General features: G+C 36.8%; 9 protein-coding genes across 9 annotated transcripts; 4 read left to right on the top strand and 5 right to left on the bottom strand.

Annotated features, from left to right (window-relative positions):
- Positions 1 to 23,234: 23,234 nt before the first annotated feature.
- LOC108670570 (glycine-rich cell wall structural protein 1.8-like) lies at positions 23,235 to 27,987 on the bottom strand. The gene is made up of 4 exons (XM_018158038.1): positions 27,932 to 27,987; positions 25,994 to 26,277; positions 24,628 to 24,774; positions 23,235 to 24,239 (listed from the first exon to the last, which is right to left on the bottom strand). Exons 1-4 carry the CDS (start codon positions 27,938 to 27,940, stop codon positions 23,774 to 23,776), a joined length of 906 nt encoding a protein of 301 aa, XP_018013527.1. The 5' UTR covers positions 27,941 to 27,987; the 3' UTR covers positions 23,235 to 23,773.
- Positions 27,988 to 49,107: 21,120 nt separating this feature from the next.
- On the top strand, positions 49,108 to 61,167 carry LOC108670566 (carboxypeptidase B-like). Its single transcript, XM_018158032.2, has 13 exons — positions 49,108 to 49,376; positions 50,905 to 51,011; positions 51,468 to 51,570; positions 52,075 to 52,147; positions 53,057 to 53,152; positions 55,062 to 55,149; positions 55,833 to 55,978; positions 56,735 to 56,825; positions 57,063 to 57,178; positions 57,562 to 57,648; positions 58,141 to 58,225; positions 58,569 to 58,693; positions 59,291 to 61,167. Exons 1-13 carry the CDS (start codon positions 49,198 to 49,200, stop codon positions 59,930 to 59,932), a joined length of 1,938 nt encoding a protein of 645 aa, XP_018013521.2. The 5' UTR covers positions 49,108 to 49,197; the 3' UTR covers positions 59,933 to 61,167.
- A 101-nt stretch (positions 61,168 to 61,268) lies between these two features.
- Positions 61,269 to 69,078, top strand: LOC108670565 (carboxypeptidase B). The gene is made up of 13 exons (XM_018158031.2): positions 61,269 to 61,791; positions 62,648 to 62,760; positions 63,032 to 63,134; positions 63,393 to 63,465; positions 64,303 to 64,398; positions 64,621 to 64,699; positions 65,064 to 65,212; positions 65,554 to 65,641; positions 65,872 to 65,987; positions 66,401 to 66,487; positions 66,990 to 67,074; positions 67,420 to 67,544; positions 68,020 to 69,078. The coding sequence occupies exons 1-13, from the start codon at positions 61,601 to 61,603 to the stop codon at positions 68,101 to 68,103; spliced, it is 1,389 nt and encodes a 462-aa protein (XP_018013520.1). The 5' UTR covers positions 61,269 to 61,600; the 3' UTR covers positions 68,104 to 69,078.
- Positions 69,079 to 70,595: 1,517 nt separating this feature from the next.
- Positions 70,596 to 80,733, top strand: LOC108670559 (carboxypeptidase B-like). The gene is made up of 14 exons (XM_018158026.2): positions 70,596 to 70,635; positions 71,180 to 71,265; positions 73,019 to 73,128; positions 73,751 to 73,853; positions 74,129 to 74,201; positions 74,416 to 74,511; positions 74,752 to 74,833; positions 75,218 to 75,366; positions 75,604 to 75,691; positions 75,935 to 76,050; positions 76,389 to 76,475; positions 79,512 to 79,596; positions 79,995 to 80,119; positions 80,515 to 80,733. Exons 3-14 carry the CDS (start codon positions 73,107 to 73,109, stop codon positions 80,596 to 80,598), a joined length of 1,110 nt encoding a protein of 369 aa, XP_018013515.2. The 5' UTR covers positions 70,596 to 70,635; positions 71,180 to 71,265; positions 73,019 to 73,106; the 3' UTR covers positions 80,599 to 80,733.
- LOC108670558 lies at positions 80,592 to 94,226 on the bottom strand. Its single transcript, XM_018158025.2, has 15 exons — positions 94,199 to 94,226; positions 91,323 to 91,520; positions 90,955 to 91,111; positions 90,624 to 90,687; positions 90,350 to 90,437; positions 90,022 to 90,124; positions 89,352 to 89,442; positions 86,966 to 88,052; positions 86,493 to 86,638; positions 85,591 to 85,678; positions 85,134 to 85,249; positions 84,711 to 84,797; positions 84,373 to 84,457; positions 82,927 to 83,051; positions 80,592 to 82,599 (listed from the first exon to the last, which is right to left on the bottom strand). Exons 2-15 carry the CDS (start codon positions 91,435 to 91,437, stop codon positions 81,370 to 81,372), a joined length of 3,582 nt encoding a protein of 1,193 aa, XP_018013514.1. The 5' UTR covers positions 91,438 to 91,520; positions 94,199 to 94,226; the 3' UTR covers positions 80,592 to 81,369.
- Positions 94,227 to 94,865: 639 nt separating this feature from the next.
- Positions 94,866 to 99,703, bottom strand: LOC108670557. The gene is made up of 6 exons (XM_018158023.2): positions 99,558 to 99,703; positions 98,048 to 98,494; positions 97,677 to 97,793; positions 97,270 to 97,314; positions 96,621 to 96,746; positions 94,866 to 95,888 (listed from the first exon to the last, which is right to left on the bottom strand). The coding sequence occupies exons 1-6, from the start codon at positions 99,564 to 99,566 to the stop codon at positions 95,133 to 95,135; spliced, it is 1,500 nt and encodes a 499-aa protein (XP_018013512.1). The 5' UTR covers positions 99,567 to 99,703; the 3' UTR covers positions 94,866 to 95,132.
- A 753-nt stretch (positions 99,704 to 100,456) lies between these two features.
- On the top strand, positions 100,457 to 106,036 carry LOC108670568. The gene is made up of 5 exons (XM_018158035.2): positions 100,457 to 101,489; positions 101,832 to 101,954; positions 102,928 to 102,981; positions 103,559 to 103,870; positions 104,480 to 106,036. The coding sequence occupies exons 1-5, from the start codon at positions 100,788 to 100,790 to the stop codon at positions 105,233 to 105,235; spliced, it is 1,947 nt and encodes a 648-aa protein (XP_018013524.1). The 5' UTR covers positions 100,457 to 100,787; the 3' UTR covers positions 105,236 to 106,036.
- Positions 105,686 to 110,997, bottom strand: LOC108670569 (guanine nucleotide-binding protein G(s) subunit alpha). Its single transcript, XM_018158037.2, has 10 exons — positions 110,629 to 110,997; positions 110,042 to 110,114; positions 109,734 to 109,917; positions 109,404 to 109,501; positions 109,068 to 109,122; positions 108,695 to 108,841; positions 108,297 to 108,427; positions 107,934 to 108,064; positions 107,319 to 107,383; positions 105,686 to 106,972 (listed from the first exon to the last, which is right to left on the bottom strand). Exons 1-10 carry the CDS (start codon positions 110,738 to 110,740, stop codon positions 106,766 to 106,768), a joined length of 1,203 nt encoding a protein of 400 aa, XP_018013526.1. The 5' UTR covers positions 110,741 to 110,997; the 3' UTR covers positions 105,686 to 106,765.
- A 5,437-nt stretch (positions 110,998 to 116,434) lies between these two features.
- On the bottom strand, positions 116,435 to 137,225 carry LOC108670552. The gene is made up of 17 exons (XM_047883720.1): positions 136,499 to 137,225; positions 134,518 to 135,270; positions 133,132 to 133,225; positions 130,524 to 130,615; positions 126,910 to 127,027; positions 126,232 to 126,519; positions 125,755 to 125,896; positions 124,464 to 124,638; positions 124,034 to 124,153; positions 122,443 to 123,691; positions 121,990 to 122,207; positions 121,418 to 121,618; positions 120,840 to 120,968; positions 118,863 to 120,233; positions 118,477 to 118,654; positions 117,949 to 118,344; positions 116,435 to 117,752 (listed from the first exon to the last, which is right to left on the bottom strand). Exons 1-17 carry the CDS (start codon positions 136,985 to 136,987, stop codon positions 117,388 to 117,390), a joined length of 6,378 nt encoding a protein of 2,125 aa, XP_047739676.1. The 5' UTR covers positions 136,988 to 137,225; the 3' UTR covers positions 116,435 to 117,387.
- Between the last annotated feature and the right edge of the window lie 6,954 nt (positions 137,226 to 144,179).

Genomic DNA, 144,179 nt, shown 5'->3' with positions numbered 1-144,179 from the left:
AACAGTGAGTGAAGGCTGAGCGTCAATGCAGAGCGATGTACATAATTGTATTTTTTACATGAAATATGATGAGACATTGTACAAATATACATCACTAATAATTGCAGTCAGAACAAACAAAAATTTTGAATTTGACGAATAAATGAAAAAGAACAATACCTTAAAGTTCTCTACACTCAAGCACCAAAGTAATTAGCATTTCAGACCATTTTTCCGAACAGTTGTCGATACATATTGACTCGCATGCGCTATACACACCAGCCAGTCGGCTGAGTTTGTACTGGTGATTTCTCTTCATCGATCAGCTGGTTGAAGGCTATAATTATTGAGCACGCTATGTAGACCCAGGGCTGATGTGGGCGTAGGAAAAAGATGAGACAAATTAACCGAATCTGCAAAATATTGAAATCGTGATTTGACAACATTTAAGGATAGGAACACGAGGCGAAATAATAATAGTGTGATGACATAACACAATCACTTTAAATTGCTACTGAGAGGTATTAATGGTCGGGAAGAAAATATATTACTTATGCCTAAATATTTGTTGAAATAACAGGTGTCGATCGTGCAACACCGAATTTTTCGTACAGTAATCGACAATAAACATATTTTTGTGAACAAAATGCTGTACATTTATCGCAAATATATGGATTTTTAGTTTACGAAAAAAATTAAAGAATTAAATAAGGATCAAACTATCAGTTCAATGATTATCGAATAGGTAGCAATTGCAAGCGGAATAGCAGGTGGAGGAAAGTTACTCACAAAGTCGCCGAAAACTTTTGCACGAAAAACTTCTCTAACTGCGTAAAACTTTTCAGAGAGAATGACCTCGTAAAACGGCGATCAGAAAAAAAGCGTCGGATGATAATTGCGAGGTATCGTGAGGTCTTGGAATGGAATTAATATTCAAGTAAATTGTATATTTTATGCCCCAAAAAATGTAAGTCGTTGGTGGTTGGGTAGCTGTTACATGGCAACCAAGCCGCTTGACTGAACACTGAACAAAAACTTGGCGAATGCAGCGGCGACTCTTATATGTTACCTTCGTAGACGTGGATCTCCAGCCCTGCCTTATTGGTTTCCTTTAATACGTAGCATAGCTTGATCGTTTGCTCACGGGGCCCGTGACCAATCTCCGTTAGTTAATCTATCGAAAATCTGGCACCGGATAATAATTAAATGGCAACTTTTACTAAACAAATACACACACTCATTACATAGGTGAAACCACGATGATTATGGTCATCTAACGTTTTAAGTACAGGGAGTTTTAGAATTCCCATACGGTCTTCAGCGATGTCGTTGTATCGCTGCAAGAATGCTGTTTGCATAGAGAAATGGAAATTTCAAATTTGCAACTGAGCGAGATGAGCCGAGAGACGTAGAGTTCTCGGCGCAAATATTGAAGGGCTAACTAAACTGGATGCGTCGTGTTTACGTTTGGACAAGATGGCTATAAACAAATGTCCGACAATATGTTGGTAATGAGAGGTTCAGGACACCGTGCTTACAAACGCCAACAAATCACAGAAATTGTTCGTAGTGACTGATGAGCAACGCGATTCCAACGGAAGGCAAACAAAATAAGTACCAGTATTGTTCTGGCTCAAGCATCAACAGATTCAAGGTTTGTAATGATGTACACACATTATTTCCTATAATTTGGAGGTTCATTTCCAATTGGCAGTCGTCCAGGCAGAATAAATGACTCATTAGGCCAGCTCTCCTCCTTGCATTTACGAAATAAAAACTCAAAAACAATAATGTATTCCTGCATTAAGCACAGGACTTCATCAGGCTGCTTGTAGAGCTATGGACAATCAACGCTACTCTTAACCCGAACACGAAATATTTGTAATAACTGCAAGTTAAATATTTCCTATTGTACATTCACATATCGAAACACGCGTGAATTTTGTGTGGATTAGAGTGAAATAATTTTGTAACATGGCAACAGCAGGAATATAATCTGGAAAACGTTCAATTATTTATTGTTATTGCAAAAGTTTACATCAGTCGGTTTTTTCGAACACATAAACAGTAATTTTTTATATATGTCCTAAATTATCGATTAATGAAACAACTTTCGATCACTTCAAATGCATCATTAAGATTTAGATTGTATTACCCAAAGAGTAGATCACTACTTTTATATATAGAACAAAATCAGTATTATTCATTCACTATTCAATATTATTAAGAAATTCATGAGTAAAGATAGAAAGACAAAATTCATGACCATTTCAACTGAGACGATCTGGAAATCATCTCCATCCGTTCTGTTTAGCTGCCATGCGCGATTAATGAACAAAATAACTTACTTGTTTGCAGTCAATGTGAAAAAATAAGTCAATAATTCCTAATTAACCTCATTTCCCGATACGTATCCACACTAAATTATGCAATATATTACAGTTGTTGAAAAATAATGCCAACTTTTAGAAACAACATATTTTGCTCTCAGATTCTGCATGGGAATTTAAATATCACCGAATTTTTGAACCTAATTACGTACCTAAAATTGTAACCTATGCTCGCTACCAACTCAAATTATCAAGGAAGAAAATTAGCCGATACTAATAATTGAATTAATTTTAGCACCCAACAAGACTTATGGACCAACCAACTAACTTTAAAAACCCTTTATAATGTATAGTATATCGACATTCTTTTGTGATTTTAAACTTGAACTAAAGTCTAGATTACATAAATTGATTAAGCACTCAATGGATCAAATAGGTTTGAAAAAAATTTACGAATATCACTTGAAACTATTTAGGGCAAGTTTAATTTGGAAACAAATGACTTTCAATTTAAGAGAAATTAAAATTACGTCAATTATTAGGAGTTAAAAATTCAGCCAGTAATCAAGGAAGGCATTTATTAACACAGCGCGTAACATTTGACGGAGGCAAGAGATATCCAAAAATTCTGGCACGGTACGCTCTGGAATTTAGGCTCTTTAATTAAACGTTTTCAATACAAGAAGTATGAATCTGAATTTGCTAATTTATTAGCTAATCTATAAGCCTGCCATTAGTCGATGTTGGTCTCGATTAAACCCCGAGATTTTGCACAAACCTTCCACAGAACATATAGCTGAGATTTTGATCCGACCGGAACGATCAGCCTGACCTCCAAATTGGGAGCAATTAACTTTCCTTTCAGCTTCACTACACACAAATATTGAGGTTTGTGGTCAGTTGATATCTTTGTGTCACGGAGCCACCTTGTATGAGTTTTTAGGGATAATCGACATCGCAATTCCTCGTTGACTGTTCCTAAATTGTCATCTCCCAGGCAATTAATGGGCCTATATAGAGACCTGTTGCCGCCCTGGTCCAACAGGGCTTCTTGCTTGGTGATTAATTTAGTGTCTTTTGACGGTCTCCTTATTGCCTATGATTTGGTTTACTCTTATATTTTTTTTTTATTATATTATTATATGAGCTTACATAATTACTGAAAAAACAGTATGCCGCTTCTAAAACTTCATTCTCTAGAGGCTCTGTATATCTCTTCCTTCGCATTATTATATTATTAGAGAGGTAATTAGACAGTCATTATAGACAGGTAATTCCGCATTAGACCTTCCCTTAATATTGGAACTCCACTTACGACATCTCCGAGCAGGCGTACAGTTACGTTACGTATCTTCCCGCGCAAATGTTTTGATAATACCACCTCTAGCGTTACGTCATCAAGTCAGCACCTACGCCACTCGTAAGTCGATTTTGCGTACATACGAAGTTTTGATAATACGGCCCTGGTCTAACAGGGCTTCTAGCTTGGTGATTAATTTAGTGTCTTTTGACTGTCTCCTTATTGCCTATGATTTGGTTTACTCTTATATTATTATATGAGCTTACATAATTACTGAAAAAATGGTTTGCCGCTTTTAGAAATTCATTCTCTAGAGGCTCTGTATATCTCTTCCTTCGCATTATTATATTATTAGAGAGGTAATTAGACAGTCATTATAGACAGGTAATTCCGCATTAGACCTTCCCTTAATATATAACGTGCACTACGTCAGTGGCTCCTGATTAGACGCTTTGTTGTTACGTAATTTTTGAACCAGGCTAAATAAATTTAGATCATAAATAGTAGCAGATGATGATATCAGAGACCTCGATTAGTAATCAAACGAAATTCAATTAGACTTCTAAAATTTTATTTATAATCGATTTTCCGTGATAAGATTTCGCTCTGAATTGAAGCATCATTAGATGAAACCTTTTGCAGTCGTTACAATGAAATGATATGACATAACAATGATGACATCTTAAGCGATATCAACACACTCATCAAAATCCAATATTTTTCCTGACGTTTGGATGAAAACTTGGACTGAAGATCAATAGCGTCGTGCTAATAGATTTCTCTAGACGATCAAGGCCAGTTGCTAGGCTTAAATAGAAGCGAACCGAGATTTTTAAAATGAATAAATCGTTTGAGCTCGACCGTTTGGCCACTTTCACAGATGGGAACCGGCATCAATGCTTGCTTTGATTCCCGGATGTTGCGCTGAAAATGACTCTATTGGTGATCTATGTATCAAAGCCATGTTGTTGTGATGGCTAAACTTGTTGGGCACGTTGAGAAGAGAAACAAAATGGTTTTTCGAACAATTTCGTTAATAAAAGCCTTTGTTCATTTTTTTTATGTCTGTAAACTTTTCTAACAAAGATGGGACTGGATGTGAACCAATATTACCTATGTATCAATGTTTGATTAAATAGTATAGAAAAATTTATTTAGCAGTTAACCGACGGCTTAAAATGTCCGGGATGCGTGATTGTGCGTTGGAAAGCGTTTTATTAGCTTGCATGGAGAGAATTTCACATCATTTTATGATAGAGAATGAATGTGGAGCATGAGTTTCTACTCAACATTCCGAATCACTAATTTTTGGACTTGCAAAGATTCCGTTGGAGTTTTCGATGTGTATACACGAGATTTGCAAAGATAATGCAAGCGCGTCTATAAACTGATGCAAGCAAGGCGACGTCTCGATCGATGCAAGCAAGCAACAACAGTCATGGCAGGTGCAGCTTAAGCGATTGCCCCTATCATCATAACTTTTATTTTATTTTCTTGCATAAAATCTATAAGATAAATGTATTAGTTGAGTTAGTATTCAAAACTGTTAAATATTTTAAATTGAGTTATTTTTCACATTAAAGTTAGATCTCTCTACTTTTTTACGCTATTGACGTTTTTTTGCATTCCACTACGAACGTGGAATACAAATATCTGTAATGATCGCATTGACAGAAGATTCCACTAAATTTATTGTCAGGAATCTTAAAAAATCCTGGATGGCGGGCAGTATGGATTTCAATAAGAATCAGAGTTGCTGTCCTGGGGCCATACTTTTGAAACTCGCTAAGTAAACGTAAGTACTTACGCTCTATTTTCTTGTCTATGATTGGTGGATACTTTCAAAGCTCGCTAAGTGAACGTTAGTACTTACGCTCTATTTTCTTGTCTATGATTGGTGGATTTTGCTTGAAAGGCCGTCAATGAATGGCTGATGAACTTACGATCACTTAACTTTTTTTAAAGTATAGGCCCTGATTCATATTTTTGTACAGTAGTTATTAATTATGAAAAGGCACGGAACAATCAGAGTGTGTGCAGTGAATGAGCGAGCAATTAACCGTCAACTGTATTCTCCAGCTACGGAATCTGGGATTTTCAGAGTCAAACTGGGAAATGAAAGTTGTTAATAACACATTGAGTGCGGTATGACCCAGCATGGTTTGGCCTAAAAACGGCCAAGTCCGCGGACAATAAAGGCCTAATATTCAATATTTACTAGTAAATATGTAGGTTCCGGTGCAAAAATTAATTTTTCATTTTATTCGTACTTTTTATATTGAATAAGGAATTGCGACTTCATACATTTTTCCCGGCCAATATAATAAAGAAAACTAAATAGCGGAATTTGTCCAGAAAAATAGACACTGTAGCCCACCGGTGAGTCGTTCCGCACTTAACGTGTTAAAAACCGAATCCACATTTACCTAAAAAGGTCTTCTATTTTTCGGTACTGTTGATCTTCGATTATTTCCAAAATTTAAATGTTTATTTAATTTGAATAAAAATTGCACTAACATGAAAAAATCCTGCCGATAGAAATTTCAGAAAGATTTCGACAAAAAAATTCTATAAAGTATGTCAAATGAAATCACATTAGGCAAAGGTGTTAACATACTAATTGTCCTTAGTAGGTAATTAAGCATTTGATAAGGCCTTCTTCTCAAATTAATTTCACCTAATGTTTCAATCAATGCCACTTTTGCTCGTCAATATGTGAAAAAAACTTACTCGAAAAAACACACTCGTTGAAAAACGTCCAAATCTATTTGCTTTAATAAAATAACAACAACAACAACATATCACGTATAAAAAATTGATCATAGAGACGTCACCAAGACGGTTGGTTAACCGTAACCGTGCTCAAGATCTAAACGTGGTTGTTAGCGCCGTCGTAATAGGTGAGGCAGGTTCCTTGCATTCTTGAGTGTGGAAGAGCTGTAAAACTGCCACGTACTACCAACCATGTGGTCGTGCAAGTAAAACAAAACATTTCTAAATTGAAAAAAAAAATGAAATAGCGCTTCTCGAGTTCTGGTGGAATCTGAAGTGACTTAATGAACTGCGGGACGGTCATAGGCAGCGACAAAGACCATCATACCTGACTAGGCTGTTTCAAGGTCACTCAGAACGAGCACGTTATTAAAAGCAAAACTGACAGGATTTAGTCGAGTATAAAAAAGAAAACAGATTTTTTCTGAATCTCGTCTCACGATCTTTGTAAAACTGTGTATAATTGTGAGACGAAAGTAAAATCGAGCTGTTTGGATGAATCTTGCAGGCAAGCGTTCTTCAGCGTTTAAGGTAAGCTTAAATAGTTCTGAAGACATGCAGCGAGGCATCATATGCCACTGAACTGTCAAATAGACTGGCTGAAGTTTGATAAATTATGGTTGCTCGTACGTTATAGGCTACAGTAATTGATAATGCTAAAATGTTTCAACACGGACGTGATTCCATATCATAACAGGACAACGCTAAATGACTAAAAACACAAACTTCAGAGAAAACGACATTCATGCAGCGAACTGAAGTAGTCGTTCCAAGAATTTCAATGTAATGAAAAATATTCTGAATTATCATGTATTTCAATCCACGCAAGAAATTCTAAAAAATTCTCAGGACTAATATGGTTTATGATGGGAAATGACTAAAAATCATAGCATATTAAATTAAGGAAACCAGCGTACAAAAATTTACGGACACGGTAAAGAATATGCTAACAGATGCGCCACTAGTTTCGGAAGATATTGTATGTGGTTGTTGGATAAAGCAGTTACTGCAATTTGAAAGGCCTTCTGCTTTTTAATTTACGTTGGTGTTGATTTAGAATCAATGTAAGAATTTGAATGCAAAATTTGATATGAAATCACTATACACTACTTGAGGAATAATAAAAACTCATCAAGGTAATTAATTTTTTACATTCTAAATCGACTTCTCGCTATAATTAAATATACTGCAAAAATTTTCAGTATTTTCCATATTGCATCCTCGGTGCGCCCCGAAGTCATAAAATATTCGAAATTTGAACTAATCTTGTGACGGCGTAATCATAGCAGGAATGGGTAAGGGTTGCGATTGTGTGCACAGGATAATGGTTGGTTTAGTGATAAAAACTTGTTAAGTAAACAATGCAATTCTCACCCACGCAGAAACATAAATATGAAGATGATCAGTGGGAGACAAGCTAATTAAATGTTCCCATCACTCAATCAAGGGGACTTACGTGAACGTAAAACGAGTGTTATATCAATGAGTGATATGTTGGTATTCACTTTAACTTGATAATTTTGTATACAACAAAGATTTGTGAACCTTATGAATTTGAGTTTTGAAAAATATTCCTTTTTGTTTGATGATTTTTACGAATGTCTTCAATTTATGAGATAATGCTATGCCAGTCTTGGGAGTAGGACAAGTGTTTACATAAAAGGTTCAAATTAATGGATTCTGAAATTTCTATTATAAATTATTGTTGATCTGGTGGAAAATATCTCCAAAACATGAGTTGTCTCAAACACTATTGTAAAGAATTTTACTAGGCATACTTATCTCGTGTACATAAGGTTGGGACCTTTTAGGCAGGACCAGAGTTAATGAGCTCAGACAAAATTCATTTTGAACCAAACTTGACAGAGATTGTTCAGCAATTTGGTACGTTATCATTTACTTATGTTATAATCCTTTTTATTACTTGTTAACCTTGGCTATTTTCTCTATATTGTTTATAATCTCGAATAACCTCGATTTGTGTTCAAATTGTTCATTCTTTGTTTTCAGAAACCGTTACAATCCACAACGAGTTTTCATTCTGAACAATCCCCTGAACAAAGAGCCATATTCTTTACAACTATTCTTTCTGAAAGTGGTTAGTTGAGATGCGGTTCACGGTGAAAAGATCAAATAGCGGTTAATAGCGGTTACAGCTTTTAGTAGGCCGTAGGCCTGTCGCCGATTCTAAACATCGCAGAACGTTCACAGTATTTTGCGGTCTGGAACTCTCAACTCACTGCTACAATTCTACTGTGCTTAACCGCCCGGCCTCCTCGCCGAATCTGACCAGAAACAGGCGCACAGAGCTGGGATCGAACCCGCACCTCTGCGCCAATCCTGGTACTCTGAACTGTAACCACTAGGCCACCCTGCCCATTGTATTATATCATTATATTCTACCATTACACTTGAAAATCTAATCTGTTAGATGGCGCAAGTGTTTTTTCTTTTCGCGGTGAGCTATTCATCTCCTACACCGACAGAATATCTGTCTCAAGTCATACTTTGGTACTCAACGAAGCGTTAGATATACATAGTGCTTTTTAATGCTAAAATCAAGACACTAGATAAATTACCAATTTTTTATTGCCATATAAATGGCGACGAACGAAATTTCACAGGATAAGAACCCAGCCTAATGTTTTTTTTCCATGAGATAGAAGCAAAAAAAAAAAAAAAAAAAAAAAACGGTTTAAAGAAATTGATGGGCCGATAACTTTAGAAAGTTTTCCTGTTGATAAGTCATTTCTGGCCGAGTTATCAAAAAATATCTTAATACATTTCACCTTCCCTAGAAACTGATCCCTCTGATTTACACGTTAAAACTTCAATGCTCACGGAGATGTTCTCGGTCAAGGTATAGATAGTCGCGGACTAGCTGTGCTAATCAATTGAGATCCTCTTGCTAAGCTGGTGCGAGCAACGGCCGCTTAGTGACAGGGCGGCTCGTGTGATGGAGGCTCTTAATGTCATCCCAGGAAGTCTTGCAGTCCACGGCAGATCGATGGCGATGCAGGACACCTGCTGCTACGCCATCGCTTCCCAGGATATGATAGCTGTGATTTTATTTATGCCTATATAATGATTGGTCAGTGGAGTATTTGCTTGCGTGGGATTTATTATGAAGTATTTGCTATGATTCTGGCTTTCTTTCGGCCTTCCAGGATCTAATCTGAAAGAATTTCTAAGTGAATTTTATTTTAATTAAACATCCAGGTTTACTTAAAATTATTTGGGCCATATTAATGAAGCTCCACAATTACATATCCCACTATTTCCTAGGTTCCTTTCTCATACTAAAGGGGTGTAGAATCTTTATTTAAGAACGCGGTAAACAATTGCAGCACGAGAAAAATTTTGAATTTTGTCAATAAGCCGCGCTTTCAACTATTCTTGAAATATTTTTATAATATTTATGCAGCAAATTTGTCACCTGTTTAATCCAAAGGCGTCGGATTCCAAAGGCTTGCGTTTAACAGTGCGCTTCCTAATCCGAGCTCGCCGGACAGCAAAGCTTTACGTTCAGCTCGATTGCTGCATCTAAACTTGTCGTACAAGAAAGATTTACGCTGGAATCGATTGCTTAACGTAAATTCACCGGACAAAGATTTACGCTCAGACGGATTGATGAATCTACGCCTGTCGGGGAGCAAAGATTTACGTAGGCGTCGATTTCTAAATCCAAAATTACCGGACAGCAGAGATTCACGGTAAACTCGCTCACTGAGTTCAACTCGCCAAGTTGAATTTTATTGGAGAGCTCTGATGATGATTACCATAGATCGATGACATTAAAGCTCGTACCGAGTGCTATCGGCTCGATCAGCCTAGTTCAGCACATATACAGTATGCAAGCCACAAATCTGTTTCAAGGTCAGCTCTTTTCTAAAATCTGGAAAAAACTTTAAAGGGCCTCAAATTATGATTTTTCGAATTATATTAAGTTCACGAGAAAGTTTGCTTTAACTGAGTTTTCTGTCATTTGGCTCCCAATTTTGATGTATATTATTTGAAAAATCATAAAGTGTAGTTCTGACACTTTACTCGGGTCAAAGCCCATCCGCTGTATATGATTATTGAAAAACACAAATTCTCAAGGAAAAATTAAATATCTTTCTGATAGATGTGCGAAGCTCGAGGAGATTTTGGCTGAAAGGTTTTTTGTTTTTAGGGCATAATGATTTTTTCGTAGAAATGAACGTGTAGTTAGTTCACGTCTGTCTGTAGAATGCGTGTTAGCGTATAGAGTCAAACGACGCTATGTAGTGAACATCAGCGCTTGCTTACAAAGTTAACACATGCACATGACATATAATAATAACTTTCATAAAATATTCGTCCGCAGGAAACGAATAAACGAATCTTTATTTCGAGCAATGAAAACTGATATGGAATTCTGATTCGCATACAATCTCTTAGTATACAAATTTCGCGTAATTTGTATACTGTATTTGTATACTATACTTTTATGTTAAAACGAATAATTGATGCTTGAATCGCTGCATATAAATTTTAGCGGAGATTCAACCTGAATACTGAACTTGATTAATACTGAAGAAACTGACCTGAAGGAAGTGTTGACTTAAGCAGTCTTATCATCACTTTACCTTCATGTTTACTACACAAACAATCTCACCATGACATATTGGTTGGCCATATTCACAGCGTTCCTATGATCTATAAATGAAGTCCACTTATAGCGTTCTGATGAGCGGCAATTTGTTGCTCTTACGATAAGAGCAGTTATTGCTGCGAGAATTTGTCTGGTCGCTGATGCACTCAATTTGCACTGCATCTCAAGATTGGAGTTGCGATGCAACGGATCTATAAAAGCTAAATTAAACTTTACTTTAAGAAATGAAAAGTAAAGATTTTACTTTAAAATGTACTATTCCTATTGCCTTTCTGAATCCCTCTGCGAGTCAATTCAGAAAAAGTACATGTCATAATTAGATACGGATCACCTTACATTTTTTGTAAATATTTTGTTTATCATTTTGCGTGCGAGTTCGTTAGCGCGATATTCAGTAACAACTTCATCGCCAAATTTTGCCTTACACCAGAATAGATGATGAGATCGATAAATTTAATTATTTTTCACGAGTAATTTTGCAACATTCAACGATACTGCGGTGAGCGCGTTGCAGCGGTCAACAATGATCTGGCCAAACTTCTGCAAAGAACCTTCCATCACGACCGCAGGTATGGCACTGAGCTCTTTTGAGTGAGGTTACGCTTAAAAAGTGAGGTCATGTCTGACTTTGATAGCACATTTATTGTTTCTTCTAATTAGGTGCAGTTTTATGTATTATTGTATTCCAAGAACTGAAAACATTTTGGGACCTGATAGCTCAATAAATCTTTGATTAATTATTGTCAGGCCTCGTAATTATCGTTTTACGTGAAGCCTTGTCAGGCTTCACGTAAAACATAAAAGTATTTCAATCATCAGTCTGCTTGTATCGCAAGTTGACCAAGAATTTAAAAGAACAGAAAACGCCAAGTAAATTTACCTTATCTTCATTGAAAACGTTTCGGAAATAAGCTCCATGGTCAGGTAAAAAAATCATCAATGAAAATAAACAAGCATGAGATTATTACCTAATTTACCAGAAAACAGCAACGGAACATGAGAATCTATCGATTTACGATTTCAAGAGAAAAAGAAGCATTTGCGTTATTAACAAAGTCGGGTTGCAGTGTTCAGGATGAAGGCGCAAAGCAGAGTGAGACTGCTAAGAAGATGACATATTCGAACGATAGCTCCTGCTGTTTTGTACGAAAACCTGTAGAAGTGAAACCGTCCGTAAAAAAGTAAGGTAGGAAAGTAAAGTAGGAAACGTAACGCGGAAATGTTAAAGTTACAGTTTCTGAAACTGGCCGGCGATTATTTGAAATTTTAATTGGGAATGTAACTAGACAGTCGATTTAAAAAAATTGCAATGTCCAGAGAAGAGAGCAAACAGAAACTTATCATAAGTAGAATGACATATGGTTAGAACAAAAATATTTCGTTAAATTTATTAAGACGGCATTCAGGCAAGGACTCATGAATCCAATAAACAGCTGATAAATCTTTTCGCACCACGAAACAGGAAATAATGTTCGGGTGATGCGATAAGGAAAAATGAATAGGCGGAACATTTATACGCTAAAATTAGTCATATCAACAGGCATTTGAAATTGGCGATAAGATTAACTCTGGTCTGATCTATAAATAATGATAGCCGGGCTTATATGCAGTAAAAAGTCGAAACAATCTACGAACATATGCGTGAGTGCCATTTTTAAGAATTTTTATAGAGAATTAGTCATTACAAGGCTATTATAGAAGGGCAACTGTGAACTAGAGGTTATTATTCATTTGTGAGTAAAACGTCGAAGCTTGCCTTACTGTTTGTTAGCCTTATTAAATTAGCCATATCCTTTGAGTTCATTTCAGCAATCGAACCATTAGGCTCATCAATTATGGGTGGGCTGATTAGCATCAAATAAAATTTTTGTATCGACAGGAATGCAGAAAGAACCAATTGCAAGTACCAGCTGCGCGAAAAATGATTATTCGAATGGGAAACTTAGACATAATAAAATACTGCATACTTGATCTCGCGGACGGAAATTTATTTCTCGATGAAACGGCAAACCAAACATGAATAAACATTTATTTAAGATCAACCTCCTCTACTTCAAGAAACACAGAACAGTCTGACGGCAGCATGAGGAATTAATGCGAATTGACTGAATGAAATAAGTAATCACCATAATCCTGATCAGGAAATAACTGTATCCATTCTCCATTATTTGCGTTCGCGGATCCCTTCTGAGCGGAAAATTTGCATGGAAATATTCTTGAATTTAATTAATAATACATTCATGAAGTATTACCATTTAATTCGAGATTATTTGTGGTTTTATCACAGGTATCGATAATGATTTAGTCATTATAAATGGCTTTTAAAAATAGAGACAGCAATGTGTGTGGCCAGGCGCTAGATAAAATAATAATTTTTAATTTGTTATTCTTATATGAGGATGAAAAAGTTCTAAAGCAAGCAACAAACAAATAATGACTACAAAAATATTCTAGAGAATTTCTACGCTTGCTAATGACATGATATCGTGCAAATTTCTATCAAATGAATGTATNTTAGACCTCAACTGTTATATTGTTCCTGTTAGACCTGCACTGGAATATTGTTCCTGTTGAAGCAATGTTAGAACAATGGAACAACAGGAATAATGTGCTTGTTAGACTTGCACTGGAATATTGTTCCTGTTAGACCTGCACTGCTATCTTATTCCTGTTAGACCTGCACTGTTATATCGTTCCTGTTATTCCTGTTCTGTTATATCGTTCCTCTTAGACCCGCATGGGCCTATAGTCACTAATTAGTCCTGTATGAACCGGTTTTTCATATGCACACCAAAAAGTATTTCTTGTTCCTATTTCACATTCCTGGTCAGGTGAGTGGTTCCTGTCTGTAGCTGCAAGGAAAATAACTCGTGCTTAGACCTGCCGGGATCCGTTGTCTTTGCAGAAAATTGCTATGGTTCATTCTTCCTGTTCAGATGGGTCGATTGTTCCGGTTCGAACGTGCATGCGTAGATAGTAGATAAAAGTGAGTTTTAGATTACCCGAGAGATTGAGAGGAAATTTTAAGTTTACCCGAGTAGGTAAATTATACTTAATTTTCACAAATATGATAAAGAAAAAAGAATAATGAGTACAGAGTTACACAAGACTGACTTAATCTGGTACTCAGCTTCAATTTTTAAATTTTTAAATGAAGCGGTATCCTATAAACCTGGCAAAGAATTTGAGACGTGCGGTTATGAAATAAGAATTTAAGTTTCAAATACCGAATTTGAAAGTTTAAAACTTGAGGCGGAATCAATTTTGTATAGCTTGCTAAATAAAATGAACATTATCTAATTTTGTCAAGGTTAGGAAAAAAAATCAACGGAGCATATCAGAATTTGCACTCTAACATTACACATTGCGAATTCTAAATAACATCACGAAGCTCAGATAGTTCGTCTTTACGATAGATCAAGGTCATCCAAGATAATAAAAAATTGAAAATACTTAAATAAAAAAAGTAATAAATTTTTTTAACATTAGAAATTAAATCAATTCCCTCCTCTAAGTGTAATGAACGCATAATCTTTAAATGCCATTTAAAAAATAAAATCTCATTCCACAATTATTACTTATTAAATGAAAGGCAAACAAAAAATTTTAACAAGCATCGTCAAAAGGTTCTTAAGTACACCTGCACAAAATAATGAGCTTTGCAGTCGATAAAAGAAAGTAAGCAATTTATTCTGCAAACATCGACATCAGTTTAAAGTAACACAAGCGAAAACACAATACAGTAAGTGACTTGATAAACATGATATCAATTTTTAACTAACACTCGAAAAATCTAGTGATACTTTAAAACTACGTATAATTAAAATAATACCAACAAAATATGATATATCTTGGTTAAAAATTATATTACAAAATTTTGTTAACGAAGAACTATGAGCAATTTTGAATTTTTGAGTAATTTAGAAAACAAACTTCGATTTTGAAGTTTTTGACGTGTCTCATCAAATATTTCTAGCACTAAACAGAAAGAGGAACATAAAATGCGCGAGATTGGCGCATGTCAATTATTTCAAAGTTCAAATTTATGGGCGAATAAGTTTCAAGATTTTGACTTCCATTGTAATTCGAAATTCCGAGTCACATGATTTTTGTGTCCATCGTACCTAACCTTGAGCGCAGACCGTTGCATCGTATACGTAAATGTACATACGTATATAGGTATATACGTATACACGAATGTACGTATGTTACTAGACTTAAAATACAGTTTCATCGTTAAAAAGCTTGCAGTTCGCGTTATATTAGATGTGGATTTATGAAAATGTTGGGGAAAATAAGCCGTTGAACAAGGCCTGAACTATTCTGCTTTAGCTGGCACTGAAGAGGGATTTGAACTCATTAATTCAGAGATAAAATATTCGCCATGTTAAAGCACAATATTTCATTTTACTATGAAGCTAATGTTTACAAATATTTTACATGTAAGAGCTCGATTAGTAGAGGTATTGTTGTCATCTGAGCAATATGCACGTGCCGAACTCCTAGTTATTTGGTATGATTTTCTTGCTTATTTTACTGATGAATATGAATTTTATTACTGTAAAGAATATGAATATTGTCATTATATATAGATTTTTCTTCGATTTCTTTCTTATGCTATGTTTCTCATATTGATTTCCAGAAACCGGCCAATAAGAATTAACGAAACCGCGTGTTCATTTAGTGTCCTGTCCTTTACGACCTTAAAGACCTACAACAAGGATTTTTACACTCCATTAGTGTTGAAAAAAACATAATGAAGTCATTTAAAGGTCCCATCATTCCATGCCGACAAATTTTACTCAAGAGGATTGAGTAGCAAGCAAAATCAAAGTTTTTTTTGCAAGTTGAGAAAATAGCTCACGTTATTTCTTATTAATCTGCATTATGAGACAAAGGTAATTATTGTTGCAATTTTACAGATTCTAATTTCATGTTGATTGTTATTATAAATAATCTGGTGGGCTAAATCCTAAAATATTATAAATAATTATTATATCATGATAAATTATTATACAAGCCTCAGAAATTGCTCAACTTGACGTTTCGTCATATGTTTAGTTTAGCCAAATGACGTAACTGTAATGCCAGTTACGAAGTAACTACTTTTGCGATGGTTCATTTGTAATGATTCTCATCGTATTTTGGTTCTATTGAGCTGCCGAAATTTGACCAAATGGCAAAAACGATATAAATAAAAGATTTATAATTCATTTGTTTTACAATTAGAATTATGGAAAACATTTATTGTGGAATTTCTATTAGAGTTGTGTGTAAAATCTGAAAAAAACGAATAAAGAGATTATTAACGGCTTCTTAAGAAACGTACTAGTATATTATCTTAATATGTGAATCTTCATCTTCACTTTTCGATCAACGAGATCTGTTCATGATAGTTTTAGGCAGGTGAGCGAAGAGCTTCATGCTGAGAAAAAGTATAGAAACTCCTAAGGTTTTGTTTAATTTTTCAATACTCAACTGTAGCCAACACACACACACGAAATCCAGCTCAGTAAAACCAAACAATAAAGCGTTAATTCCATTCACACTTGTCTAACCCGTTGACAAGGCAGACGTAGGCAGGTTGATGTTGCGGACTTAGCCCAGGATCTGCATACTTGATTGTTGCGTCGGTGTTCCCTCACGCGCTGTGCAGGCGCTTAGAGCATTGAGTTCAATCCTTCTCCCACCTGATCTCGTGACACGATTAACGTCAGTTGCCTTTAAAGAATAACAACGCTTCAGATTTATACTGAAGTAATTAAAAAGTTACCTATGATTCAATTTATTTATGCTAGTAGTTCCATTAATTAAGGAAGCCCTGGCTAATTGCTCAGGACATCACCTGAGGGAGGCCGAGGCATGGATCTAAACGAGCAGAATTCCAGTCGAGCTACCGAGGCGAAGAACCTTGCCCAAGTTCAGCGGCTCGTAATGTAACTTTAGTGTACAACTTCTCGTGTCACAGCCTTGGTTGTTTGGTACTTGTAACTCTCCCTGCTGACTTGTCATGAAATTCTCGCAAGAGGATAATGAAACCAGAGGTCCACTGATGGCTGGATCCACTTTTAATGGCAATGAAACTTCAGGAAAGACTTCTTATTATGCTTGTTTTTTTTTGGTGGTTTTTTTATGGTTGGTCTTATTGCTTCTCGCATAATGCTTGATGAGCGTCTTTTTTTAAATATTTTTTCAGTTGTCGCTTGTTGCTGTTTTCTTTTGTTGTCCCACGTCGTGCCGCCATTATGGGGTTAATTTCATTTTGGTTGTTCCTTACTTTTTTTTCTTGTACCCGTTTTAAGGATTTTCAATTTTCCAAATCATTTCATTTGCACGAAACTTTATTATCTGATGTTCAGGGCATGCAAACACAGATTTGGAAATTTCTTTATATTTTTGTTCGCTGTTGCCTTTATTTGTACGTTGAAAACGTCAAAGCTTTGCAGCTAAAACAAACCAAAAGACTGGCAGCCACTGACCTCATTTCTCATCCAAGGGAGGCAGCAGGCAGTTGGTGAGGGCGTACTATATATCTATCGTAATTTATAAGACCATTTATTAATTTCATAAAGTATCATGCGGGTCCGGACGGTAGATCCTAAAGAGAATAAATAATCTCACGCTGATTTAGACATACTTTGTATGCGCATGCCAGACTTGAATAGTTTCTTTTAGATCTCTCTTTCTTTCTTTTAGATCTCTTGCGATAATTGCAGTCACCATCATTTCATTCGCTTCTTTGCCTTGTTCAGTGAATATATAAGCCCTAGACCCAAGAGTCTAGACTATATTACGGCCTGCGACAGGCTTGAACAATGAACTTGTTTGTCTGTCTAAACAAACAGACAAGTGTGAAGCTTTGTATCTGCTTTTGGTTTGGCTTCAGGAAATTGCTTTGGAGTTAGACTGCCATTGGATGTTTTATTAATCAATAATATGATTGCAATGAAAATTTTCCCAAAACACTTCTCGTGACATTTGTGTTCTGCCTTTTACTAACCTATTGTCTTAGGACTAAAGCTTACTTTGAAATAAATTTCTTTGAAATATATAATTTACATGTGCCTAAGGTTATAGTATTACAGTGAGTTCACGTGAAGCGGCCTAATGTTTGTTAATAATTCATAAGATACGAATTTTGTCTTTGTAATATATTGAATTTTAGTGCTTGCAGCTCATTAGTGGGATTTTTTGTAAAACACTGTTATATCCATGTGCAGAAACAGTGCATTCCGGAAGACGTCTATTAAAATGCTCTGAAGGCTTAGTGTTCAATATTTAGTTTACGCCCAAGGCTAACCAGTGGTTATTGCTACAACTGCGAATCCGAAATAAATTATCATCCTATTACTACTAAATGAAATTAAAGTATGCTTCCACTGATCGTCAGTTCATTATCATGTTGCACTTAAAAAACAATGAAAACCTTGTTCGCGGAAACATATCCAGTCACTCCTCAATTCCAGCAGATTCGTGATGCAATTTTCGCCTCTTAAAGTCACCGTTATTCGCCTGACGAGGTTAATCAAATGATCTCAGAAAATTTCATCAAGGCCAAGAGAGATTTTATTTCGAGCTGGAGGATCTGCGCGTGTTTACGTGTCAGGAATAAAATAGTTTCTGGACTCAAATTTATCAGCACGGGGATGCTATAATTTCAAAATGAAAACAAAAATCGCTAGCCGGAAATGTGGAAGTGAGCCTCGCCACTGAAAAATAACGACCGCGTCTTCAGGCAGGTTGTCAACCAGCATTTTACATGCATTTTGAGGGGTAACAAAATCGCGTTCAGTTTATTCTAGCACTACAGCAAATTTATTTGAGAAACTGTGAGAAACAAACTTGGGAAGTTTCCCCTTCAGATGCACCCCCTCTCGTCCCTCTACCCGACCAACTAACCGCACAGGAATTTTTTCAAATAAGTAAGTTTCTGTGGCGCACCCTGTACAATTCAATCGAAACGAAGGTTAATGTTTTATAGCGGATCGGTTAGTTTCGAAACCGCTACAATTCAAGAACTTAGAACGGGGATTATAATACGAATTTGCCGAGGATAGTGTTTTAAGTGTATTTTGAAAAGTATGGAAGTTGCACCTGTAGAATGAACAAACGGCTTTAATACTAATTGCCTAATACAAATCGAGATGAATAAATGAAGTACATTATATAAGCAAATGTTACAAATTAGATCAATATAACAGGAGCTATTTAATGTCTTACCCCAAACATCGGCGGATCAGGCTGTTATGATCCTATGGATAACTGAATCTACGAAGAAACAAAATTTTAATCTATAAGTAGCTCGGATGGTTTGCGAAAAAGACAAATATTCTAGAAAATTAATAAAACTGATAACAGAGATAAATAGTGTCCCTACAGTTTTATTTGAAAATAACACTCCTGAAATTCGAGTTCGTTCAGTCAGTAACTACAACATAACATCATTTAATATTCTCTGAACTTTCAAGTCCACAGTTTTGAACTGATGGGAGACTCAGCCGAAACACTACGGGCTAAATGGCTTGCCTATCTTTGTCTCAAATGAACTGCTTGTCAAATGTCTATTGGTTCGTCACCAGGAGCGACGCACGAATTTTAAGACTGTCTGTAATAGCATCTTCACTTTTTCTTTACAATTAACCGAGCGTTCAACATATTCTGCGTTTCACTGATGTCAATTTGGTGCCACATAGAGCAGAATTTTCTTCGTTGAAATTTAATTCGCACTAAAAGCCGGAGTATATTCAGTGCTCCTTTGATGTATTTAGATGCTATCGGAAGGAGCGCTCTATTGTTCAAGGTTCAATAATTAATACATATCGCTCCGCAGCAAATGAACGAAGTTTGCTAAGACTTATACGAGTACATAAATAGATTTGAAACATATAATTCGCTAGGTAATATAAAATTTAATAATCATGTATTCATTCGAACTAAATAGAATCGATACCATCAGGAGTTCAAAACAAATGAATGAGCCATCCGTTAATGAGATCTCATTTATTTATTACGTATTCGCTCGAACTAAATAGAATCGTTACCATCATGAGTTCAAAAGAAATGAATAAGTAATCAGTTTTATATGTCGGTTCTGTTAATAAAGGTACGGAGCGAAGTTTTTCAGCTTTTACATATCTGGAAAATACAAAATTCAGTGTTTTATAATTGAATTACTGGTCAAATTATTCAAAGAATCAAACTCCTAAATGGCTTCTGATGAATAAGATAGAAAACCAGAAATGATGGGAAGGTATAGAAGTAGAAGCTTCTATAGAAGTAGAAGTAGAAGCTGCTCGGACATCCCGCGCAGGTAAAGGATATGAGCAATAAATTTTCTTCGTCGTTGTCGTCCAAGTCGTAAATTCCTTATTGCCATCCTAATATGCCCGGGACAAAATTAATTTCATTATATCTATAAAGATTTTTGGAAACATTCATAAAGCGTTTTTACAAGGGGACAATTATTACGCTCAGTGTGTTTCAAATATGTTTCCGAGAGCGTCTAGGATAATCCAGGATTAATAAGTTGAGATCATGGCTGATGTATTTGGCTTAGATTATGCTAGGAATAACCTCTTTGAGTCCATTCAAGCTTATATCTGACGTAACCGTATTGGATGTGAGTAATAAATGCTTGAAGATTACAATTTCTGTAAGCAGAGAAACCTTAATAATAAGTAACGGCAAGCTTATGTTCCTAATTAGTGCAGACCTAATTAGGTATACAAGCAATTAATATCCGTCGGTAAAAATCAATTACCAAGCCCGTCTCTGGTGAGATGTGGTTGGCGAGATTTTATTTCTTTTTTTTGTGTGACTTTGCAATCAATTAAATGTTGATTTGTCAATTAAGTCAGGATGCCTGTCTATTTGTATAGGACTCAGTGCATGGCCAATGGTTCATTACCGTTATTATCTCCGATATATAGCCAAAATACCCGGATCATCGCTCAATACATTGGTTTTAATAAAAGTGACGGCGTCATACGGAACTGTATCAATCGTTAAGGCGCTTCCTAATCAAATGAAGCGACGTATATATGAAGTTGACGGTCATGAATTTCCTATGGATTCACGGAAGACCAATTTACAATATTGTTGATTGTCACAATCAATGAGCTTCATCATTAATGATCAGGTTCCCTGCTAATTATTCCAAATGTAATATGTATTGTAATATAATAATATAATGTAAAAATGCAGAGATCGATGTACAGAATTTAACAATTTTTGCTAATCTAAGAGATGCAGTGTTTGAGTTTAACTTATTTTTTGTTGTGTATACCAAAAAATGTTGGAAATATTTCAACAGTCTTTCTAAAATTTATTCCATTGGTGTCTTTATTAAGAATGCCTCTTAGTCATGAAATTTAGTATACCTAAAATCACGAGAAAATCGTGAAAAAATTAGATCAGTGAGTGAGTGACAGAGAGCGCATTTTCCTCATCCGCCCGTCCGTAAAGTCACGGACAGACATACGGACAAACGAATAGACGGACGGACATGACGAGCACAATAGCGACTTTTTTCCCTAAATGAGAAAATGCGCTAAAAATGAAAGTAGAAACTGAAATTAGATTATTTTTTTAAGATTATCAATTCAGTCAATCATGGAACAAAGGTGTGACATTTCAATATCAACATTAAACCTCTAGCATGTCTTTTTAAGTCTAAAATTTTCACTCGTCAGTGTTTATATTTGTTGGGTCATATATTTACGAATGCAAATAAAATTTTGCTGAAATATTTATTTCTCATTATCTTGGGTGTAAAATCTTGAAATGAACTTTGAATTAACCCTGACTAAGGAAGGAATGTAGACAACTACGTACATTCCTTACGAACCAGTATACAATATAGCAAGTTAGAACTCTTTTATTTAACGGCCGTATCTTCAAGTCCGTTTTTTCTTCACTCTATAATTTTCTTTCCAAACATTATCACCGGAACGAGTGCTGACAGTAATTGTCCATCCGAGCGGACGCGGAAGGCCAGGCGTTGTCAGCAACCGCCACCGTTAAAGGCGCGTCTGGCAGCAGCAAGAGTTAGCGAGCATTCATTCGGGCTCTTGCAGGTCATTTCATTTGAATTATTTCAGTTCATTAATGTACGTCGCTTGTAAACTGCTCATCGTAATTTCATGAATTTCATTTAGTCAAAAGTAGTTGCACCAGTAGCAAAGTCATAGGAGTTATCAAGAAGCAATAGATTGCAAACGTGATAGTAATTATCATATAATATAATGTTGTTTTATGAAACAATGTTTCCTATCCGTTATCATTTTACATCTGTGAGAGAGAAGGTTCGGGTACCTGACGGTGTGAAACTGTAATTAAAATTAATTTCGTTCGCTAATGGCTGCACTTCACAGACTCACTTGTCATCCTGATTGAATTGAGTCTTCAATTTGCAGACGTTACGACCGTAATGAATTTCACTTCTTAATGCTCACGCTTCGAAGAGGAATGAACATCAGGCACTTGGATCTTTAACTTTACTCAGAGAGAAATGTTTTTGAGTGATGTCTTCTGTAAATTTTATGACCAATTTCGTATTAATTATTCACGCAATTTCAATAGGAAGTATAGTAATTTATTCCTAGAGTGTCTCTCTATGTTATTCTATTAATAAAATGTGTATATGGTGGGAGCTAGGAAGAGAAACAACATTAAAGAAACATTAAAAGCCAAAAATTGTAACGAATTTCGCGACCCGCGGATGAGCTTGATTCGGAAATATTTTATGTAAGTTAATGTTATAAAATTAAAATTTAAGCCAATTGTAAAAAATAATAATAAAAAGAAAATTATAAGGAGAATCACTTGATATTGAAGATATTTAGCTTTGATTGTAACAGATTACTTGTCTGCAGCAGTCTGATGAGATATTCTCAATCGCAAGCAGTGAATATGTAAGCTCATTGAGAGATTTAGAAGCCGTTATAAGTTGCCTCTCACTTGCCTTTAAGGAAACCTTGTTCGGTTCTGACTTCTCAACGATCAATGACTGGAAGTTACGACTTTACAAGAAGCCCAGATAAATCAATGAGTATTCAAATTACGAACCTATCTTATCTTCAATCCGCAAACTTGTATTCTGGATTTTGATGCTTCGTTCCATAAATTTTTTTAACGTGCAAAATAAATTATTTACATAATATTCAGCATAACTTAATCGGAAGCGGAAACTGGTACATAGGGTAGGAAAAGATTTATATAATTGACAAGATATAATGCAAAACTTTTTAAATACAATCTGTTTTCAAGATTTTGCAGCAGCGCCTAGCATTATCACAGTAATGCAAGTATAGACTTGCAGCATTTACAGGCGACTAAAGTGAGAGTCTATATTTTCGTATAAATAATAAGCTGAAGTTCGTAACATTCGTTCGGCTCGAGAAATTAGGAAAATATTTGAGTGGATTGTTTCATTGAAAAATTCATGGAAATTATGAGTTTTGTCTCTTGCATTTTTGCCTGATTGAATTGAGAATTGCGAGACTGGAAGAATCATTAAGATTCTATTTCCGTATCGGTGCTGTCACCACACGATGAAGGTACCTAAAGAAAAATATTTGTGAATTCTTTCTTACTTGTAAGTGGAATGGAAGATAGAGTAGCAAAAAAGTAGCGTTTGTGTACATAAATAAATTGTTCATACTAAAGTCATTACGCGCAAGCATGCATGAGCGGTAGTCTGGTGGTCGCATTCACGGAGGGACGGTTCATGGTTTGGTTTGGGTGGTCACGTATGAATTAGTAACCGTAAGAGCCACCACTCTGACCTCCTCTTTGTCCTCCTCTCTGGCCTCCTTGGCTTCCACCACCGAATCCACTAGATTGTCCTCCACTGAAACTACTGCCTTGTCCGCCACCAAATCCACCAGCGCCTCCACTAGCTTGTCCACCACTGTATCCGCCGGCCTGTGCGCCGCCGAAAGATCCACCTTGTCCTCCGCTTGTTCCCCGGAATCCACCTTGTCCTCCGCTTGTTCCCCGGAATCCACCTTGTCCACCGCCGCCTGAGCCGCCATACAGGCTGGGGTCGTACTGCCCGTCGTGCACGATGCCCTGAGCTCTCTCGCGCTCAGCCTTGGCAATCTGCTCGAGGGCGTGGGCGGGCATGGGGGGAGGGGTGGGCAGCAGCGGGGACTCGACGCGGTAGCCTCCTTCGTCAGCGATGAAGCTGAACTGGCCTGGGGAGCCGTCCGGGAACGTGAAGCTGCGAGACAGTCAGAACATTAATTTCTGGATATTTATTCACGAACAAAACAAATCATTTCAATTTTAATCTTGCACGGGGAAGAAATAAATCAACATAAACTCGAGTTTTGTCCGTGGCCTTGTAGGGACTTGAAAACTCAGTTCAATTCAATTGTTAAAATTCTCTATACATCATTTTCAATCAATCATGAACAAGGAGTTTCATTATTTCGGAAAATTTGTTGAAAAATGAATAAAATCAGAGCTGCATGGATCAAACGTATTCATATTTTAATCTTCTTTGTTACAATGTAAGTAACATATATATACGCTTGCCGCACAGTTAATTTACTTTATTGAACATTGTTTGCATCAAAAGTTAAACGCTCTGAAGAGTCAGGACGCACCTCCAGCTGCCCTGCTGCACCACGGCGCCGTTGGGGCCCGAGGGAGCGCCCTGCTCGTTACGACTCGTACCGTCCGCGCTCTCGTACGCGAAGTCGTACACGCCGTCCACGGGACCGTTGCGGTCGTCACGCACGATCGCCACGACGCTGCAAAGAGGCGCAGCGTTGCAATGAAGCAATATGAAGTTCACATTTTTGCTTATCACTGGAACACTGAAGCGTCGTTATGATAGACAATAATCTTTAAAAAGTGAAAATTCTACGTAGAAGGGAAAATTCTACGTAGAAAAATTTTTTTTGAAGGAAATTGAATCTGAAAACAGAGTCTAATTTAAGCATATTGAAACTGATTTTGTTCTTATTCTCGCATAAAACAGATCTAAAATATGCTTAATTTTTAGCATAGATAATCATTCTGAAACGTTTCACGTCTTGAACGATTATATTCAAACTAAGTTCTAGAGCTTACAATGCCGACACAAGTATTTTTATTACGAGTTTCATATTTGCTCATAAAATAAAAATTTAAAGTTTCCCTCACAACCAACTCAATCTAAACGGCAACAGACTCCCTAATTTCTCCAGAAAATCAAAATTGTCTCTTCACATTGATGGCTTTAATGGAGAAAATAATTCAATTTTCTTATAGTGATTGGAACTTTGCGAGTCTGTGCCTCTAATCCTCTAATAGAAAACTATCTCTTCTCCCCATAAAAAACGAGTTGCATGGATAACTGAATTTTTTTCGTACAGGCGATCCACATCAAAATATGATTGCTGTGACCCTGTTTGCTAAATTGCTGCTGAAGCATAAATTTCTGGATTTATTTACTTCTCATTTTGAAGAGATGCTTTGTACAGAACAATGACAAAGATTCACATTAAATTTGGCCTAAATTAACTTCATCATAGACACAGTTTCTTCATATGTAATATAACTCAGTTCTTGTTAGTTGTTACCAGTCACAACGTTTATGAAAAGAGATATTTTCGTCACCGTAAATTGAACCTGTAATTTCATGTAGAAATGGAGAACAATTTCTGCACTGTAATTTTAAGTAAAATCATTATATACGAACGAATAATTCTTTGGAGATTATTTCCAATTAATTTTTATCAAGTTAAAATATCACACAATTGAGGACAAAATTTCATATTTTCTATTTTATTGACCTCGTATACAGGGAATGGTTATTTTTGAGCTAAATTGAAATTAAATTTTGCAGATAACAAAGGCTTTTCCAGATTCATCTTACTGGCAGGAGTCGAAAAGAAAGTCGTATCGACCACACGTGCAGAAGACAATCAACTCAGCCACGCATAATGCAATCAAAATAGCAGCATGTTCAAATTTATATCAACTCACGGGCCTCCACCGAATCCTCCTCCAAATCCACCGCCGGAACCTCCTGAGTAAGCGGGCTGACCTCCGGAGCCACCACCACCACCACCGCCAACATTCACTCCAGAGAATCCACCGGCGCTAAATCCGGGGCCAGCGGCGCCTCGTCCACCGCTGATGGACCCGCGTCCTCCACCACCACCACCACCACCGCCGCGTCCTCCGCCACCACCGCCACCAAAGGCAGGGGGAGGCCCGTAGCTCTGAGGAGCGGCGGCTGCCACGGCGAGCAGCGTTGCGAGAATAATCTGCCCAAGGAAATATAAAATATGGAATTTGCCGAAATAATGAATGCGTTGATTAAACTCACAACGTTATAAACAATTATAAACGAAAAACTATATTAAAAATATTAATGATGACAACCCTTAGACAAATAAGATTTTTATGAGAAAAGATGGAAATGACCTTAACACTAATGATGATACTATGAAAAAAATATATATAATACAAAACTATGAAACCCTGAAAACAGGTTACACTTTTAGTGCTGCACAGCACCTGTTGCTTCAACGGGATGGCGTAAGGCCAGCATGTCATTGTTGGTCGGATGCGACCTCAGAGAACCAGTTTTAAATGCACTTTTGCCCTAAACTCTCCCTCCTATTCTTTATTTCAGTCATAAAGTTTAGGAAATTACTGTGATAATTTCAATTTTAAACTCTCTCTGATATTCCAATAAAATTATTTTTCTCACACATTAATTTCAAACGAGTAAGCTGGCATTAGACGCAATTTTTCATTTTTTCTGTTGGAGTTAGAGTTAGAAGGCCTTTTTGATTGAATTAAAATTAGAAAATTGAACAAAATTTTATTATAATACTCACTCCTTACCCGAAAATAGTTATGTTTCGTATCGAAATTAGAGAATACTTCCAATTTCTTGTGCACATTCAACGATTATCACACATGATACTTCGTATTAATTGCTTCAGAAACAAAAGAAGTTATGATCTGCAATTAATAAATAATTATAAATAACTCGGTCAAAAAGGCGCAGAAATTCTAAATGATTTTTTTTTATCCCGAACTTAATTGAATGCAGTAATTAAGTAATTGAAAAATTTCGCAATTTTTGCGAAATAAGTTACGACAGGATAAATGAGATATATGAAATTAAATTTATGATTAAACAGAAAAATCTATTGGTTTAAAAATATGGTAGATGAAAAAAACTAAAGATTTTAATATTCACTACGAAAATACGGAGGAAATATGGAGGACTTGCGCCGCGGCGTGAGGGAGAAGCGTCACCGGATTTCCGGAACAGATACGTCACGCTACGCAGATTCTCAAGGCCCAACCAAGAAAAAATAAAACCAGGACGCCAAACTTGCCCAAGAAATTATGTTCAATTATACTATTAACTTTTGATTGTTAGCTATTTTACAACAAGGCATGAAATAATGTACCTATTTTCAACAAAAATAAAGCATTATACTATAAATTATAATCCGCATTTACAACTCCGCTTCATGAAAGCAACTGATACTTCTTGTTTTTGTATTTGTCCTTAGTGTTTGACTTGATGCAGTTTAAGTTAATTATTACTTGAGAACTTTGATTATGCCCAATACTGCGGAAAAAAGTCGAGATCGGTTAGATCACTGTGATTTATCAGGACGACCTTGAAGCTTGAAGATATTCCTGAAAGATCAACTAATGCATAGGAGTTTCTTGAAAAATTTACAGACATTACAATTATTATTATAACTCGCACAAACTTTCATTGCAAAAAATAGTACATTATTTTACCGATATTATTTTGCATCGTTTGAGAACTCACACTCGTTAGAAATCTATTTTCCACCTTCTCGTCATCATCATCAATCTTTAAAAGAATTTACATATTATTTATAAACACAACGATAACTAATTTGGAAGTGACAAAGCTCTGCTCACCGAGTTCATGTCTGGAGAAGTCCTCTGTGTGTGTCCTACCAAGATGAGTTGTGAGGGTCGAGTGATGCGTTGGAGGCAGAGTGCAGCTTATATAGGCGCCGCCAGACCACTTTCACTCGCTGCAGAGGGAAGCAGGCGAGGAAACCCTGGGAAGACTTCGTTCGGAGGGCACGCCAAGAAACTAGGACGGCTGAGGGTGGGAGCAGAGGGTCATACATTTTTCAGTTAAAATATAAATTTATTGCTTGACATTTTCACATCCTACTCGCTTACAGTTGCTACAATAGAATTACTTAAAATTGACATTTTTATGTAAATAATACTAGACAAATTATATACAAGTATAGTACGTGTTGTTTGAGAGGTCACGGGCTTTTGCAATTACAATTATGACGAGTAGAGTTCAAAATAAAACCAGTTCCTTTGATAAGTATGAAAAATACGTTCAAGAAAAAATGATCAACATGGAATAGAACAATGCTTGTGCTGTACGTTACCTTGTGCAATAGAGCTGAGCTGCGCATCCGTGGTAAAATGTTAATTCATTTCCTATGAGGACGCCTATTCCAATAATCTATGTATATAACAAGGCAACAGTAGGATCTTATTTCTTATTAATGAATTATTATATACATCGTTCCCCCGCAAAGATGACACAATTTATCGGAAAGAATGCGAATGAATCTGGTGTGTTGTAGGTTGAAGGCGAAAGCCATCTTCTACGCGTAAAATTACACTAGTATAATTATTGATCATCACTCTTGATCGTCAGTTTAAAGTGAAATGCTTGTTATGCACTGCTCCTATGCACCAGTTGTTGAAGGAGTAGATATTTGTAGAAATCACACTTCAGAACTAACTAAAAACTAGCAAGTCAAAATGAACCTCAGTAATATCATAAGCTCCATTTTGTATGAATGCCATCGCGAGACATAACAAGCATGTGCTGCTCGATCGTTAGTAGTCATTGGCTCATGTGTTCGCTGGGTTACTGATTAAAATCTAACCGAAGTCTTTGTTCCTCGCCGTACGTTATTGATTTAATCGTGATTATGTTCGGACGATGATCAATAGACAAGAAATTTTGAACGGATTGCCCTGTATAGTTCAAACTCGCACAATTTGTTGTGAAATCAATTTTTACAAGCCCCAGGACACGAATAAATTTTGGTAGACGCAAATCTTGAAACTAAAAATATAAAATAACAAACATCACGTAAGTAATAACATCATTTTACAAATTATTGAAAATAACATTTGAAGATCTGAATAAGGGATATTGTCATATGAGCGAGCAATATCATTATCGTAATCAAATGATTCTAAATGAAGATTAGAGGCTCAAATCCATTTGCCATTGAGGAACTCGTTCGTGAGCGTTCAAAAACTGCGAAATACATATTCAATAAGCTTAAACCTGCCCGCCATCATTTTTCTGAATGAAAATTATCCTGAACTGTAACAAACTTCGCAATTCAGCAAAATTTATGCTCAGATTAACACAAGGTTTGCGATTCTCCCTAGTAAAAGTCTGGAATATTCCATTCCAACATAATCTAGCACCAGGTCATTATTTTGAAACGTGTATTTTCGTCAGGTAAACGGAGAGAAAATAAAATTAACCCTTTTCAGCTCAGTGGTACATATATGGTACATTAAACAGCATGATGTAATATTGCATCATACATCGCTCATGGTTGAGACAAGCCTGAACAAGTGTACTGGAAATGCACACCAAACCTGCTACAACATGTTCGTATGAGTACAACCCCTTAAGCCTGCCAGTTTGTGCTCTGCTGTCATGTTGAAAATAAGTGTCGCTGTGCTCTGCCAAAAGTAATGGCTTCCAGGGGAAAATAAGTATATTTTGCACATTTCTTTGAGAACCAGGTTCTTTTGGTAACTGCATATGTTGAACAAGTAATAAACTGACCTCTGCAGTTAACTTTTACATTTGTCTAATGCATTATTTTTTCTGGATATCATTTTATATTTGCTGTGCCATATATGGTTCGCTGAGCTAATGCAGGTACATTTTTTCTGAGTATGCATATTTACGAATATCAAAATTCTAGCATGTTATAAATCCATTTTATGTTTCATATTTTAGATTCCTGACTATGCATGAGATATTAGGTATATTAGAAGAAGATGAGAGCCAAGCAGACGTTTATATTGAGCCTAATGATCCCGGCCTATTGACTGATGAAGACTCTGCTGATGCAGTGGATAGTGATAGTGGATTGATAGATAATTTGTCCGGCAGACAACTGACTAGTAATGCTGAAGCTGTATTCAATGACGGACGACGTACGGCTGAAGATGATTGTGAAGATCAACTGAGTGGCAATGATGAAGTTTTCTCCCACGACTAACGTAGTACTATTGAAGATGATGATGAGGCTCATAATTCTTCGCCTATCAATAACTATAAGACTCCAAAATGTAGTCGTGGCACTTCACTCACACCTGGTGAACGCATATTTTCTAAGGCAAATTATGCACAATTTAGAGATTTTACTCCAGTTGAACTTTTTGAACTATTTTTTGATGATGATGTGTGGAATTTGCTAGTGGATCAGATCATCAGACAATTGTCTATGCAACTTTCAAAGGTGAAACAGATTTCTTGGTAAGCAAAGATGAAATGAAATTGTTCCTTGGAATTTTGACAGTGTCTGGTATCATTCCTTTATCTTCTCGGAGGATGTTTTGGAGAAATTCATCTGTGACAAGAAATGAAGCTGCATCTCTCAGGCTATGAGAAGAAGAAGTTTTGAAAGGAGCTGGGAGGCCGCCATCCTACTAAACAAAGGGTGACAAACGAGTGTTAGATGATATTCGTTTTGATGGAATAAAACATTATTTTGTAGAAACACAAGACAACAAAAGAAGGATGTAAGAAGTATGTGCTGGTGAAGAATGTAAGATAAGACCTTTCGTTCAGTGTTGCAAATGTAATGCAGGTCTCTGCTTGGCATGTAATCTTCCATTCCATACCAAATAATGATATGTTCTGAGTAATTACATTCTGATCAATATCTCGCTTTTTACCTTTTACATGTAAGTCCAACTTGAAGTATTATGTATTTGAACACAATTTGATACTTGAAATAATGAGTTTGAACACAATGTAACGCTAATTAGAAAATTTGTAGTTCACACGATGGATCAAATATTTGTTTTAGTTTCGCCATTCTACAGTATTTGGAATAATATTGCAAAAAAATATTGAAGACGTTATGTTTTATTGTTAATTTTAAATTTGCAATATCCTAAAACTGTAATATAACATGTCAATTTACAAATATATAAGTGCATTTCAGACACGGTTGTTTTTTCTTTCAACAAAAAAAATGTACTTGGATATGCTCAGTGGTACATATATGGCACATCGTATTCTAGCAATACTATTGTAGAGAAAAGAAAACTGAGACGTTTTCCTAATCACTTAGGTAGAGCCAACACCAAAAATTTGATAAAAAATGAAATTTCAAGAAAAAAAATAATTGGGGCTGAAAAGGGTTAATTGCAGTGAGAAACACGTGGCTGGCGCAAGCACGATTCCGAACGACAAGCAAAACGTGATCTACAACATCGATCCTTCCCATATTGTGAAATGCAAATATCCTTCCGAACCTTGCAATTTTGATAGGAAAATCAACAGGCGAAAAAGTATACCACAAAATGACGAATTCATTTCCAAAAAAATTTTTATCCGATTTTTCTTCAATGAGAACCCCTCTTTATTTCTTCTCTCCTCTTTATTTCTTCGCATTTCAAAACTACGGAAAGCAATCAATTGTGGCATGATTTTTAATTCTAAGAGTAGTGGCACACGTAGGTGCGTTAGAAGTGCTATTTATTTGACTCGGATAACGGACTCACATATATAACGAAAAATTTTAGAAAAATATAATATGCAAAAAAAAAATAATAAATTGGAAAAATTTCGTATAAAGCTCTCTTTCGTGACAGAGGCATTTTGAAAGTCACCCAGTTGAAAGGCTCGTCGCAGACACTCTCCTGCACCTCTGCACCCCTTAAATACCATGCGGTATTTGTTAAAGTTTACATTAAGCGCTACTGTATTCAATTGCGTAAAATATCTTAATGTGTTGCCGTGCGAATTGACATGTACTGCTTGCTTGCACAAAATATGTATATATGCTTGAACACAAAATATGCGATTTCATATTTACGTTGTATTAATTTAGTAATAAGGTAGCTGGTTCTTGACAGTGCGCTATTACTTCTAGTTTGCCTAGTTTTTCACCAGTCTTATTTTGATTTTAATGCAGTTTAATGCGTTTTAGTACCGTCGTCGTTACTTCCAGAGCTAGTTTAATACGATTTCGTTGAATCACTGTTTACATGTTTTAAATTTTAATAAGTTCTGATCCATGTTCTAGTTTCTGTTTCTTCGAATCGTCGTATAGTAATTTAAAAAGCTTATAGTTTTTCATCGCATGCCAAGGGCTTTTTCAAGTTTAGTGGGCATAGGAACCTTTTGTCTTCATTTGTTCTCATGGTTTTGTTATTTTTTGCTTGTTTCCATAACTCGTAGCTGGCAACAACTATAACAAGATGAAGGTTTATAACTGCTTGTGATCCGTGACTTGTAAAATATTGTTATGTATCATAACTAGGCTACAAACTTCATTCTTTGCCCCGCTATTGAGGGAAGGTGAGCGCTTGCTTCTCGGAACCAACACGATGCGCTGACCTAATTTATAATTTCTATTTTTAAAATATCAAAAGTGGAAATTGGAAAACGAGGAGCTCATGAGATGTTGAACAATAATATTGTTTGGCATTATGGATTTTCGTGCCGAAAAGAATGTATATTTATATGTTTACCCTGAAAATATGTAGTTAAAAAGACCATGAAAATGTGCTTTCGTGCAACTAACGATTGCGGTCTAAAACACAAGTTAAATCGTTGAATACCTCCAAACATATACAGTTACTTAATAAAGAATGCAACCGATTATTCTAATTAACTCCGTCTTTCGGAGTGAATCGAAACTTGATGGGAACCTGAGTTTAGGTCATGGCTTTATGTGTAATGAAATATTTAAATGTGGTGAGATGAATGTGTAAAATCGGAAGTATATAACATAACATTCGAAATTTCAATTCATGAGGGTGAGGGGCAATGCTGTAGTTTCTTCATTTGAAATGTTTACCGACACTGAATGAAACAACAACTTGAGGCTGTTACATCAATGAAAAAGCTACGTGTATATTGACTCCACATAAGTAAGTCGAGTAGACAAGAATAATTCCTGATTTCATATATAAGACTAAACGGTTACAATTTGGCAAGTGATGGACGGTGCAAATTTGAATGGATGTAGGCATTTTACTAGCCAGCATTCGTTATTTTATTGCATCATTATAAGCTTCGCTGGCTATTTTAGGACGCCATGATGATTGATGGTTCCTTGATAGCAATGCTATGCCATTATGAGGTCTCGTTTAAGTTGTACTCAGCCTTCAATTGCGGTAATTTTGTCTCTGAATTCAATTGCTTGCATGCCAAAATTTGAGATTTTTTAAATAATTAGTTCCTTGATGATGAGGATATCTCTGATGTTAACTGACGTAAATTATAAAAAATGGATTTAAAATGTTTAAACCCAAGTTTTAGGTTAATATTATAATTTTCTCCGCCATAATAAGATGACTTTAGTGCCGGGATAGTATTAGTAGCTGGCTAATATCTGGCGGAAAAATATGTGTAGCGACAGCTTGTATGAACTAGCATTTTTGATCATCCTGTTGACAAGAAACACAGAAGTAGTCTTGTTAACGTGGGTATACCTCTGTTAGGGGCGGATCATTTTGTAATAGTATCTTTGGCATTGAAGAATAGGCCTGGATAGGCCTATTCTACTAACTAACTTATTAGCATTGTTAGTATCACTCTAAGACACTATAATGCCTGTTTACCATCACGGAATCCAGCATTTCCGGGAGTTTATTTTATGTTAATGGTCTCTAATTATTGAGTATCTTGGTTCATTTTTCGTTATTTCTTGAATTGATTTAATTTTTGCAATACAAGTATTTTATTTAACATTTATGCTTCATCCTATATAAACTGGATGACACGGAAGTGTTGTTTTTCATCACATCACGTCAGCACGTCTAGGAAATTAATAGGTTCCAAAAACAATAGCAAATTTTTTTGGGAGGGAAAAATAAAAGGAGGGAATAATGTGGACTTGTAGTCTGCTTTTTACAATGTAAAAGGAGACTTCACATCGAGTCAGAAACTATAGCTCACAAAAAATATTTAAGTGTTTTAGATGCGAATCATAGATAGTAATTGTACAGAAGAAGACAAGTCAATATTCACACGTCACAATGAACTGAGTTGGTCGTAAAGTTAGGTAAATTTTCCTAACTGAATTAAAGAATCAAGTCTCGCTCAGGAAAATCTCATAGCAAACACACATCACAATGCCAAGGCCGTGCTTCGCTTCACGAGTGTGGGCTCACGCACAGGAGTAAATTACGCCTTTTATTAGCAAACCACAGTCATGATTTTCGTAGCACTGAACCTCGTTTATTATGCTATGTTTCCGGCTTGTAAGATCGTTAAGGAGACACGGAACGCAGAGCTCCTTTTTTAGGCTTAGATGAGGCATTTATATCAACAACAACGGAGTGGGAGGATGATACAGTTTTGACGGCTTTTTAGTAAATACAGTTTTTTACTAAATACTAGTTTTTTAGTAAATACAGGAAAAAATCGTCTTTAAATACATGCATCGCGAATTTGATGTAACTTTGTTGTCATGTTACATGACTGGGAGAAACCTGAGAGTGACATGGATTGATATTTTTACTTCGTTTTCAACAACATCAACTTGTTGTACAGGACAATATTTTACGAAGAAACAGATTCAATTTCAAGCTCAAAAGTGTTGGATTTTTCATGCGATACGCATGCACTCAAGGTCCTGCAGCTATATCATTCAGCCTCCTTGATCATAATCTATTCTTCAGATCTTTGCAAAATTTCGTAGGTTAGCATCCATAGTAGGTTGCATCGAAGAATTCACAGATTTTTTAGGTGTGCGATGTGAAGTGTCAATGCCACGCAAACCTAAATTATCATCACGCAATTCTTTTTGGGCGAAAGTTATCGCCGTTTTTCATTGCCAAGCCAAGAGGGCAGAATATTCGGGAAGTGCTGGAAACTTGTTTTTGAGTCATGTGGATGTAAAGCTACCAAGTGCAACAGAAAATAAATATTTTAAGGTAAATTATTTGATGTTTCCGTAACCTAGATTGATGATGATGTCAATTGATTTCCCGAAACACTAAAAATCACAAATATGATGAAATAAAGATAAATGAATAAATGTCGCTTGTTTTACATTATTTGGCTGTTTACCTTAGTTGCTTAATAATTTTTTATTTGAAAGCAAAATCGAAGAATAATTTATATTAAAGGTTTAAATCACTTAATTAGAAAATATTTTGGTTTTAAATTGGACTTTTGGCCAAGCGTGACATGATGCAAAGGAAGGATTGTCATTTAAATATCTCAATTGTCGTATTTATTTCGCGAATATATATTTCAAAAACGTTGTGTGAACCATTAGACAATTGTTTAAATCAATCAAGACGTTTAAATAAAGCTACGATAGAATACAAGCATATATATTCGTGTCATTATTAATCTTCAATAAACACGAAGAAAACTTTCAGAAATCAATGCGTAGATTTGTGATTGTAGAATTGAACCATTCATCACCATTCACAGTCATAGGGACAAAATGTTATTTTTTATACATAGTAGATATTTTTCTTGGTTTATTCAATGTGTAGTTTTACCACAAACTCACCCACGCTCTTGATGACCAATATTCATGAATTGATGCAAAAAATATTGTAAAAGTAAAAGAATTCGATGGACGTAAACTTATTTCTTTTCTCAGGTAAATTTAGTTTCATATAAATTTCTGGACGAGTTGAATACTTTACCGGATTCCAGCATATAGTTTGAATTACCTTTATACTTCATATAGATTTAACCCTACATTATAAACCTGAATATCTTTATAGTCCCACAAAACATTCGTGACTGCAAAGTCAAAATTTAGGAGCACAATTCCAGGCGCATGAACCATCCGCCAGAATGGAATCGATTAAAAGGTAAAAAAAATATCAAAACAGACCATCACTGCCGAAGGTTACGTCACAATGTTAATGATTATGAGGTCATTTGTTGTCACCAGCCTTGAAACATACAAAAGTAGCAATGTACTGGACCTGAAATTCGCGCTATCTGAAAAATGGCAGGTACCAAAAAATGGGTTAAATGCCAGCGGAAATAATTTAGGCGCGCATAGCACGTACAGCACCTGAATGAGCTACAAACGGTCACTTGGACAGTCTGTATTGCTCATATTTTGGACATCCAATGCAATATTTTATTAGCGTAGCCAAGTATGAATTTCATATTACTTTATCGCATTTGTGTTCGTAGTTCACATTTTAATTTTGAATTTCAAAATTCGACGTCACAGTATAGACGTTAAAAATTTTATTTCTTTGAAAGAAATGCAAAATGAACCGCCTAAGGACATAACTTGTAATACATAAATTTTCTGAAGAATTATTCGAAACAAAATAAAGCTTATTTTGCTTTGAAAAAATCGTAAAATACTGTCCTAAATGAACCGTGTAAACGAACACGCCCAACATGAAAGTCTCAGTCACACACAAAGCAGTCCAATGAACATTGCATTTGCTCATATCTCGACTGGTGCCCGAAGTGATCTTTCTCTTCATTACGACGATTTTGGCGTCGCTTTAGAGCCCAGGGTCACGCAAAATGCAGGATTTTTCGTGACTTTCATGTGACTTCATGCACAATCGAGACCTCAATTGCCAATCATAATCCTTATTTCGAAAAGGTTAACAAATGTGCATGTAGTATGAGTAGGGTGCATTTACGATGGGATGATTTGCTGGACGTTTTGCTGGATTAAGCTGATAGCATTAGCTGGATTTAAATTTAATTGTACAAAATAAGAGAAAAATCAGTTATTATACTTTGTCTTATCAAAATATCGTTCAAATATTCGTTTCATAAGTCAGCTCGTATTTTGATCAAAGGCATACAATACCCGTCAATAAAATTACCTCGAAGTCGTTATTATGCAAATCTATTTTTATAGATTCCTTCACGCCATTCCTGCTCTCACACATTTTAAGATAAATAATGAAAAGTTGGTTCACGAAATTAATATCAATAAATACACCATGAAATTTTATACTCTGATGTCAGATCGTTCTAACACTCGTCTCTAATGAACCGTTTCTTGGAATTCTTCGATGCGATTAAAGACCAATGTTTTTAGCATAACACAGCATAACAGCGTGTTTGTGAGTGGTTGTCTTGTTCACTTCTTCCTTTCAGTTTACTCAAGCGTGAAAAACACGCCCCTGCGTAAACAAAGCTCCTAAGTAATAAAGAAATGTCTTCATTTAATTATCCTTTCCATTTGTTATCCACACCTTATTTTGCCCGATGAGATATTTCTATTTATTCAAACGTAGCTCATATTTTTTTAATCACGGTTTTAAGGTCGATTTGCCAAGAAATATTTTCGTCTCCCCAGTTTCTGAGTTAAATCGATCAAAATGATTCGAGACTTTCAATGTTACAGTAATAAGAGGACAACGAAAAGTGCTATTGTTCATTCCTGAATTGAATTTTTAAGCTCAAAAAGAGATCGCTTGGAACAACTTGTATCCTATATGACATATAACACTTTCACGTAACGGAGTCTACCATTTTACAAACGTTTATTATTCTAATATTTTCACGGTTTCACGTATTACAGCGGGGACGCAATAATTTTCAAAATAAAAATAACAGGCATGGAACAAATATTACTCGTGACTCTTCATCAGGAGTCGATTTAGCACCTCTTTTGTTTCATACCCGGTTTGCAGTTTCGAAAGTAGGGTTTGGCCCGTTAGTTTTTGCTGCGATCATATACGAACGAAGATCGATTATCAATTCACGATAGGAATCTGCCTTTCGTCTCGACATCTTAAATGTATCTTGGGGAATCGAGTTCTGAATTTAGTGGCTATTGCATGCAACCATTTCGCTCCTCGACGTAAAACTAATGACACGGAAAGTGACGAACGCTCTTGTCATGGCGAATTAATGTGCTCAATACTGCGTGACGCGTCGTCATGGGATGCATTCATGCTGTTTGGATCCTAATATTGAAAGACACTAAGAACTAAATTTATTAATTTGATTGAATATCTGACATCGTTGCTCAGGGTCTTTTGTTTCAATGCTGTTTCGCAAATAACGGCTGGAGTTTCTAACTTCGAAAAATTACTCATGAGGGTTCTGATTACCAAAGTATTCTTTTTGTCTCATTTTGTTCTGTAGAAAGTTCACATCGACGTTTTTCAAGAAGCGCTCTCGTGCTGTTATGTCTCTATTGAACGAGCACGCCAGATGTATGCTTCTCCGATCTTAAAATATTGTGTTTAGAAAATTTTGGCTTTTGGAAGTGATCCAATCTATGCAAAGTTTCATTATCGTGGATTTAGTCAAAGGTTCATACGTGCCGTGGCATAATTCTTATCGATCGCCTTGACAAATTTTCATCTTGTCATGACAAATCCTTCGCTCTGCCATCAGATGCGTTCGCTAACCTCCAAATCTTGCCGTGTAATTATGCCCCAGTCTTGTTCCCATGTTGCGCTCAGGAAGTTTTTTATGGGCATCCATCTCTCCGTCTCGTGCTAGCTTGATAGCTGCCAGGCACTCGTCCTGACTTTGTGACCTGGGAAAGAAACCTGCAATTTTATTCGTTCGACTGACCTGAGGTGACCTGATCTCTGTTACCTGCGAGTGACTTGCTTTTATGGCAATTTAGAAATAATGTTGGGGTCAGTGTAAAATATCGCTCGTCCTTTTGTTGCTCGACCACCACAAGCAAATGAGGACGACTTATTTTCATTTGTTATCTGTGAAAATGTTCTACAATAAGTATATAAACAATTTGCAATAAAAGCATGATTTATTTTCATAGAGTACAGTGATCAATAAATCTTTTCAATACATTATAAATAATGTTTGGTGATAATTTTTATAAATTTTGATCGACCTAACATATTCCAAGCGTACGGTATCACTACGGCACGTTGTAAACGAGGCTTGCGGTATTACAATCACAATGATGAATTACTAGAATTACTTTAGTTTAAAAAACATATGTTTCACTGATAAATTGTGAAAATCCCGCAAAAGTTCTTCGTCTGTTTCTGTCATGAAACTTACAGATTTAAAAAAATATAACTCAGTACTCACTGCAGTGAGTGACAGAGAGAGCATTTTCTCGTCGACGAAAACTTGAGGTCACGGACGGACGGACAGACGGACGGACAGACAGACAGATGGACATGGCGAGCACAATAGTGCATTTTTTCCATAAATGAGAAAATGAGCTAAAAATAGATATGTTTTTACTTTTATAAAGCGTTTCTACTTTTCACAGAAACGTTAGTTAAGTTTGTCATCGGTAAATTATTCAAATAATGAAGAAGATATCTTTGCTTAAACTAATTAATTTATCAATGTAAAACTCTATGACTTAAAATTAGAACCAAAATGGGATCAAATGAGCCATGTGCGCGACATGTCTTCGAATGAAGGGTTCACCACTTTAAATTTTATAAAGAGAAATTAATTAATAATAGAGAAATTAATAGAGCACCGTTTGAGGGCAATATTTGGTTATGCAATAGAATAGAAGTTCTGGTACGCATTTTTTCACAATTGATGAACGTTAACGTTAGTCAGTCAAACCGCGATGTAGACCGCTTACCTGACCTTTGCTTGTCGACAACAAGCCACAAAACAAAATAATGCTATAAATAAATTCGTTCTAAAACATTCACATCAGCGAATACACTCAATTTGTTATTATCAGCTACATATAATGTAGTTATCGTTGTGTATACGACGCCAGTCGGATGCGAGTGACTAATATTTTGCACATAGTTTCATGTGCTACACTAGGTGAGAATTATAAGGATGTGGTGCTCGGCATAACATTAATTGATTTATAATTAACTTATTTACGATTATGTTTGATAAAGTTAACTGCACAGTTTGTTTGTAGTATTGCATACATCATATATTTTCAATAATGTAAAAAATTAACCCCATGTTAGATGTGCAGTCTCTGTAAATTCAAATTTTTTATCCGTATATAGTTTGCATCCAAGTTTTACTCGAGCATCGAGAACTATTCGAAGAAGCTCTCATTAATGCAAGGGAGAGTGGAATGCAAGGTCGTATTGTTATTATGATGGTGCTGTGCCTGGCTTGTCAACAATCATCTTATAAACGCATCTGTGATTGTGGAACAATTATGTTTAGATGACAGACCTGAGCATTAATTTAGAACTGTTCCATTTATTATTGAAGTTTCTTTTGAAGAAAAGGAAAGTGGAGCTGGCTTCTGAGGTACAAAATTCTGTCTCTCGATTAAAAAGGTAGTCTTAATAAATCGATCTTGAGTCCAACTCTTGAAAATTCCTACAATCTGACGTGCCGCTGAAAAGAAAAAGTTCCGTTGTATGAACTGAAATGCATGGAAAGAGCTTCATCCTAATCAAATATGGTCGAAAAGCAAGTGTTTGGCTTCGCTTGCAAGGCCAATGAGGACTGAGAAGCATATTTCTAGTGACATTTCTGAGAATAATTTAACACTCGTTTTCCGAATTTGTCAATGTGTTGAAATAATGGAAAAACCTATAGATGCGCGTTTAAAGAATTCTTTTAAATTTAAAAGACAACTTTAACCCGAAATTGTCACTTGTTCGAGCGCTGCTTGTGGCTAGGATTTAATTCCGTCACTGAGGCAGCGACTAAAGGTTTATTGGTGCATTTAATTCCGTCACTGAGGCAGCGACTAAAGGTTTATTGGTGCAGCCTCAGCAGCCCAAGGGCGGCAGACTTCCTTGACGTTAATTCGTTCCCATTGCCTCACGCACATGCCTGAACCCCGGCACTGCTCGCGCTCTTTCAATGGAGCTAAACGTCATCTTCGTGTCATCAGAGCAAGCAAGTAAATGTATAGGCCATCTCAATGAGTATTGAATTATATACTCTCTACTTATTACTTAGTATTATTTAGATCTGGTTAATTATTTAGTTTGAAGTCTCATTCCTATTCTTAAGCAAGCTTTCGTTTAACTGTCAGAGGTATGGGGATTATTTATTCTTTCCTTGTTACTCTAAGAATCTGAAGAACATCTTTATTTTTAGCTAAATATTTTTTACTCTCGTTCATTCTTATTACTCTAAGCTTTCCTTTCTTCAACAGCCTGGCTTGATAACATGAATCCCTCCAACACGCTTCACTTTCCCGTCAGTCACGACTATTAAAATGGTGGACATTAAATCCACTTTCATTCTGCTTCAGAAGCTGCGTAATGTTTATTTATTTTGAAAGGTGTTTGCCATTGAATCGGTCGTATACTATCCACATGAAGCCCCATTATCGCCGACTCCACTGAAACTGATTAAATGATTGTTATATAAATTTCACGTTTGAATTTTGTTTAATACGTTCAATTAGCGAACTTGTCTTCGAGCGGTTCAATTCTTTTGTGCCAATTTGCATTTTTGTGCCGCATGGCTCTGGTTGCTTTTATAGGAATTAATCAAAATTTTTGGAGCTCGGCATATAAGTTCAGTCTGTAGCAATTAGTAATTAATATTCGTACTAGACAGAAGAACTTTCAAGCGCAAAATTTGATGAAATGAATCAAATTCATCATCAACTTAGCTAATTATAATGAAAACTTCCATCTTGAGATACCTATTGGTCTGGCATTTGGCAAAACTGCACTTCGGCGCAAACGTGCTATAAGAATTTGCTCAAGAGGCTTCTACGAATCCCTGCACTCATATCCAACCCCTACACTCTCGGTCATGAGCGTAAAGGTTAGAGGAACCTTAGCCGTTCGGTGCTCTGAGAGTCTCTTCGAAATTATCATGAAGAGTTGCGCGACCATTAGCTGTTCTTCGCTGTCATCCGTCACCCGGAGGAGGTCAGCTCCGTGGGAAGGCGAAAATCGACGGCGAAATTAATGGATGAGGCGACAAAACGAGTTCAGTGCGGGACCTTTGCTCGAGCTCTATCTCGATCAACCTTGAAAAAGGGAGAGAAATCATATTTTTTTGCTCTCAATCACGGCACTGCCGCACTAGCGGTGGATCTTCTCGGGTAGGAGAAACTTTTCTAATACTAGGGTTGTCCGCTACGAGACTCTTATTAAACATCACGGTATTATTATTCTGAAACAGTCGGCAATATCATTGAATCATTTCAAAATTTTTATACTCCTAGCTATAAGTTAAATAATCAAGGCTTCGATAAAAATTATAAGCATTTTGAATAATTTAGTGTCGTTCATTAATGAGTTAAGTTACAATGTAGTGCTTAAATTACCTGGATCGTTCGGATTTAACTACGATTAGTGACTTTTAAACAAATCAAACTTTTCATTGGATTTTAGACATGCGCAACAAAATAAGTAGGTCTAACGCAACTTTTATGTCACTTCCAAAAGGAAACTCCTCAGCCTAGTACATAATATTAGTTTTCTATGAGAGAAAATGACTTGAGAAAATTAAATGAATTGATATTTTTCCCAGGCGAAAATATTAAAAGTTCATAACTATCATATTTGAATGAAAGTCCTCGCACAAATGGTAGCGACATCTTGCATAAAAGCCATTTTCAAGTCGAAGCAGGAATTTATGAACGCATTTTTATCGCGCAAGAAATTCTTCGGAGATCATGACTTGGATGATCGTAATCAGAAGCTAGCATCATTAACACAAAAATTATTGCATTAAAAACTGGTTTGGCATGTCCGGAGACAGTGACCTCGAAGCGAGCTCATGCAACGCTGCAGTTATGGCGAATTATATACTAAATTTGGACAACCTGCGGGAACAATTCTAATTTCATCACAAAATTTGTAGAAATAGCTTCAATTTAACAACGATCGAGGCTTCAGTACATTGACCGGCGGCACAAATACAGTTAATTGTTATCGTGCGGCAAATTTTAAAAGCAATTCGTGTGAAATCTATGTATGTTATAGAAAATTATCAAGCCATAAAAAATATTATTCAAAATTATGACTATATATTACTTTCTAAACATTATTTCTGAAAAAAATTATTAATTTTAGTCACATAAATTGCCTATATTAAAATATCAAAACTTCCAATACTTATACCTAATAATAAAATCCTCGAAGCAAAAGTTACAGCTATGAAGAATAGATCTCGATTATAAAAGTTTGAACGCAAAATTCACTGGCCTCCTATACACGATTTACATTGTACAAACTTGACAGATAATGTACGAATATTTCCTGTGTTAGTTCAGTTGCATTGAATTTGTTTTGGTCGCAGCGCTCAGTTTCTTGTTTCTGTTCTTGTTGAGCTGGAAAGACCGGATGCTTCGTTCATCGCGTGCCATATGGGATGCCAATTTGCGAAGCCTTTGATGTGATGTATGAGGTCAATGATATGGTTGGATGTCCATCATTCGTGATATATTTAACTTTCACCTCAGTAAACTTGAATAATGGGGAAGAAATTTATAGTGTCGTTAGCGTTCAGAACTTATTCGGTTTTGAATTACATTCGGGCTTAGATTTCTCTGGAATGAATTATATAATTGGAAATTTAATGGTCATTCAGGAAGGCCTTAAATATTAAAATACAAAATAAATTAGCTCTAGGGTTCGCAATATATTTAGATGCTTCACAATAATAAATGACTATAAAATACAAGGGGACATGCGCAAAACAATTTGTTAAAACAAAAATTACATATTATAAGTTAAATAAATGTATGTTGTATAGTCTGTTACAACACGGCAGCTCACTTTTGTACGTTACTTGTTAAATAATTTAAATTAAAGTTACTTTTTTCACTTCTAAGCATGCATTTGAAGCTGCCTGCTGGACCAGCTATAGTAGCTGAAGAGAAGCTATTCCGCGACGTGTGTTTTTTTTTTCGGAGATTGCAATTGTCCTGCGACCACATTATCCTCAGCCACTTCCGCCTTGCTAAACCTCAATTTTTTCTAGAACTTCCTGCTGAGCGTTACACTGACATTTAACGTACGTGTGATATATGTTTCGAATTATAAATGAACAATATTTGAATCAAGTGGCAGAATTAAATTCTGTGATCATAAAATTTAGGAAAAAATTCATTTAAGTTATGTCCATTTCATTCTTTTACTCAATTTATCTACAACATTTTAATTTAATAATTTGCAAATGAACGAAGAACTTATTCCTTCAATGTCGTATTGAATCATTATTCCAATGACCCCGAATTGAAATCGCATTCATGTTCAACTTACGTCGGTCTTAATATTATTTATTATATATCCCCAAGCCTAACGACGTGCAGGAGTACCATAACAACTCCCCTAACTCCCCTTCTACGCAGTTAACTACGTAGTCACGATTGCTTTTAATGAGGTTACCAAGCACTCCAGTATAAACTGCAGCGAAGAAGATGCAGCGCTTAACGATGCATGCAACGACAGACAAGCGATCGTTTTTGTAGGGTTAGGCAACAGGTAGGTAGCCTTGCCTGCGTACGAACGATGACTTTCATTAGACCTGCTCGATCTCCGTGAAAGATAGGAAGGATCTTGCTCTAAGCTTGAGACCTTTGAACTTCGCACTTAATCATTGAATGATAATCCCTTTTTGATTAAATGAGCCTATTTTCCAGCTCCCTCAAATAAATGCGAGTCTTGCCTGTTTTTTGCCGAAGTGAAGAGCCATATGCTCTTCAGTATATTGAAATTGCAAAGCAATGCGCTATGAAAGTTGATCAGAATTTAAGTACGTATTTACATTATATCATTCGTTAACTCTTTTAATGCAGCGTTTTTGATGGATGAATATAAAAAACAGCGATGTCAACTTTGATGGAAGTAGTATAGAGACCGAGCGCATGGCGCCATTTTCCATAAACAGCTTAAATTATAGTTTACCAATCATTTACCCCAAATCTTACCCAACAAAATTACCAATTACCCGTGATCCTTCAATATTATTACGAACAATTACCCCGAATCTGCATAAACAGCTTAACAGGGTACCGATCATGAATCTTGCCCAACAAAATTAACCAATTACTCCCGAATCATGAGTTAACGACCATTTACCCCGATTGAGTCATTTGAGTCATTTACCAGGCTTGAGTCATTCGAGTCAAACCAGCTTGAAACCTTGAGTCAGTTTTTTTTCCATGGTGTGCCCCCAGCTAACAGCTGAGTGAGCTATCAAAATTAGCTTCTTATTTCAAAAATTTAAATCAATTATATATTCCACAGAAGTATTTTTCAGGCAATCGCTCTAGGTTATTTTCGGTTAAAGAGTGTAGTAAAATCGGGGTTAACTCATGATTCGGGAGTAATTGCTTAATTTTATTGTGTAAATGATCGGTACCCTGTTTATGCAGATTCGGGGGTAAATGTTCGTAATAATATTTTAGGATCACGGGTAATTGGTAATTTTGTTGGGTAAGATTTGGGGTAAATGATTGGTAAACTATAATTTAAGCTGTTTATGGAAAATGGCGCCATGCGCTCGGTCTCTATACTACTGATGGAAGTTGTGAAAATGGACTCAAATACAAATGATTGCTGAATTAATGAAAAACAATCAGTACCATAGCGTGAAATTAATATATTAAAAAAATAGAAATTTGCATTGGTAATAATGAGCATGTATTTGTCTAGAAGCCATGTAGGGCGAATAGCATCGTTAATATTAAAGTTTATCGTAAATTCCAGGCGAGAGCATAAAAACTACGAAGCGTGTGGGAACCATTGCACTGTCTAGGCCATGCAAGAATGAGCATTTAATGAATTCCATCCTCACTTTCTGTTGATGCTGGTTGAATTAAAGCTTAGGATGACACGTTAATTGAACCTTTCCTAGAAAAAACTAAGACAAAAATAGAATTTTTCATTGCGAGGGCAATTATTTATTATCATTTAAGAATCTTGTAATGTCATATCTTTACCAGAACAATCACGACATTTTCCCATCCATTCATATATCATTCTTTAAAAATAATACAATTCATTCCACGATTCAAAAGCTGACGAGCTATGAAGGTTAGCCTTTATGGCAAATTCACACAGCTAGCAAGGGCGAGAAAAGCTATTTGGATCCAAAGAGAACAAAATAAACTCACGCAGTCAAAGGTGCTCACTGACGTTCATCTTCAGACCCCTTCTGAGAGCGTCACGGTATTGCAGCAACTCTGCCCTTTATCACCGGATGAAGGATTTATGGTGCCAGAACTTAGAGTGAAAAGCTTGGACGTGTCTCAGGTAACAGGTTCACCCCGCAACCATTAGAGGTGATGCTTGCTGGGATTGGCTCGTTAACGAAGCGCGAGGCGAAGAAGAAACAAATGATCGTAGATGCATGATTAACTAAATTAAAGCTCGGTAACGAATGGTGAGATGAAATAACTAAATGAAGGGCGATAAAAAGGCTCAATCGTAGCCATGAACTCTGTTCGAATCGGGCTAAGGAAATGAAGAGCGAGGATAAAAAATAACTGGTATGAAGAATTGACGATTTATATGGAGCGGAGATGAAATGGGTGTATATGAGTATTTGTGAGAGCTTAGGGGTCGAATTTACGTTGACGTCGGCTGATGAGTAGGTATGAGGGATAAATTAACATTTTTTAATTCGAGCAATGTGGCCAAAAGTTTAGCACTAATTTTGATGAGTGAGATAAAAAAACGTATGATATACGAATACGGTTTCAAGGATGAAATGATGATTTAAACTTAAAAATTGCACTCAGCATTTCGTTAAAGCAAATTTCGTGGAAAATTCGAATAAATTATCAAATTTCTTAATTACTTTTTTTGAATGATAGATTGCCTCATGGCGTACCCGAAGGTCATCGTGCTGGTAGTGTTTCAATAATTAATGTCGTCTTCGCTACATTTTCATTCATTCGGAACCGTGAAAATATTTGACGCTTCCGAATGACGGTTCCAAATTTCTTGTTTTATAGGTATCTTTATTTCTAATTAAGGGCGTCGGGTTGATATTTTAGTGTACTAATATCATACAATATTGGCTACCAAATGTGTAATGGAAAAATTTTACTTAGGAAAAATCTAATAGTAGTTAGTCTAATAGTCTAATCTACAACAGTACGTGCGACTAATATATTCAATTATAAGGATAGAATTGATAATAGAATGAGAAAAAGTGGTCGCAAATAAGGCGATAATTACGGTGATAAGAAGATGACGCAACGAGAATAGAACGAAAGATGTAGCTATAATTATTGATAAGTCACTGCTCTCGCCCGAACGTAAAAGTGGTCACAATTAAGGAATTTCATCCGAAGAAAGTGAATTTCTACTCAAAATGTTTTTTGGCATAAGTAAAAAAATTATGACACGTGTGTGTCTATTACCTTTAAAGAGTAACTGTACCTAGAGAGATGTAGATATCGAAAGAATTTCTGCATGCCATTATGATGAAGTGAATACGTTGATTAAAACATAGGTACTTCAGTGCATGATGATAAGAGTCTTTGAACGAAGGAAGACGCTGTTATAAACTCGATTGAGTTTCTTGGTCTGTCAGCAACTTTTTGCTAACAAAAATTGGGTTGTTTTGTGAGTAAAAAAATAAGGTTTTATTACTTTATATCGGTGACGCGCTACTTTAATTCCATAATATAAAAGTCTTCAAAATATAATAAATATAATAGTATAAAAGTCTCATAAAAAAGCCGAAAACACCCTTTGAACTGAAAAATTGGGCAGAACCGTAACCGAAGCTAGAGATATTCCAGTCTCAGTGAAAGTAAAAGTCGATACAGATTACAGAGCAAAACCCAGCCTCTGCAAGAAATGTAGCGAATAAAATCTCATCGATAGTTAGCAGCGAACAGAAATCGAAAGCAACCAGGGCTCTCAAACCGGTTAAGGGAAAGCAAGGCTCGGTTTAAAGTAAGTTAAGCCGAAGCGAGGCTATATAGACGCCGCCCTCCAACGTGGGCCAGCTTTCGACGCGATGGCTTTGTGACAAGCCGAGTGATGGCTGACTCCATAAGGTCCAGGAGATCTGATCTCAGTCCATTATTCTCGTGCAATTCCAATTGTTAATTCATCAACGGGTGACGATTCATCAATAAAATTCAGATAAGAGGAATTGTCTTCGAATGAAATTAATTTATTTGTGGAGCTTTGAATTAAATAATGAAAAGACGAAAGAAATGTTAAATTTCTGTTAATATTATTGAAGATCATATTTTGAGTCAGTACGAGCCAAATAATTTTCCTCGGATTCTCCAGCTTAAGGCCATGATTAGTAGTTTATCACAAATTGGAAGGCCATACTTTGCATTGGGTTATTAATTCTACTTACATTCAATGCAGGAAATTAGGAGCAAAATGATTCCGTCGGTCATTCCTAATTTATTGAAAAATGAAATAAAGTAAAATAAAAATATTAATATCAGAAATTTACTAATAATTAATTTTGTTTAAGGGAGTAATTTATAATTTTAATGATTCAATAACAATTATCGTAAATCAGAAGTTTGTGAATCTAAAACATCAGAGGCCAAGGTGAACCATCACTTGCAGCAGGCGACTAAAAGTGGCAAGCAAAGCAGTAAAAAATATCGGTTCACCTGCCTTCCTTTGCTCGCAGGTCAAGAGAATGGAGTCCACTAAGTCTAACCTCTTCTCATAATTGCCCCCTCGAGTTGTAGAGGATTTCATCAAGGTTGCTTGGGCGCGATCACTCTTTTGGTTACCAACGCGGCAATGAGGCGGCGAATTGCCTTTTCTGTATTGCCACCGATAACACGCCACGAGTAATTTTAAGGGAGGCAAAATGCCTTTAGTTCAGTACGAGTCGATTTTGTTCTGAACTACTTCATGAGTCGGATTTTTTCTTAAAGTAAGTGGCGTTTAGAGCGCGTCATAACTATTGTTGGGTTATTTTGGAACTCTTAGTGATGCTTAGCTCAATTGGTTACTATGCATAAAAATTAAACTTTCGTGTATTCATCAGATCAGAACATACTTTTTTTCTTTTCATATTCACAAAGTAGCTTACAAATTCGAGCCAGCGTATAAAAATATTCCCTCCAGACATGCAGCCTGTGTTGCAACTCTTAGTATTAATTGCACTGAAGCTGGTGGGAGATGCCAATTCCTTGCCTGCGAACAACGAATTAAACATGGAGAAAATTTACGAGCGCTATGGACGCAAGTCCAACGAAACTTGGCTGTCAGTTCATGATGACAGCTACTCGGAAGGCCGGTATTCTGGGTAAGTCATTCTCACATTTTCCGCTAAAATTTGCATCAGAATTTTGTTAATTTAATTGGTGTGAATGTGGCTACATAAATTAGGCTACATGGAGATTCAACGAAATCAAACTTAAAGAGATGACAAGGTCGTATTTATGATCTCAATTGTGATTTGTAGAGCATGAGTCCGATGATGATACTTGCTCTATTATAAGCTCTGAAGATATTGGAAATTTCTGTCATGTGAGTGGAAGTAAAATCATTTTTCGACAATTCTAGGAGATTTTCTGAGTCTGGCAATCATCAAGGCACTAAAAAATTGTATTAGAAAAGTACGCTAAACTTGCGGTACAGTGCGCTCGACGCAGTTAGGCTACTCGATCGGCATGGCCGGAATGTGAAGGATGCTTGGGTAATATGATAAATGAACACTGAAAAAATTGCCTTGATGCTCTGATGAGCAGTTATATATGCATGGTATCCGTGACATGATGAAGAAACATTAAACACCACACAACCAGTATACATATATTTTTAGATAGTGCATTAATAGCAGGTTATTTTGTTAAGTGGGTGATATTGGATGAACAATCACAGTGGGGATGAACAATCCCTTAGCTTCTCGATGCTTTATTTATATTGATGTGATTTATTAAATTTCAGCTGAATTTCAATCGAAAAGAGATGCAATTCAGAACCGAAGGGTTGAATGAGAAGGTTAAGCTCCCGATAAAAACTACTCTGATCAGATATTTTGTTCAAGGTTTCATGCAGTGTCATTCTTTGACTAAATTTATAACACTTTAACACTAATACCTATTGTAACAATTGGACAGCATATATATTATGCTAATATTGTGGTCTTATGTTAATCTTACTTGAGATTCCATCTCAATAATGTCTTGACACAAAAAGTCGTCACGGGGTTACGTTTGATTAACACATGGATATTAAATGCTTTGATCAGACGAGTACACATGATGGAATATGTATTAGATGAATAAAAATAAAGCAGTTACATAATGAAAACCCATTTTATAGGTTTTTATTTTCTGTCATGCAGAAGATTTCTTCTACCCCAATCCATCAAGAAACCTTTCTTAAGAACTGAATAATTTGATCCGGGCTTTCCTGGCCCGAAGCATGTTTTTTCATGTCTTCAGATCTTTTATTCATGTTGCGGTCTTGTAGTAATGTTGGGTCTCATACTCATATTAAGTCTCTTACATATGTGTTGGGTCTCTCGCTCATGTTGGGTCTCATACTCATATAAGGTCTCTTACTTATGTGTTGGGTCTCTCGCTCATGTAGGGTCTCATACTCATATTGAGTCTCTTACTTATGTGTTGGGTCTCTCGCTCATATTGGGTCTCATACTCATATTGAGTCTCGTACAGATGTATTGGGTCTCTCGCTCATATTTGGCCTCATAATCATGTGTTGGGTCTGTCGTTGATGATAGTTTTGTTACTCATGTTATGGTCTCTTCATGTTGAAGACCTCATTACCTGCTCTATAATTTGTTCGTTGGCTTGCCCCGGCTACAGGTGGAAGAAGCTGTTCGTGTGTTGCGGTGCGGAGGACGACATCGAGCGGCGGCTCGCGCGCTACATGGACGACGGTGTGGTGGTCGTCGCCTCAGAGGGACCAGCAGGTACACAGGGCGTCCGGTCACTTTAATCCATCAGTGTTCACATTTAAATTAATTTTGATTTGAAATTACCTTAAAGGAATTTGTTGTAAAATATCATAGGAACGCAATTGATCTATGCCTATGCATTATCTTCTTGTGCATTAAAAAACCTTGACTTCATTATTGGTTCTTTAGGTTGAGTTTTAAATGATCGAAATGACTGTAAGGCATTTTTTTTAAATGAGATATGTTATGTCGTTTATCTCGACATGAAGTAATCCAGCTAAAAATTGAGTAACAAACTAACTTTTTCAAAATCCCAACAAATAATCACAATTCTCAAAATTCTAAATGATGAATGATTAGGAAAATGATGAGCAGTGTAGTGTAAAGAATTTAGGAAACTTAGTGTAATATGTAGCAGAATCTTGTTACACTCGCCCGAACTACTGTGCAATACCGAGTTACTTGCCGCAGGGTCAGCCGACATCGCTGTCGCTCCTCCCATCCTCGACGAGGTTCTGCAGCTTCTCGGTGCTGCAAGCTTCACGGTCTCCGTCTCTGACGACGACATAGAGACGTAATAATAACTGCTTCACTAAACTCATGGCAATGTTCTAACACAGGCACAATCATTTGAAGTGATAATGAACTGGAATTTATTACATTTTTCACTGCTGAACTTCAAACTTATTTAAAATCTTATATATTAGCGTGGAAAAGTTTATTATATTTTGAAAATATTTATTAATAATGAAATTACCAATTGTTTAGAATGGCAAGAAGAGGTGGTTCCCCCTAATAAATGTAGCATAATCGCTTTTTTCACTGGATATAAGCATATGAACCTACGACGTCTCCAGTGAAGTTAACATCTAAATGGGTTTTCACTGGAGTTTACTCTCAAATTGGCATTATATCGATTTGCTTGGCTTCATATTTATTAGAATTTAAGCTGATAAATGGTCAAAAGTATGCATTGTTTGATTTAATATTTCTATCTAGTCCACAGACACAGCGAATACATTTAGTTTGATCATTTAAAAAAATTGTTGTTTTACTTATATTGCGAAAATTTTTTCAGTACAATCAGGAGGACATTTTCCCGAGGACGCACGTCTGGGCTGGTCACAGAAAAGTTCTTTCAACTGAATGAGGTGAAGCGAGACGAAAACTTAATCTATTTACGAATTTAATCATGGAAGAATACTTTTATTTATCTGTAATGGTTTCATTTCGTTTTATAGAGCTGAAAATTACCTCCATTAGAAAAAGATTGCTGATTTCAAAGAAATTTCCGGAAAACCATGTGATTTTTAATTTAGAGAAAGATTTTTTGATATGAATGGGATCAATGATATTTTATACTAATAATTAATTAATCGTAAAAATAATAATTCACATTAAATTAAAAATATTCGCTACTAGAAGGTTAGCCAAGCATTGACTAGGATAGGTGATTTTTCCAATTTAAGATCCCGTCATTCCGATTCCGGTAATTCCGAATCTCATAATCCCAATAACACAGTTACTGGGAACTAAGTACCGCGATTGAAGTTAAATTTTAACGCATTATAAACTTTTTTATGAACTAAATTTACACTTACCTAGGTAAAATTGACATTTTAACTTTTTTTTTTTTTTTTTTTAAAAAAGGCCTCCCCCACCCACTCACCATTCCAACAAAAAACTTGTAAATCTAATTTCCCTATCCATTTTAACTTGTAAATCTAATTTCCCTATCCATTTTTTAACGTCATGAAATTACGCAACTAAAAATAAAATATCTTGGTGATATTTTGACAAGTTACATATCATGGATACGCATCAGATCAGCCCCGGCATATTTCTATCACCAGTCTTCAACGCAAAAAGACGCAAACAAACTTTACCATTTACAAAATATATATTTTAGATTGTTTTGTAATAAAAATAAGAGGTAAAAATTTGATTCCAATACTTCCGCTATAACTTTAAATTTTATACGAAACTCAAACACGAACCACTAGGCTTGGCAACATTGTTCACATTAATTGACATCTAAAATTTTTGTTCAACTTGTTCAGATCGAGGAGCATCTCAAGCAGCTCCAGCAGAAGTATCCTGATCAAGCCAAGCTCACGATAATAGGGGAGAGTGTTAAGAAGAGACCGATATTGCAGGTGCGTTCCATCACGACTTTCAGATAGACAATGGCTTAGAATTTTCATGTGGAAATTATGCCTATTTAATCAGGTAGAAATGATATTAGGAAAAAAATTAGCGATTTTCTAAGAGAAATGGTTACTTGTTTTTATTTCTTTTATTCTTTTTTCTTTTTTTTGGTTCTTTTTTAATGGATTTCTTTCAATGGATTGTTTCTTTTTTAATGGATTTGCTAATATAAAATGAAAATGAACGGCTCAAGTTCAGTTCTAAGTACTCATGCAAACAAAATTCTTGCACAATTGGCTGCGATTTGATCGAAGAAAATTAGGAACAAATTAATTGGTCATTGACGTCATAGGACAAACACGGCAAACTAGGAGCTACAACAGCGTTGCAGATGAGCACGTTTGCAAACAAAAGAGAAGTTAATTTCAGGCAAATTATAAATTTCACGCACTGATGAAGACCAAGGCTGCTTGCACGGTTCCGTAGCCATATTACTGACTCAATCATTCAGAATATTTATATTCTGAATCAGATATTATATCATATTCAATCATTCAGAATGTTTATAAGCAAGACACTGATTTGATTTGCAGCTGCTTTTTCACCCATTTATACAAACAATTTACTCTGCGTAGAGAAATTCATTTGACGACTAATGCTAATAAAAATTAGTAAATTAGGAGTAAATTAGATATAATGTATATGTCATGAAAATTGTGATTTTTTAAATTTTGAAGGAAATGAATTTGTACCGCAATTAAGCAAAACAATCGGATTAAATGTATACTATTGTGCTACACATTTACTGGTTGATATCATTGATCCTCGTAGCAGTAAGAATTACAAATTATAAAGAATCTTCCTTTCTATTTTCAACTTGCGTAAAGACAATATAAATTTGTACAATGAAATCAATCCATTTAGGATAATCAGTAGATGTGATTCAATCTATTGAATACATGTGATCGAGTGGCTGCGATACAATCTATCGAGTCGATATGATACAACCTATAGAATCAATGTGATACAATTTGAATCAATGTGAATACTATTGAGTCGATGTGATACAATATATTATTTCTTGTTGTCGTTCTCGAACGTGTCTGTAGGAAAGAGAGAATAAACTGCATTTAAGATTTGTTAGCATACTTGAATAAAATGCGTCTATGAGTATTATACATGAACAAGGACAATAAATGCGGCAAATAATTGACACTGAGACTGTACACCCTCCCATATATATTAGAAAATAAATTAATGGAGCATAATCTTCGCAAATTCTTTCAACATCAACATTGAACTGACAACATGATTGCACTAGCAATGTGGATTTTTCAAATTTTCTTGCAAGGATTTGGAATTTTTCTAGCAATATAATTCTTAAAAGGCATAATGTCCATTACCGCCATTAGAGCGATGCAATAATTATAATAATGTTATTAACAATAAATTAACAATAATTATAGGCAAAGAGCGTTAGAATATTTTATAAGGCACATTTTAAAAATAATTTATTCCCGCTATTTAACTTAATTGCACAAAATTGAACCCATTCCAATGGAATTCATCACTTGTTTTATTCCCATGTGGCCAATATACACGTGTCATTTATATAAATAGATTGCTAAACGATTTTCTTTCAATTTAAAAAATATGTTGCATACGGTGCTACAAAAATATCCGCCTTGAAGTAAATGATTAAATTTTATCTTGACAAATAAAATAAGGTATCTTCGACGCAAGTAAAAAACTATAAATTCTGATGTAGTATTAAACTATCGTGAGAGTATAAATGCATAATGCCAATATCATAAAACACTTGCATATTTTTCACTGGGGAACTGACGCCTTATGTTAAAACATTGATGTCATGAACATAAAAATTTGATTCTAATCCCGTTGTGTGTTTGGTTGCAGATGTCCATCTTGAGTGAGGGATTACGGAACAAAGGAGAACAGCCAGACAATGCTACGGCAACGCTCCCTGTTCTGCTGCTCGATGCTGGTAAGCAGCTGCCAAAGACGGTAGGCAAAGACAAGAATATTCCACGGTTCATCTTTGACACTTTGTGATTGTCATGACAGTCCGACGAGCGTTACCAATGTTTTACCTGCTACAAATTGGTGTGGACTTGTAGTAAATTTGTTACAAAAATTACGAGTATGGTTTCCTTACTTGATATGCGGGTGAATAAAATGCTTTACTTTAATAAAGTTTTCACTCAATTGACTAAATTTAATTTTAAACCTCGACCAATCTAGCGTTTCGGTTTCACTTAGCAGCCTTAATATAGTCTTCTGTTCCCTATTCGGTAGCAGCACTTCTTATACAATTGACAATAAATGCTCACTGACAAACGACAAACGAAAATACAAAATAATTCATCACAAAATCAAATGATGGGGAAAAGAGTTAGTTTCTGGCACTTCACCAAGAACTTCAATTCTGGACATCAAATCTGGGTTTAGACTCCTGTCCTTGGACTGGATGGACACATGCAGCGGCCAGCTGGAGGCCGGAAAATGCATGAATTAGATTTTCACCGTAAAAAGATATCATCTTAATTGACATTAAAAAAGTTTTGAGGTGGCCAGCGAAATGTATACTTGAACTTTTGCTGGTCAACTTGTCTCACACGGATCTTTGAGCTCAGCTAACCTGCCTTCTTGACTGGGCTGCTGACGCAGGCATGCACGCCCGTGAGTGGCTGTCTACGGCCACGGCTCTTCACCTCATAGAGACGCTGCTGGAGGACCACGAGGCCACGAGAGGCGTCGAGTGGCGGGTGGTGCCGGTGCTCAACCCTGACGGCTACTTCTACACATGGAACAAGGTTACTTCCTGCAGGAGGCTTTTCGTATAGTTTCAGATCGTTAATTTTTCAAAATTTTAAAAGCACGTATGCAACTATTACTCCTGAGAATTATCAACTGAGATATTAGTACTAATTATATCTGTTGAAGGGAAAAAATTGTTTCAAGCTCCGAAGAATCCATTTTTATGCGCTGGTAGACATTATTTAATGAATAGTATTTCCTGTAACTGAATTGTAATTTCCCTGGGCACTCAAATTACGATATCGTGTTTTTCAAGATATAAGTAAACTTTATAAAAAAAGGCAAATCTTAATCCCTCGGGAATGTTCTCTGCAGTATATCTTCATCGTGATGTAAGATGACGCAACCTTTTCTGTTAACGTCAATTAATGGCTTCATAATTTGTAAACTGATAGTAAATTTGTTGTTTGTTACTCATTATGGCTACTTTTCACTTTACACTCCTACATACTATAAGTGATTAATCAGCAAATTTCTATCAGTGATAATTATCTGCGATTATCAAACTGAATTCTATATAAAAATAGTTAAAAATGTTTGAATAACTTGAAATTTTAATCATGTCTTTTTAATACCCGTTATACCTATTTTTATACATTTTAAACACGTACATGTGAATTTGAGAAGTAAGAAAAAATATCCTATTAGAGCAAAAGTTGTATCAAATAAAGTAAATATTGAAAATAAGAGAAAACATATTAAATGCAAAATGTACAACAGAACCTGTTGTTTCTAAAGAAAACTCCCAACAGGATCGCCTCTGGAGGAAGAATAGACGTCCTATTGCCAGCAACCGTTGCGTGGGAGTCGACCTGAACAGGAATTTCGGAGTCGATTTTGGAGGTAACATTTTTCTCTTAAAAAGTGAAATTCAAAGATTTTTCATGTTTGATATTACACGGGTATAAATGAAAGGCATTCAAGCCTGTTCAATTATAAAATTTGAGCCCAAAAAATATCGATGAATATTTTTCTGCAAAATTTTCAATAAATTCAATAATCTGGTAGGCAGTGTGATTGGACCAATACTAACTTATATTGAAAATATAAGCATTACAATGCCAAGTGAATGGTTATCAGGTAAAGGCGCTAGTCAGTTCCCATGCAGCGACGAGTATCACGGCACCAGCGCCTTCAGTGAGCCAGAGACTCGAGCGCTACGAGACGCCGTCAACGACGCCGGAGAAAGACTTAAGGTCTCAAATGAATTTACATTAAAATTTAAAAAGATATTAAATTAGGATTAAAAGATTTAAAAAGATTAAATTTACATTAAAAGATGATAATCAATGTGTATTTCATGATTAATTTTCAGTATTTCAATTTTCTCAACATTAACTTTATTGTGGGTTAGTTTTTTAACATCTTAATTTCAAGGAAACTTTAGATTACTCGCGCTTCACTTTACCTCATTTCGCTTTTTATTTTGTTTAAGCTGAACTTCAGCTAGAGCTGAATAATATATTTCAAAATAATTATTTCAATCAATCAACTACGAAAAGCAATCATTCCTGGTTGTCCCAACTTATAAACGAATTGATGTTTCATTATTCATAATTTATAATGTAATGTTTTTCAGGCATATGTTTCGCTGCACAGCTACAGGCAGAGCATCCTGCTGCCGTGGGCTCACAGCCCCAAGAGCCACGCAAACGCCCAGAACCTGGTGGGTTACGGAAACAATATTGAACAATATGGATAACAAGGACATATTTGCATTGATTTGATTCGCTGTTCTATTTTATTTCCATTTAAAAAATTTAATGAGTTTAGTTGAACTAACGACGTTTTTTACTGCATAAATTAAAAGGGTTCTCATGAAATGGAATTTTATTTACTTAAATCGTTAAGTTTCTGGAGGTGTATGAGGGTGGTGCTTCAGCATGGCATTGGGTTGTGTCAAAACATTCTTCGGGCACGTGTTATCTGGAGAGAGGATCTTAAGGTCGCAAGTTCACTGACTCGATTGGAAGTCAAAGTCTGATTGAGTTCGAAGATTTATCAGTTAAAAAAAATATACATTCTCTATATAAGATTCAACCTTGCGCTGACTTGTGAGAAAAAATGTCAGCAATATTTCAAACCAAATCATTCTCTAGTTTGATTTATATGAATGTTACAATATAAATTATGTTACATTTAATTTTGTATTTTACAGACAAACATGGCTCATGGTATCGCTCGAGCGATTTCAGAACTGAGAGGCACGAAGTTCGAAGTGGACACAGCGTGGTTCAACCTCTGTGAGTGATTCAGCCAGAAAGAAAACGGAGAAATCGTTATCTACCGCGTGCTTCAACGCTTTAAAATTAAATAGAGGGGAAAAATCAAGCAAAAATACAACTTGAGTTTATAAAATTTTCCAAAAGTTTTCTTATAAGTCATGCAAGAAATTTAACCTTTTTACGACATGACAAGGTGTAAGTTTCAAACTACTTGGTAGTTATAAGTTGTCAGAACCCGCGATGCTTAAAATTTATTTACTAAATATAGAGGCCAAGCTGATATATGACTAGGATGATATATTGACAGTAGATTAAAATAAATTTCAACACTTGACGTTAAAGTTTGATTACAAAATGTCAGATCCGGCGTCGGGCACAAGCGCGGACTGGGCTGCTGATGTGGACGTACCGTACAGCTTCATCTTTGAGCTGCAAGACGAGGGCGAACACGGTTTCCTGTGGCCAGAAAGTGAAATAGCCTCTGCCGTGAGTATCCTATTTTTTCTGCCGCTAATTGGAATTTTAAAAATATTTTAGCAAACAAAATGATTTGTTATTATGGCCTCTCAAATTACTTTCCCGCAATTTTTGGTCACATTTTCCTGCGTGACATGTCGAAATACTTTTACTCCTGTAGTATGTGAAGAAAACAAAGTTTTTTCATTCCAATTGGGATAAGTATTTTGAGTGTTCATACTATGCTGACTGCAGGTGATTGAAAATGACTGCAATGAAAGATTCCATTTCCAGGTAATTTTTAATGAAACTAGGCAAGACTTCCTCGATGAAACGAAAAGATTCTGAGGGTGAAGTTTAGGCATTATTCCAAAATTAAAGGTGCTCAGACAGCTATTAGTTTTGAATAAATAGTGTAGCATTATTTCGGATCCATCTAAATCTTCACATATTCCTATCACGCTGAAAGAGTCAAGATAAATTTTTAATTACATCGACTGCTCAAAAAATAATACTCTTTCCAAAAATTGGTTCAATTTTGAATGGTATTGAGTGAATAGCCATTAGGAGACACATAATCTAAAAGAAATGACTCACATCGAGTTAAAAATACTGATTTTTGCGCAGGTGAACGAAACCTACTGCGGCATCAAGTTCATGGGTAAAGTGATAAGGAAGATATTTTCCCCATCTGAATTTCTCACTCAAGAGGACGAAGATTTTTCTTTGGTTGACGTTGAAATGCCTGCGGACCGTGAACCGACCACAGAGAATGGCCTCGCTCTCTTACTACAAATTTATGAAGAGGTTCTATCGAACCAGAACCAAATTAATAATAAGAACATGGCGATTAATTTGACCGTCGAACAAGAACCTGGTTTAATTAAAATTAAGGTTCCTAATAATACCGCTACACCCACAGAAGAAAAGCCTGTTGGGTCGTTGTCAATTTCGGTGAAAAATAAAACTCACGTTGATGAACAGCAGGCAGCTGGGATTGTGATACAAGTCAGGAATCCTCAGGCCGAACTTCCCTCTCACGCAGTTGATGTGAAAGCCTCAAAATCTCAGATATATGAACGTCAACCTGTACAAGACACAAAAGATGTTAACCGAAGCGCTGCCGGTGAAGAGAGCAGCAATTCAAGTTCAGGGAAAGACGACGAGTGCGCAGATGACGTAGACTGCAAGGTACGCAACTTTATAAGGAATGTACTAACATCCCAACGCGTGACACCGGCACCAAATCAACAGGCACCTGATGAGTGAAAATTTAATCTTTTAATAAAATTTTCGATAACTTAATCCGTGTAACTTAGCTTAGTAAAATGAGCAATGCGTGAGTACAACACTTTTGGTCAAAGGCGCTCATGATATATTTCCTCATGTTTCGATTAAGTCTTGACGAATAAAGTTAGTTTATTGTTAAAATGTGAGTTGCATCTGAAAAAATGAAGGGTTTAGTGAATGTTCAACAATGGGACGCTTGTTATATAGATTTCCTTTAAATGACGTTTAATGCACATAGTTACTCTGAAGTGCAAAATACCTCGCCAAATGGCATTCCATTAAAAAAATCGAAGCTGCGTCAATTAATTAATTATTTTTTCCGCCAATTAGGAATTCAGCATCCGTGGCATTACCATTCATATCATGAATTTAAGACAAACTACTTAATTCATGAACCGTTCTTTCTCTATTTGTTTAACCCATCCCGCGTCCACTAATCAGCTCATTACTACGTAATTAGTACGTACTACTGACATTCTCTGTTAATGTTTAAAGCTACAAGTTAAAAACAATTAGAACAAGATTGAAAATCAATTAACATATATAAAATAGAACATACGTCGGTGTCAGCTATTGAGATAGCTGGCTACTGGCCATTGTCAGCTGGCTACTGGCCATGTTGGCCAGTAGCCTATTTGTTAGCACTCAGCCTCCTTGAAGATTTCAATCAGAATTTTCACATCTAGTAGCGGTCTCGAACTCTCAACTCGCTGCTTCAATCAAGCGATCATATCCTCTCGGAAAGGAGTTTAATTGTTAATAAATGACTAACAATATAAATATTGTTAACAATATAAATATTGTCCTTTCTCTCCAGCTTTTTTATACATGACAAAACCCACTAAAAGAGCTCAATAATGAATCGTTTACCCTTCAAATAAATTACGCGAAGCAATGATTAATTTTTAATCGAAGTTTTAGTAATATAATCTTCAATTTCGTTTAGAAAAATCTTAGTTAACTCACCGCCAGCCGTCGTCATGAATATTCTGCAATTGGCTCGTTGAATTAAATTACTTTTTTTCAGCAATCAATTGGATAAATATTTTTGATCGATGTGTTTATCGATGAGTTTAGAAAAATAGATCGATATGTGTGTTAAATATATCGATTTATCGATTATGTGTTTAGATAAATATGTCGATGTGTGTGTTAAGATCGATGTGCTTGATGTGTTTAGATAATTCGATATTTAAAATCATATAAATTTTTAATGATGTAATAAAATTTCCCCTTATGTGAAAACTTGAGAGAAGTTTCTATAATAAATCATTTGCCGTATATGATCATCAAAGGAAACAAAAGTGCAGCGAGCTCGTTGACGGAGCTGCTCTTCATAAGGCTATCGATACCGGTTCTAAGAGTCGACCAACTTTCCCATGCTCAATAAAATGGGTTTCACTTCTTCACTTCTTCCACTTGCCCAATTGATGCGACCAGGTTTGAACGTCTTAAAACGTTCTTTGATGTTTTTTGTTTGGACGCTCGTGCTTATGGGCCCAGTGAGAAATCTTCTATCTTGTAAATGCGAGATTCAGTCAGTTTAATAGTATTATACCTGGTTAAGGGGTTTGATTTTTCCATTTCAAATTCTGCGTCATCAAATCTATCATAAATTCGAAAATTGTTCTTGATAAATAAGACAAAATGATACCAGTTGGCTTCATTTTACATCTGCTCTTACTGGCCTCTTCGTTCATTGCTGTAATAAAAGGAGCTTCAGTAGGGAAGGAAAATGAGCTTGATCTTCAGAGCATCTACGAGCGATATGGTCGTAACCCTGAAGACACGTGGCTCTCGGTGTTGGATGAGAGCTACTCGCAGGGCAGATATGCCAGGTGAGCTTTCATTATAAACTGAAATTTATGACTTTTATTTCATGCGCACACAATGTTATTGATTACTTTTCATGGATACAAGTCTGCGTGAAAGGATGTTGATGAACAATGAAGCTTCAGCTATAGGTTAATTAATGGCCATAGAGGAAACCCAGGATCTGTATTTACGGACTCGTTGTTTAAGGGGATCGTCATGTATGAGTTACAAATCAAGTTATAAGTAGTTGTCGCCTGGCACTTAATACAATTGCTTAAATTATTGCCAAGAATGCAAAATGAATCCGATGAAATATTTCCCGTATTTTAGTTAGAAGCCTGTGGACGAGAGACGACAATCCTGATTGAAAATTAAAAAAAAATTCTGATGAATAAATAAATAATAAATAAACTATAAATAAATAAACAAAATAAATTTTAAATAGATAAACTAAAAAACCATAAATAAATAAATTAAAAAACGATAAATAAATAAACTAGAAAATTCAAAAGCCTCGGATGAATGAGGCGTGTAGTCCGCCTCAGCTGACACCTTAATTCACGAATGACTAGATTGCCCGGCTAACAATCGTGCTGGCAGTACAGCAATCATTATAAAACTTTAGCAATCATGGAACGCTGCCTATGAAAAAAATATTTATCTGATCATTTGCATATAGTGGATAAATAGAAGCACTTAATAAATGTTCGAAACTTACAAATGACATGAATGAAATCCAAATTTGTGAGTATTTGAAATATATTGAGGTTATTGCTAGAGCGATTTATGGATGTAAATGTGCACAGTAAATCCAATCTAAACTTGTATAAGGGTCCATAGTCATATGCGAACTCGTAATAATGTCATTATAACGTGCAGGTGGCAGCAATTATCCACTAATTGTGGCTCGACTGGTGTTGATGTAGAGCAGCTGCTAAGCGACTGGTTTGATGATGGAATGGCGGTTTTGATGTCCGAAGACGGAACTACTGGTAAGCCGAATTCAGACTTCCTTCATTATTATGCTAACTGTAAATAATGGATAAGACGGCCATAACACACGGCCAATTTTACATGTTACATTTCCTTTGTAAATTAATTAGTTAACCTAATGATGTATTTTTGGGCAAGCGCTTTACTTCTGCGTGCGAGTCGGAATAAATTCCCAATCACGCTAGTTTCGGTAAGCTTTTGTGAATGTCATCCGCCATTAAATTCTAATCCACATCCTCAAATATTGCTCTTATGCGTATTTTCGAACAGATCCCGTTGAGGTGGCCGTGGCTCCGCCCCTAGTCAATGAAGCTCAGGAGAAACTGCGAGAAAGCAATTGCACAGCCTCGGTCGTAGCAGAGGATCTCGAAAAGTGAGTTGTTTTAGTTATTTACATAACTTGAGTTGTTTCAGATATTTACATGACTTTATAACCCTTTATATATAGTCATTGTCGAGGAAGAAGGTCTCGATGTCGAGCATTAAAATTGTTGTGTCGCGATGATGTATAAATTAACTTTCAACAAAAATTTCTTCTAGATTTAAACGTGTACTCATCCCGTTCTCGATTCATCAGTGAGAAAGTAAAATGAATCGAAAATGTTTCAGGACATGCATGATTTTGTCACAGGTTATTCTTCTCCACGCTCTCCCCGGTGCGCGTGGCCAACCCAATCACCGAAACTTTCCTGGAGCTGCAGGAGGTGAGCACAGCTGTTACAATTTAAGTCAGTGGTTCCCAAAGTGGGCGATATCTCCCCCATGGGGGCGATGGAAAGATCTGTGGGGGCCTTTGGAAAGATCTGTGTTTAATCTTTCTCTTTCAAAATTGCAGCATACTAAATATCAAGAAAGAGGGATTTGTTTTTATATGAGTCTCTCGGCGGGGGGACGCTAAAGCCAGCCTGAAAAAGTAAGGGAACCACTGATTTAAGTGTTGTCTCAAAATAATCGCTGAAATATTATTTAAATTCTCGCGTAACATTTTCATAGTAACGAAATCGAATGTTTCAGTTAGCCTATTTATGTTAACATCTTGGCCGATGCGCACACAAGACGTGATCAAATTTTCATTTGAATATTGCTAATAATTTTTTTATGTTTTCCTACTCGTACGACAAGTCTCACAATTTTAATTTAACAAATATTAACTAATTCACTGAAATTTCAGCAGGATTTCCATAGGAACGATCAACAGAAAAGAGTATGACGAATAATTTTCGACATTGTCAGTTTATTTTCTTCAAACATTTTTCAAATTTTTTTTAATAAAGGTCAAATTATGTTTTATTTCGGAAACCAAACTTTGCTTGAGTTATATATGCTAACACTTGAGCATGAGCATATTTTTTGTTCTATAAAAATAAATTTCATTTTATGTGTGATTAATAATGTTCGAAATAAAAATCTGATTACACAATAATTTATTATACAAAATTCCAAGACTCTTATTTCGATCCTGTTTCTGTCAATTTATTTCTGTATACCGCGGAAGGACTGCACATAAAGATTTTATTTTTTAAGACTGACATTTTTTCCAGATCGAAAAGTTTATACACGATCTGGTAGCCAAGTATCCAGGTCAGGCACAAATCAAGCAAATCGGAGAAACTGAAAACGGAACAGCGATTCACATGGTGGGAACTGATAACATAAATTTTTATTTATTATTTCAATATTCACCAAATGAATTCCAGATGCGATTTCTAGGGGAAATACACTTTTCATCATAGTAAACGGATACAAATTTTGCATTGTCTGAGGGAAATTTTTTTAATGCAATGGATGCTAGACAGGCAGTCACAGTCAACAATGCCGATTGTGAATGTTTTGATATGAAACAATATGCAACTTCCCAGGTCATCATCAAACCCAAACCTTCACGGACCGTCCCCTTGAACGGAACAGTCACACCTCCCGTTGTTTTCGTCGATTCTGGTGAAGATTGCTGTTGTGATGCACATACTGTATTATTGTTTGAACAATAATAAATTTTAATTACTAACTAATTTAAAGTAATTTTGTTCCTGCGTGAGATAATGTCTCTATGTTTTGTGGAAGAACATTAATAACTGAGAGTTTTTTATAATATTTTTTGCTCCAGGCCCAAGTTGATAATTTCTATCAGATGTGCTGCTATAGTTTTTTCCTTCTCATAACTTATTCCTAAATCCATGCCCTGAACACAAACGGAAAAGGTGTTGATGTTTCCATAAACTCATACCGCTCGAACAAAAGATCAATTTGAAATATTATATTATTTTCACGAACCGAAAACGATTTTTCATATCTATTTTGCCAGGCACGCACGCCCGGGAGTGGCTGTCAGTGTCCACGAGCTTGTACGCTATCCAGCAACTGCTGGAACAGCCCAGTAGCCCAGCACGGCAGGTCGAGTGGCGTATTGTTCCAGTCGTTAACCCAGACGGATACGCTTACTCCTGGAATACGGTCGGTGATTATGGATAGCCGTTTTATTATCTACTAGCTCAGATATGATTATAGTTTGCTTAAAATACATGTTAACGAAGAATTCAAAAGCAAAGAAATACGCTAAATATTTCGCTAAATATTTTCAAAGATGCGTTGAATTTACTTAAGGAATCTAAAAGTTGTGTTAAAATTTTAGCCATTTTATTGTTTTACCATTCTTGGTCGAACTAAATGGCACCCTCATTTAATAATAAAAATTGTGTTCGCTGCGTGGTTAAGTGATACAAAAAAATTGGAGTAGTTTAAAAAAATCTTTTGTAAATCTTGAAGCGAAAACATATTAAGTATTTTAAAAACAGAATCGTCTATGGAGAAAAAACCGAAAGAGCGGAAGTGGCCGATGCCAAGGAGTTGATCTCAACCGCAACTTCGACATAAATTTCGCAGGTAAAGAGGTTTTCTTAGGAACGCCAATAAGTAAAGCATCTCTGCCGACAACGCATTTCATCTAATAAATTTCGGTCTAGATGAAACACAGACATTAAAATCTGAGTCCCCACTCGCTTCGTTTTCAAAAATAGTATCTTTATGATTTACTGTATTTCGTGAGAGGCTCAAAATGATTCATTTTACAAATAAATAAAACCGCAGCTGAAATACACATAAATATTGGTAAGGTGTTGGCGCAAGCTCGCGGCCCTGCAGCTATCAGTACTGCGGACCATCTGCCTTCAGCGAGCCGGAGACGCGTGCCGTGCGGGACGCCATCTTGGAAGTTGGCAGTAGGCTCAAGGTCTGTATTATTTCTGCCATCAAACCCGATAATAATAGTGAATTATTTAAATGATTGTGAATATTATGAATGATCAAGCTTGACAATTTATATGCAGACATATAAATTGACAACAAATTGTCAATTTATATTCAGGGCATAAATTGTCAACACATTTTATGCCCTGAATTCCGTCCTATATCAAGGTAAAACTCAACAAATGTTCGCAATAGCAAATGGATTCCATTGAGGTTACCTCTCTAACTTATATTCTGTAGATGGATCATTTCAACATGTTCTTTTGTTTAAGTTGGCGACTTCTATATAAATAAGGACAATTAGATGACTGAAAAACAGTTATTGTACCCTAAAAGTTACATCCAACAATAAACATATTTTTTTCATTCTGGCCTGGAAATTGTCGCAACTCGCAGGGCTACATGGCGCTGCACAGCTACTCCCAGGTCATCCTGCTACCCTGGGCCTACAAGCCTGACGAGCACCCAAACCTTAGCAACATGGTATGGCAACATGGTATGGCAACATGGTATTTAGCAACATGGTGTAGCAACATGATGTAGCAGCGTGATGTAGCAACATGGTGTAGCTATAATTGGATAATCTGCATGACATCTTACACTTATACTTATCAGAGGCAAACCAAGAGAAGTATTGAATAAGAATAAAGATTTCATATACATATGTGCTATTAAGCTTATATATTTCTAGCTCGACCAGACATTTTTGTACGAGGGTTATTCGTGTTCGCCGGTCGTCCTTAAATAATGTAATTGATGTTTTGCAGTAAAAAACACGTATTTAAAAATAATATCTACAGAAAACCACCAAAGTTGAGCCTGGCATTGCTCTTTCTGATCCTCGATAAGGAAATTATTTCAAGTAAAAAAAATGTTTGCCATTTAATTTCCGTATGTAATTATTGTAAGTAATAATAACATTTTACTGTAGCATGTTTTTTCATTAAGCGAAAGATAATTTGCTTACTTGTCTGTTTTGTTTCAGACGGCCATGGGAGAAGGCATGGTTAAAGAAATCAGCAAGGCAAGAGGCACGGTCTTTGGGGTTTACGACACCTACAAGAACTTCTGTGAGTGCTCCTTGTATTAACGCTAATTAATAAATGTTCGAATGATGAATTTCTCCTTGATTAAAAAAAATGAATTAAATGAGAAAATAACACTATATTAGTGACATGCTTCACCAAGATTATGTCGAACATTTGATTGTGTTCTTGCTTTCAGAACGGCAATTTTCTCTCACAATTTGGTTATAGGTTATTTCTTCCGTGTACACTCGATATCGCTTAGAAAATGTTAACTCATAGATTCTTGACTGAACACTATTTCTCATTCCAACAGGTATTTTATAAATCAGCCACAAATTTAAATTTTTCGATAATAAGTGGTCAGTTCCAAGACAATTTTAATTTCAGACCCAGGGTCTGGGATCAGCATGGACTGGGCATCCTCGATAGGCATTCCTTACACCATGACTCTGGAGCTTCATGACAAGGGGGAGCACGGCTTCCTGTACCCTGCTAGTAAAATCAATGATGCAGTAAGTGTCATGAATTTATCTGCACTGATGCTAAGGAATTATGAAAAACTGTTGTAGAAAACTGTTGCGGAATTTTTCACGCGTTTTCAATGGTCATATCCTCTCGAAAAAAGAAAAAAGTTAGGGGCTCGAAATCAGTTCCGAAAAATATACCGAATTTTTTTGGTGTAGAATTATCACGTCAGAGCATATTCAGAGCGCAGCCTGGACTACATTCGAATTATTACATAAAACCCATTAACCGTGCCACACAATCTATTCTCGTTTTTTGAGCGGTACGTCTTTGGCCTACGCTTTTGAAAGACCAATGCTGATCGAGGAAATTATTTTTTATAACGATTGTTTTAAAAAATGAAGTGAAATTTTATTATAGAAAATTGATATCATATTCTATAAGATTTTCTGATCTGCATACGTGGCATCTGCCATGTTACATGCATTTTTAGTATTCTAATATGGCTGTTTTTGCCGCCAGGTTACTGAAGTCTGGAAAGGCATCGAATACTTCGGTCAAGAAATCGCGAGACAATCGCGCGAAGGATATTTCCTGCGCAAGTAATTCATGGACCAAGTTGTCATACAAAGCCTAACACGACATTTATGTCGGTTCATACAGGAAAAAGTATGTGTACGAGAATATCAGTAAGCCTCAAATGATAAGGTTGCGCATTAAGAAAGAGGTCATATAGTCATCAATCTGTAGTCAGAGTTAATGTGAAAGAAATTAATTTGGACAAACATTTTAATGACGTGATGTTGATTGTGAAAATTTAATTCACTAAGAAGATAAATACATTAGAACTAAGATGATTCAAGGATTTTCTACCCAAATGCATTTATCCGAAAGTCTTCAAAGTATGATAATTTATTATTAATGGATAACCAATTCAGCGGATATTATTTTTGAAACACTAGATTCTGTTACAATGAGTGCTGGTGATTGAATCTATCGGACAATTTCATAATCAATTCGTTGGGCGCCGATGCTGCTGTGACAGCAATGAATTAAACATCCTATAGTTGTACAATTGTTGGATTTATACAAATTAAGACCCTAGATGAATGTGATTAGTCTGAATAATATGATATGCGGAGGCAGTAGTAACGAGGAAGAAATGGACAAAAATCTCAGATTTTTAGCTCACTGGGGCTCATTGAGCGTATTTAGTGAACTTGACCAGCATTGACATCGGGTACCAAATGAGCTTAAATTCCTCACCTACTCTTTGTTAATTAAGAAGAACCTCAATAATATATTATTAAAGGATTTGATATCCTTTAGGGTCATGCCTGGAGACGTGAACACGATAGACGTGGAAAATGAAGGATAATGATTCAATTATGTAAGGAAGCCCACAGGAGCCGTTATGGTATTTTTTTTCATTCAAATTTGTGGTTCAAAGTATAAGTTGGAATTGGAAGGCATGGCTGAACCAAAAATGTTTGAGATAGAGTGAAACGAGCAGGTTGGATCGATGAGAAAAAAATTGATGGTCAGCTAAAACTTTCTTCCAATTACAAGGCGATTCTATTCTATATGATCTTTTAATTTCATGATCATCAACACTCGGTTCTATAGTCCTTGAGCTCCTGCACTGAACAAAAATATCCTAAGATATTTCCTCAAAAAAGTATGAGGGACTGATTTATCAGCACAGGGGTCTAACGAGACCGAGATATCTACTATCAACTCATTTCGTCACCCACCTGGTTTGCACAGGAACATGTCTGTATTATACTCGTTCCAGTCCCTCGTGTTTTGCACCGATGACACCGGGTAGCTCATTCGGTACTTATGTTTTGTATTGGTAAGTAAGTTGTCTGAGATCAAGACGACCGCGAGGTTGCAACATCAACGCTTTTTTTAGCATGAAATTGTCAATTGTGAGGTCTGACAGTCCAGTATTAATTTATTTTTAGATCACGACGGCAAGTAATTTCCATTCCCTTTTTCACGGAAATTAAATTCAGTACCTACTCCGAAATAAGGAAAAATAATCGAATCACCTTTTCACCTGAAAAGAATCGATACAATCTTTTCTGAATCTAAAAAATTGAGAAACTCCGCTTGGAAGTAAAAGAATTGCTACACCAATTTCAGGAAGTTTTTGATTCGTACAGTAATTTAATAAAAAAATATTTGACATACTTTTGTGAAACTCAGGCATCTGTCTGATGCCTGCTCTTCGCAAGTCGGTGAGAGCGATGCATCGCATTAATCCACGGTACACATTGTCTTATTGTCACGGTACATTGCATTAAGCCACGGTACACATTGTCTTATTGTCACGGTACATCGCATTAAGCCACGGTACACATTATCTTATTGTCACGGTACATCGCATTAAGCCACGGTACACATTATCTTATTGTCACAGTACATCGCATTAAGCCACAGTACACATTGTCTTATTGTCACGGTACATCGCATTAAGCCGCGGTACACATTGTCTTATTGTCACGGTACATCGCATTAAGCCACGGTACATATTATCTTATTGTCACGGTACATCGCATTAAGCCACGGACGATACATATTGTCTGATGTACGTATGTTCCTCGCTAGTAGGCGCATGCTATATGCATCTGCAAGTAACAACCAATGCCGTCCGTAGCTTAGTGTTGTCCTGTGCGTCGCGCTCACTTCACACTGACAGACATCTTTAATAGCGATTCAATGAATTAACTTAATCGTCGTTCTCGTATTACAATAGACTTCTTGAATAGTGTTTTTAATGACTGACAGAAATCTTTAATAATGATTTAAAAAATTAACTGCCCACTCTAATGGTGATAACATACTAATAGTTTCCTAAGTCAGTCAGAAATGATGCCTCGATCGATCGTGCTTTGCAGTTATGTGTCCTATATATACCACATTCAGTAGGTTAACCCGAAATATTTGCAATTAAAATTTCTAAATGAGCGTACGGGTGAATGAAAACTATGATAATATGCTGTCCCAGAAGAAATTACGATGCAAGCAGCTGTGAGAAGACAGCAAAGCAAAGGGAAAAGAATCCCAAAACTTCAGTTTCGTTGAGCAAACAGTGCTTTGATCGTGCTGTGCAACCTTCTGCAGCAACGATGGGTAAGCCTGCGACTATTCGTTTTCATTTGCAATGCTATTTTGTTGTTCATTGGTAGAATTAACTTGAGAAAGCTTTCATGAGAGTCCGTTCACTTCTATTGTCCTTAGGATTCAAGGCATTTGCTTTCGTACGCGGTTGAGCTTTCCTTGCTTTCAATACCGGTTCCGGAGTCCAGCAACTTTCTAACGCCCATGTTGTAACTGATATCCAGTGCATTCAGCTTTCTTTCAGTAGTAAAATTGCGCCCATCAGGTTCGAATGTCTTGAAAAGTCCTTTGATGATCTTCACGTTCTAAATATTCACTTGGAAGGCCGTAAATTTTACTTTTCGTGTAATTGGCTAACTAACATAATTTTTCAATTAATCCCGCTGACAAATACCATGCAAAGTTTTGTTTAAAAATTCACGAATCTGTAACAATCAATCACGTAAATTTTGAAATGGAAGCAGTTCACTTGGTATTATTACTATTTATATTAGGATATGCATTGATTCCAGTGATGAATGCATTACCAGTAAAGGAAGAAGATGTCATCCTCCAGAGTATATACGAGCGATACGGCCGCATCCCTGGAGACAAGTGGTTATCCGTGCTGGATGAGAGCTACTCGGACGGCAGGTATACAGGGTGAGTTAATAACTGTCTTTTCGTATGTTGTTCTTCAAATGAGGTAGGGCCCTTGGATAGTCATTGTAAACAATTGATTTAAGTTAACCCCATAAAAAACAATGAGCCCAATCAGGGGATCGAGCCAGTCACAGAAGGTCACTTCTCATGGAGACGAGGCGCTCTGCAAAATGTTGTCTCAGAAGATCCACTGAAACATCGCGATGTGTGGGCCGTGACTCCATCCTGACTAGGATGACACAAAGCTAGGGTCCTTGAGTAGGCAGGACACAAAATTTCATGACCTTGCTGTCCATATGAAATACTCCCTGCCCTTTACATACATCATCTGGCTGCTTGGAGCGAAATAAAATAACAGGAAGTTTCCGTGAATGGCCCCGTATTAATACCTAGAAGCAGCGGCCCGGCATTGTTCACGATACAAAAAATCTTTTAGAACTTATGATCGCCTGATGGAAAATAATTGGTATTTTAGCAGGAATAATACTCATACTAAAGTACTTTGAATTAAAGAATGATTCGTTAAAATTCTAATTTTACTTTGCATTTTCTTTATCCCCGAATTCCAATTTGAAACACGAAAGTGTCTATCAAAAATGTGAGGATATTATTATTATTCTACGAAGCAGATATCTTGTCGTCCGGTTCAAACGAACTTCGAGGGCACATTATACACAAATTTAATAATAAGTGAAAAACTAATCGACACGAATAAGCATGAGAACGGATAGAAACGACTAAGCATTTGATTCATAGGCTCTACGAAATAGTTCCGTCTTTAGGCGTCGACGAAACACCTCCAACGAAGGAGCCGAAGTTACGGAAGACGACAGACTGTTCCAGGTTCCGACGGCGGCGACCGGGAACGGTCTGTCTCCAACAGTAGATAGACGTGTAGATGGAACGACAAGGTCCGCTGTTGATGACCAACGTAGTCGTCTTCTGGAAGGCAGATCTGAGACGCACTTCATACATTCCGTGAGATAAGAAGGCGCCAGACCATGAAGCCATCGGAACGTCCGAACAGCGACCTTAAACTGCGTGCGCTGCTGAATGCGAAGGCAGTGAAGATTGCGAATATCGGCTGAATTCACGTGGTAGAATATTCGCTTATTGAACATGAGTTGTGCAGCAGCGTTCATTACGGTTAGCAGTTTATTTAATGCCGTGGTCAGAAGTCCACAGAGTGTGGTCCAATCAGTTTACAGTCCAATCTGGTCAGTTCAAGCGCCACCACGAGGGACTCGAGAACCGGCCTTAATTGAGAGACAGCGGCTGACGAAGAGGTATTTGTTGAAGAGGGCCAAAGCAAGCGGTGGTAACTCTACCATTATTTACTCTTTATTTTTTAATTAATTGGACGTCCTCTGAATTCCACAATATGTTGAAGAAATGTTCCAATTTGGTGGTTCCCACAAAACCTTCAATAAAAATTTTGTCTAAGACTAAGGAAAGTAAAATGTATAATCATGACTCACGTAAGTGTGATTCATTTTTTATTAATTCAACTATTGAATCATCGCTTAGTTACGGAACCCAGCTTTCAAACGTTAGTCGTGAGAGAGACTAACCTTGAACCTTTTTTTGTAAACCACCATGTATTGAACCTTTTATCCGGCAAAGAGTGAATGACAATAAATTTAGTAGCAAGTGAATTGATGATACTTTTACAAATATTACAATGACGCTAAACCAACACAGAAGTTTTTGGATACAAATTACTTAAAAGTTAGAAGTTACCTCGCACTTTCAGGTGGCAGAAATTGTCCGCTTGCTGCCCGACTGGTGTTGACGTAGAGCAGCTCTTCAGCGACTGGTTTGACGATGGAGTGGCGGTTTTGATGTCTGAGTATAACACTAATGGTGAGCCGAAGCAAAAACTTTGCTTTATTATATATCGGTTCTATAATTGGATAATAAGAGAGTGCCAGTAAGGTGAAAATTTTGTTTGATTATTTTATCGTCATCGGAATATCGTAATCGTGGTGCATCCATTTGTGATCTTTTTACTGAATGTTATTAAATATATAAATTTCCTAATCAAGATATTTTTAGATAAGACGTAAGTCTTCGATTGGGTTGCGTATATCCGCCGCGATGAGAGGACGCTCCTTGCTGTTCATTTCCCATGGACATTTAGCTTCTGAAATTAGCTTCCATCACTTTGAAATGTGGAGAACCTCCACAATGATATTTTCATGGCCCTACCATGTGAATTGGAGTCCCGTTTTCAGTTTTTCCGATTTGCTTGACCCTCGCCTGGTCTGGATGCTTGACTACCAATCTTCCAGAAATTTTTCGACCTGTAAAAATATATATGAATGAAGATATTATGGATAGAATAAATTTTGTATCGAGCAACAAAAAGGCAGAGCAAAACATTCTTAATAATAAAAACTTTTGTTCTGAAAAGTCTCAGTTAAAATGTATTGAAGCTGATGAAAGTTTCATATTTAACATTTACTCACTAGAACATTCTCGGCAGGACCCGTGGAGGTTGCTGTAGCGCCACCAATATCCCGAGACGCGCAAGAGAAACTGAGACAAAACGACTTCAACGTGACTGTTGTTGCACAGGACGTCGAGCAGTTGGTTGAATCCGATCATTTTATTAATTTTGTTTGCAATCTAGGTTCCGTCGTGTCTGTAGACTAACTCGTTGCGGTGAGAACTTGTTTTTTTCAGCAGGCCGAATATTGCATTATTTCTCTCGTTTTCTAGGAATTTCTCTGTAATAACTCTACTAGACTTGGCAATATTTCCCGAAATAACCCATCAAAATAGAGCTGTACTGTTTGGTTACGGTTACTGTTATTGTGTAGAGTGTTGTCTACACTCTAGACAACTCAAAGTTTGTTCACAGATTGTTCTCTGCATCGCCCTCAATATTCCGACAAACAAAGAAAATTACCGATGCCTTCCTCGAGTTGAGGGAGGTGAGCATCATAGTAAATTATAATTATTAAAAGTTTAATTCACCTTGGAAAAGCTTTTTTGCAAAATATGAAAATTTCATCCGTTTCAATACATTTTAACTGACACTTTTCAGAACAAAAAATTTTATTATTAAGAATGTTTTGTTCTGTCATTTTGTTGTTCGATACAAAATTTATTCTTCCTATAATATCTTCATTCATAAATATTTTTCAGGTCGAAAATTTTCTGGACGAATTGGTAGTCAAGCATCCAGACCAGGCGAGGGTCAAGCAAATCGGAAAAACTGAAAATGGCACACCAATTCACATGGTAGGGCCATGAAAATATCATTGCCAAGGTTCTCCACAATTCCAAGTGATGAAGTAAATTTCAGAATCTAAATGTCCATGAATCCTAGGAATCTGTCCCAGAGACCAAGAGAATCCCATGCAAATTTTAAGTAGAATTGACAATAGAAACATTCCCAGGAAATAAATTTTAATTATCAAGTATAAATTGGTCTCTATTTTTGATAACATGACTTTCCTTAACATGCATAAAACTCTCCAGATGATCATCAAAAGCCAAATATCGCCGGCTGCATCATTAGCTGGAGCCAATAATGTGTCTCCAGTAGTTTTCCTTGATTCCGGTGAGGACAACGATAGAGATGAATTATTATTTGGATGAAATAAATTCGCTTAAAATTCCCACCATGCCTTTATTACCATGAATGTGTCTAATTCATTACTCCGGCTGCTTCTTATTCGCTACATAAAAAGCTTTTTATTCTTTTCTGTGAAGGCTTCTTATCCATTTATCGATTAATTATTTATTTCTGACAATTTCTGACTTTATTTGCGACCATTTATTTATTTTATAAATATCAGAATCCAGATTTGCGCGGATTTGGGGAATTTTACACGTTCACTTATAATATATTTAAAATCTTTTTTGGAAGTGCGATGCAACGGCCATTAAAAAAAAGATATGTGATCTGCGTGTTTTGGATAAATACATATATACACCGTGCCAGGCACGCACGCCCGGGAGTGGCTGTCTGTGTCCACGAGCTTGTACGCTATCCAGCAACTGCTGGAACAGCCCAGTAGCCCAGCACGGCAGGTCGAGTGGCGTATTGTTCCAGTCGTTAACCCAGACGGATACGCTTACTCCTGGAATACGGTCGGTAATTCTCATAAGTCTTTCTAACTTATACGAATATTGTTTGCATTTCTTACGTGAACCTTCATGCAGTCCAGTGCTCAAAACAGTCTTGCTCTACTGGAACTATTTTCCCGAAATGTTTTCTGATGTCAATGAAATTTCTTTTCAGACGGTGATAATTATTTATGAATAGTTTAATAAGATATGAAATATATAAGGGTAACCGTCAGTCAATAAGTATTGTTTTCAATCTAGAATCGCTTGTGGAGGAAAAACAGAAAGAGCGGAATTGGCCGATGCCAGGGCGTGGATCTCAACCGCAACTATGACGTAAATTTCGAAGGTGAAAAGTTTTGCATCATTTCAAATTTTGATCAAAATTTATTAAGGACGCATTTATTTCGCACAAATGGGAACATACAATTTTTGAAAGTAAGTAATATCTTTCTCGTGGAAGTATTTTTTTGAAGACATCAACACCATGTCTTTCTTCAAAATTTAAAGAGGGAACTTCCATTCCTAACTCATGAAAGTTTAACCCAATAAAATCCAATAACGTCACAAAATGCAGCCAAATATTGTTCAGGTATCGGCTCCAGTAGGAGGCCCTGCAGCGATATCTTCCGCGGGCCAGCGGCCTTCAGCGAGCCAGAGACGCGCGCCGTGAGGGATGCCTTCTTGGAAGTTAGGAGTGAAGTCAAGGTTCATGTTATTTCTTTCTGCTTCATAGCCAATTTTCACAATAAAAAGGATTACCATTGCAATATTTAGCTTTATTTAGTCTAATATGAACGACAGAATTTTTAATAATGCAGTCCGCACAACAAAAACTTCTTGTTAGCATATGAATATGAAAGGCCTATTCCTGTCAGTTGATGTCTAGATCGGAAGAGACTGCACAATACATCTTCTATTCGGGATAAATTTGACCGATAATTGAGCTTATTTACCTAAATAACGTTAAATACATAATAAATACATAATATATATCCAAAATGCTATTTTTTACCCGAGCTTCCCAGAATGTTGTTAAATTGCAGGGATACATTTCGCTGCACAGCTACTCCCAGGTCATCATGCTGCCCTGGTCCTATCAGCCCGACGTGCACCCAAACCTCAAAAACATGGTATTGCAATAAGTATATTTTTCCCTAATACTATAGTAACGCCTAAATCATTGGCTACTACATACTCCTGAGTCACAAATTGCTTTTTATCAGATAAGTAGTGTCTAAAAGTTTACGATCGTATTTCCCAATTAGGTGTTATAAATACTTTTGTAGAAATTTAAAAGCGAAGAAAGCTCCACAAAAATTCAGCATTTCTCTATTGAAAACGTTTCGGAGACCAGCTCCATCGTCAGTTCGATAAATCTAGAACATAAATACAGTCAGAAAATTAACAAAGTTTGGAGTCAAAGAAAAAACAACAACAGAAGTTAAGACCTAAATTTACAGGCAAAGGGGCAGAATAATAAAGAAATACCTATCTATTCACAATTTCTAATGGGCAAGAACTGTAGGCAGCATTTAAACGAGGCTTCTCTTTAAAAATATACAATGATTCCAAAATGCACAGATCGGAAGCACCAGAACTATAAGCTAAAACCTTAAAGTCAGTGTCGGACACTGGAACGTTGCACCGTTCGGCGTGAGTGCGCACAGCCGAATGAGGAGGTCGCGATAGTAACTGCCCAGTCCTATGACTCCTCCCTTTATGCTCAGCGACCCTAGTGTATGTAGAGGTTGCGTGCCGTTATCCCAACGTACGCAGATGCACATCGTGCACAACTAAATTTATAAACTTGGGACGATCGCATGTGAGAAGGGAGAATATCTTTGTTCCTAAAAAACCAACATATTTGAAATTATTCACCAGTAAGATACGAAGATTAATGTCCGGAAAGTATTTAATAAACAAATCTTTTAATTCTCTTGACATAACTTCGTAAGCATGGCAGAAGTATGGAAAATAACAGCAAACCACTTTTCTACTATCAGGCTCTGTAACAACTTCACTGTATCGCTTAGACATGAATTTCGTAATTTGGGTAAACACCATGCCAGAAGGAAATCCATTAAGCGAGAACACATTGCGCAAAAATTCAAATTCAGAATGCATGGCATGGAAAATCGAGCTTATACGGAAGCCGCGGTGTAATAGTGTTTGAAACCCGTTTAACTTGAACCTAAAAGAACAAAAACTAAAAAAGCTGGTGCTTAGGCTGGTGAAAATTGACTTTCTGAAAACAGATGTTTGAAAACGGCCATTAGATTTAGTAATATTGCAGTCTAGAAAGGGCAAACTATTGTTCGATTCAAGTTCCATGGCAAATTTAATAGAATTATGTTGCAAGTTTAGGTAATCGAAGAAAAGTTTTACATGAGAGGGATGCTTGAAAATAAGAAAGGTATCATCGACATATCTGTTTTAAAAAATTGGTTTAAAATCAGGAGGATAATTATTGGTCAACCATGAAACCTCGTGAAAATACATAAAAATATTCGCAAAGTTTGGGCCGAGGGAAGACCCTTGCCCAAACCGTCAATCTGTCAGTAAAATTTACCAGCAAATATAAAAATCGAATTTAAAACTGATAATTCCAGCAGGGATTTAAAAAATTCCGGTTCAAACCAATAACAGTATCATGAGTATCTTCAAACAAAGTATTTAGACAGATCTCATTAGTTTCAAAAGGCGGTATATTTGTAAATAAATTTTCCACGTCAAAAGAGGCCATTGTTAAGTCCTGAACTAAATCTAGTTCAATTATTAACTAATTAACTAATTCTAGTTCAATAGCGCAATATTACTAAATCTAATGGCCGTTTTCAAACATCTGTTTTCAGAAAATCAACTTTCACCAGCCTAAGCACCAGCTATTTTAGTTTTTGTTCTTTTAGGTTCAAGTTAAACAGGCTTTAAAACACTATTACACCGCGGCTTCCGTATTTGCTCGACTTTCCATGCCATGCATTCTGAATTTGAATGTTTGCGCAATGTCTTCTCGCTTAATGGATTTCCTTCTGGCATGGTGTTTACCCAGATTAAGAAATTCATGTCTAAGCGATATAGTGAAGTTGTTCCATAACCTAATAGTATAAAAGTGGTTTACTGTTCTTTTCCATACTTCGGCCATGCTTCCGAAGTTATGTCAAGGGAATTAAAAGATTTATCTATGAAATACTTTCCGGACATTAATCTCCGTATCTTACTGGTAAATAATTTGAAAATAGGTTCGTTTTTTAGGTACAGAGATATCCTCTCTTCTCACATGTGATCGTCCCTAGTTTATAAATTTAGTTGTGCACGATGTGCATCTGCGTACGTTGGGATGACGGCACGCAACCTTTACACTAGGGTCGCTGAGCATAAAGGGAGGAATTATAAGACTGGGCAGTTACTATCACGACCTCCTCATTTGGCTGTGCGCACTCACGCCAAACAGTGCAACGTCCCGGTGTCCGACACTGACTTTAAGGTTTTAGCTTATAGTTCTGGTGCTTCCAATCTGCGCATTTGGAATCATTGTATATTTTCAAAGAGAAGCCTAGTTTAAATGCTGCCTCCAGTCCATATCCATTAGAAATTGTGAATAGATAGGTATTTCTTTATTATTCTACCCCTTTGCCTGAAAATTTAGGTCTTAACTTCTGTTGTTTTTTTTCTTTTGACTCCAAACTTTATTAATTTTCTGACTGTATTTGTGTTCTAGATTTATCGAACTGACGATGGAGCTGGTCTCCGAAACGTTTTCAATAGAGAAATGCTGAATTTTTGTGAAGTTTTCTTCGGTTTTAAATTTCTAGTGAATCTGCGATTCAAGCAATCTAGTGACATAAATACTTATGTGGTTAAAAATCTCATTCAGAAATCATTGAGTTTTTGCTTAATTTACTTTTTTTCTGAGAGAGAAGAAGGAATTGAGCAGAAAAAGCCCACTAGAATTCCTGGTAGGAATTTCCACGCAATAACGACACAACAACTACTGCCAAATTCTCAAGTTTTGTTCTCTTAACTGAATCTGAATACTAAGCAATTGGTATTTTTTCATTAGCTCCTCCAGTGGTACACAATTAATAGCGGTGTGAAAATAATATTTGTAAAAAGCTTGTATAAAAATTTTCTGAGAAATTTCATTAAAATACTTGTTTATTTTTCAGACGGACTTGGGGGAAGGCATGGCTAAAGCAATTAGCAAGGCAAGGGGCACGAAATTCGACGTTTTCAACACCTACAAAAGCTTTTGTAGGTTTTTTACTTTTTGTTGACTTAAAGATCGAGTTCTCCTTTGTGGATATCAAATATTAAGACTGCATATCTGTATATTATTCATCAACAATCGATATTTTTCTCATGCTTGAATTAAGAAAGGATAAAACTGATTCTAAATTATTAAATAAGCTGACCGGTTGCAAGAAATAAAATAATGACGGTAGAGCAAACAGAACAGCATTTGGTGATCTAAACGTACTCCTTTTGGTTTACACGATCTATGACGATTTCTTCAGCCTCAGGCATCCCTGGGCAACTGTCATTCCAATCATCATAAAAAAAGCCCAGCCAGAAATTTGAAGCATGTACTAGTAATGGCCAGGTTATAACTTTAATGATTTCAGTTTAGAACTTGTTAGTCTTATTCTCAGACCCCGCCTCTGGGACCAGCATGGATTGGGTGGCCTCGCTAGGCGTCCCTCACTCCTTGGCTATTGAACTTCAGGATAAAGGCCATCACGGCTTCCTTTACCCTGAAAATAAAATTCGGGATGCAGTATGTTACACAAATGTTTGTTCATCATGTATTATCCGTGATGAAAATATTTAAGAAACAACGTTTCAACGAAGATGCATGGATATTCTCTCTAGACAATACATATTAAGTAGTCGCGCAACAGCATAAAACATGTATCCCTATACGTACTATCGGGTATTAAAATATTTGTTGACTGTGAATTTCATGTGTAATAATTGATTTGTCAAAGCAATTTGTTCTCAACGCAATCTAAAAATAAATTGTATACATAGCGATCTATTTGTTGGCTCATTAACAATGAAACTTCATTGTACTCCTATTAAACACAACTCATGTCCTGGAGTTAAGATTTCCCCTTATATTTGACATGAATGTCATTTTAGATATAACATAAAGGATTGTTTCTTCCTAAGGTAACTGAGGTCTGGAAAGGCATCGAGTTCTTCGCTGAAGAAATTGCCAGACAATCCAGGCAAGAAAACTTTACCCAACAATAATGTCAATATATTTGAAAGTTAACAAATTAATTTGTAATCGCAGGCAATGGTTCTTGATGCGATAATTAATTTCATTATTTTGATTTCATGATTCATGAACAAACATTATGATTCGTACAATAAACATTTCACGTGAATAAATAGTTTAATTTTTTGCAAAAAGTATGAGAAAATAGCTCAAACTAAATTTGCTGAAGTAATTTTCCATCTATTTGATCCAAACAACATAATCTTCAAGACTCCGCTAAAATATTTAAAAATCAATGTAAATGAACAAAGCCAATTCAATTAGTCTACTACTGAATGACAATTTCTAAAAATAAATTTGAAAGTATCCCGGGAAGAACAATATTGCAGTAGTGAGTTGCGAAAAATAAAAATGTTGTATAAGTTTCAATGCATTAATAATATATGATAATAAACACGCTGGGTATCGCAACCGTTGTGACTAAAAGGAAATGAAACTCTTCTGCATACTTTTGTAACTCAGACCATTTCGGTCCCTACACTCTAGATCCATTTTGCACCCTCGCGATACTGAATGACATCAAAAACATTTTGTTTAATTTTAGCGACTGGAATAAAGTAGTTTATTCAATACGAAATCAAGTATGTTGATTAAGTCTTTAGCACTTTAAATGCTGACCAGGGTAACATGCAGATGTTTTAATGAAAATAATGCGTCCCATTACACTAGAGTCTAACTAAATTGAATAATAAATAATCGAATAAATAGACATAAGACATGCAGTCGCGCTAAATTTCAATAACTCACTGACTCAAAGATCTCGAGAATTCAATTGGTATGAATTTCCCATCGCCAGGGTAGTCTTGAGGACCATCGTACCTAAAGGAATAGTGATCATTTTGGGGACTACCGAGAGAAACGAGCACGTTTGGGGAGTTCAAAAATGGATGAGAAAATTTAGGTTCAGCTGATGGGACCTCGGGGGCGGTGGCAGCATTAATATTCGTTTTGAATTGAGCTTTAGCAGGAGATGAGGCGTGTGACTGAATGATAGGACGAAAAGGCTGACTTGAAAAGGTAGGGGAAGGAATAAAAGGAGTAGGTTGGCTTTTTGTAGAAAAGTGGGCTGGTTGGTTAAAGCCTTGCTCATTATCCTTGAATTGGTATCCCAAGAACCCTTGAGCCGGTTGAACTTCATTATCGGGAAAGCTCGGTTTGATAATCATTGGACTGTTGTACTGAATGGGATCACCGCCAAATTGGCTTGAGGTTAGTATACCCGGCAAGAATGCAGGGCCTGGAAGCAGTGCGGGAAATGGTAAGTTAAAAATAGAAGGATTCTGGTAGTTGAATTGTGTAGGCTGGCTAGAGTGAACGAAACCGGGCTGCTGCGGCAAACTGTCTTTGTATTTATTAGGTTGGTGAAAATAATCTTGAGCTTGATTAATTGAAGGTTGGTCTCCTGACACAGGTGATCGGAAGCTTTGAGGTCGAGGTGAAGGTCCTCCTGAGAAAAACTGGGTATCGGGAAGTTGAAAAGATTGCGAGTTTTGGTATGGAGGCGCTCGATGAGCCTGACTTTGGTAGCCAACTCCAGGGAATCCAAAGTTCAAAGCTTGATTGAAATGCGCATTTAGAAACTCGCTGCCGTCATAATAACCTTCAGGATCAAATAGTCCGAAATTTTCGGAATTCGCAGAATTAACAGGCCTAGGATCAAAACTACCAAATTCAAAGCCTAAATTTGGAACGCCAAAAAGTGGAGCTAAAGGATAAATATATGGGTTCGCTATTCCAGCATGGCCTGGTATTCCGCTGAACAAGTTGACTGCAAATCCGTCAAAAGGATTAACCGGCGACGTCGTTACACCTGCCAGGTCTGGACGTGACTTGAGACTGAAACTTTCGATAGCTTTGAGGACGTCTAATTCTTTCTGTGTCAAGTCTTGGGGAACTGTAGCCGAGTAGAAACCAGGGTTTTCTTCTATTATTTTCTTGCCCATGTACTTGATGGCCGCCCATGTCTCGACGACCTGAAAATAGGCATAGTAAGCGATGAACTAAAAAATACGCCTAGATTTATGTTTATAAGGTAACAATTATTTGCCTGAGAAACAATTGTTTCTCAGGCAAATCCTCACATCACAACCTAGTGGCACTTTTTTGCCATAACTCAATGAAAATAGTTTCTTAATGTAAAGCACAAGGGTGTTCTTGGTGACTGTTGAGAAATAATGACGCTAACCTTAAGCCAAGCAATTAAAGTGAGGCATTAGGTACCGACGGTTGTAACTGACAGTGATAGTTGAACTATGATGACGCTAATATAAATGTAAGCTATCAAAGTGATGGTCACGTACCGTAGGTTTGATCTGGCTGGCGGGGAGGATGAAGCCTGTGCTGCCTGTGTCGCGCAGCTCCACCGTGTATGAGTACAGGACTCCTTCGCTACTGGCCCAGTCGTCCGACCCGCCCGCCGAGGGGTCTACACAAATTATTATAAGTATTATTATTCTACGAAGAAATGAATGTAAACTCAGGCACAACAGAGCTTTGCACATTGAGAAAATTAAGTAGGAGTTTGAAAGTGAGCAAAAAAGGCAAAAAAGAGGTTGTAAATGTCTACGAGTACTATACTAGAAAATTGTTCCGCCTTTTGGCAGCGACGAAACACAGACTCTGAATAAGCCGATTTTACAGAAGCGGTCAGACTATTCCAGGTTCTAGCCGCGGCTCCCGAGAAAGTTCCCGAGAAAGAACCGCCATCGCGACTGAGAGGGGTCTGAGCAAAAATGTTGCGGAAAGCAAAATCCATGAACTGCGAACGGTATTGGATGGGAGGCCAGTAAAGACCGCAAAAAATTGGTGTCACAAAATCGTGCTTTTGTTTGACACACTCAAGCCTCGCGTTCACACGGATTGCCGTTTATTGAGTTCCGTGTTTGAAAGTCTACTGAGGGTGGCATTGCCGTAGTCCAATCTTGTCAGGCCGAGCGCCACTCTGCACCTTATGACCTTATGATGAGCTTGAGACTTCCTAGTCCCCGGTCACGCTGATGCGCCTCCTTCGTTGCGCTCCGTCTCCGAGTCATCAACGGGGGATCGGACGAGGGTCTCGAGGATCGGACTCAAGACATAGCGACTGACGCAATGAATTAGTGGCAAAGCACGCAAAGGCCAGCGGGGTGACTTCGGTAACGTAGTTGGTTGTTTATCAACAGTTCTGAGCCCAGCTGAATGCCGTGGTTGTATATCGAGTATAGCGTCACTGTAGCGCAGTGGTTAGCGGCAGTGTAGCTCCACTGTATGCGCTTGGGACGGTGACACCGAGATGGACGAGCTAGGCGTGGGTTCGAGCCCTGGCAAGCTCAGTTAATCTCCCGGTGTTGCTTGGACGGCGTTTAGTCGCCGTCGGAGAGGTGGTGCTTTTAGATGACCTTGGGTGTGTGTTCCTAAACACTCTGGGTAATTTAAAAGTTTAATCAATTACTTCATTACGTATGAAGTAAGAAAATAAAGTGAAATTATTTGCCTACCAAAGTACCCGGGGGGATTTTAAGGTCTACCGAGGACACTGGTCTGACGAACTCGTTGCCCACGAAAACACTGATAGCCGAAAGCTGATTTTGGCAATGAGTCAAATAAATTAATAAATTAATAACTGATGTTGGCAATGAGCCAAATAAATTCGGTTTAAGATGCATTGAGCTTGTGCCGGTGTGAATTGAGCCGGTCTTTCAATTGAAAGTTTCCATGCAATTACATTGATGGCCCACTCTACTTGCTACTGGCCGACCTACACTTACATAGAATGCCTGCCGCGCTGCCCACGGAGTAGTGCTTGCCATTGACTGCTCGAATTGCTTCTGCCATGCCTTGACCCATATAATTCTGTTGAATTTGAACGTATAATTAACGGTATCAACACATTGAATGGGCGTTTCATAGTATGATGGAAACTGTGATAAGTAAGCGAGCACGATATCACATTGCTTATAATTGAATGAAAAATGTATATAAAATTTAAACTGATTTGCTATAGTAGATTTTGAGAATGTCCAAACACGGAATTAAGCCTCTAAATTATAGCATTTACTCAAAATATGATAAATAAACAATAAACCCAAAATGGTGTTGAAATTACCATAGTTTCCGTGTCAGGATGCCTGATGCTCGTGTAGCCCCAAGGGTGCAGAATCATCTGACCGTAGCTGTGAACCGTCACGTATGCCTGCGGGTGCCCGGTGTGGCGATTACGTCAACAAATGACGATTTGTTACATTAACTTATACTAAAATGACGCACTTTCTATACCATCAATGGGTATTAAAACTTATATTCTGCGAATATTAGGAATCTATGATTAGTACTAATATTATATAAAGGCGCCGATAAACTGAGTGTGAGCTGTAGTATAGTGCCATTATTATGTCTCAGAAAGATCTTCTGAAACATTGTTTTTTCTTCACAAGAGAAAATAATTTTATTCAGTCATTTTCGTTCTAAAATCAAAAATCGTTCAAATCAGAACAAGCTCGTAATATTTTTTGTTTAAATTAATGCTTGCCTTGAGTCTGTCCTTCACAGATTCCACTGCCTTCTTCAGAGCTTGAGATTCTGGTTCACTGAAGGCTGAAGGTCCCCTATATATTTCTGAGCAAGGGTTGCTACTCGAACCGCTTCCTGGAATACCAGAACGATTATTTCTACGCCCTCTGTTTTATTATATACGATTTCTACAACTAATGGTGACTTTCCAGAAAATGATTGAATTAAGAATAATTTGCCCCTTTTGTATGATTGTGATTAACGATCAAGTTTGTTATGATGATGATGCTCTTTATACAGTACTCTAACGATTACGTTCCTTAATTTTAATTTCATTTGTTTTCACTACTGGCTTCCCCGTTTGTTAATCCTGGCTTTTTATATTTTACATATATTGCACCTTATTTAAATTCTCAAGTAAGACAAAGCCTTAGGTTGAAGCAAGTGAAAATAAGACTGAACTTGAATTTATTTACCTCCATGTTTGTAACCGAAATTTCTGTTGAGGTCGACACCGTAGCAGTAGCGGTTCGCCTTTGAGCGATTCTTCCTCCACATGCGATCCTATTGAGAGAAATTATTTTTACATTATTTAATTAGAGAAATTGTTCATTGAAAATAGTGGTGGAACTTTGGATAAAAATGCAAAATGAGGCAAAGCTCTTGTGGGAAATCAAATGTATAAGTTGATTCAGTCACAGTTGTTTTGGGAGAATCTAATCATTATAAAAAATTATAATATCATTATATTTTATAAAAATCATAATAAAAATTATAATGATTATAAAATCATAAGGATTTTATAATCTTTATAAAAATTATAATGAAAATTATAACTGTTGGTTCTCTGGCTGAAAATAAATTCGTATTGCGGCCCATTATGTGAGAAACGAATTGGTTGGAAGCAAATATAATGTTCAATTTGAAACATGTTTTAAATGAAATCTAAAAAATATAACTCAGTACTCACTGCAGAGAGTGACAGAGAGCGCATTTTCTCGTCGACGAAAATTGAGGTCACGGACGGACGGACAGACGGACGGACAGACGGACGGACGGACAGACGGACGGACAGACAGACAGACAGACGGACATGGCGAGCACAATAGTGCATTTTTTCCATGAATTAGAAAATGCACTAAAAATAAGTCCGGTAAATATCCTTGATAGTTTTATATTTCTTTGAGTAGTGCATCTGTTGTTTTTTTGTTTGTTTATTCATGGCCATGACTTATTCTGATCAGGGACATATTACGATGAAAACGCCTAAACAAATGCATCTCCTTTCTGTAAAGATAATCCCTGATTAGTCTTTGTTGAACGTTTTGAGGCGCACTCACCGACTTCCAAGTGTAGATGTAGCCGTCGGGGCACTCACCGACTTCCAAGTGTAGATGTAGCCGTCGGGGTTCAACACGGGGACCAGCCGCCACTCTATGCCCTCCAGCAGGTCGGGACTCTCCACCAGCTGCGTGAGCGCGTACATCAGGAATGCGGGCGATATCCACTCTCTGGCGTGTATACCTGAAGGTGTTATTATTATAAGTGAATATCATGTCTATCATCAACAGGCATGGCTGAAGAATAAAAGGAAATTTTGGAGAGATATATTTGTGGGCGAAGATGGATGACTTAAGAAAAATTATTCAATGGCTGTTCGAATTTTTGTCGAAAACTTTCCCCGGTATGCTTTATCGGTCGATTTTTAACTCACTTTTATTACCTCTTTTTAAAAACTTAAATTTTTCGCAGTGTGTTGTAAAAAGAAAATAGCTTCTGCGTGATCTTCATGATGGGATTCAGGGAATATTTCACGTTCTCTCACAGGTCAGTTAACTTAGATTAACTTACCACCGTCGATGAAAATAACAGGTTTCTTAGTCGATGCCTTCAAAATTGGTATATCGGATTCCATCTGGTTATTTTTTGATGACTGGTTTGGCGTATCGGTGTCTTGAGAAGAATTCTTAGCAAGCAAAATTCGCTCCAACTTAGTAATGAGATCAGGTCGCGTCTGCCGGCTATCTGAAGCGACCCCCACAACTCCAGGAATCTGCACGATTTTAGGAGCGATCTGTTTTACTATTTCATCGGTCAAATTGCTTCCCCGAGGCAGATTTTCAAGGATTATTCTAACTGATTCTGTCACTGAATCGACAATAGTTTTGTTTCTGGTGTATTCGCTTGGAAGTATGGACGTTACAATGAGCAATATTTCCGCTTCTCTGTCGATTTGATTTGGGTCCGAACTTGTTCTATTGGCGCTTCTGAAGTGTAGTGTCTTAGCAATTCGGTTTATACTGCTAATAACAGTACCATCTTCTCCGCCTTCTATTCCAATATTCTTTGGATGGTTTGGATCAGAGTTAATAATTTTTTGCAGGACCTTATATGCTATGTGAATTTCACGAGGTTCATTCGGGAAGTTATTGAAGGAAAAATCATCGCTTCGAGCTGGGCTCACGTTCATAATTTTTTTGAGAGTCGAGTAGGTGTTTTCAATTGCTCCTTCTGCAGGCATTTCACCGTTTATCAAAGCATATGGCATGTTATGCACCATGTGATCAAGAAACTCATGGATGTTGGATCCTTCTGTTGTCCTGGATTCATTCAGTATCACGGGGTCGGCGCGTTTTGGGTCATTCTTGCGCTGGTCAAGTTCCTCTTCCTTGCGATCTTGGACGCTTGAATCGGCAGTTTTACTGTCACTCCAGCTTATAATTCCTGCCAAAGCTTTCAGCGTTTCATCGATGCTAGGAGACGAGTTGGTAGGGAACGCTGAGCTTTGTCGGTTTCGTCGAGCTCCACTGAGGGTCGCTCTTGGACCATTCGTCAACGTCAACATGTGGATGTCTCGACCTTCCACACTTTGGCCAATCACGCTTCGCTTCACCACGTCAGCATGTCGGTTAGCGAACTCTGTGATGAAACTCTCGATCTGAAATACAAACATTTTCCCTTTACACTTTAGCCCTTTAACTTCCTGCTTGAGAAAAATGGCCAATTTGCGATGCAATATATTTCTACATTACATTCGTTTTTCGAAGCGAAAAAATAACTATCAAATAGAGAGCCGTTAATTATTAAGTAACTAGCGGGTGTTTTCTCGTTTCACTAAGATCAAAAAATGCAAAACAAGATCTCAATATATTTTATCCAAAATTTTATTATACTATTCATAACTAGCTACCATCCGCGAAAAAATCAAGGCGGACACTGAACGCAAACATCAGCAAAATGAGGGCAGAGCAAATCGACCGGTAAGAGAATAATAGAAGAGAAAAATAAATACAAGAGAAAGTTGCTAAATAAGAACAGGAACGACAATTAGATAAGAAGAATACAAGACGGCCAAAGAAAGACTAGACATGGCAGACATAATAAGAATACATCACGTCAGCAAACAAATATCAAATCAAAGAACCTATAATTGAGGGGGCCAAAAAGTAACAAAAAAACATACGTCTAGCAAGGCAGGTAGCAGAGTGACAAGGTGCAGCTGAACAGGCACAAAATATTGTACCAAAATAAGATAAAGGAGAGGGTAAAATACGAGAAAAACAGCGCAGGGCGGATAAAAAAGTACAAGGCAGAGAAGCACTATAGGAGGAGCATCACAAAGCAGCTGGCAAAGATCAACGCTTGGAGGCTTTCTAAGTTAACCGCAGAGCAGCAACACAAGAACAACAATTAAGGCATGCCAAGGCGCAGCGGAGTCGATGATCTCATTAATTACTGGAGTCCTGAGGCTCTGACGACCTTGAACATTCAGTTTCTGTTCGAAAATTGCAGTACACCGCTTCATGAAAACATTTTTAATATAGGTTACAAGCAGCTGTTGTGCAGTCTTTAGTATTAAACTATACATAACATTAATAATTACGGCTTATAGCTTCATGAACTGAAACTATTGCATGTAGAGTGCAGAGTATTCTGTGTACGTTGAATCAAACTATTATGAACGTAGCCATAATAGTTTGCAAAATAGTTTGCCCTCCGTATGTATGAGGTGCAGTTGCTTGCCGGTTAGTCAACCGGTAAAAGTCGTTGTCAAAGGCGTGCGTGCCTTTCTTATGAATCTATATCGTATGATTTTCCCAGTTCATCAAATTGCAACAATAATTTATTATTGGTGAGACATATAAGTGCGACACAATTCGTGGTTGGTGTAGTGATTATTCAGAACACCAAGAAATAAGCCCAACTATTGATAAGATTGTAATATTATTATGCCCACCTGTTCGTAAGTCATGTAGCTGTCAAAAGTGACCTCGCCTTTTAGTGGCGCCAGCCGAAAAGCGCGTTTTGCTTCCTCATCTTCAATAAGCCTGTCATAAAGAAATTGAATGCTGGTTAAATATGTTGTTGGAAGCAGACTTCGACTCAATTTGTGATGAGAGTGGAATTAAAATTGCGAGTTACCACGAGAAATATAATGAATAAAAACAAGTACTGACAAGCAAACGAACACATTGAATGATCAATACGTTAATTAAGAAATGAAATAGCTAAAATTAATAGCGATAGCGGGCTTGAGAACACAAGGGTTCGTGACGCTTGGCATCACTGAGAACCATTTCTTGATGTTACACGACAGGCATATAGTGGATGAAAAATAAATAACTTAAATTTGACGCTCGGGATATTCTTCTGTACGAGCATATGGTTGACACAAATTTTGGGAGCTATTCTCAATTTTAATGAAAATACGAATAATGTTGAGAGTTAAGTTACAGCTGCCTGACCTTCGTAGGCAATGAAACTAATTAAATTAAAGTAACATGGCTTGGATGTTCGTACAGAATTTCATATAATTAAATATTCAACATTATAATTAAATAATACATAAATCAATTCAATGTGTTTGTAATATGAACCCCTGTATGAAGTACTGAAGCACAACTCACTTGCCGAGATCAACGTTGGTATCGTCCAACGAGAAGCCTCGCTCTGCCAACTTCAGCATCACTTCAACTCGAGATTCAGGCGACACTGCGATCTGAAAATAATCTTCGAAAAAAATTTACATTAGTAAATATTTAAATATTTGTTCTATAAAATGAAGTAGACTCTTACTTTATTTTGCTTCAGCATGATTTTGCAGTAATGCAAATAACCAACCCATTATTTCCCTGTCGATAATAAATTTGTCGATCCGATATCACTTGTAACCAAAACGAGCTTTGAGAGCATTTAATGCATAAATTTAGTGTTGCATATTGAAAATATTCTTACTCTGGAGCTGATTATCGTGCAATACACGTACTCCGGATGTTTCTTCGAGCTCCTCGAGAACTTCGACTCGTTCTGCCACATCTGCTTTCTGATGGCAAATGAACAAGACAACGAAATTTAAAATAGCGAAAGCTAATTTTGAAATTCATTGTTTAAAACCGTATCAAGCTGTTATCAAATCCCAAACTTGAAGAATGTAAAATTATATTGTGCTGAATTTGCCTACTAATCAGAATTGATTGAAAGTTGTTTATATGAACGTTTGTAAACTTACCTCAGTTCCCAGACCCGAAAGAACCACGCCTCGCGAGGGACCGTTCACTTTGAACACGCTCCACCTGCATGTGATCATGAGTGCCATGTTATGCTACATCCAATGTTTCTATATTGAACTTTTATTCGTGCAATGAGATGAATTAATCCAATGATGGTAATAAACTGAATTGATATAAAACGTTATACCTGATGTTATTTAGTGAGTAATGTGTCGCACAACAATGTATGCAGCCAATGCATGCAAAATTGAATGAGTGATACTGATTTGATTATTTCGCAATTAATACCGGGAAGTTTATTATAAAAATATCTAGAAAAAATCAGCTAACCTTGAGTAGTCAATTTTTCCCGTTATTGCACCCTGAGGAGAGTCTTCAGGCTCATAACCCGAACCAGGCTCAGTAATTTCATCTGTAGGCTGCCAGTTGGATGCCTCCGTTGTTGTTTCAGTCGCGGTCTCAGAGGAAGATTCCTGTACACCACCCTCTGAAATTTTATCATCAGTTAAGTTAGTAATATTCAATTTTACAGTAGTAATATTTCGGCATTATTCGTATTAGTATTATTTAGTAATATTAAAGAATTATTTTAGTTTTATTATATTATATTTACATTTTTTGTAATATTTCAACTACGGATTTTGTAGTACTTCAATTTTGCTCGATGTTAGGTGCAATAGTTTCCTTAAGTTCCTCACCAAGGATTGATGTTTGAGTTGTAGGCTCGCTTTTTGCCTGAGCGAGCGTTGAACCTGGGACGGTAGTTAATAGGACCGCGAGCAGCAGCAGGCTATAATGTAGCCGGCGACCCATGGTTTGCGGTTGAGCTGTAACCGTAACCTACTGTAACGTGCGGGCTGCGACGTTTTTAACCTTGAAGATTTTTCTTTGATTTTCTAAGGAAGAAAATGTTGTAAAATGGAATATTAATAGGTGGAGCGCGAAAGGAAAGTAGAAAACAAAGTCCGCTCGCAGATGATAAGAAATATTCGAAGAAATTGAAGAACACATGCTAATAATGGTTTGTCAGTATTAATTTAACAAATGTTGAACATTGCAATTCTAATAAGATGTCTACAGCCTCGTTTTACAGCCGCTATGCAATACGTTCTTCCATGATGTTACGATCTTTATCTTCAATCCCAAAAACTTGTATATATTCCAGATTATATCATTTACTGATTACGATACGAAATTTCAAGGGCAGTGAGAACAAATGCCCAAATTTTTGTGAAAAAATATGCTTACGCTCGAAATGAACAAATGTTTAGATTGCAGTAAAGTTAATAGCATTTTAATATTAATAACTTCAGCGCCGCGCGTAAATTTCTGAGAGATTCTGTGAATTTAATAATTCTATTTACGATCTGAGGCTATTTTCTTAGGAAGTTGTTGCACGAACGAACTCACAAAATTGTTACTAGTACAGAAAAGTGAACTAATTTTAACAGCAAACTAATTGGAAGTATCATTGCAAAAGTGGTTCGAATTGATAAAAAAAATTAATAGCTGCTTTATAAAAAATCTATGATAGGATTGACAATATTTTTTCAGCTCAAGCATATAAAAAGAAAGCAAGGCAATAAATTTCTGCGAGATCAATCCAAGTTCAGGAGCCAGAACGTTATGAGCCTGAGGCAGCCTGATCAGCCGTGGCCTGCAAACAGGTTTGTAACGCCTCCGCGTACCCCATTCCCAGCGTCAGTGGCTGCCAACCACCGAAAAACCGCCGAAAAGCCACTGAAAAGCCACTGAAAAGCCACCGAAAAGCCGCCGAAAAGCCACTGAAAAGCCACTGAAAAGCCACCGAAAAGCCATCCAAAAGCATACCAATTAAGACAGTCAACAGGATCTGAAGACTTCCGCCATGCTTTCATGCCCTTCTGCAAGCTCTATGCTTTCCAAACTAAACTTTCTTACAGCCTCTCACTTCCGAGTGTTCTTTAATGTATGAGCAGTTCTGTATAGTGAGCAGAGTTCCTTGTAGTTATTTACGTAGGGTTCATGCCTGGAATTATTAACACATCCTGGTCTAGGATTGATGTTCAAATGGCGGCGGTTCAAACGAAAATGGATCTTAATGATTATAATGCAATTTAGGGCAACAAAACTTTCGATAACAGGAAAAACATATTATAATAAACCTTCAAATTGTTCATTAAAATGTCCAATTTTTTATAATTTCTACACAACTAAATTTTTCGATGATTTTTTCAATAAAAGTTGAGTTGTGTTTCAAAGAACACAAACACAATAATTCACATAAAATGGTGAAAGAATCATTTATCAATGTGGTTGTTTATCTATTACAATGGATTGAGAAACACTAAGACTCATTTGACTTCTATCAAAACATGTACATAGATCTTTGTAGAATTTTAGTTATTAATAACGTAGTTCAATTATTTTTTTGATATTATAACATAACTTTTTAGTTTACCACACTTCACAATAAATTTTTATTATATATTGCAATCTAAAATGTGAAACATTTTATTAATTCAACAATGAATATTTAGTAAAAATCACCTTTCATTTTTTCTTATAATAGCATTTAATTTCGAATAAGTTCATCATACACCAATAAATAACAACGGTAAACATTGACTGTTGATGGGTAACGACAAATTAATAATCGCCTAATAACGAAATAATCCGAGGCCCTCACCAGATGCGACATGTACAGGGTGTACCAGAATTAACTGACCCTTTTAATTTGTTAATAAATAAAAAACTAAGAATGTTATGAAGTTGAAACTTGTTTTATTTAAAAGAAGAACATTTTTATGGTAATATTGTATCATAGTTACGTCATTATCCTGTATAGCTTGCTAAATTTGTGTTTAATTATCAAGCCTTAAATTTTCATCATGATTCGCTGCAGCAAAGCAGAAAGAACGAAAATTCTGCAAACCTACATCAGGACGATGTCAATAACAGAAGTTCACATGATTACAGGATCCATTTCAAAACAAGAATCAGTCCTTCAAAAAAATAGTTTTTTCTAATAAAAAAAAAATAATTTTTCGCCAGAATTACTAATGAAGGTTGTGAAAGCAACGAAGAGAAGAGCCATATTTTGTCAAAACAATTGTGGTGGGCATTTAAAAGACATTATATTTAAAAACTAGGATACAATATTACCATAAAAATGTTCTTCTTTTAACACGTCGACTACGATTGCTTCATCTTGTACAATTATTTCATTTTTTGTACTTTTTTTAAGCAGGGTTGCCAGACGGCCATTTTTTTCGGACAAATTCCGTGAAAAATAAATGGAATTTTTATAGCGGAACCTACAAATAAACTAGTATACATTGAATTATCGGCCTTTTTTGGCCTTTTTTGTTCTCGGATTTGCCCGATTTTAGGCAACCTGAATTACGTACCACAACCTCCTGGAGAAATACATTTCGTGGTACGCATATGTACCAATACGTAGTCAACGTGTTAAATAAAACAAGTTTCAACTTCATAACGTTCTTAGTTTTTTATTTATTAACAAATTAAAAGGGTCAGTTAATTCTGGTACACCCTGTATAGTGGAACTGCATTGGTAAATATGTCACCTCACCTCACGGGCTCCAGAGCCGGACTGGAAGGGCGCTCCTGGAACTCGCCAATTTGGATGTTCATGATAAGAAAAACAAAGCAACAGAAAAAAAAGTCGGAGCTTTGACCCCGCATTAACCGCTACACAGAGCAGATTCAAGTCGATAAGCGGCGAGCTAAGTAAATAAATGCGTTGGTGGTATGTAAAGTCACAGCAAGCGTTTTGACAAACTTTATTTGAACGATGCGTGGTGTTTCATTATTAATGTTATACGCCGATGAAAATTATTCATGTTACGTATGCCAATTTCAGTTATACGACTAACTAATACGACTTGATTATGAAGGGAAATGAAAAAAAAGTTGAATAAAATGACTGAATGATAATCACTTGGATATACATCGTAATGAGTCAGAACAAATAGGAACCTTCTCATCAAATTTTAAAGCTACCCAACAGGCATACATACTGTAATATCTTAAGTAATAAATAATATCTGTAACATAAATAATATATAACGTTGTTAGCGTCAAAGGTTAGCATATATCATATATGTTGCCGATTCTTGACATCACAAAATAGTAACAGCTAGTTACGAGTCTCAAACCCCCAATTCATTGCACCAATATCTATCTCGCAAATTACGACAGAATTTTCACAACGTATTGTGAGGTTGAATCCAAAACTTGATGCTCTGGCTTTGGTTCTCCTATCCACTCGTTCTTCAAAGACATTAGGGTGGTATTGCGATATAAACTAATTGAAATAATTTTATTTGTAATTAAAATGCATTGAGACTCTTACCGTCCATCAAACAATTAAACTGCAACATCATTTCAGGGATTTGGAAGACTTTCATTTTAACCTTTAACATCAAAAATTCTACGTTTCAGCATTTCTCTTTGGATGCCATTAAATGATGATGCTCAATCAACGCTGAACTCGTTTAGCGCTTTCATGCAAAGAAAAAAGTAGCAAAATCAATAGGCTGCACTGTTGCCGTTGATCCTCCTTTTTCCTGCATTGACAACGATGTCAAGCGCACAATTTCAATCAAGTCTTTGGTCTTGGCTTCACTTGCGAGAACTTCGCACAGAGAATGGACAAATACAGTACCTATTTCTTCCCGTCTTGCAGCCTTGAATTCTGGTAAAGCTGCTTGTACAATAGCAACGTCTCTGGGAGCTTCGGATTGACCGCAAGAATAACCGCTGTCGAACATAGGCCGTTCTTGCTCCAATGTACCTCTGCAGTAATTGAAGAACAGAATTTTGGGCTTAGATGCTAGACCACGACACCTGGAATTTATAAGGTGCATGTACAAATCCCTAATACAGATTACGTCATCAGTATCATGTCCTCCGCAAGAGAAAGCATCGGATGAACCTGAACCGTGGCTCAAGAAGAACGCTAGGAAACTGGCGTATGCTGAGGCTTCTACGGTGGCCGATTCAAAACGCTTGATGGTTTCGGCCTTGGAGCAGTCGGTGTGGCAAACTACCTTATACTCCAACTTTCTGAAGATATGTTTCAGATTCCTTTCATCTACTTCCCATCCGAGCCTCGGGTTACTGTGTCTTCTGAAGGTGTAGTTGAAGACGACCACCAAACCTCTGGGAGAACAGGTGATGTTGTAGGAGCTTCGAGAGCTTGAAGGACTTCCTTGTAAATTTGTAGGGAACGAGAACGACGGCTGCACGCTGGCTGATGACTGGAATGGTGAGAACAAGGAATTAAATGACAATCCCTATCCTAGACATTTGTTAGCATGATTGCATAATTTTATATAATTGATTTCGTGAAATTTCTCTCCTTGTCATACTTGGTAAACGCAAATATTGTTATTTCAATTGGTCTTTATGTGCCTGATATGTACTTCGATATGTCTGTTTGCATGTCTGATATGTACTTCGATACGTACTGTACCTTATGTCTTGTTTGCCGAGTTTCGTGTGTTCACGAGATCTAAATTTGCATTATTATCATTTCAATATCCGGCAAAATTGCTCCGGAATAAAAAAAATCAGCTAAACGGTCACTATCAATAATTGACGTGAATAAACAAAATCCAAGAGAAATTTCATGTATAACTTTGTTTCTAATATATCTTTAATTTTTCATTCCAATGCGTTCCTCCCTTTTTATAAATATAATATTTTACGCAAATAATAATGTTTAAAAAAATATATCTTATGTACAATTATTTTTAATTTATATTATGAATATGTGCTAGCCGATTAATCGCAAGTTCAAGGCAAGGTTACTGATTTTTTTGTATATTAAATCATTAAATATGCCCCGACAACGTCACTCAAATCGAGTCTCAAATACAGTTTCGCCGTGTAAATAAGTGGTTTGTGACTATAATTGAAGCATTTCCTCCTGCATCATTGCAATAAGTTTAGGGAAATTACTTTATTTGATAATTTAATAATTGACTCACAGCAGAAAAATGCACATATGATGGTTGACCAGCGAAGTGTGATGGCGCTGGAACAACGGGTCCTGAAGGAATCGCTGCCCTGATCCCCGCAATAACCGGCGACTTGAAGTGATCCGCAAACATAATCTGCAAAATAAAACCTATTTTCAATTGAAATTTAGAATGAACAGCGCTAAATTCTAGTCTAAAATATAAATATTAATTAAGGTTAAGCAATAATACGGAACAGGTATGATATTGCATTCAAAATATTATTTATAAAGTAATTATCATCGTGGAGAGAGTAATGTAAGGATAACGAGCTCTTATAGATGGTAGATACTGTATGTATAAATTTGTATCACAAATGTTTAACTTGTGATTTTCATGTCTATAAATAGCTAATTACTCTTTGAAGATTCCTTGACCCTAAAAATATAGCCATATCACCCTTATGTATATTGTCATGACCTCATAAGAAGAACCCCATAACCCCCTGAAAGGGGGGGGGGTGAAGAATGAAGAAGCTCACTAATAAAGAAATTTACATTTGAAATTTGCTCACATTTATATACATGTGTAGAATTTACATTTGAATAATCTCTCAATCAATCATTTGAATAAGTGTCCAGTTGATTGCTGGCAATCTTGATACGTTGCTTCAACTTACTTGTGACGTCGGCTGCTGCTGTGCGCAGCGTCGCAGCTCAAGCTCCTGTTAGGGAAACCAAATTATATAATTTTTATTTGTAAAGGCTTAAAAAATAACAATAATGTCGCAATTTTAAGGTATCGATCCTATTTTAAAGAATATTTTTTGAAGGGTACTTCTTATTGGGGAAGGAAACTTACATCAACATGAAGATAAATCAGAAGATGCTAAATCACCATTGCCAAAAATATTTGAGCGGCACTTGATAGATTTTAATGAATAAAATATGTACCTGTCAATAAATTACACACGGGATCATATTAGCTCAAATTTCTTCTTCAACCGGCAACCGCAATAATAATTGTTACGACAAATCAAAGAAAATAAAGTGCTATAAGGGCGTGTAGGTCACAAGTGTCATTCACCTTGACTTTGTTCTTGTGGGGATTGCCGTTGAGATGTTGCATCAGAGGTACGTCGCCGGTCACGGAGCTGTCGCAGTAGTTGCATTTAAACGTTTTTATTCCATTACTTTCTGAAATCTTGAATTAAGGGATAAGTATAAGTTATATCATCTTGTCATTAAAATACAAAAATGAAGCATAGAGGGGCGGTGAAATAGAATAAAAATAAATCGTAAGAACAAGCAATGACATAAAACACAGCATAAATATTTTGTTTCAGCAAACATGAACGTGATTAAATAGATTTTTCGGCTTTATGCAAAATTTAAGCTGAGAAATAATCATGTAGGCCCATCGAGAACTTGTTAAGGATTTATGGCTTCGATACGTACTGCAATGGAGCCATTCTTCAGTCCTTGTTGTATTGCTTTGGGAAGTGCAGTGCCGGAGTCAAAATAAGGCGTCGGTGCGGCCACAGCGCTGGCGGGGCTGGACAGGCTCCCAGCCACTTGCTTCGCGTGCTTCTCGCTCTTGAGATGTTCCAGGACTGGAGTTTCCCCAGTCATCGACTTAGCGCATGGAATGCATTCAACTTTCGATGAATGCGCTCGGATCACACCTTTCTTGAGAGCCTGAGTCAGTTGGGTAGGAAGGGCAGAGAACAGATTGGGGTATCGGGACGGGTTGACCATCAACTGGAAAAAGACTTTGTTCTTGTGAGGCGTTCCATTGATGTGTTGAAGAGCCTGTTGCCCGAGGTTTTGCTGACAGACATTGCAACGAAAGTCAGAAGCTGTTTTGGAGAGCACGCCACTCGTCAAATGCCTCTGGATGGTTTTCTGCAATGGAGGGCAATGAAAGTTAATGGTTATTGTGGGTGAATAAAATTTTTCACAATTGACATTTCATATATTTGTTCTTCTTTAGTTTTTGTAAGTTATTTTGATACGCATGAATAAGCAATAGGAATCTTAATTTAATCAATGTCATAAAAAATTAAAGGCGCAGAGCGTAGGCGACCTGCCTCAGAAGTTTAATAAAATTGTGCTACAAATACTATAAAAACGCTAAAATTTTCATCTGTTGAATCTACATGAAGTGATTATAGTTATAATGAGGTAGAAGCACATCGAACAATTGGAAATTGTACGGCATTAAGTTCAGAATTTCGTTAAATGAAATGAAGTGATCTATAGCAGCATAAAAAATCATTATCAAGAATAAACATGCATTTGATACAGAGACGAAATGATTAGACGAAGTTCAAAAATTAAATGACGAGGTCTGGTCCCATGCCTCGCATCATTGCAGGATATGAGACACAGAGCGAAGGGCGTCTCATTGAAGATCTCTTACAATTAAGGGAAGGGCGAGAATATTAGGGTTATTCGATAAAGTGAGCAACGAGTGATCTTCACTTGAAATTATTCGCATCATAGAACAAAAAATGAAGAAAATATATCATCAATTCAACAACCAAGTACTGTATTAAACATTCGGCAAGATATTGTTTCAGTGATAAACCATTGAAATGATTTTTTAATTGATATTTTTTTTATTTGTCACAAAATATTTCCAACCAAGAATATTTACCAACCAACGACTTTGCAGTGAATCCATACACAACTACATAATCGTGCCATAATTCGCGTTAAATTTAGAAAAAAAGTAATTTTTATGAATTGATATTTGTGTGTGTTCTCAGAACCCACCGTTTGCTTCGATGTGTCTATAATAAAAAAAATATCAATGAATTTCTTTATAAAACTTTTGGTTTGTATTTAAGGGGGATGAGAAACGAGAGCCGTACAATGAAAATATTTATATCAAAAGGGCACAGGACATAATATCTACAACCTCTACATTTTGTAATCAGCTCGCCTGGTTCTTGATGTCTCATACCTCACTCATTTCGTAGAATCTGTAGTCGAATAACCGAAGTTGGTTTACAGGTTCTTTTCAGAATCACATAAGGTTTATTTATAATTTAACAATCCGTGCACAACGGTGATGAACAGAGACAACTACAACTGTAACCAAACAGCTAACTCTGGTGGCTCATTAATTGCTGATGAATACTGAGCCCATTTAGCTGTCTAATATCTGATCACAAGTTACTATCATTTCTTATCATGGCTGTGCATTAGAAATAGCGCCGATAAGCTGTTAGACGATCTCATTTCATTTAGCATATGCCGAGTAAAGCTGGTTTATTGGCAGTCAATATTAATAAAAATTGTACTGAAGTATAGATCAAAATTCAAAAATCGACGAGCCATATGCAAAGAACGACAAATTGTGTCTCTTTATGGAGCAGAAACGCTGAAAATAACAATGTAGAAGTTTTACGAACAGCTAAAATAATTTGCGAAACTAGTTGCGCAACATGACTTCGGTGAAATGTAATAATCACAAATAAATTTAAAAGTATGCGAACGAAGGACATTATTCCATTCATTTTGTTACTCTCTAGCCAAAAAAAATATAAATTTCAGAACTGAAACATCGAAGCTGAAATTTGGCGGCAATATCAGCACAAATTTTTCTGTTCAACATGGTCAGAGAGCATTTCAGGAATTACTTAAATCGTAACGGGCATTATTTAAATTGCGGGGCACTATATTTTTATCTGCATGAAAGTTATTGCCTTATTACAAAAGTATTTCCCCCGATGGAGACTAGTCTGCAATTGTAATCGAGTAAGGAGGGACTGGTAAATGTGGTTATCTTATCATACCCGATGGCTGTGAATCGTACAGCTGCAGCCTGCGTGACGAGGCTCAGTTCTCCCAGCCACCGTCTGTAGTTCTGTCGTCGCGATCGTCGTCAGCATGAAAATATATCAGTTTCAAGTCTCTAATACTTGCGTTGAAAATTATATATGTCATTGAGCCTCCTCTAGAGTTGAATAATTTATTGAACTTCTGTTCGATAACTTTTGCAGTGCACAGAAACTCTAAAATCTGACGACAATAACGTGTAGTTTCGCGTTTTTGAAAGACAAGAATGCCAAAACTTCGGTGAATTTTTCAAGTGGATATTACTTACTCGAGCTATTTTTATCTTAACTGCCCTCACAAATTTTTTAAGGTTTCTGTCTAACAGAATCCAGAATATCTAAATAAAGTCAGGATGAGCACCCCTTTACACAAACATCTTCTATCAGGTGAGGTGTCGTATTCCGACGATAGCGGCTACTACTGCAACATTTGCGAGCTTTCTCTAGAAGCTCAGCCTCTGCAACATCTGAATGGGACGCAACACAAAAACAAGGTCTTCTTTAGTGCTGTGCAGTTACGTGACAAGTATCCGATTTTATACGATGATCTTGATTTGAGTGTCCGTGAGGCAATAGAAGAAGGGATTATTGAAGTCCAAGATTTGAAAATTAGATGTCACTGCTGTGCCATGGCTCTATCAGGAGAGAAGCCGCTGATGGACCATCTCAAGAGTTCAGGTCATCGCAAGAAAAATGAGATGAAGAAGATTTCGAGGGATTTGGGAAATCTTTCAATAAATTCCAGTGTGCAAGAACCTGTAAAGGAAATTTCACCACGATCCGATGACCAAAAGAATGCCAAAAGCAAACAGCCCAAGAGCACTGTTGATTCAACAACTACATCTAAGGAAGCTGTTCACGCAAGTAAAGAAACCAAACCAGATGTGAAAAAAGCAGTCAAAACATCAATAGATGCAAGTCAATCAGACTCGGTGAAACCTTCTATCGGCAATATTGGTTCAGTTAAAGAGGAAATTCCTAGTTCAGATAACGCTGGACAAGATGTTCAACTCCCTTCTTCATTTGACGGTGAAGTGGCGGCTGGGCGGATTGTTGTACGTATGAATCCTGTATGATAGTCTACAAACAATTTTTATGTCTGTAAAAATCATAAAATGGAAAATAATGAACATTGTTGATATAGTATCTGTACAGATAGCTTATGGGGCCATTTTGTCCATGTGTTTCATGAACAAAAATTCAATGTAGAACTAAATGATGTGTATATTAAAAAAAGGGCTGGGTTTTGCTTACAAAAAGTTCTTTCAACTGCTGTATTTTCTCCGTGAGTCATTAATTACCGCACTTATAATCAAGAATAAAAAATTACAAATCTCAAATTCTCTCCAAATAAGTACCATATTCCGCATAATAATAAAAATCTGGCATGGCTGCAGGTGATGGATGGAGGCGTGTACAGATGTACCGTGTGCTGCATGGCGCTGACAGGACGAGAGCCTGTCCTGCAACACATCAGCGGCAAGAAGCATCGATCAAAGGTTGCCGCGCAATCCACGGTCGTAAGTTTTCAATCGTTTTTAGATTCAAAATTTTTGCTCTTTAGGAAAAAATTGAGTATATATTCACTATTATTTTTAGAATTTAGGGCACAGTAAATTCAATTACATTTTTGATTTTAGTGCACACTAAATATAAAAATAATTGTTATTATCCCATTTATTTGGTGAATAATTATATGTAAATTTAATGTTCTCAAATATATTTGACCAAAAATAATGCAAACATTTAAAAAAAAACTTGACGTGATAGAGGATAAACCTGAATTTAAAAGCCAGCTTTCAAATCAGCAGCGAAAATTCCTTCCAACCCTCTTCAAAATTATCTCATCGTGTCAGAATAATATTTTCTGCTGACCAGTGTTTTTGGTCTGACGAATCCATTTCATCAAGCGAAACGATCAATGAACACTATATATTCGTACTTTGGCTCAAAGAAAGGAAGAAGAAAAATCTAATGTTCCTTAACTGCGAAACTTTGCCTTACAAACAATGTTAATTAGAGGATTAGCAATAATGAATCCTCGTGATAAGCATAACTACCGAGAGATAAAAATTATTTGAATACTACTCAAATTTGAGAAGCTGATTTGCTGCTCGGAAAACCGAATGACGTTAATTAGTGGAACGAAAAGTGTTGACGATCGAAGATCGAGTTCTGTCACTAAGTGTTGAAGCACGGCTGAATTAGCGTGTCTACAAGAATAGCCTATAGAACTTCATCTCTTTTCGGGGAGCTGTGGGAATAAAAGATTGTGCTATCTTTGCATCATTTATTCAAGAAATTTGTTAACTTTGCATTTTCATTTTAAAAATTTTCAAGACTAGAAGCTATTATTTTCGAAGAAGAGAAGTTGTTCTCAAAATCAAGGCAAATCACTTTCAATTAATTGCGAAGAGGAAAATCCACACTTGAATTACTATTCTTACAAATTTTATAGATTTACTTACTAATGCCTATTTTTACCCTCTGTAGGTCTCACCCGCAAAGCCCGAGACAAAAGTGGAGTCGGACACAGGACCTAATACAGTAAGTTTGACAGAAAGGCGCGAGCGCAGCCGCGGAACACCAATTTTGAACCCAACAAGCCCTAAACTGGAAAGCCTTTAGCATCTTTCAGTAATGCATCAGCCACACATATAGGGCCTGCCATCCAGTGGGGCCTGTGACATATCTAAGCTTTGAGGCTCAGTTCAGAAATTGCATGTTGAGGCTGGACGTTGCATGTTGAGACTACCAGAATTGAAGTTGTGGTCCACGGCTGCACTGTCTCACGATCTCCTCACTGTCCTGTAACTTAGACATAAAGATAAGATGTTAATTGATATAAATGATGATGAGGTAAAAACGTGTAAAACAGATGACGAGAGTAAAGGCGTATAAAAGCATGATAAATTTTGGGATAAAAATTTCAGACTTTTACATTGAATCACATATGCTCACAAGGACAAGAATTAGTTGACCTTCACCAAAGCAACGATCATTGGAGGATCTAAGGTCCTATCGCAGTGTCAGTCGTATCAGCCATCATATAGCCTTTGTGTGTGCATTCCAGATAAACTTTCGTGAATTTGCAAGTAAAATTAAGTGACTTCTTTATATTCAGTCAGAGACCATGGAGAGTGACTTATTTGGCTCAAGTCAACATCGATCTAAACACACACGACGAACGACCAGAGAGCCTGAACCCATAGGAAGTTTTACAACCCCACCACAAGTTCAGTTTCCCGGAGTATATGGCTTCAACCCTGTGGCCGGTAATTTTGGTGTGCCGGGGCCATACCCGAACGCGTATGCCCAAATCCCCCATCTGGGCCCGTACGCCCAGATGCCACTTCACCCACAGAATTACCCGACTCCGCCCATGTACGGGTATCCTGAACAACCTTGGCAGAATCCAATACACTCTTCATCTTTGGTAAGATCAACCTCAGCGCATCCTTCACTAGAGTATTTGAAAATAAGTTTCGAAATATTTAATAGAATAATTTTTAATTATGATCAAAATGTACATAGATAATATACAGATCATTAAATAACCCTTTTTATCTCTCAGTAAATAATAGTATTATTTGATTGTCTATTGGGTGAATTTAAGCTGCCAAGATACATCAATCATGCTAAGCTTGAAGAGGAACTGAAGCTAAACTTTTTATTTTGATGAAGAATTTGGATATCCTCTCTTTTTCGTCCGACGTATTTAAACGCAAAGAAAAATACACGAAGGAGAATTCTTGATATATGAAAAATCGCCATACCATGGTTTTTGAGCTGTTCCGATAATTTATTCGTGGCTTTTTAATCATTTAAATTATTTTTCCATCACCTTTGCATAGTAATACCTGAAGCATCAATCATAGTCATTAATTTAATCTTTAAAACTCCTATGAGAGTATTATTGAATTTTTTTAACCTGAATCATATTTCATGAATCAACAATATTGGGTTTAGTCCTTTCAGCTGTAAATTTTATTCTAGTGTTCTCAAATAATGACAATTCAGGAATTAATTTCCTTTTTTATTTCAGGATGGCTCGTTTCCAAAATTGAAAACTTCAGAGTTCAGACTGAAAAAATCTTTCGGTTTCTCTCATCGTCCGCCAACAGCTTACAGAATAACTTCTCGCCCTCGAGGTTTTGTGGCTGTCTTCAACAACCACTTCAGAAATAATCCAGATTGGATCCGAAATGGTTCCGAAATGGATGATGTCAACTTGGATTCTGTCTTCAAAGAGATGGGTTATGAAGTTCATTTGTTCTCAGATACTACAAAATCCCAACTGATGGAAAAAATTGACTCGATCCTGCAACGACATGTCTTAGGAATGGATTCACTCATCTTGTTCTTTTTGAGTCACGGCAAAGATGAACGACACTTTTATTCATCCCAGCAGGAAGTAATTGACATCAGGGACATTTGGATCAAACTCACCAACCAAAATTGTCCTGCCCTGAAAGACAAGCCGAAGATAATGTTCTTGAATTATTGCCGAGGAGAGTCTCGCCAACGGAACCAAGTCTTTGACAACGTCACAGAGCGCGAGGAAGATGCGCCGAGGGACGTAGCGCTGGTGCACGCTTCTCTGCCTGGTTTCAAAGCACAAAGAATGCCGGACGAAGGAACGATTTTTGTGCATTGTCTCTGCCAGGCGATCTGTGAGAATGCTTATGAGATGGATATCCATGAAATCATCAATGAAACGTCAGAAATGATGAAGAAAAAGTGCGCCACAACGCCATCCATAGAATTCATCGATTTCAAAAAATTCTACTTTGTGGATTGATTTGTCTCACATGCAGCTTGTTGGCATGTCAAAAACTCAGAAATGAAAACTTACATAAAAAACATTACTTATTTTTGGTTGATTGCATGATTTTTTTTGCGCCCTATGCACCTGATTTATCTGCTTTCAGGAAAATAAAATGATACGTTTTCATACATGCTGAAGTTAATTTTCACCAATTCAAATTGGGTAAAACATTTGACTTGATAATCTTTTTACGTGTGCTCCTATAAAAGCAATTTTATGGATGTTTATAATGGTGTGTGTTGGCTTTATGTACTCATACGAGCCTTATATTGCAATATTAGGGAATCATTGATTAACAGCCAACGCGATCAATAACTGCTGCGTAGACACGGCATTTCGACACAATTCTTCGCTCAATTCCTGTCCGCTGTTGGTGCATCACATAAAACAGATAATAGTTACTTGGGGAATAAAATAATGGTAAGCCGGGCTTATTTATGTAATTGATTTAAACGCTTGTACTACAATAAAAAATTTACAATACCAACACGTCAATATTTATGACTATTGCCACAGAAATTTCGCCTACTATTCACAGATGTCGTCGGCCCAAATCAGTACCACTATATGAGAAACTTTTATCTCTCCAAAGTCGATTTACATACATTTTTTTCGGCATCAATTATTTGAGAAAAATTTCGAAATTATTCAAGGGAAAACTTTCGTGGAGTAATTAGTTCATAACATCAAGTCCTCAATGTTGATGATATCATCTGGTTTGTTTTACATATGTAATTAGTGATTGTAATAAAACAGAGTAAAATAAAGTTCTTCGTCGGAGTTCTAAATTACTTGCTGATTGGGATCTAACTGGCTGCGGATTAAATTACATGAAATAATTAAAAAGATATAATTGCAAATATGTGAATGTTTCGGTAAAGTTAAATTAATAACCAGTACACAGTTACAGTTAGTCTAAAAAATGGCACAAGTAAAAATGCATCTATAAAAACACTAATGTTTACAACTGGTGAAGGAGGAAATAGAGGCTTCACCGAAAAACATCTATACGGCCTTCACAACTAATATAGTTGTGGGGCTCAACAGTGTTGTATATTCGGCATAGGCGCCATTTCATTCTCATCAAAGAACAATGTTATGACTGCTTTCATTAATACACAATTAGAGAAATAAATAGAAATCGAAAGCATAATTTCATAAATGTCGTATTGAATTATATAGAAAAAAGAGTAATTGCACTGATTACTAATAGACATTACTAATGAAATTGCTGTAGAATGAAGCCATATTAACACTTAATGCCCTCAGTTTAAGGATAGTATTACACTCTTTGATCGTTAAGTACACTTTACATCCTCCGTTAAAAATTCGTTATAGCTCCGTCAGGACACAAGCAGCATTTATCTACTGAATTGTCGGTGAACCGGAGAAATGTCCCGCCGTAAGTCGTCATACAACAGTCATCTTCATCACAAATAAAGTTGATGTTCAAATACATTTGCAGCATATTTTTCATTCAAACTATCTAGAAGATCCTGTGAGTTAATACATGCCAATCTGGCTCAAGTTTGTGAGGATGATCATGTTGTGCACGTCTTCGAAGACGAGCTTGACGTTGTCGGTGTCCGTGGCGGTGGTGAAGTGTGGGTAGCACTCCTTCTTAGGTCCTCCTTCTTCGTTAAATTTGATGCCCGGCGCAATGGATATTTTTCTACGAACTGAATCAGGCATCGGTCTTTTGGTGATTTCCTGTTAGAAAATTTGACATTGGATCAATTATGAATACATTTATAGATGACTTTGCGTAAAATCTTTACCGGCATAATGACTTTTAATTTGTAACAAGTCAAATAAAAAAAACTGGACCTACTTATTTTACTGTGGATGGGTGTATTGAAAGGCGATAAGAACCTTATTACAAATACGGTTTTCAGATTATAGTTTAGAAGTATTTTAGAAGAATATATACATTCCTTCTTTAAATTTGTACCTGGATTTCTGTCATATATGATCTCGACAGATATCAATATGATGCAATGCTACCGACCTCACATAGGTGACCTAAACCTAATCAATTCCAGTACGGAAAACTCACAATGAAGAGGTCTCTGATGTAACAGCGAGCTCGCAAATACTCGGGATCCTCACCGGCCACTTGATCTGTTGAAAATTACGTAAACTTTTACGAACGAAATCATTTGAATCACTTATATATTATGAGGCAATTATTTGTTGTTCTAGAATTCTACCTAATTACCGGGGATTTTTTCTAAAAAACGCTAGAGTTTTAAAATAAGCTAGGCTACTTTTTGCAAACCTAGATAATGGCTACCATGACCACCTTCAAAAATCTCGCGTCAGTAATTAAGTCATTTGAACGTGGAAAGTAATAGAATGCAATAGAAAGTTTTTGTACTTTGAAATTTTCTTACTTTTAACGTAATTCGAAATTTTATGCAGCGACTATCAAATGAAATCGTCTGTAAATTTTCCAACTAGGACTAACTTTGAATAAATGTGCTTTAAAAAAAAGTAACTTCGAAAAACTTGTTTAAACATACAATTCACACTCATAATATTTATAGCGAAAATGCCAAAAAATTGAACATCACCAAGGAGTTACTCCCAGATCGTTCCCAAAATTTCCCATTAGTATCCCAGTAAATTATCTGTTTAATAATTTACGAGCAGAGTCATAGCATTAGCGTACCTCTTGCATTTACTTCATACTTATCAAAGTCAGGAAAATGTTCGCTCAGAGATCTCTTCTCTGTGACGACTTTTTCCTTGAGTTTGTCTTGCTTGTTGAGGAAGATTATAAACCCAGCGCTCTGTAGGAACCTGCACGACCGACAGAAATTCGGGTCAAGAGGAATAAATGCGTGTAAAAAATAAGCCAACATTAGTCCTGTTCGTTTACAGGCCACATTCACATTTTGTACTTTGTGGTGAAAATACCAAGAAAAAAGTGTGACTAGGCACAATAACATTGCTCTCATTCGTAATGATTTTGAATACTAGTAACAGAATATTAGTAGACTACTGGCATGATAATTAAACGATTTGTGCCTACCGAGAGGTCCAGACGTTGTCGAAAATATCCAAGGAGTCTTCAAGTCTGTTGGTGGTGTCGTCTTCTCTGGTCATCTGATCAAAGCTGTTCGTGGCGACCAGGAATAGCACTGCCTGAATGCCGTCGAATACCTGGTAATTGATGAAGTGTTACAGAAATTTGTGAGATGAATAAGATTTACCAGCAGAAAGGCGAACTAGCTTCATCTCACAAATTAAAGGTCTTTAAGTGAAATACCTGCAAAAGTTAATAATCAACGAAGTCTTATACTTAGAAAGTATTAGTAACAATGAGAAATTTCATATCTTTTAGAATTTATTTCAATTATTCGTTTTTGTGTGGATTTACAGAAATATTCAGAAAATCTTTCGCTAGAAGTGAACAATGATTCACTTCACCTGGATCCATTTGTTGCGCTCCCCTTTCTGTCCTCCAACGTCGAACATCCAAAAAGTCTGCTTGCCGCCGCCATATTTTTTGGGAATATCAGTCTTGAATTCAATTTTCTGAATATCTGTGGTCATTTTTCTGCTGTTCAGGATATCCTGTGGGAAATTTATATCTCCTTAGTGTTATTATTAAGACTCTAATTTTAGATTTAAACTAATGTTGGCTTTGATTATTTTATATTACAACTTCTGCGCATATAATTTGTGGACCTCAGTTTATAAAACAAATTAAACCACACAAGTCAATCTGTATGTTTTTTTTTGTTCAAAACTAAATTTTGAATAAAATGAGTGAACTGTGTCTCTGTCGAGCTCTTCTCACCTGCACGCTGGGCTCATATGATGGATCCCTCAAGTTCTCCAATTTATCTAAGAAACTTTACAAATATGTTAGTGATTTAATGGAAAATAACTCTAAAGATTATGGTCTAAAAATAAGGCATTCATTTACATATTCGGCTCCAACTTTAGGTCTAATGTACTATAAAATTTCTCATCGTTGAAATTTTTTTCACGAAAAAACAGGACATATGAACAACATCAGAAGATGTATGATTCTGATTAGGAATAACGTATAAATTCAAACAAAAATTTATCAATCGTAATTTTGGGTAACAACAAAAGTCTATAATTAAGACGTATTATGAAGAGTACTTACTACTTAGCACAGTCGATGAGCTGGTATTTATGCTGCTGAGCGTAAGTTGATTGAATTCCATCATCTTTCCATAGGGCAGCGACGTTATCATAAAATTTCTGCGAAAATATATCCGTGATTCAGATTTATTGCTGGTAGTAGTAATGTTACAGATTTAGTACAGATGACCAATCATGTATTCCAAATAGTAAAAATAATGCTAAAAATTTCAGGAGGCAAAGCATTCAAATTGTATATTGGCTATTGATTCGATATAAAAATTTGTCTCGGGAATGAGCGTCGCTGAGCTACATTACTGCATGGCTGACATTCAGATGCCGCTATGCGTACCTGGTCGAGCGTTTCTTCCATGGTCTTCCCTGGCTGGTTTATGCTGCACTGTAGGACCTGGACCAGCGCTTCTTCGTTCGCGGGGTCGGCGAGCACGCAGCCAACCTTCTCCATATTCTGGCATAAAGTGACGATTGAATCCAGAACATTCCTCCGGATTTCCAGGGTTTTTTCTCTCTTTTCGCTGAAAAATGAAAGTGTATGATGATGGAAATGGATGAAATCGGTTTAAGAATTTATTTTGGAATTAGTTAACGGTAATGTTTGAGAACCTCATTTGAATATTTTTAGTTGTTCAAGTTACTCACTCCTCAGAAAAGCCACTGATATGCAAGATTTTCATCTGCTTGATGATTGTCGTCTTGCCAGACTCCCCTGCGCCTGAAAATTTTGAAATATTTATGATAAATTAATTATGATAATTAATTATTTTATGATTTGGGATAAAAAAATAATAAAACACTATAATAAAATCGGCTATTTAAACAAATTATATAAAATGCTTCTTGACAAGGATAAAGCGGTAACATTGGAACATTAAAATTTATTAAATTAGTTCTAACCAAAGTCTTCTCATACTCAATGTGACGAAATAATCGGAGACAAACCGAGCGAGTGTGCCATTTATAAATCCATTCATTTGACCATGAGCGTTTGAGAAGCAAAATTGTTTTTCATGCTGTCGGGATTTTAAAAGCAATTTTGCTTTTCTTAAATAATTTTTTTCATCTGATTATCAGAGGAAATAAACGTGAATTACTTACGACAATTCTCCTCTATGCATGAGCGCTTGAATTTATTTTTGAAACGCTTGTCAAAAATATTTCTGTGCCTATTTAACAATTAAATATTGTTGGTGAATCTCTTACGCTAAGATTCAATTGATTTTACTCACCAAGAAGCAAGAGTTTGATGGCTTGGTCGTAAGTTTTCTTCCATTCAGAGATTTGCTTATCGTACGCTTTGCTGACAGCTCGCTCGGGATCTTGCACGCATAACAGCTTCATGACGTCAAAGTAATTCGATCTATCTATTTTTTACAAAGAATTTCGGAAAAATTCTCTGTAGTCGATGACCAAGGAATTATGTACAGGTAATTCTACGGTTATTACATGAACATTCTCTTTATACATCCATTACACTAACAGTTGTATCCGAGAATTTTATTACTTATGATGAAGAATTTAATTGATTTTTTTACTTAGCAGATCTACAACAGATGAGCTGCTTAGAAAGTAGGGACATAGTTTTATCTCTGTTAGCTGAAGTCTTCCAACAGAGGATAGAAACCAAAACAGCAATTAATATGGAAGCATTGATGAAAACATGATGCCAAGTTATCAAAAGATTCAAAGATTTTATTAGTACAGATAGAAGTTCCAGCAGGAAAGAAATTTAAATGAAAAATTGAAAGCTAATCGCGTTTGATGCAACGTGTGAACCATTCTTTTCAACAATATAAGATGCATAAATTTGGTCAGAACAACAATCATCGCTCAGCAATGTCTATCTTTACGACAGCGAGGATTTAGATCACTGATTGTGTATCGTTATCGCAGAAAAAATCATTTTGATTGTTTTTTCTTCAAAAGAGATATATTTATAGTGTCCAATGAGTAGCGTCATTCATGGTTTGCTGATTGACATTCTTATTTCAAATTCATAGTTCCGGAATCTGTCACGTGTATGAAATTATGTGCAAATTCCTTACAAGTTTGTGTTATATTCAAGTGATACACATGTGTATATTCTGGGAATGATGAATTTATTCAAAGCATGTGCTTTTATTACTTGAATTTCCTTTGATGCAAAAAGGGAATAAATATTTTATTGTGGAATTTTTTAGCTTAAACATGAATTTTTGATTACAATTGAATGATAAAAAATTCTTAATTGATACGTCCGAAATTAAGTCGGATATTTTATACAGATTCAATTCCAATCATTTTATTCAAATTGATCGGTTATCAATCTCTATAGTATATTAGGTCCAGTTGTTGAAGATTCAATTAATAACTTTTGTTAAATAGCGTTCAGGGTTTGACATAATATCGAAACCTCAATTTATTAGTTATACTATATAGTCGCCACTTTGCCGTTGATCATAGCAAGACTAGCAAGCGACACTGTTGAGAATTTAGCTTAACTTCTGCCAACACCTTTTAATGAACGTCAACTCACGATCATTAACACAATGACAAGATATGTTCACCTAGCAGACTGATGTTAAATTGTCATATTTAAGTTACTCTGCTGTGACCGAAGAAAGGGCAACGCTGCTATAAACTTATTGTATGCTACCAGCATTTTACTCCATATTAAATTATTTGATCTGAGACCAGTTGTAAATGAACCCTGAAATTACTGTAGACGGACTTTAAAAGTGTTTCCCTAACCAACACAAGTGTCAGACTCAATACACAATGAAATTAAAATTAAATATATATCCATCTATGTGGTTTGGAATCAGTAGTGTAGTGATGTCATTGGAAGTATTTTTAACCTCTAAGAATGGAATTATGTTACTGTTGACTATTCATTCATTATTGCAAATTTTGATTTAAAGTCATTTTTCTGATTTATGGAAAGCGAAAAACAGAGATTATGGCAAAGTTTGTGTAGATATGAATTCACATATGAATATATAATAGCAGTTCACATAAAGAAGTTCTTATTCAAATAAAAAAGAACAATAGCAACTAGATTGCCTGCATTAGCGAGGATGAGTTGAAAATAACAGAATAGAGTCGAAAAGTTCATTTTTAAATGAAGCATGTCCATAGTGGTAATTTTTAGTCGAATGTTAAATTTTGATAGAGTTAATATTTTCCTTAAAATGTCAGCTTTTTATATAAGATTTAATTTATTTGAACGTGAAAATTTGTAACGAATCCACAAGTGGGTCAAATGATTTCATCGCCTCTTGTGCTTGAACTGAAATTTCACACAAATTTTTACATCTTTCAAAAATTTTAAAACGTAGTGTTGTAGTACATTTTCATTATTTTAGTAATATGCCACTACCTACTGTGCGGTCGTGAAAATGCCCACAACACAACAAATAATGGAGCAACTGCTTATATAAAAACATAGACTTAATTTCTTGGAAACACGGCGACAGGCACAAGTGAACGAAGAGACTTGACTATTCGATGAAACAATCCACTTGATTGTTGGAGTGAAGCACCACGAGACGTTAGTTTATGGACAAAGCAACATCTTGATAGTAACTGATGTATTGCTGTAAGAAACAGTGTTATAATGTCTTATCAGATAAAGTTTGTTATCAGCAAACGGATGAGGTGTGGTGAAAGCCGTATGTGTGAGATCATGATAGGCATTCTTGGACATTACGGGTCGAGAGTTTACTATATATATACTCAGTGCGAGAGAAGTATTTCGCGATTAAATCTCACAAAATTACTTAAACTTTATTAAAGTTTCGTTGACTGTGAAATAATGCCTAACATCATATATTTCATTGAGGGATAAAACTGGCGTCAATTGACAAGATTGTTTGGCTAAATGCATGCAGCTCAACAAAAAGAATATATGTGAATGAATATTCTTTTGTGAATATATAAAATCTTGTGTGAATTTATCGGACAATAAACATGGAAAAAAAAAGCCTCGAGTGCTCTCCAGATAAGCATAAATTTTTTACAAGAAACTAGATTTGTCCCATTCTCGAGTCACGACTGCGTTCACGGGTCACATTAATTTTTGCTCATGAATGTCATATGCCAACGCTCATACTTCATGACAGCGCTTCCTATGATTCATTCACTCACATACATGCATGTTACCCAAGCACACACAGGTACTATACATTGTACCGGTCCCTGAGATGCAGGTCATAGAATAGACCCAAGTCACATCACCGATATCACGCATACTCCTCACCGCTGATCCGGGACACGGGGCGTGGCGGCCGAGCCATTGAGGTCGCTAGTTAGCAGACCGTGCTGCGCACACCTTAATTGACACGGCATCCAGGAGGAAGGTTGCTCAGTTGGTTGTATGCTGCCTTATACTGCACTGCTTAGCTTCCGCCACAGAGATTCCGTATCAAAATTCGTAGTCAATTTACAAGCGGTTTTCTGATCGGTATTCATAATTACTTTTCAATGGCAGAGAGAGCTTCGTCTACAGGATTGTCAACGAGGCAAGTAGAATCCAGAGCCTTGGGTGAGCATCGACTTATGTTAAGTTGAAAACAGGCAGGATTCAAGTTAGAGACATTTATTATCATTGTAGACTGAAAGTCCAATGTGTAAGGTTCAAATTTTCAAAAATTCTTCCAAGAGCAATTTGTGAGACTTTGACAAATCATTACAGTATCACTTGGAAATTTGTTATGTTCTCGTTGTATAATTTTCCCATTCAATTGTTATTCGCAGATGCTGCAGCCTTCGAAGTCGCGCTCATGTCTCTGGCTTTTATACAGTTTGCAGTATTCATTGTCGACATTCTTCAGGTAAGAATCTAACCATATATATATGTTGGATTCGAACAAAATCGTTAGAACACCTGAAAAAAATTATTAAAATATGTTAGCATATTTTTTTATTCGGATTTCGCAGAAATCAAATAGCCTATTATCTCTGAACTCTTATTGAATTGTTTGAATTGTTTTTAAAGGGTCATAAAGCTAAGACCAGTGTCTTGCTGAACACGATTCTTCTACCGTTTCAAAGGCAGGCATAAAGTGCAAGAATATGCTTTTGGAAATGCCAGTCACGCTGGAAGTTTCTAGTGGCGGGACACATTCCAAACGAGCTCGAAGAGTTTCGATTCATTAGGAGTTCATTTTCATACGAACATATTCAGTTAATTAAAAGAAACATATGAGTAAAATACCTGATGAATTATATAAGCAACAATGAAACCAAATCAAAATAAAACAAAGCAGGTGTCGATTATTAAATTTTAGACTACTCACTCATTATTAGAGTGCTGAAATAGCGGACAATTCAATTCTTCTATTCACCCTTTTACATCGGAAGTTAAAATTGGCTTATTGATATAAAAAAAATTATCGAACCGATAATCTTGAAAAATTGTGACTAGTAAATCCTTTAACATTTATGTTATCCTTTCCCGTTTGCCACTGCATTGCATTATTCACTTTTCTAAGTTATTTTATTTTCAATCTTTTATAATAAACGAGTAGCAATTTTGTTTCACTGTAGTCACAAGCTAATTTGAACGTTAGCATATATACACGAATTAATAAGTCAAAACGCAAATGATCACCAATTTTACTAGTCAACAATTATTTGCTCCATTACTAGCCAACAATTTAATAGTCGGGTAAGCGTCGCAGATTTAGATTTTTAAAATTTTTTAATTTATATTTCTTATAGAACAGGATACACAATGACTTGAAAGGTCTATTACTGACGCACCATGTGATCATTGATTGCTTTATATTTCGTGCGTTGACACGTGTTGATTGACGCTGCATCACGTGAAGGTCAAGAACAATCTTAATTTTGATTAAAACTACTCGATCGTTTGATGTTCCGCTTATTGTGCTCATTTTGATATCAAAACTGTGGTACCAGAAACTTAATGAATTCATTAGGCTTTCTAATTGAAATGCAATATTACCAGAGCATGATCAGGTCTCTGTTCGAAATGAGATGAGCTAGTATTACGTTTTATCGAGAAAGCCGTATATGCAGTATATATTCATGGAATTAAGGAAGTGCAATAAATTTGTAAATAAATACTCATGGAAAGTGAAAGCGTTCTTTCACCAGCTTAAAATGCATTGAGTATTTCAATTGATAATGTCAACGTTATTCAACAGATTTCAGAATTTATATCATTAAAATTTCAGAGAAAAAGTGATAATGCAATATTACTCATACCTTAATCCCATGACAGCAGTCAAACAATTGAACAAGGCTGCAAATCTGCGTAAATATCTCAATTTTTAGGGCATTCAGTGTAACGTAATTGCTGATTGAGTTTGTGTCAGAAATATTGTAGGCATTTGGAACCAAGAACAAAACAGCAAACATCAATAATAAGTAAACACTTGCTTGACATTACTGCCACGAAAATTGGTCATCTCTTGTGTGACAGTACCATACGTAATCTTGCTGTGATCTCCGCACATAGTTTATACTTTATAGCTCCGTATTCTCAACTTAATAGTTCTGAATTTCCATCTTCCGAAAAATACAAGACTCCAAATTATTTATGCTAAATAAATGCATATTACAGGATTTTTTGGGAGTGAATGGCACGACTACCGCGTCTGGTCGTCATCAGGAACGGACCGATGATGTACATCGTCTCGACGACTCGCCCTCTTTCTTCAAATGGCCTGGATTAAACTTTAGAGAAATGATCGGCTGATATTTGCATTGACCATACATTACATTGTCATAGAATTTGAATCCATTTTAATATAGACTGTAATTTCTTTTTAATTGCTTGTATAACGCTCTATTTGTCATTTGCAAAGCAATGTATTTTTGGAACAACATATTTTCAAGTCTCTAAAACTACGATGAACGAATTTACTGAGTTCATTAGTTTAATAAGTTAAGTTAAGTTTAAATTATACTTGTATTGCAACTTTCAGCATTTTCCTCCCCTCTAATCCATTTTCAATGAAGTTTACAATAAAGTTAATAACAAGTTTAGACTATAAACATTTATTGGAAGGTGTCCTGCAATTAGTGGAAATCAGTAACAAACAATTTAAAAAATAAGAATAGCGTAATTAATTACAGGTGTTGAAAGCAATTCTTATGTCAGACAATCTCTGTAGGCATCCAGGTAATTTCTCCCTTAAGCTCGAGTTTAATTCACCAATGGCTTCAAAGTTCAGTTCGTTGGAAGTCTGTTGCCTATATGGATGCCCATTGAGATTCATTGCTCGAATAAATCCGTCTCTATCAAATTGCATGATTTGAAGGTTCCTGAAACTTTATTGCTGTCATGACATACATCAAGTGAAAGCAAGCATGTTATCTCTACACAGGATGATGTTACGTATTGGACGGTGGTAATCTTTTACGTCAGTTAAGGTTTATAGATAAGAAAAACCAAAGTACAACTTCAGCCTTGCATCAACTTGCAATCAACACATCTTAATATGACTATGAAGTTCAATTTGTATTCCAAGTCACAGGTAAATGAAATTAACGAGATAATCAAGCAAAGCTATATTATGAACTTGCACGAATTATATAAAATTACAAAATATCATTGCAAAAACATAGGCAAGGGAAATACTGAGTAATGGCAAAAATTGATCATAAATAAATGACTGTCGCTTCAAGTGGAACCAGCTATCAGTTGGAGCAGCAGACAGAAGCAACGAGCGGTGGTATCCATAATTGTAACCATCCAGCTTGTAATTAGATCAAGATTAGAGTAACAGGATACAGGTTGGCCTCGTATTAATTTCACTCGACCAAGTTAGTACCGAGTACGACTGGAATTTGATTTACTTTAAGAAACGAGTAGACATTTTTTGCTTTAAAAATCAGCGGACTATTTTTTAAAGGATCTCCCTGAAGTTAATAGATCATATTTTTGCTTTCGATTTTTCTGGAACCATTTAACAATAGTAAAGAATTCAATTCGTGAAAAATGTATTGTTTTGAGTTCTCTTATAACGAGTCATTGCTTACTAAAGATGCACGCCTGAGAGTCTCACTGAATCCCCTGCACCATCCCGGATCTCGGCCTGCTCAACCGCGAACGAGTTATGTGAGGCTGGCAAAAATTTATCGTCGACTAACGATGATATTGATCCAGGAAACATGCCACACCCTCGAAAACTCGGTAAACCCAATGTACGTGAATGCGCACCATCAATAACGTCTTTTTGGGATGCTCGTTTGTGTCTTAGTTTAACTTTTCGGTTCAAAAAACTGGATTCAAGTAGACACCGACTTGACGCAGCAGCAACTCGCTTCTTTAAAATCGATGTTTCTGTTTCTAACGCTTCGAGGAATCCGTCTTCATGTGGCATCATTGCAGATTCAACGTGCACTGAAAAATGAATCCATATTAACAATTAAAATTATACATTTTACAAGATGTATAAATTTATAATTTATAAATCTTTATATTATATTCAGATTTGATCTACATGCATCTCATTTCGGGTTCAGCTAGGATTGAAAATATCTTTTTCATAACACTGAATCTTACACCTATGATATAGAATTATAGCTAAATTTCTTACACTCATAGCTCCACCTGGATTTGTCGATCATGAGGCGGGTTTTGGCAGCTTCTAGTTCTATTTTGAGCCGAGTTTGTTCTTCTCTTAGCTGCTGAATTCTTTCTTCAGGAGAACACAGAGCAGCGCCCACGCTAGGTGACAAGGGATTGACGGAACGCTTGCTTGTCTGAGCTCGCAAACTTGCTTGGTTTTCTAAACGACGACGCGTTTCGTACCTTTTCACTTCATCCTCAGTATATTGTTGCAATTCTGCCTCAGTGTCGAGACCGTTTGAACTAAAATCCAGCGACTCACACACGTCCAGGCCAGCTTCGTAAGTTGAGTTTGGAGGTGGAGTATCTAAACTTGAATTCTTGCACTGCTTAGCTGATGAATTTGGAGGTGCTATGTCTTTTTCTGAAATCAGAAGAAAAACATAGTAATATTCTTAACATTCTTTTTGCAGATAATGCTATAAAATACATATTTGTCGTATTCGATCTGTCATGATTCAAGTAAATAGCCCAGAAACCCCAAACGAACTCTCACCTCTGACTGGAACTGACGCGTTTCCATCATCGTCCAAACCCGAATCTTGTGATGATCCAAAGGACGAGCATTCAGAGTCACGGATAACTGACTCATACCCGGAACTTTCTCCCTGTCTGCAATCGCTAGTTCCTTGGAACCCCATTTGGGACCGACGACCACTTCTACTGGTGGTTACCTGGAGAAATTAACAAGTTAAGCTTTCCTCTTAAACAGGGATGGCTAAAAGTATTATTTAGTGTCCATGGAAGTCAATTCAAACATACGTTGAGATTTTATCCCTACCCAATAATTTTCATATCGAGCATTGCATAAGAAACGAACGCATTCAGTCCGATATTCTGAATTTCTTATTAAAGATGGCATTTTTTGAATCAACGACTTACTCTCAGACCAACTCCAGAGTCAGCACCAGAATCATAGCCATGATAGGTCGACGAATTTGATCCTGACAAGCTAGCTGTCTGGAAAGGTAAATTCTCACGCTGGAGCACAGAACATTTCCCTCTTCCACTCTGATCTTGGCGCGGTGTTCCGCCTCTTGCATTTTCTTTTGGAAATTCTCTCTTGCTGCTCCGTCCACCAGCACTGTTGCTGCTGCTGCTAGTGCGGTAATCATTGCTTTTACGAGAATTTTTACTTCTGATTTTGTCGGACTCCGTTTTGATCAGTGATTTTGAGTTCCTGCTTCCTTCGTAGTCTTTTACTAATTTCAAGTCCCGAGGACTTCTTTGTTCATCTTTCCCAAACTCTCCGTCTTTGGATTTCTTCTCGATCTTTTCTTGTTCCTTTGTACATTCTTTATCACGATATTTCCTGTTGAGTTTATCATTACTTTTTGGTGAGGCCGTACAAAAATCTCTGGAGTAATTTTTATTCAAGCACTTTGAAGTCTTTTTGGGAGATTCTTTTGGCGAGCTATTTCTTCTGGCACCGCTAAAGATACGACTCCAACTTATTTTACTAAAGCTGAGTGACGCGTCTGTTTCAGAAATTTCCTTCGTCGTTCTTTTTGAAGAATTTATCAGTCCCAACTTTTTCTTTTTCTTTTCCTTTTTAACTTTTAAGTGATTCACGTTAACTTCGTCATCAGACAGAGATGTAGGGTTCAATGGGAGATTATTTTCACCTGTTTTGTCTTCTACGATTGGTGATGGCAATCTGCCTTCAATCTGGCCACCTGAATCATGTGAAGTCACAGTATAATTCAAATTACCGGTCATTATTAGGTCGGGAGGTCTATGTGCTGTCAAACTGCTTAAGCTTACGTAATTACTGGGCAAATAAGGCATAATATCACTTTGAATGTCATAAACAGTTTCGTTGAAATCTTTAGAAAAATCAGATGCAGAATCATCGGCATCGGTTCTACTGTCTCCTGCTTCACTTATCAGCTCAATTTCTTCTGGTAATAAAGATTTCCAATCTAAGTTGTAGTCGGGCTCAGTTAATCGACTTGGCATTGTATTGTGACTGCAAAGAGGTGGCAAGCAAGCCCCAAATTCGTGTTTGTCGTCATCCATCAGTTCATCTTCAATGGGACGGATTAGAAGGTCGGGGAGCATAGCTCCATTCAATGTTGATTGGCACATTGACGAATTTCGGCGAGGTGCCTGCTTTGCCAAATTTTTGTAGAACTGATGCAGTTTACGAAGTTCTTCGAGTCTTTGAGCAAAGTAGTGAGTTTTTGCCATGAAACTGGGATCTTGGATCATCTCTTCGAACCGAGTACTTCCTGGGGTCTCTACTTGGCATATCTGGAAGGTAAACAGAAGTTGAAAAAGGCTGGCGGGAGGAACTATGCGAAGAAATAGAAACGAAATGCTGGCACCGACAAATATTGTGAACTTTAATGACATGCTGGATTGAAGTGGATGTAAGAAGTTGTGGGGAATCAACTTCTTGCATTCATCATGCTAATTCAAGAAAAATATAAGTTTTTAGACAAACAAAAGCTCACGAATGCGACGCATTTCAATTGAGAATGAAAGTTTGTAACTACAATGTGTGTAAGATCCCCTTGCTTATATCATATTTTATCGAGCTTCATTTTACGGCGCAATAATGGAGGTTCCTTATTCTATATCTATTTAACACGAGACAAAAGAAAATGCATTTACATAGGTTTCCATTTACGAAAAAATTAGGAACGAACTATGGAAATTTGATTATAAATTTAAAAAATCATTTTTATGCTACGAATCGTTTTTGAAGAGCTAATCATTCGTTGAGGGTTAGAAAAATTGTGTCTATACTAACTCCTTTTGTAACTGCAAAAATATTTCTCGGCATTCACAATGCATCTGTTACCTTAAAGGTTGATATTCTAATGAGCTTGTGGTGCAAGACCATGCTACACTCACATCGTCATCCAGGTGGAGCTGAGGACGCTGGTCGGCGCCAGGAGCGTCTGCAACGGAAGGATCATTTGTCACTTCGTTAGCCTTTAGTTCACACTTTGCTGTGCCCACATTGTCTTCCTCGACTGAATCCTGCAAACATAAGTACACAATATATCACGTTATTGTTATCTGTTATAGAGCTACAAATGGCGTATTGTATTTCTTAATTCATTTTTGGTGAAACCATCGGAGCACGCATGCAAGAAATGTATTTAGAATTGACTAATTCATTAAATGATATTTATTGGCTGGAGCTGAGAATTTGAAAGATAATTTATGAGCAAATGTGGCGCGTTTTAGTAAAAGGAAGAATTGAAATTTTTCAAATTTTACACCGAAGTGCTAGGATATTCATAGTAACAAATTATGAAACTTTTTTAGCTGATTAAATTTCGCAAAATTTCAAATTTTTTATTCTGACGTTAAACAAATGTATTGCTTAACGAAAAATTATATTACCGTCCCTTAAATTTGAATTCGTTGAAATTATTTTCCAGGAAATCTAAGGCGCATTACTAATAAATAACCAATTAACTTACCGCGCTGGGTTCGACCTCCTCTTGAACGGGAGGTAGGAACCGCCTCAAAGGCTGCAGGTTCCGCACGCTGTAGCACGAGCCGCTAGTTTGCAGATCTTCTTCAGTGACTTGCGTCCAAGAGTCCACTAACTCGACGGGCTCTATGGGCTCCTCCACCTCGATGAACTCGCAGTCTTCCCAGCTCGTCGGATCACCGGGAAACTGAAAGAAAATTTCATTCTTATGGCAATTTTCGCTAAACCAATTTAAAGTCCGCAATCTTATTTATCTTATCTATTCACAAAATTATGAATCCTTTAAGCATTTTAGAGGTCAGTCGATGCCTATAAATAATTCTATATCGTTCTCTTGGACGAATTAAACGTAACAACTAATTTAACATGATAAAGCATAAAAATTTATATTTTCATCAAATATGGTACGAGAAAACTCTGAAGCATTATTAATATATCAAACTTCTAATAATGAAAAAGAAGTGCGTAATTTATTACCTGTTTTAAGTGCCAATAATAATTTGGTGCCAACCTGTTTTAATTGTTTGTTAATAATAATGAAGTGCCAAATTTTTTTACCTGTTTTAAGTAAACTCTGGCTTCTGGTAGAGCCTCCTCGTCTTCAACTTCATCCATGGACAGTTGTGAAGCTGTTTCTTCTTCCATGGCCTCCTCTGACACCTCTGAGGTTTTATCCGACCTGTCGCTGTCCTCTTGAGCTTCCGGGAAAGCGTGGCTCGAAGTCGATGATTTGCACGCTTCAGTCGACAGGGTATCGTGTTCTCCTCTTCGAGTCTCTGAAACACATATAATACAGTGAAATTTAATAAAATATAATCCATCATGAAAAGCAGAGATACTAAAAAGGCAAACAAATGTTTCATTAGATTTCATCATCTATTAGAATGGTTCCAACATGCAACCTGCAGAGTATAGATTAGTGTGAACATGTTTAGGCTTTTATGAATGAAATCAAGGTGATTCAGAGGGACTCAAGCATTCTATACTGAGATAGCAGTTATAAATATTTACCTGGTGCAAGAAGTGTCGTACTACTTGGCAGGAGGCCACGGTCAGCCTCATTCAATGACTTATATGAAATAGTGTCACAAATTACAACACATTTTTTCTCCGCCTGGGAAGATGTTTGCTCCTTTACATGCTCATTTGGCTGGACTATTGTAATTTCCTCGATGAATTTCGTTGAATCTTTTGTCCCCTCGGAAGTTATACCATCATGAAGTACAGCAATTTCTTGTTTCTCAATTGATTCAGATGCTTGACAATCTTTTTGCGATGGATTAATTAGTCTATTTTTAATCGGCGATGAATTTTCTGTTGGCATTTTTTCACTTTCATTTAATGGCAGGCTTGAGTCTGGATCTGATGAGCCTGGCATGCGATGTTGAGGGCCGTTTAAGGAACGTCTACGATGGGGGGAATCTTTTGATTGCGATGAATGTTTCGTGGAATCTTTCTTCAGTTCCCTTCCATCGCTGCTTCTTCGCTTGTCTCTGTGTTTATCTCTATGCTTCGGCGAAGTTTCTTCTTGCTCGCTAGTTTTGAATTGTGTCATTTCTTTGAAAGCCCGATGTTTTGGACTTTTGCCTTGAGCCTCTTTCACGTGGCTCTGAGAATTTTGGGTCTCTACCCATTTCTGAATCATGATTTTTTTAACGTCATCCATGTAGCCGTAAGTTGCCTCAGGTCCATCGATCCAAGTTTCTAGTTCACATTCCTTGATTTTCTGACTTTCCAGAACTTTGGATTTGTGGAAGCGTGGGCCATCAACCCATTGTTCATCACTAGGGCCTGGACAACATGGAACGATGTTTTCGGTCAGCAGTGTTTTCCTTTGTCGGCTTCCATGCAGACATTTCTGGTGTTTAGGAGACACCGAAGGCCCGTTTCTCGTAGAATGAGAACAGTGTTTGCATGGACTTCTATTGCTAGGGGACTGTGAGTGTTTCGTTACATCGATGGGATCTAAATTTCCGGAATCTTTTCCAACTTGATCGTCTTCCGAATACCTTTCCTTGGATTTCAGAGGTGAATGAGCTTCTTTGCTTGAACCGTGCTTCGGCGATTTCTTTGGTATGATTTTTCTCGGTGTGCGAGGCGAATCTTGTGGACGGCTTGAGTCGACTGAAGAACCTTTTAGCGCTTTTCGAATTGAGCAGCGATTTTCAGGCGAGGAACCGGATGGCAAAAAGACTGGAGGATGTTCGCTGTCAGTGGCTTCATCGGCTCCTGGACCGACATAAATTACAGTGTCGCAGGACTGTAAAGGCGAGAACCTCGTTAATTAAACTCCAATTAAGTAACTGTGCAGCGGATGTTTCAATGATTTTAATAAGTAAATTTTTTGCTTCCTGGCCAAATTCACGCTATCATATTACTTCCTCTTTGTCCTTGCAGAATGAGTTAAACTGAATGATTTAAATTAATCTCACGAGGGCGTGAACAGAATCTGTTTATCTGCATTGCTTTTGTAATCTGTCTAACTGCATTGCTTTCGTATTTTTGCAATCGTTCAATTGAGTGTTGACAGACCTTCAGAAAATATAAAGTCATAAAGTGACTAAAATTAAGGCATCATGCCAATTGGAAACATTTCATTTACCAGTTCTGATGATGAAGGGTCCATTGATGAGGATCCTGTGTCAGTGATCGTTCCTCTGGATGATCGACCGCTTTTTGATTCTTCGGATGACCCGCCGCTCCCTGAACCACCGATTTGTGGCTACAAAGATTAACATGAAGAGATGAATTAGGCCATACAAGTCATGAGGTTTTCAAGCAACATGATTTTTAGATAAGCCAAAATAATTTTGGCATTAAATGGAATTAAATGTAAAAGGAAAATGGCAGAAATGACAAGAACTTATGAGGATATAGAGCAACATGGGAAGGATCCCCAAGTATCCTCATTTTGATCGTAAATTCTCTTTGCTCATTTGACAGTGACCGGAACTGTTCGACTAATATGGATACTATAAGATTTTTTCGGCAATAAGTACTATATTTATTTTCGATAATGTGCAAGGCCAGACTTTGACTCTGCGCCGCCGGAGTCGATGCACCCTGGCGGCGAGTTGTATGGAGGCGAGCGTGTCTTGGTACTTGTGGGGCTCGGCGCTGACGTGCACCAACATGGACGTCACGCACCGCAGAGAGCCCACGCACTCGCGCACCAGCTGGCCCAGCACGCCCAGCTGCACTTGTCTGCTTGCGTAGGGGGAGGGGGGTTATTCAACAGGGGTGTCGAACAGGAGTTTTACGTCATGTGGTATGACGGTTGCAGTGATAACTTTATAATTGGGAAATAACATCACTCTACGCATCGCTCCTATATTAATTGGTAGTCTCTACAATACTGGTAATACTGCGAGCCGTCTGTTGTAAATTTTTGTTTCTCTCATTATTCGATCCTGAAGTCAAACGTTGGCTCAGGTCATTTCAGTCTCAACGGAGGCAGCGTGGCTAGGGCGGCCCCCATGAGACGATCTGATGTAAATGCAAGTTTCTGTATCCAACACCAGCATATTCATCAGTCACTAATTTTTTCGTCAAGATCTTGGATTTTCTGTAACCTATGTCAACGAGTACCGGTATATCTGAATGTGGCAACTTTGAGGGGGTTCTAGATCTAGAAAGAATCTGAATTAGTGATCCTCCGCCGGCTCTGATAGTCCACCCGGACTACCTTGCCACGTCAAATATTTATAGATCAGTTGTGATCAGCTACTGATCGAGTGCAGTATTCCTCCATTTATTGGCCAATCGGAGTGCGGTTTTAAATAGCGGTTTCAGCGTTTAGTAGGCCATAGGCCTGTCGCCGATTCTCAACATCGAGGAACACTCGCAGCACTTTCTTTGCGGTTCCAGTCTGGAACTCGCAACGCACTGCTACAATTATGCTGTGCTTAACCGCTCGGCCTCCTTGCCGTTTCTGACCAGAAATTGGCGTCCTCCTTTTTAACCAATCTTATTATAACTGACATGAAATCGCACAGCATGAATTCATAGCCAAGATGTTTGTTCATCCCGACTCGGTACGAGTAGTTACATATGTGGGGGAATATGGGCCATGCCAAGTAATCTTAACTCGTTTATGTATAACTTTACATCGTCTCATTACTGGCTAGCCTTTGCTATAATTTACTTGGCGAGGTACTTTTGTTAAATTAAAATTTTGTTCATTAAACAGAGTACAGTCATTCATTCTACAATTAGAAAAGTATTCTATTTTAAACGCCTAAGATTTATATAAATTTAGCTGTATAGGTAATCGTTGCTTTGCCGCAACATCATGAGTATCTTGTGAAGCTAACTATTAATTACTTCTGTGGTGGCTGCTTCTGTCCGTTGATGATGGCCAGGATGGTGTTGCCCAGGGCGGACAGGGTGACAGCTCGGCCACCGGAAGCGCGGCAGCCGCGATCTACTGGCCCAAAATCCAACAGATGCAGCCGCCCCCAGCAGCCTGAAAAATGCGATTATCTTAACAAATGCGCGTACAGTCATTATGACGGACAAGTTGATGACCCTCATTCAATAATATGGCAATCACTCAGAGCCCATGTGAGGATCTAACATTGGCAATGGCAAACTCTTCATTGTAGTTACCTTGAATAAAATAAAAAATATCATATTTCTTATCATTTATATTCAACTAACACACATTTTTACTCAACTAACAGTGCCGTAAAATGTTACCACCCAGCTCTCCAGTGCTTCTAACAGTGCCGTAAAATGTTACCACCCAGCTCTCACCAGTGCTACCAACAGTGCCGTAAAATGTTACCACCCAGCTCTCACCAGTGCTACCAACAGTTCCGGAAGTAGAGATGGGCGTTCCTTTCTCCTGTTGGTAAATATTGAGCGAGAAAAGTAGGTGAGCTGGTCGGCCGAACTCGTCGACGTGTCGAGCACTCAAAACCAAGTCCAGGAGCTGGGCCGCCCTCGTCATGGTCGGAGCTGACACTTCAGAGAGCTTGCTCAGTATACTTGGCACAAGCTCATCGTCGCCGCAGCCCACGCTCGACAACGTGTTCCCGGAGGACGAAATCATTTTTTCGTTGTCTTTGTTAGTTGCAGTTGATTGATCTAGAGAGAAGAAAATTTAAAGTTCCATCATTTTAAATCCAATTCCATTCGATTTGCTATTTCCTTGTTCCTACTTCTTAATAAAACTATGGAGTGTTACAACTTAACCATATTTATTCGATATTGCTTGCCACATAGACGAAGTGCCTATTACTTCATTATGTTTAATTACTTTCGTGATTCATGAAGTGGAATATCGAAAATTCGATCCGTATGGGCGGAAATTCTATCACAGTTATTATCGAAGAACAATACTTTTTAATTAACTCTGGGAGACTATTAATTCCCATTCAAGCAGATTTATGAAATATTTTTTTAAATTTTTAAATTTTAGAGGACTTTTTTGTGGACTGAAATATATGAGCGCGCGTGGAAGGCCCAGTGCAGCACCTGCAGTGACGGCGAAGGGCAGCAGCAGGTCCACCACCTGGTCTCCTGGACCGACCTGCACCGCTGACACGGTTACGCTCCAGCTCCTGCGCGGCTCTCCTGCCTGCACTGCTCCTTCCTGGCGACAGCCACATAGCAGGTTTACTAACCAATTTATTCAATGGGTTAGAAATAATCGTGAAATTTAATAGTTTTATGTAAACATTTGTGATAACAATTCAATTTTGTGTAATTTGATAATTTTATGTATGCTGCATATGAAAATTTAGTGTCAACATATAAACAATTATAGCAGTAAAAATATTAACTAAAATAACTTACTGTAGAGATACCTACGCTTCTAAAAAAGCTCATGTTTATTCAGCTGTGGAATTTTTATATTTTGATGAGGCTTCTACTCATGTTACGATATTTACATTGACCCGAATGACAAATTGAAAATCGCATGGAAACAACGCCTAAACTTATTTCTGCGACAACTTGTCTATTTGAATTTACAGGGAAATTATAGCCAAGTGTTTCTTTTTTCTCGCAAATAATTTGTTCTTGTTCATTCGACAATGCCAAGAGCTGCAGTCTTCATTAGTAAAACAATCTATATATCATCCACAGACAGTGTATATTTCTTAACAATAATAACACACATTACATACTCTCTTCGTGGATTTTCAGAAAGAATTTTTAATGCCTGAGTTTAAAGCATCGCTTTTTGGTCCATTGCGCTTCAGGGGAAGAAATGAACTTGCTGATAATAGAACCTTACGAATGTACTACAATGACGTGACAATGATCGATATGTTAGAACTGAGCTTATGGATGCTCTCTGACCAGTTCTTCCAAAAAATGAAAAGTTAATTAAATGATAAAAATCAGTACAAATGATATCGCCAAGCATACCATACATTTAAAAATGCTATCAACTGATTTTATAATAAAATCTAACTTGATTTGCTAGTTGTAGACAATTCAAATGCGCGTATCACACGCTTAATGACAGAATCCATCGATATGCCAAATAATACGAACACGATTGAGTAACTGAACTTTGACAGTTGAATGTTAATTTTCATGAATTTTTAAATTAATTTCGTGTCGTGACATACCGTTTAGCGAGTATTCAAACCCAAACTCAAACCATGCTGAGGTTTGACGGAGTTTTATAAGGTCATGTCCAAAGTTTAGACCGTTACGCACGTGACCTAATCTTATCTTATCAATACACAAACACGACTCTTTTCAACGTTGAAACCTCAATTGAAACTCAGGAATGAGAAAGATAAACTAAATAGATTGTCATTACATGTAGCAGCCATATGCCATTATACATGTATACCAACATCTTCATAAGTCTCAATAAAATCAGGAATGACTCTTAAAGCTTCACAACTAGTGCACCTTTTTTGTGGTCAGTTAATAAAAATTCCCAAGAAGCTACTGAGATAGAAATTTATAGAGAGTACATTATTATATTAAATACAACGTCATTTATTTCAAATTTGCTATAGAGAATATTTTTTGGTCTACGTGACCAAATGCATTCATTCGCTTTTATTTTAGATTCCCAGTTAAATTTGAGAATTGATTAATTCGTAAGCCTAAAACATTGAAAATAGGTTTCGGTAATAAAATTATCTTTAACAGTTTTTCCAATTTAGTTTCATTTTACAACACTTCTCTTTAACTTCACTTCTTGTTTGTTTGTCTGTCTGCTACAAATCTTATAATAAATATTTAACGCACTTCTACCTGTCCAATCGATCTAGAATTTTGCACACTTGCATAAAGTTGGAGACAATGCATGAATCAATTGATAGAATATATAATTTTATGAATTAAAAAAAATAAAAATAATTTTGTCTTCTACAAATCTTATAATCGATATTCAACACACTTCTACATGTCCAATCGATCTTGAATTTTGCACACTTGCGGAAAGTGGGAGACAATGCATGAATCAATTGACACAATAAATAATTTTTAAAATTTAAAACTTTTCCATTTATTAATATTAAAAAAATATAAAAATTAATTTTTTTAATATATGGAAATAAAATTAAAAATTCATTGTAGATAAGTAACATCAGAGACACTGTATTCTTTAGAAGTGTTGTCTTTAAAAAGTAATTTTTAAACGCATGTTATTTATGTAAGGCTCATGTCTCAGGGTTGGCACTTTGACGTTCGAACGCATTATTATCCTGTGGTGCAACGTTGATTTGTACCCAGAAAACTCGGTTATCGGCTTAATTTTTGTAGTTCGTGCTGAGTTAATTTCATAATTAGTCTTCTTTATTACGATGAAATTACTTGCAACTCTGTAAAAGCTTTTAAAAGCTTTTAAAGCTTTTTTTGGAGCATCCATCACTCCAAGCCTCAGTTATCGACGTCTGCGTGGGGACCTCATTGAAGTATACAAGTATACTCATGGTCTATACAAGGTCCCTGAAGGGTTACTAGAATTTGAAACAAGAACCAAACACCAGGGGCCATGGCTATAAGCTAAAAAATTGCGCTGCAACTTCTCCACGCGACAAAATTTTTTCTCGCTTCGAATCACCGACATGTGGAACAGCCTCCCCGATGACATCGTTGGAGCTCCAAGTATGAACGCGTTCAAGAACAGACTAGATAAAGCCATGAAAAAATATATGTACAGATTTGAAATGCCTAGCTCCTTATCGAACCCGGTGGAAGTCTAGTAGCTACTTCAAACTATCGCCAGTCATGAAAAGATCCGGTCAAATGACACGAGTTTAGATCTATGAACAAGGCACGAAAAGGAAAAGAATCGGCGACAGGCCACATCAGGCCTACATTTCAGCGTCGACATCATTATGTTATGTTATGTTATGTTAACAATATGATCTTGTAGTTTTATATTAGACAACCATAAATTTCTTTCTCTGTCAATTATTCAAAGAAATAATTTTTATGGTATACTAAAATTTTCTAATATGTCCCTCAAAAACATGCTCAATAAATACACGAATAAATATTTTCTCATCAATAATTTAGCTCCGGTTTCCCAGTAAAATTTGATTCTATGTTGTACAATGCACTAAACATAATCTTTGCAAAGTTGAAATATTTTCCGTTGCATATTTATACATGAAGACTTGATCTGCTGCACATTGCTTTCAAGCCAGCTTAGCCAGGATGCTTTGTCAGTCAATTCAGAGGCAAATTAGTTTCCTGACTCTAAATAAATACTGGCATCAGTTTGAAATTTTGAACAAACGCATCAGCCCTACACTGGTACAAATTTAAAAACCGTCTCTGATAACTTTCTTAATATTCTTCAACCGCAAGTAGCTACAATATATGTCGATGTCGTCATAATCAAGTCAATCTATATTGTTATGCTATAGTAATGAAAGCAGATACGGTCTCAGTCATCGCTTTCGAAATTAAAATTAGATAAAATTACATTCAAAGAACCCGAATTTGTGTTGATCCTAGAACTCGCTGTTTGGCTTGAGACCCTGCGGTGTAGGGTCTCTCAGCTACAACGTATGTTAAGTCACTTAAACCGAAACAGGCATGGATTTAATTATTATTCAAAACAAATGGCAAGAAATTCTATAGTACTACTGCGTATGAAATAAGTCATGTACCTGCATTGCGTTGTAGAGCCAACACACGGCAGAAGGCAGCACGCCCAGCGAGTGGCAGCTCTTGGACGAACCAATCATCGTCTCTCGTTGACCTGCACGTCCAATGAACAATGATGAGTTTATGATGATAATGTTAATACGGTGATTTTATAAGGAACTCCTAGATTCAAATCTGAATTTAGGTAATCTTTTTCGTTAATAATACGATATTTTGTCGTTATTATGAAGGCTGACCCACAGATGAATGCTAAAATGATTTTAGGAAACTTGATTTGTAACATTGTTGATAGCTGTTTTAAACATTTGAAAAATTCAATGGTTTGAATCCTCTGAAATCAAAGAAGACTTTTTTTTGAAATCGTGACACGGTTGGAATCATTTCCGCCTTTAAAAGAGTTGCGCTGTCGTAGCAATATTAATAAGGAACTTTTGAGCCCGTTCTAGGAAGCCACTTGAAACGCTTGGCTCACTGCACCGAGAATCCCGAAGTTAGGTTTTAGTGCACCGTATCAGCACATTTCCCTCTAATATAACTTGCTTTACTCCTGCCAAGTCTCGAGAATTGGGAGGGTCCAGACCTGCCGAGGTCTCTCATTAAAACCTGGCAGCATCGCAACTCACGGAGCAAGCTTTTTGAATTTTGTTTGATTGTGTACGCCAAGTTACAGAGAGGAAGCCGGATCTTACCGCCATCTCACGGGCTATGATGTCTTGACATTTTGTGCAATTCCTAACTAATATTTTTCTTCAAAAAAATATTTCTAATAATAAATATTAGATATAAAAATTTTTTTCTTTGGTCAATCCAAACTCGAATTTCACATCGTAATGATTTTTGATGCTGAATTAGACTGCTTATCGGAGAAGAATTTATCAGCTGAGTTTCCGTCTATTCTCAAACATTCTTCTTTTCGTTTTATTTTACGTTAGTGGAAATAAGTTCAAATAACTTTTAAATGCCTCAATAATTGCGCCCGAACTCTTTGCAATTATTTATACTCATCAAGCTGCTGATGTACATGGTTAGTCCTAAGACCTACTACCATCAGGTAGACATTGTGATCCAAACCCAACGATCTTCCCTCGGACGAGGCTGATGACAAAGTTTCGATAGGAATGCGAAGGACGCTCGAATGCGACAACAAGTTTGACAAGATCGATCATCACAGGAAATTCATCAGGAGTTGTGTTCTTAAGATGACATGACCGGGCAACAATTTGCCCAGATATACAGCACGTCCCTCGAATAATATTTAAGGTCCATCAGTATGAGTGATGCTATAAAAATAAAACGCTTTTTTTCTGTCAAGCTAATAGTACAACTTTGCTCTCGCATGTAGTGGTGAGAGAAGTGCGGAGCAAATGACGACTGTAAGCGAGAATTGAATTGCGGTAGCAGACGCAACAGATTTGTATTTCGTGCAGGTTTCCTTGTTTGGTAACATAGCATAGGCCTGAACAGTGTTGGAATACAACTCAGTGGCAATTGGAGACTAAGAAATTCCATCAAGTAGCGTGGGCAGAAGGTGTCCGGGGCCCTAGGGAATGTTTCAATCTTCTTGGCTCGCGCCTTGCGAAGACGAGCCCAATCGAGGCGTCTGGGACCAGCATGGCGCACCATCGCCCAACTTTTGGGGAGTCTTCATCAGGTTTATTGGGCAAGTTTGGTTGAGTTTGGGTCATGCCAGGCTCGTTGCAGGCATACTTCGTTCTGCCTCACCTTAAGGTCTGCGCCCTTCGCTCCTGGCCACGCTTCATTTCCTACGCAAATTTTTGTCTTTCGTTCGGCACTGCTAAACTCACACAAACTGCAGGCCAAAGCATTTTGTTGTGCAGACCTATATCAAAGTCATTGCATTGCTTAATGTTCTATCTCCACTCCTGCAAATAGTTCTGTTTATCTACAGGATACGAATGTCCGACTTTACAACTGATATCATGTGCTTGCGAATTTTACATCAATACGTTTTCATTATCCCTAGTATTTTCCATAATTTTGGGGATGTCATGCACTACAGTAAATAAAATGATTTATGAATTTGTTTGCTGCAATATCATTCAATGAAATGATTATATAGTGTCGGATGTGTTAGCACTCACCATTGCATGATTGTTAAGTGAGTGCTGATGTGACTTCAAAGTATCACTCCCCACCACGATTGTGTAGTGACTGCAGTCACTGTATAGTGCATCATCATCCGCCACGACACGATTGTTAAATGCGCCATCACTCACAGCGGCACGACTTGCACGACTTCTAGGAGTACCATCACTCATCATAGCACGAATGCTCAGTTGGTCATCAGTCAGAAAGGGACAACTGTTTTGTCTGTCATCACTCACAGCGGTTGGACTGCTCGACGCGTCATTACTCAGCGTAGCACAACTGCCTCAGCGTCCTTGGAGCCAACCGAGGTACGGTTCGTCGTTGCAGACACCACTCACCAAGGAGCGACTTATGGGCGTTACTACTCACCGAGGTGCGGCTGCGGGGCGAGACACCACTCACCGAGGTGCGGCTGCTGGACGAGACTCCACTCACCGAGTTGCGTCTCCTGGGAGAGACACCACTCACCGAGGTGCGGCTGCTGGGCGAGACACCACTCACCGAGGTGCGGCTGGCCAAAGGTGAAGACAGCGCCGTGGGCGCCCCTCAGCGCCGCCGCGATTATGTCCGTGAGCGCGGCCGAGCAGAGCTCCGTCTGTGTGAGCCAATACCAGTTACACATAAAGCATGGACAACTGTAACTGTAGTGATCCTTCACTGGAGGCTATTAATCGACCACTTCCGTTAAGTTTCTTCACACAAATTATTAATACGAGGTTGTTTTGATTAGTATATTTGTTTCCATTGAAAATAATTAGAACGTACCAAGAAACAATTGATTCGATGTCCTGTTCTACATTAAGCAGGGAATTGTACTATAAACAAAAACATGGTCAAAGAGAATGCTGTCTGAGTTTCGACTACGGAAGACTTATCATAAGTGCTAACGAAAGTCGTTAATTTTTTCATTCAACTTTTTTATCTTTGCTAATATTATACTTGCTTCTTCAGTAACCTTCATCGCCACAGCTCCCCTTAAATTGTGAAGCGCATATCCTAACACTGAAAAATTATTCCTGAACAATCTGCTGGCAACAGCGCTGCACGAAAAAAAATTTTTCGCACTGTCGCTACGCAAGAAAGCTTAAATTTTTTCGAGCAGCCGTCATTCGGGAGGCCGGCTTTGCATAAGATGAGTTGCACGGAGGCGCGTGTTTAACTTCTGCCCCAGGAGCCTAGCACTAATTACCCGAGCGTGTCATGTTTATGTGGCCTCAGGGATAACTATGCTAATGCGCTACCTCTTATACAAAGCATCTAAACTCGAACCTTTCTACTTTAAATGGCCGCTATTAGGCGCCGCCTCTTGGCACAGAAATTAGGAGGGGAAAAATTACCGGTCATGCGTCCACTTATTGGATGTCCGTTTATTTTGTAGTGTACATATTATCTTGAAACTAAAATTGTGAAGTACTGACGGACTCCATTAAAAAATTAATAAGCAAAATTAATTAAGCAAAACTAATTAAGCAAAAACTAATTTTCATGCAGATGTTTACAAATTTTCTCACGGGCGTCCATACTATAGGATGTATGCTCGGATAGAATGTAATCAAACTTAAGCTCGGAATACCTTAATTAACAAATACGTTCATAGCGACAAATTGGCTGAAATGATAGTTGGGTTCAATGTTTGGTTGAGTCATTGATAATATATAATGATGAGTTCCACTGAGGCTTACGTGAAAAAAAATTGTCAACAAAATGCATGTTGGAATGAAACAATTCAGAAACTTAGTAGAAGAAATCATAAATGTTAATAAAAATTGCACATCAGTACTATTCTTTGTAGTTCTACTAGTAATCTAGTTCTACTAATAATAATCGATAATTCCGTAATCAGTTAACGTGTTAATAGATAACGAAACTGTGGTTTGAAATTCTAACCTGTGAATCGTCGTGAGTGAATATTCCATCAAAGGTGAACATCTTAGGTGCGCTGACTCCTTTTATCGTAGCTGAACATAAATTAGAATCATCAGGCTTTGGCTGGGAGGTTAGTTTCTTCTCTTCAGGAATGACGTCGTCCGAAACATAAAGTTGATTTTCGATACTCTGGGTCTTGGTGCTGCTTTTTGTATCACATATCAATGATCTAAAGTCAACAATTGATTTATTTGCCATTTTCGTCTCATCGATACCGTTTAATTTTGGATCATGAACGCTCTTAGATTCATTTACACCTGCACTTACACAATCAGAACTTATTGAAATCGTCCCATTACTCAATTTTGTATCCGCGAGTTCCGTAGAATTGACGACTGGCAAGTCTAAATTGGAATCATCTTCACTAATACTACTTTTCTCAATGGTTCCTTCAGCAGACGATAAAATTTTATCTCCATTAATTTTTATATCGTTCACGTCATCATCAACACAGCTGACAGGTTTACTTCCAGCTAATACTTCACTTGGTATAACAGCTGCTGCTGCTGCAAGAGCGTTCGTAACTATTGGCCCGTTTGGAGGAACGGCCCCCGTTTGGATAATTTTTGTGGGGGTGATTGAAGAAGGCGGGGGAACTGTGGTCGGGGTGGCAGGATCGTAGAGGGTAACACATCTCCGTCTGTTGTCCACACTCAGCACTCGGCAGGACCCTGGCACTTCTCCTCCTTGGAAAACTTTTAGGAGCACCTTTACCTGAAACGGAGAAATGTATAAGGTATAACTTATTGAAATGCCCATTTTGTTGTAATTATTATTCAAGTCGTCCTGATGTGTTGAAGCGATGGATACAGGATCTGTTACCCTCTCGCCTATTTGAGGCCGACATAATGTAAAGCATATGTAGAAAGAAACGTTGAATATTTGTTTATATTGCAATTTTCAAGGAGAAATAAACTTCCTTCCCATATAAGGGTTAAAGACTTCTTCTCCCTTTTAAAGACCCTAGATCTGAGGTAAAGGAAGTGAAAGGGAGACTTCCACTGAGAAAAAAACTAGAATATATCGATCATGTTCGCAAAGTTTAATTTCGTTAAAAATAACTTCGTATGAATTATTAAAAAATAATTAGAAATGTTTGATATTCATTCGGACATGCATACAATGAGATTTTACCAAGCAGATGAAACACCATACGCGTGGTCTTCAATTATGGGAGCGAAGCTTTCCTTGCCAGATTATTACAAAGTTTTTGAGTTTTTGAAGCGAACATGCGAAGACATTTTGCATAAAGTGTCCAACTTGGTCAAGTTAGCATATGTATGACTCTCTTAACGAAGAGGACCCCTCCACAGATGGATGATGGTGACACTCCTGAGCGTCGCTGAAGATCTTTATTTTAAAATGCACCGCTCGGCCGACGGAGGTTTATGATAGTTTGTTCAAGATCTTATGGGAGTTTGGGGTGGAAAGTGTTTTTAGCTCACGGGCTTTTTCCTAGGAGAGGTGAAACTGGTATGGTAGCTACAAAATAGTGGTAGTTAAAACTAGAAAACGTATAGAATGATGTAGCTGAAACATAAAACACTGTAAATAATGTTATTGGATTAAATAAGAGTACGTTGCTTTAACAAAACTTTAATTCTTCTCTTTAGCATCATTGTTTTGTATAAAAAACTATGCCTACTAATTTGTGTCAACTATGTTGACACATAGTTGACACAAATTAGTATGTCAACTATGTTGACACAAATTAGTAGTACTAATTTGTGTCAACATAGTTGACACAAATTAGTTGTACGATCATGTTAAACCATTTGCCCTCTTATGAAAATATGATAAGCAAATTGTGTCCATAACACACAATTAATAATAATTAAAGAATATATACATATATCAACAATTCACTGTCAATTATTTGTCAAGATGAATAAATATAAAGACATCAAACTCAAATTAAGTTACATTGAATGTCAGTACGAACCTTGCCGACACTCGTGGTGTCTTTGCAGGAGAGTTTCCTGAGCAAGTGCGGCGGCATGGGAGGCGGGTAATCATTTAAAGCAACGCTGAAGCATCCGGACATTTGATTTTGTGACGAGGCTTTTTGTTTTCCATGAGACTTGAGAGTATGATTTAAAAACAATGTATTGTTATGATTAGCGGAAGATGGTCTAGCCTGGGTTTTATGATTTGCACATAAAGTCTGTAGATGAGGGTTTGAGACTGACGAACTTAACGTTGTCATATTAAAAGTTGCAGCTGATGAATTGTTTAAAAGATTTTGACTACAAAGGGATGGGGCTGTATTCTTTTTAGAATTCATTGGAGATAGTGTTGTTTGAGGAGTAAGAACTATAGGATGATGATTGTGCAATGGTGATGTAAGCCCAGGTGCATGATTGATTGAAAATGAAGACGATTTCGGACTGAGATGCGTGGGGCTGAAATTTGTACCTGGCTCCCCAGACATATCTAGAGGTTGTATTATCTATTTCTCTAATATGTCACTATTTTTCTTCCAGAGTTGCTAGCAGGTCCTTCGAGGAGTCAAGCAGTTCTTGCCACGCGGCCACCAGTTTCAGAAATTGTTGTAGTTTACAGCAAAGACGGAAAGAGGAATCGTCTCGCAGAATTGGAGCCGGCACAACCCGAACAAGAAGGTATTGCTGAAGCTTGCAGTTGAAAGATGTTTTTTGCGTAACTTCTTCAGCCGGTGGCTTCTGAAAAGAAAGAAAGGTAATTTTAAAAAGAGCCTTTAAGAAATACTTCGTAAATGTTTAATGAATTAATGATAAAAAATGATTTAGCGTTTTTAGGGAAAATGATCAAGCTGCCGGTCGTGCGGTTAGATTATATCTTTTTAGTAGATAATATTCAACAGATATCAGCACGGATTTATTATCACCAACGTTCACTTTTCACGGTAATCAACTTCAAATTAACTGTAAAATTCAAATAATTTACCTTCATTCATATCTAATCAGACATTGTACAAAAAATTTTCGACAATATCTGCAATTTCACCCTGTAGATAGAAGGAGAAGCTCAAGCTCACATTCATTTGGGAGATAAAATAGATAAAATTTAAAATATCATTCACAAATAAATTGAGAAGCCTGTAAGTTCAACATAAACACAGTTAGTCAGTTGAATTGAGCATTCCAAAGTTACATTTCATTCGAAGTATTTGCTAAAAAAAATAAAAGATCGATAAATAGCTTCATTCTTCAGCTTAGGGTATCTATGTAAATTATTACTTCTGCGAAGAACATAATATTCGGGCAGCAAAATACAATATAAGAATTTCTGAGCTGCGGTACTCGCAGACGTGCCCGAACGCAACAGACAAGTATTACGCGCGCCGACGACGCATCCGACAGTCATCCGACACCAAGTCTCTGGCTGAGTGCCTTTACTTCCAGGATTATTTCCTCTTTCCATTGCAAACACAATCCACCAGCGCACAGCTGTCCTGATTGTCTGCTCGAGTTACCTATACTGCGCACCGATGCGGTTCTACACTATCGGGAATGATATTATAGATTGTGCTGTTTTTTTGTAATTCTCTGTGTTTTTTTTTGTAGTTTTGTTTATTGTAACTTTCTCTTATTTCTTTTATTATTTTTCATAACAGCGTTTTGCGATTGTCATATGTATCAATGCTTTGAAAGTATTCTGAAGGCTATAAGTTCCTTGCAAGTTTTTTAGCGCCGTCAAATCTAGCGGCGTCCATGGCGAACCTTGGAACTTAGGTCCGCGTTCACACTATATCAAAACTCCTTTTTCAGTAAGCTAATAATAAACCACCACGGTCAGAATAAGTCATTCTCACGAGAGTACACGCTTATGTATTGATTTTGAACTAAAATTCATTTATAATATTTCCGGAAGTAATTTATGAATCTCACTATTACAATTTACAATTTTGGCTTTAATGCGTGCAAATAAACTTTATGTACTACAATCAAGTACATCCAATGCTGTGCACTTCCTGCCATGACATAATATTTCGATTTGCAATCCTAAAGTTTTCATTTATGTTGGCCTTCTCAGCACGAAAGTATTTGTCGATGATGAACTATTAAAACGTTCATTTCAACTGATCCAACATTGCGCGTGAAGTGTTGATAACTAGAACCTTTAGCCTCGAAGCCAAACCGTTAAAGTTTGATCATTTACCGCATCTTTAGATCAATATCAAGATCGCTGCTGTCATGAAGTAATTGGCACCTCGTAAATTATAGAAATTGCTTTCGGAAACTTTGAGCTCGGCGTCAGGCGAGGTAAATTCTCAGCCCTGTTCGAGTGGGGGGAGGGTAGAGATCGATGACATCCGCCGAAAACGAGTAACAAAGTTTTGCATTTTCTACCAGAAAAATACATACGGAAATTGTTACGATCGATGAATAACTATTAGTTGGAGATGTAAATAACTAAATTTATTTACTGTTCGCTGAGTATATGGTCAATAAAAATATTGATCTGATAAATTTATTAATCTTGAAAGTACAAGTTAATAAATCAGGATATTCTTTATGTTTGATACTGTGCCAATAACCAATTTTATCTAGAAACAATAACATGTCTCTCGAAAAGTTGTCTGCAATGTCCATAGTTACTGACTGATGTTAATACCGTCAACTTAAAAGTAAAACATTCATTCTCTACTTGGAGAAATCGAAGATTGCGATCGAATGGCTTGTTATTTTCAGCCATATTCGTTCTGCAGATTTTTGGTTATGTCACGGATTAGTTCAGTGTATTATCACTAATCACAGAACTAATCACGGATTAGTTAGGTGATTAGTGTACTTGTAGAAGTTTATTTGTATTAGAGCTTCAGGAGAGTAAAGTAACGAAGGTGCTGATTCAATTTGCAGATAGACGTTCTATTAGGTTTAAATATAGTTAAGACAATTGGTAGGTAGAGTTTTTTTAGTCCCACATGTTTAAAAATCCACGCAGGCCTTATTTGAGTCAGCAGAAATAAAGTTGAAGGAGTTTTAGGCAATTTAGTTAATTTTAAGGATGCGCGAAGGTTTTATGAACTGAACACACAAACGATGCAAGCAATGAAAATTATTGCTGAGAAGAATAGAGCTAGAGCATAAAAAATTCAGTTTCGCTACTTCCCGGCAGTTGATTTGAGTCCACTGTAGTTTGGAGCTTCGTTTATATCATATATCATGTTGATCTCAAACCCAGGTACCGACGACGGGATGCTTTTCTATCAAGCTAGAAGTTTCCATAGCAGTGGCGCTGCGAGGGTCGTATAAAACTATGAATATCGGAAGTACGACATCAGTCGCCAGAGTTTATCTGCGTTTGTTGGGTTTTACGGCTTTACTGATGCGCGCACCTCCGTATAAATGCGGCTTTGTTGGGTCTGGCTCGATGGCATCACCCTAGACAGCGCGTCTGCGGACGATCCTGAATTTTACAACCTATAACATCTTAGCGACAGCCGCGGGACTCTGCGGTGGTAAACAAATCTCAGGAACGCTGGCCAGTGACGCGCAACTGCTTCTCTCAAGCAAAGGCAAAGAGCGGCTATTACAAGGAATGAGGAATATAAATAAGATTATTAACTAAAAGCGTTAGTGTCCGATCTGGGGATATAGTGCTCATTTCAAATAGGGTTACAAAATTTATGGGAAGGGAAGGCCAAAAGAATTTATCATATGTTCTATCTAACAGTTTTGCATGCCAGATACTTCAGCTGTTCAAAAATTAAAGAATTTTCGAATAGTCAATTCGTTCGACCGAATCTACTGGAAAACCTGAAAAAATAAATAATATCGTGTAATAGAAGAAGGAAATAAACACTATCGAACGTACCAACACTTTTAAGTGGCTTAAATTTTGAAGTGTTTACTGAATTGGGTAATTTTTATAAAATTCTACAGAATTAAAATAGTCAAGTTGGATGTACCTGCAATTGAATGTTAGATTTGTAAATTTCAAGGGAAACCGGAACGTAGCGAGTCTGCATAGGCGCCCAAACTGATCGAGGTGATTCTGCAATTAAAATTCTGGTACGATGTCTCGTCTCATGACTCATTACGTTTAATTTTTTATTAAATGCTTGAATTGTGCGGGATAAAAATTGTATTATTACATTTGTACTCAATAACAGTGACATATGAATGTACTTGATATTTACACTATTTTAATTCACACCTGGTGTCTAAAAATATTTGCTACCAAAACTTTTAATATGGGTCGCAAATAGCTAGCTATACAGTGTGCCAAAAAAAATACTTTTCCTTAAATGGATTAGCCTTCGGTATTATGAAAAAATCTATTCTTTGCTTTTAGATGTTCAGTTCTGTGATGCCATTTGTTGTTGATCGATGTGATGTTGATTGTTGTTGATTTGTTGCTGTTGGGCAATTGATGAGTGATTATGGCTTTTGGATGATCACTGTTGATACCAACGAGCAAAGCTGTATGAAAGATGTATGAATTTAAAAAATGCCCAAAATTTGTAAATAACCTAAAAGTTTTGGTAGTATTTTTTTCCTTAAAGTTCCAGCATTAAAATTTGAATAATGTTTTTAAAATAAAGCATATTAATTATAAACAAAGGTTTTTTATTTATCGCTGTTTTTTCCTAGATTTTATCTTTCCTCCAATTCCTCAAGAACTTGACGTGTTCAAAGCTGTGCGTCCTAACGCGCGCCCGCAAATCCCAAGTCGTTCCAGAGCCGACGCACGGCGCTCCCCCGTTGCGGACCATTCCCGTTCCAGATTCCCGGATCATTTCCACCGGATGTTCGTCAGCATAAACGAAGGGGGAAGCCCTGACTTCTCCCCAGTTCCCGGCTGCGGCTCCCACTTTTGTTTTACTGCCGTAGGGAAATTTTAAATCTTATTATTCCCGGTGACATGGCTTCCTTGGCCCACTTTTATATCGAAGAAGGATGTTTCTTGTGAGGAGCGCGAGACGACGGGACGTGAGAGGTTTTAATGGAGTTAAAATATAGACATCCGCATGGTTGTTCTCTGAAGGATTCGGTGACTCGAAAATATTTGACTAACAAAAAAAATATATTCGTGTACTGGCATGCAACTAGAAAATAAATTTAAATATTGTCTCCAATATAGGATAAATATTGTTAATATAATAGAATATTATATATATATGTATTTAAACACGGTGTTTAATGACTAGACAATTCATTGATTTAAATTTTCGGGGTCGAAATATATTCTCCAAATGACGTTTGTAGATCAAATGCAGGCTTTAGGAAGTAATTTTAATTTATTAACACCGTTTCGAATGTAACAACTTTAATTTCCAAGTTATGGGAAGCCTTGAATACAAAAGTTTTTATGGAAATTGTTACATGATACACGTAAATATGGTACAACACAAAAATTTGGAACCATTAAATAACTTTGAAACAATTTCAAAGTTCAGAAAATCCGACGGTTACGAGATGGACAGCAGGGGTCCAATCCGTAAAGGTAAGGGCTTCATCGATCGTCTGTCGGATGATGTCATTTACAGAAGTTAAATTTCAAGTGTTGCAAAACCTTCACCTGCTTGATGATGAATATCGTATATTCGAAACAACGCATTCCATTAAAATGTCATTCGGTAACCTGCTATTTGTTCTGGCGCCAACAAGAAATTTTATTCGACTCATTGAAAAATGAGAAGATTGTTAATAACAAGCATGTTCTGGTCTTCAATCAAACTTGCACAAAAGGGTGGCTTCTGTAGAATTACACCTGTATATATCAATATATTATATCATTCATGGAGAAATTTCGTGGGAAATGAAAATTATTTATGTACTAAAATTTTATTACGAGAATGAATGAGCTGCTTAATCTCTAGAGTTTATTGTAACTCGATCGGATCAAATAACTCGACATTAGATTTTCCTTGATTCATTGAATGCCGGTTTGAATCGGGTTATATACTCGAATAATTTAGACTGGACTCTCAAATTTGTTTTTTGTTCGCATGAAGTTAAGAAATAACGTTTTATTGCATAGGAGCGCTGTCACAAATAAATCAGCAGTTCAAGAATTTTGTTGAGATTTTTAAAATGAATTAGATTAACGCTTTAGGAAAATAAACAGAGCTGTCTTTACTTTAAACCTAATTTGTTAGGTACCTTCAACAACAGTCAAATCTCAATTGTAATCCTGAGGAAGCTTAAGAATATATTATAATTGTCATGCCATAATTTCGACCTATTGCCTGCAGATTTTTGTAACACTATGAATGAAGGTGAACTAAATGTAGCTTTGATTAAATACATCATTTTAAGCACTAAATATGTTTGATTCTCCAGCCCCTAGTCACACTCACAGTCGTGTATGATGCGCCTCCATCAGTCAGACATCGGAGGGTGCCGCGTGAGACATTTTCCATCACGGAATGAATGGCCTGCCGTTCAAAAAATGGCTGGGAAATCACCGTGATTCCAGCTGATTGTGTCTCTTTGTTTCCCAGGAAAAGCAGCCCTGAAGGCAAGATTTATTCCATTTCCCCCACTGGACGGCATCTTTGCATTCATGAAGTCAAGCCTTGGGATATTTCAAAGACACTATCTATGCAATGTATTCAACTTTATTAACAATATGTTCCTCAATATATACTACACAGACAAAAGATGAGAATCATTTCATGAAAATGCAACTAGGATTTAATAATGATAGGAAGGTCGATATTGCGAATTTCGGATATTCACTAGAAATGAATAAGAAAATTTAACATTACTGAATCTCTGCGGGCATCAGAGTTTCTCATCTAAAGATATTAATAATTCGAAGATTCATTGTTGGCTTGAATTAGATCAATAAAAAACTGCAGCGCAATGAAAACTCAGGTTTCAACTTGGTAGAACCGTAACCCTTCTTATGTAAAAAGCAGAGGCGTTCTGCAGCTAATAAATATCAAACGAATTAGAAACTCTGTTCAATCGTATAGAAAGAGATTAATAAATAATATTGAAAATTCTAGAGTGGAAGTAATTGAAAGTCATTCCAGCTATAAGGATGGAGATGAAGCCGGAAAAACGGTCGGTTAATCGCATTACAAGGCACTAATCCCCGGTGATGAATGAGGCTGACGTTAACGGTGCCACTGCCATTGATTTATACAAGCAGGGGGAGATACTTTGCTGCTCGACTTATTGTAGCATCCAAATGCTCTCCAAAAGTTCTCTTTGTGAATTTTTGATTGCAGACATCCGCCCTCTTAATTGCTTTTGTTCATACTTGACCTTTTTTTCTCATTTGTGAAAAAAGGCGCTATTGTGCTCGTCATGTCCGTCCGTGACTTCACGTTTTCGTCGACTAGGGAATTCGCTCTCTGTCACTCAATGCAGTGAGTACTGAGTTATATTTTTTATTTATGATATGTATCTTTCATAACATACTCGAAGGCGATTCGAACTTCACGCCACTAACATAGGCCGAAGAGAATTTAAGAGCATTTATAGTTTAACGCTAACATTATATAGCTCCTGCTAAATTGAATTACTGATCATTTACTTGCAAATTCGTTCACTATTGTTAAGTAATGAAAAATAGGGAAACTTATGCTTTGAGAAATATTTCATTTTCAGACATTGGAAATATATGTGTGGAAAGACTAGAGGCATAGAATAACACGATTTTTGCGAAGAAAATCTTAAATTCAA

The sequence above is a fragment of the Hyalella azteca genome, unplaced genomic scaffold (assembly GCF_000764305.2).
Source record: "Hyalella azteca isolate HAZT.00-mixed unplaced genomic scaffold, Hazt_2.0.2 contig13515, whole genome shotgun sequence".
NCBI classification, from domain to species: Eukaryota; Metazoa; Arthropoda; class Malacostraca; order Amphipoda; family Hyalellidae; genus Hyalella; species Hyalella azteca.
Note: the sequence above shows the minus strand (reverse complement) of the source record. Positions and strands in the feature narration are given on the sequence as shown.

Coding starts and splice junctions, on each gene's coding strand:
- LOC108670570 (XM_018158038.1), bottom strand. Junction 24,775..25,993: donor GGAGGATTCGGTGGAGGCCC/GTGAGTTGATAT, acceptor GCCTCTTTGCAG/CGTCGTGGCGATCGTGCGTG. Junction 24,240..24,627: donor GTGCAGCAGGGCAGCTGGAG/GTGCGTCCTGAC, acceptor ACTGTCTCGCAG/CTTCACGTTCCCGGACGGCT.
- LOC108670566 (XM_018158032.2), top strand. CDS start 49,198: ATGCAGCCTGTGTTGCAACTCTTAGTATTAATTGCACTGAAGCTGGTG. Junction 55,150..55,832: donor TGTTCTGCTGCTCGATGCTG/GTAAGCAGCTGC, acceptor CTGCTGACGCAG/GCATGCACGCCCGTGAGTGG. Junction 55,979..56,734: donor ACTTCTACACATGGAACAAG/GTTACTTCCTGC, acceptor AACTCCCAACAG/GATCGCCTCTGGAGGAAGAA.
- LOC108670565 (XM_018158031.2), top strand. CDS start 61,601: ATGATACCAGTTGGCTTCATTTTACATCTGCTCTTACTGGCCTCTTCG. Junction 65,642..65,871: donor CTTCGACATAAATTTCGCAG/GTAAAGAGGTTT, acceptor AATATTGGTAAG/GTGTTGGCGCAAGCTCGCGG. Junction 67,075..67,419: donor CGACACCTACAAGAACTTCT/GTGAGTGCTCCT, acceptor TTTTAATTTCAG/ACCCAGGGTCTGGGATCAGC.
- LOC108670559 (XM_018158026.2), top strand. CDS start 73,107: ATGTCTGAGTATAACACTAATG. Junction 73,129..73,750: donor GTCTGAGTATAACACTAATG/GTGAGCCGAAGC, acceptor CATTCTCGGCAG/GACCCGTGGAGGTTGCTGTA. Junction 74,834..75,217: donor AGTAGTTTTCCTTGATTCCG/GTGAGGACAACG, acceptor ACACCGTGCCAG/GCACGCACGCCCGGGAGTGG.
- LOC108670558 (XM_018158025.2), bottom strand. CDS start 91,437: ATGGGTCGCCGGCTACATTATAGCCTGCTGCTGCTCGCGGTCCTATTA. Junction 91,112..91,322: donor AACTCAAACATCAATCCTTG/GTGAGGAACTTA, acceptor ATAAAATTTCAG/AGGGTGGTGTACAGGAATCT. Junction 85,679..86,492: donor ACATCTACACTTGGAAGTCG/GTGAGTGCCCCG, acceptor TTCTCTCAATAG/GATCGCATGTGGAGGAAGAA.
- LOC108670557 (XM_018158023.2), bottom strand. Junction 97,794..98,047: donor TGAAGAATGGCTCCATTGCA/GTACGTATCGAA, acceptor CCTTAATTCAAG/ATTTCAGAAAGTAATGGAAT. Junction 97,315..97,676: donor CCCACAAGAACAAAGTCAAG/GTGAATGACACT, acceptor TTTCCCTAACAG/GAGCTTGAGCTGCGACGCTG.
- LOC108670568 (XM_018158035.2), top strand. CDS start 100,788: ATGAGCACCCCTTTACACAAACATCTTCTATCAGGTGAGGTGTCGTAT. Junction 101,955..102,927: donor TTGCCGCGCAATCCACGGTC/GTAAGTTTTCAA, acceptor TACCCTCTGTAG/GTCTCACCCGCAAAGCCCGA. Junction 102,982..103,558: donor CGGACACAGGACCTAATACA/GTAAGTTTGACA, acceptor CTTTATATTCAG/TCAGAGACCATGGAGAGTGA.
- LOC108670569 (XM_018158037.2), bottom strand. CDS start 110,740: ATGAAGCTGTTATGCGTGCAAGATCCCGAGCGAGCTGTCAGCAAAGCG. Junction 108,428..108,694: donor AGCGCAACAAATGGATCCAG/GTGAAGTGAATC, acceptor ATCAATTACCAG/GTATTCGACGGCATTCAGGC. Junction 108,065..108,296: donor GACAACGTCTGGACCTCTCG/GTAGGCACAAAT, acceptor TCGGTCGTGCAG/GTTCCTACAGAGCGCTGGGT.
- LOC108670552 (XM_047883720.1), bottom strand. CDS start 136,987: ATGTCTGGGGAGCCAGGTACAAATTTCAGCCCCACGCATCTCAGTCCG. Junction 124,639..125,754: donor CAGAAGCAGCCACCACAGAA/GTAATTAATAGT, acceptor CCCCTACGCAAG/CAGACAAGTGCAGCTGGGCG. Junction 120,234..120,839: donor AGCTCCACCTGGATGACGAT/GTGAGTGTAGCA, acceptor TTTACCTTCCAG/ATATGCCAAGTAGAGACCCC.